At 57.9% G+C, this 106898-nt stretch overlaps 6 protein-coding genes across 9 annotated transcripts; 5 read left to right on the top strand and 1 right to left on the bottom strand.

Moving 5' to 3' along the window:
* The first annotated feature begins 18515 nt into the window (after positions 1 to 18515).
* Positions 18516 to 49669, top strand: SMARCD3 (SWI/SNF related BAF chromatin remodeling complex subunit D3). 3 transcript variants are annotated; one of them, XM_037029469.1, is made up of 14 exons: positions 18516 to 18607; positions 20319 to 20459; positions 43414 to 43625; positions 45301 to 45343; positions 46083 to 46205; positions 46325 to 46463; positions 46625 to 46794; positions 46940 to 47041; positions 47286 to 47447; positions 48291 to 48388; positions 48546 to 48681; positions 48918 to 49040; positions 49158 to 49259; positions 49487 to 49669. In XM_037029469.1, the coding sequence occupies exons 2-14, from the start codon at positions 20421 to 20423 to the stop codon at positions 49538 to 49540; spliced, it is 1503 nt and encodes a 500-aa protein (XP_036885364.1). In that variant the 5' UTR covers positions 18516 to 18607; positions 20319 to 20420; the 3' UTR covers positions 49541 to 49669. The 3 variants fall into 3 exon arrangements, with proteins under 3 accessions (XP_036885364.1, XP_036885363.1, XP_036885365.1); XM_037029468.1 differs by lacking the exons at positions 18516 to 18607; positions 20319 to 20459 and adding an exon at positions 40004 to 40608; XM_037029470.1 differs by lacking the exons at positions 18516 to 18607; positions 20319 to 20459 and adding an exon at positions 40012 to 40608 and having other exon boundaries at positions 46325 to 46447; positions 46699 to 46794.
* CHPF2 (chondroitin polymerizing factor 2) lies at positions 47898 to 55487 on the bottom strand. 2 transcript variants are annotated; one of them, XM_037029467.1, is made up of 7 exons: positions 53731 to 55487; positions 52746 to 53310; positions 51902 to 52084; positions 49445 to 51220; positions 48912 to 49061; positions 48140 to 48700; positions 47898 to 48101 (listed from the first exon to the last, which is right to left on the bottom strand). In XM_037029467.1, exons 1-4 carry the CDS (start codon positions 53991 to 53993, stop codon positions 49913 to 49915), a joined length of 2319 nt encoding a protein of 772 aa, XP_036885362.1. In that variant the 5' UTR covers positions 53994 to 55487; the 3' UTR covers positions 47898 to 48101; positions 48140 to 48700; positions 48912 to 49061; positions 49445 to 49912. The 2 variants fall into 2 exon arrangements, with proteins under 2 accessions (XP_036885362.1, XP_036885361.1); XM_037029466.1 differs by having other exon boundaries at positions 47898 to 48700.
* Positions 55488 to 59888: 4401 nt separating this feature from the next.
* On the top strand, positions 59889 to 73601 carry ABCF2 (ATP binding cassette subfamily F member 2). The gene is made up of 15 exons (XM_037029487.1): positions 59889 to 59990; positions 60666 to 60864; positions 64663 to 64875; positions 65334 to 65516; positions 65597 to 65768; positions 66789 to 66884; positions 67620 to 67722; positions 68895 to 68990; positions 69156 to 69275; positions 69362 to 69451; positions 69787 to 69897; positions 70687 to 70749; positions 70926 to 71054; positions 71868 to 72071; positions 72990 to 73601. Exons 2-15 carry the CDS (start codon positions 60708 to 60710, stop codon positions 73125 to 73127), a joined length of 1875 nt encoding a protein of 624 aa, XP_036885382.1. The 5' UTR covers positions 59889 to 59990; positions 60666 to 60707; the 3' UTR covers positions 73128 to 73601.
* Positions 73602 to 75461: 1860 nt separating this feature from the next.
* Positions 75462 to 78556, top strand: H2BK1 (H2B.K variant histone 1). Its single transcript, XM_037029488.1, has 2 exons — positions 75462 to 76249; positions 78301 to 78556. Exons 1-2 carry the CDS (start codon positions 76121 to 76123, stop codon positions 78535 to 78537), a joined length of 366 nt encoding a protein of 121 aa, XP_036885383.1. The 5' UTR covers positions 75462 to 76120; the 3' UTR covers positions 78538 to 78556.
* Positions 78557 to 80223: 1667 nt separating this feature from the next.
* On the top strand, positions 80224 to 93261 carry DRC11L (dynein regulatory complex subunit 11 like). Its single transcript, XM_037029505.1, has 19 exons — positions 80224 to 80234; positions 80838 to 81165; positions 82018 to 82137; positions 82423 to 82608; positions 84539 to 84610; positions 86003 to 86208; positions 86649 to 86733; positions 87203 to 87298; positions 87452 to 87527; positions 87971 to 88077; positions 89072 to 89155; positions 89249 to 89304; positions 89957 to 90039; positions 90236 to 90343; positions 90938 to 91137; positions 91561 to 91647; positions 91889 to 92066; positions 92415 to 92653; positions 93157 to 93261. Exons 1-19 carry the CDS (start codon positions 80224 to 80226, stop codon positions 93259 to 93261), a joined length of 2427 nt encoding a protein of 808 aa, XP_036885400.1.
* A 2328-nt stretch (positions 93262 to 95589) lies between these two features.
* On the top strand, positions 95590 to 106588 carry ASB10 (ankyrin repeat and SOCS box containing 10). The gene is made up of 6 exons (XM_037029533.1): positions 95590 to 95958; positions 96114 to 96381; positions 99392 to 99911; positions 104894 to 105007; positions 105287 to 105472; positions 105601 to 106588. Exons 1-5 carry the CDS (start codon positions 95649 to 95651, stop codon positions 105470 to 105472), a joined length of 1398 nt encoding a protein of 465 aa, XP_036885428.1. The 5' UTR covers positions 95590 to 95648; the 3' UTR covers positions 105601 to 106588.
* The last annotated feature ends 310 nt before the right edge of the window (positions 106589 to 106898 follow it).

Below are 106898 nucleotides of genomic sequence, written 5' to 3'. Positions count from 1 at the left end.
AGGGAGGTCTGGACCTCCCGCATCCAGATGCGACCCCCTCGCCCGCCCCTGGATCTAGTCCGGACACAGCGGTGGTCCCCTCTAAACCTCCGGTGTCACCCCCGCCTTCCATCACCCAGCACCGCCCCCCTGCAGGATACAGTTTCGCTGCCCGCAGCCGGCCCTGCTAAGTGGCCTGTACTGTGTCAGTGTGTCCAGGTGAGGGAATCTGACGTAAGCAGATGGTTGAAATGCCCTGAGAATGGGGCAGAGCCCAGATGGTTGAGGTTTCTTTGATGGGTGGTTCGATCAGCCTCTAGCAGGAGGACCGGGGATGGAAGATAGAGACCGTCCTAGGCCCCAGAAAGTTTGCTGGGATGTGGCTGTGGGGCCCTGCTTCCCAAATCCCGAAGCCCACCCTTGGGCCTGCGCTAGCACTGTCGCGGGTGGGGCCGGAGAGCATAGGTCCTGCACGCAGGCAGGGATACCAGGAGAAGCCACGTGGAGCTCGTTCTCTATGGGGATACTTGTAACACGGCCCACCGGGCGTGGAGGATAAAATCTTGGGCTAGGGTCTGGCTCTGTCGCTACACCAGGACAACCCCCAGGACATGATTAGCCCCAGGGGTACGTTTCCCAAAATGGATGTATTGGGTCTGGAAGAACACCTGGGGGCCCTGCCACAGCCAGTCCCAAAGGGGCTTTCTTTGCACACCCTCTGGCACTGAAGGAGGGGGGGGCGGGGAGAGGAGGCAGGACCCTCCCCACACACAGCCCTTCCACTCTCCAGGTGGAAGCCCTGGAAGGAAGGTGGGCCTCCATCCATTTTAAGGAAGAGAAACAGAGGGAGCCGATGTCTGCCGGTGTTCCTTGCCCACCATGAAGGGGACTCTGCACACAGGATGCAGAGCAGTTTCAGGCCCCCCCTCCTCATCTGGTGACCCGCAGGCATGTCACCTAGCAGTGACCTAGCAGTGACTATGAAGCTGGCAGATTTCTGTCATTGTCCAAGTAAGATTTTTCTGTCTCCATAGCTCCCTTCGGGTACACAGACACTTACGTAATCTTTATCTTGGGCCAAATCAACTGCTTAGTCAAGGCAACAAACAAATGGCAAAGTGGGGGAAATATTGTCAATTCGCATCCAAGACGTCTCTTCGCTATGTAACGAGCTCTTAAAATTCAGTAAGAAACAGACCAACATAGAAAACTAGGAAAATATGATTCACTGCAAAGGAAGTAGACATGGTTGATAAATACATGAAAACTACTCAACCCCACTCATAAGAAGATAAATATAAATTGAAACTACACTAAGATACCACTTTTTACCTGTCAGCCTGGGGGGAAAAATGGCACCACCCTACGAAGGCAAGGCCGTGTGGAAACAGGTATTCTTACTCATCACTTGAGGAGGGTACATTGATAACAACCCCTGGAAGGAAAACCCAGCAGGCCCTTTCAAAGTCAAAATGCCTCTTCTCTTTGACCCAGTAACCCAACTCTTAACAATTCTTGCCGTACTTTATTAACCCGCCTCTTCTGTTTTTCCTAATACTGACATCCGTGGCCTCAACTGAAATTTCTTGAGATGAAATGTTCTTCCAAGGTCATGTTTGTGCTTTTGTTGCTGTGCGTTTGGGGCAATAAACAATCACGGCACTTGTGCGGGACCGCTTTTGCTTCTGAGGGAGTAAAATCAGAGAACCCTTAAATCTCCTTTGCCCGAGGGTGAAATTGAACGGGGAATGTTATCAATCTTTGCTAGAAAGTGAAGCGTAACAGGAAGTTTTGGCTTTGCGCCTTCATTTATAGTTTTGATCAGAACAATAGATGTTCACTGGGTTCAGTTGTGTGGTAAACTCATTTTTTACAGGTGGGGAAGTGGATTTTAAAAGAAACCAAGTTCATTCTTGATGTCTCTGTTTATAAATGGGAATTTCCAAAGTAATGTTCTGGGGAATTTGAACGATGACTCACTTTCAGCCTAGTTGGCTTTTGGGTTTGCTGATGACCGTATCTGGAAACATGGTTATTTTATTCAGCGTCAGGGCTGGGCAAGAAGAACACGGAAGGAACAGGGAGAGAAAACAAACGGGGAGGGAATGAACTTTCCCACATGATTGGAATTTATCATGTCAATCACCCTGGAAGACAATGGAAGCTGAAAGAAGTTATGAAAAGCTCAGACAGAGCGTGACCCAGGCTCTCAGGAAACGTGGATGGGAGGATGGGTCTCAGGTACGACCAGAAAGGCACGGCCTGCTCACCTGTGACGCAGGTGGGATCTTTCTGGAAGCACGTGATCCTGCAATTCTGTGTCTTGGCATTTTGAATCCCTAACATATCCTGGTCCCAAAGGTTAAGCCCACGCACCTCCATGTATCTGTCAGGCAACAGACGGGCAGGTGAGGTACTAACTCTGAAAAGATAAATAAGGGCAGACATGGTGAAGTAATCATGGGATCAAGCGGTTGACTTCAGTTCAGGATAATCTGGGGTTTGCTGTTTAACTCATTTTTAATATTAAAAAGAATTTTATGTACAATATCAGTCTTGTGACATTTAGTTTAAGAGTGAACGAAAACTAAGGTAAATGCACAGGCAACAAAGGGGCTAATTGTTGCTGTGGGCTTACTGTTTGAGAAACATCTATGAGATGCTAGAATGATTTCTTTTTTATAAAGACATTTATTTTGTTACCCTGACTGGTATGGCTCAGTGGGCTGGGCATCGTCCCTCAGACTGAAAGGTCAGCGGTTCGATTCCCAGTCAGGGCACATGCCCGGGTCGTAGGCCAGGTCCCCAGTGGGGGGTGTGCAACAGGCCATCGAGCGGTTTCTCATGTCGATGTTTCTCTCCCTCCCTTTCTCCCTCCCTCCCCCTCTCTCTAAAAATAAGTACATTTTAAAAATGAAAGAAAACACAAATTAACCACCACGAGAAACCCCTTGCCGCCTGTCCGACGGGCACAGGACACCCACGGTCGACAAGGGAGGGGCGTCTGGGAAGTAGACATCTTTGTGCTCTTTGGCGAGGGTGTGCATTAGTGCACTTGGAGGGAGAGTGAAGAATATGAGGAGTGTTTTTGAGTTTGTGCCTTTCAACCCATTCATCTCCCCCTTTAAGAGCATGGTCAGGATGTTATTGGACACGGGGCCTGGCCGTGGGCGGGGCTGCCCAGGGCCGGCTGGTAGTACGTGGGTTCTTGACTTCGTGCAGGAAAGATATCACAGTTCGAGTCCAGGTGACTATGAGGGCACCCTTACTAAAGGGGGGGGACAGTGAGACGAGGAAGGGCCTTGCATAGGAGGAGCTACAGGAGAGCCGAGGCGGGGCTGCCTGCGCCCACTGGGGAGTCAGAGAAAAGGGGGCTTTGGGACAGGTGCAGGGGGTCAGCCTGGGACATTGCTGCTGCCCACTGCTCCCCTGGTTGCAAGTCTTGTGGGTCCCTTAGGGTTTAGGAGATGCACGCCTGTGGGGGAAGGAAGGGGAAAGAAGAGGGGAAGAAAATGGCTGGGGCAGCTTCCCAGAGGAAGAGCGTGTCCTGGACCCTTTGAGTTTCCCTCTCTCTCTCTCTCTCTCCCAGACAGGGACCTCAGGGCAGGTCTCAGGGGAGGGTTTCAGCAGAATAATCATCATTCTTCCAGGCGAGCTTTTCCAGGATCGTGGTGTCCACTGATTGGTCAGCGCCCGGCAGGGAATTTCTGGTCACTGCGGTTGGTTCTGGAGTTGCTAACCTGGCTTTGCTGCTTTTCTGAGCCTGGAGCTGACACTCCGCTGGGGCCCAGATGTCGTCTCCAAGGAGGTGACCTTCTGTCTGTGTCTATAAACCACTCGGCCGGCTTGTTCGGCTGCCTCAGTGTCCCCACTCCACTTGTCCTGGCTCACTGGCCTGTCTCGAGGACCTGGACCCCAGCCTGCTGCTGGGATGGCCAGAGCCTTTGAGAGACTGATTTCGTGTCCCCAGCCGTTCCCAGTTTTATAAAGCAGCCGCTAGGGGCTCTGTGCTCCGTGCCCTGTGCCAAGAACAGAGAGGGACAGACAGATGCCGCACTCACCCAGGGCTCAGGCTTCACTTCCCTCCCCGCCCCCGCCCTCCTGCCCCATCACACGTGACAGCCGTGTGGTCTTGCCCCTCAGGCTCTCGAGGACCTGTCCTACCAGGGGCCTGTCCCCCGCACCCTGTGCTCAGGAGACTAAATAAGATGACCCCTCTGACTCCCCCAAGCTCCAACCCCAGCTCTGACCCCAAGGGGCTCATCCTCTGCTACAGGAGGCAGGAGATGTATCTAAATCCACACAGACGCTCCCTGAACACAGGTGGGCCATCCAGTTCAAACGTGCGTGTGCACACGGCGTGGCCTCATTCCTCTAGGATTTTACCATCCAAGCAAAAGTATAAAGCAGGACGTGACCGTCACTGTGACAGAGAATCCCATGCACGTCCTGGGAAAGTCAGGCACATTTGTGTGAAGCCGGAGAGAACTTGACAAGAATCAAAACAGACAGGGGCCCGGGCCAGGTGCCACTGAGCCTGCAGACTGAAAAAGAAAAAAGTGCTGGGACATGATAAGAGCTCCCCTGGTTGGTCTCAGCCCCCATTTCCTGGGACCCAGCTCCTAAATCCTTGGGGTGTCTGAAGGGGTTGGGGCCCCCGCCCTCCAGCGAAGCTCCAGGAAGGAGGGCTGGCGGCCAGGGCCAGCGGGAGACACGGGGCAGGGCCGGGAAGGGCGCGGCATGACTCTGGGGTGGGGTTGCCGGACACAAAGGGGAAATCCAGCCCACAGGATGTGGAGTTAAGTGTGAAACCCATCAACAGTGGGGCAGCGAGTGCTTCCCCTGAGTGGGGTTGGCACCGGCGGCCCTGCAGTTCCCATCTGCAGACACCTCTCTGCACTCAGTGACAATGCCTCTGTGCAGCTGTTTCCTGGGGGGCTGGGGGTGCCTGGCCTTTTGGGCTGCCTTGATGATGGCTGCACCCACACATCTCGTGGGAGGTGCGTGGAATACTAAGACATTTAAACGCTGCAATCAGGACGTGGAAAGTAACATCTCAGGAATTGTTGAGGGAAATTTACAAGTTAAATAGCCTAAAAGGCTGCAGATGCAAATAACGTTCAATTAGCAGGGACTCGGAGAACTCAAGGGTGACTGTCCTTCCTACAAAAGAAAGTGGTCAGAAGTCAAGTCACAAGCCAGGAAGGAGGGGACCCCAGGCCCCAGATCCCCTGTGCAGTCTCCCGGGACTCCAACAGGGCCAGTTCTGTGTGTCATGGGGTGCATAGCATTCCGTCCCCCTCAAGTGCTATACGCTCCCCAGTTCTCGTGACAACCAAGATCGACCTGCCTGAGGCCAGCCGAGGCCTTCACTTCACTGCTGGGGCGCCAGAGGTGGCAGTTCCCAGGCTCTCGACACTGTTGTGTGACAGAACTGGAAGGGGACCCAGGCTTTCCAGGCCCCAGGCTGGGCGGCACCCACCAGCACGTGGTTTGTGAGGCTGTGGGCTGATCCAGGCCCCCGGGCCTCTCCTGATCCCTTGTGCTGTGCCTGCTGGTGTGAGAGCAGAGTCGAGAGCAAAGGTCCCATTGCCATCTGCGGGCCAGGGGGACCTGACTCCAGTCTTCCTGATCTCTGCCCACTGATGGCGGGGCTGGGAAATGGCCATGGCAGGCAGGAGGCAGAAAGCAGGTGACGCTTTGGACAAAGCATTAGGACCACAGACTTGAGTGGCTGAACCGTAGAGCTGATTGTCTCCAGGTCCTGGAGGCCAGAAGTCCCAGATCAAGTGTCAGCAGAGATGAAACACCCCTCAGGGTGTTAGGGCGGATCTGATGCAGGCCTGTCCCTTAGTTGCTGGTGGCAATGGAACTCCAGTTGTCACAGGGCATTCTTCCTGTGTGTCTGTCCCTGTGTCCACTTTCCCTGATTCTTACAAGGACACCTGACACAGTGGGTTAGGGCCACCCTACTGACCTCATCCTAACTTAATCAGTGCGAAGGCCCCCATTTGCAGATGAGGTCACATTCACAGGTATTGGGGGTTAGGACTCCAGTGTCATTTGGAGGGACCAATTCAACCTAAAAGGCCTTGACCCTATATAAGTGCATCTGGCAAGCTGTGTGTGTGTGTAAGTCTCTGGGCCGACCACCGAGGAGCTAACCCCAACCTCAGCACCGCCACACCTCACTCCCCGCCACCTTGATGCAAAACTGAGTGCCTGAGTCATTCTGAACTGAACCCACGTTTTGTGGGGCCCAGTCCCCTCAGGGAGCCGGCTGCCAGCCTCCAAGGGCTGCTCGGGACTTGCTGTCGGGTGGCATCCCAAGGACCCCTGCCTGGGGAATACAGTGGTGGACATGGTGGTGAGCATGCAGAGCAGAAGTTGCTTTTAGCACTTACGTCCTCCCTGGGAGCTTAAAATGCAGGTCCTGAGGTCCACTGTGGCCCACTGTCCCCCGCTCCCTCGGGGGACACGCATGGAGGCATCCCCCAGGGTGAGCAGCAGGCACCCTTCAGATGCCCCGCCCCTCTCCTCACTGAGCACAGGGAGGGGGGAGCTCCTGGAGGGGACGGGGTGGTCCCGAGACCTGAGTGCGAAGCCCAGCCCTGTCTGCAGTGGGCAGCATGGCCTCGGGCGGGTCCCATCCCCTGTCCTGCCTCTGCTTTGGGGTATGGTGGCCATAAGCCCCCTCCCTGCACTGAGATTCCAGCCCAGTGGGGAGGGCAGGGTGGGGGTGGAGGGTCCTCACAGGGCGACTCACACTAGGAGGACCCATTGCCCTTCGGTTTCCGAGAGGAACCTTTCTTTACCTGCTTATTGATTTTCACCTGGCACCTCAGGTGCCCAGAGCCTCTGGAGTGACAGGCTCAGGCTAGACAAAGAGGGCATTGTTTTCCCCGTGGGAAATCTCAGATAAAGAGCCGGGTTGGGAGCAGCCTCTGTGACAGTGTCCCACCTCACCTACGGAATACCTCACTTTCACATTCCAGCCAGCGTGCAGCGTGCACACACACACACATGCACGTGCCATGGGTTCACAACAAGCTCAATGTCTCCCTGATGGGAACTGTCTAGCTCTCCACTCTGTCCACTCCTTTCTTACAGCCCATGCCACCTCCTCCATGAAGTCTTCCCGGATACAACTCGACGAAGCCAAATTAATGCAGCATCAGTCCTCCCCGCTTTCAGCCAGAGCGCTCATTGCCTGGACTGAGTTAGGATAAAATAAAAGCCTTATTAGATATGAAACATCCCAACTGTTCACTCTCATGCATCCTTTCTCAAAAGGAAAGCTACTGTATTCAGCTGTCCCCTCAAAAGAATAAAAGGGACCCAGGGAATTGGGGCTGCCACTCAAGAGAGAGGTGGGGGGCACCTCCAGGAGGCCAGCTGGGCACCAGACACAGGGGTCAGCAGGTTCCCATCTGAGCATAGCAGGAGGACCTGGGAAACAGCCATTGGAGACCCCAAATTTCACAGAATATCTGCCACGTTTGAATTTATCAAAGGGAGATTTACACAGCTGGGGAAGAATTTGGAGATAGAATGGTAATAAACATGGAGAACTGAGCGAAAGGAGGCCCAAGAGAATCACTAAATCCAGAGCCGAGAAAACCCTGGGGCAGAAAGGAAAACTCATCATCACGTCGAGTTCACGGTCACCTAGTCTGTGAACATAAAGGCTGAAAACGAGCTAACCCCAAACGTACCTGGGAGGGTGAGAAGGCACGAAGTGAATGGGGGGTGGGGTCGGGGCGGGCAGGGGGGAAGCAAAGTCCCCGCGTCCCTCCTCAGTGGAAAACACCCAGACTGGGAAGGGGGCCTGTCCATCTGAGATGGGCCGGTAAAGAATCCGCTGGAAGAGTGCAGAGTGGGGAAGTGGGAACTGCTTTTTCCTCCGAATCTATGACTACATGCCCTTAAACGTGGTGAAACTGCAAAAAACGAGGCCCTAAAGAGAGGCCGGGCCTGTTCCCTCCTCTCAGGAGGTTTCCTAGCAAGAGAGACGGCTGGACGCCCACGTCACCCAGCCCTGGCCTGTCATTCACACCCAGGACTGGAGGCCCCACGTGGCCTTCCCTGGGGGTGGGGAGTGAGGGTCAGAGGAGTGGACACGAGCCCGGCTTGGCGTGGGGGGCCGGCTCCGGTTTGGAGCACCCGGTTTGCTGGGCCGGTGCTCCGCAGAGCCCTGGGAGCATCACAGGGTGTCGTCCCCGCGATGGCCGCCAGGTGACGCCAGAGCCCGCGCCAGACGGCAGCCTTCGGGACACCCAAGTGGAACCCAGCGGGAGAGACCCAGGCCAGGCTCCAGGTGTGGCTCGCTGGCCGCCGCCTCGGGCATCCCCGGGAGAAAATGGTTTTCAATGGAGAATTTCAAATACGTTCAAAAGCAGATCGAACCGTGTAACGAAAAGGTGAATCCAGTTTCCCCTATTCCTCCTAAATGCTGAATTCAATGTGTGGTTCCTGGTAATGTTCTCGTTCAATCAGCTTCTCCCAGACCCTCAGCTGAGACTGGCCGCTCTCATTCCAGCCTCTGAGCTCACTCCCTCGTCCTCTCGACAAATATCAGTAGGTACTGAGCGCCTACAGTGTGTCCGTGCCAGAGGCGCCAAGGCGAGTTTCAGGGACCTAGTGTCTGCCATCCAGGTGCAACGTGCTGGCGGGTGGGCCCCAGGTGGGCTCACCTCACCTGTTCAGTGCCAGCCAGAGGAACCCACGGGACCTCTCCTGACCCCCAGCCACACCTCAGGGGGAAAGGGGCCCCTTCCCCAGCTCATTCCCTGGCACCCTGGCACACAAAGGCGTGTTTGTCCTCCACACCTTTCCTTTCCCTGTTCTAGTCCCCCCCTCGCCTGGCTGGTGATCACTGCTCTGTCTTCCCCAGCTTCTTCCCAACTTCCGGCCCACACGCTGCGCCTGAGGAAGAACCCTGCGGCTCAGCCACCTGGAGAGACACTGTGCCAATCAGGAGAACTCCGACCCACTGCCCCAGACCTGTCATCTGTAGCCGATTGGGTCACCTCATACTGAAGGCCACAGGGCCCGGCCAGCAACTGTAAGGACTGAGGAGAAAGTGGGGAGGTTGGGCCCCTCAGCCCCCACCTCCTGGCCTCCCCAAGGCATTTCTCTTCCCCACCCAAAGGGAGCTACTGTACTTTGTGTAAATAGGGAAACTGAGGCTTAGGGAGGTGGATTAGTTCCCCGTGGCAGCTGTAACACAGTCAGTCCTCCAGACTTGATGGCTGAGACTAACAGAAACATATTCTCTCCCAGTTCTGGAGACCAGAGGTTCGAAACCAAGGTGTTGGCAGGGTCGTGCTCCCTCCAGAGGCACTAGGTGACAATATGCTTTTTGCCTGTTCCAGCTTCTGGGGGCAGCTGGCACTTGTTGACCTGTGGCCACTTGACTCCCATGTTCAACGACAGCATCTTCAAGTGACTCTCAGCCTTGCCCTCTCAGCACCTTCTCCTCTGTGTGTGGGTTGTCTCCCTCAGCCTCCCTCTTTTTGAAAAAAATATTTATTTTTAGATAAAGGGGAAAGAAGGGAGGAGAGGGAGAGAAATGTCAGTGTGTGGTTACCTCTTGTGCGCCCCCTACTGGGGACCTGGCCCTCAACCTAGGCATGTGCCCTGACTGGGAATTGAACCAGCGACCCTTTGGCTCTCAGGCCAGCACTCAATCCACTGAGCCACACCAGCCAGGACTGCCTCCCTCTTATAAAGACACGTGTGACTACATCTCGGGCCACCCAGATCATCCTGGATAGTGTCTACACATCAAGATTCTTAACTTAATCAGAGCTGCAAAGAAGGGTCTTCCAAATAAGATAGCACTTACAGGTTCCATTGACCAGGACCTGCTGTCTCTGGGGCCATTATCAGCCCACCACAGGGAGATAAGTCCCTTGCTCAGTGTCACGCAGCTGATTAAGTACTAAGTTGATGTGTGAATCCTGGTCTGCCAGGCTGAAAAACCCATGCTTTTATTCCCTTTTGCCCTGGGAGTCTCTGTTCTGGGGCGGCCACCAGCTCTGTTGAGGGATGCTGAGAAAGCTTCCCTGCTGGAAGGCGTTTCTCCGCACCGTCTGTCCCAGCCCAAGTCAGGAATCCTGCCGGGAGCACCCCTGCTGAGAGCCCAGGTCACCTGCAGGGACGACCTGCAGCGCGTTAGAAACCATCCTCACATCCATCACTCCTGCCTTCACACCACCCGTGTTTGTTTACTATCACCTCTCAGGGGTGCTGCGCTCAGGGAACCTCCCCATTGAACCCCATCAGGGGCACATTGGGGGAAGCCACAGTGGAGTTTCGGGAGAGGACACTGGGGAACCTGCCTCATCCTTCTCTCGCATCTTCCAAAACCAGATCAGAAAGAAGACCAGTGTGGGATCAGACGTCGAATTAACGACTCCATCTTTTTTCAACAGTTGCTGTTAATATCACAAAAGGGAAGGTGGGGGGAAAAAGACAGTGTGCGCCCCCTGGTGGTAGAACAACGCATGGCATCACAGTAGGGCAGCCAGCAAGATCCAGACTGCGGGAAAACCGAGCTCAAAAGCTCCGGTTCCTTCCCACGCAACCACACACATGCACACACACAGGCATGCGCGTGCACACGCACAGGTACGTGCACACATGTGCACACAGAGCCAAAAAACCTGTAGGATAAAAGAGTTAACCTGTGACCTTTATTTGCATTCAAACAAGCAAGATATTTTTTACATGACATTAATAAAACAGTTAGATATTTAAAAACTAAATATTTGATGAAATTTAAAAAGTATTGTTAATTTTTTAGACGTGATGATGGTGTCATGGTTACATATTTTAATAAAAATTAAATGTTTTATATGAATATATTATGTGTATTTAAATATATTGTGAATTTAAATATATTTTATAAAAATATTTTATTTTTTTAATTTTTAAACTTTTTAATTTTTATTTTTTGTATTAATTTTATGTTTTATTTTTTTAATTTATTTAATTATTTTTCAAGTACGGTTTTCTGTCTATTACTCCCATCCCATCCCACCCCTATTTTATAAAAATATTTTAAAGCTCAAAATATTTTCATATATTCTATATTTTTTATTTTTTAAATTATTAAAATATTTTGTATTTTTATAATTTGAGTATTTTAAAATATTTTATTACATTTTATTAAAATATTTNTTTTGAAAAAAATATTTATTTTTAGATAAAGGGGAAAGAAGGGAGGAGAGGGAGAGAAATGTCAGTGTGTGGTTACCTCTTGTGCGCCCCCTACTGGGGACCTGGCCCTCAACCTAGGCATGTGCCCTGACTGGGAATTGAACCAGCGACCCTTTGGCTCTCAGGCCAGCACTCAATCCACTGAGCCACACCAGCCAGGACTGCCTCCCTCTTATAAAGACACGTGTGACTACATCTCGGGCCACCCAGATCATCCTGGATAGTGTCTACACATCAAGATTCTTAACTTAATCAGAGCTGCAAAGAAGGGTCTTCCAAATAAGATAGCACTTACAGGGTCCATTGACCAGGACCTGCTGTCTCTGCGGCCATTATCAGCCCACCACAGGGAGATAAGTCCCTTGCTCAGTGTCACGCAGCTGATTAAGTACTAAGTTGATGTGTGAATCCTGGTCTGCCAGGCTGAAAAACCCATGCTTTTATTCCCTTTTGCCCTGGGAGTCTCTGTTCTGGGGCGGCCACCAGCTCTGTTGAGGGATGCTGAGAAAGCTTCCCTGCTGGAAGGCGTTTCTCCGCACCGTCTGTCCCAGCCCAAGTCAGGAATCCTGCCGGGAGCACCCCTGCTGAGAGCCCAGGTCACCTGCAGGGACGACCTGCAGCGCGTTAGAAACCATCCTCACATCCATCACTCCTGCCTTCACACCACCCGTGTTTGTTTACTATCACCTCTCAGGGGTGCTGCGCTCAGGGAACCTCCCCATTGAACCCCATCAGGGGCACATTGGGGGAAGCCACAGTGGAGTTTCGGGAGAGGACACTGGGGAACCTGCCTCATCCTTCTCTCGCATCTTCCAAAACCAGATCAGAAAGAAGACCAGTGTGGGATCAGACGTCGAATTAACGACTCCATCTTTTTTCAACAGTTGCTGTTAATATCACAAAAGGGAAGGGGGGGCGGAAAAAGACAGTGTGCGCCCCCTGGTGGTAGAACAACGCATGGCATCACAGTAGGGCAGCCAGCAAGATCCAGACTGCGGGGAAAACCGAGCTCAAAAGCTCCGGTTCCTTCCCACGCAACCACACACATGCACACACACAGGCATGCGCGTGCACACGCACAGGTACGTGCACACGTGTGCACACAGAGCCAAAAAACCTGTAGGATAAAAGAGTTAACCTGTGACCTTTATTTGCATTCAAACAAGCAAGATATTTTTTACATGACATTAATAAAACAGTTAGATATTTAAAAACTAAATATTTGATGAAATTAAAAAAGTATTGTTAATTTTTTAGACGTGATGATGGTGTCATGGTTACATATTTTAATAACAATTAAATGTTTTATATGAATATATTATGTGTATTTAAATATATTGTGAATTTAAATATATTTTATAAAAATATTTTATTTTTTAATTTTTAAACTTTTTAATTTTTATTTTTTGTTTTAGTTTTATGTTTTATTTTTTAAATTTATTTAATTATTTTTCAAGTACAGTTTTCTATTACTCCCATCCCATCCCACCCCTATTTTATAAAAATATTTTAAAGCTCAAAATATTTTCATATATTCTATATTTTTTATTTTTTTAATTATTAAAATATTTTGTATTTTTATAATTTGAGTATTTTAAAATATTTTATTACATTTTATTAAAATATTTTCTATTTTTTAAAATATATTTCTACAAAAATAAGCCTTTATGTTTTAGACATACACACTGAAATATTTATAAATGAAATACTGTATGTCAGGGATTTTCTTTAAGACAATACCAGGAAGGGGAAGTGGGTAGAAGCATAGATGAGACGAGACTGTTGTGAATTTTTGAAGCCCGTGATGGGTGCACAGAGGTGCATCAAACTAGACAAGTCAGCTTGTGCAGGTGTTTACATTTTTTCATAAGAAAAAGTTTTTAAAATTTTTAAAAGACAAAAGGCATTGAGCCCCTTTAAGGGCTGTCAATCACCTAAGTGAGGTGTTTCCTGTGCAATTCTTTTCCTGGAAGTTTCCGGCTCCCACCTGCTCCTCATTGATGAGTCATCTTCCCGCAGGACCCACTAGGGGGCGCTGAGCAAGGCTCGCTGTGGCGGAGCTGCCAGTAAACCTGAACCTGAAGCGCCCTCCTACCCACCAGGCTGCTGCATCTATACTAACTGAAAGGGTTCCTCTAGACCGAAGCGGCAGGGAGGGCGATAAAGTCCCTCATCACAACCCTTCCACCAGCGCACTCCGTCACGTTCCTTCCCAGCCTCTGGGAAGGTCCCTTTGGCACCTTCCTGGTAGGATTCTTACTATCGGAAGAGCAAAGGGCACTCCAGTACCGGGAGGACGGACGCATCACCCCTCCTCCATCGCCCCTCCTCCCGCTGCCTGCTTGGACCAGAGAGACACCAGTTGGAGTCAGCTCAGCTCCACAGGTGCCTCTGAGTTTAGAAGTGGGGACTTCCACAGATTCACCTGGAGTCTCCTTCAATCAAACGTTCCAGGCTCAGGAGGGAAGGTTGTGATTTCCATGGGATGCTGGATATTTATTTATTTATTTATTTATGGAGAAGTCCCGCAATCTGCAATCCGGAGGCTGGAGAGCCGATGGCATAAGTCCCTCCTCAAACAGGCAGCCAGGGAGCAAATTCTCCACTACCTTGCCTTTTTTTTTTTTTTTTACTCCAGGCTCCATTGGATTGGACGAGGCCCATCCCCACGGAGGAGGGCAATTGACTTTATTCAGTCTACTGATTCTAGTGCTAATCTCATCCAGAGACACCCAGAATAATGTTTAACCAAACAAGTTCACCCAGAAAATTCACCATCTCAGAGGGTGGTAGATACATAATTTCACTATCTTGTTTGTGGTGACGGTCTCACAAATACATGTATCTGTTTCCCCCTATGGTAACATTATGCAAAACTCCAGCGCAATATACAGTTGTATCAGTTACCAGTGGCTACTGTAACAAATTACCACCAATTGGACAGTTTAAAGTAATAGAAATGTATCCTTTCACAATTCTAGAGGCCAAGGGGTTGGCAGGGTGGGGCTCCCTCTGGGGGCTCTAGGGCCTCCATGCTCCTCACCCTCTCCAGCTTCTGGTGGCTCATCTGCTGAATCTTTCTCCGCGATGTCTTCACGTCGCCTTTTCCTGCGGGTGTGTGAATGTGTATAACCTCCTTCTGCCTCTCTCTTCGAAGGACTTCTGTGATGGCCTTTAGAGCCCACACAGACAATCCAGGATAATCCCCTTTCAAGATCCTTGGTTTAATCACCTCTGCAAAGATATTATTTCAAGTAAGTAGATACCTGCGGGTTCGGGAATGGGCAGGTGGGCTTTGGGAGCTCCCATCTGGGTGTTGCATTTTGTCACAGGCTTTTTCTGCAGTGATTGATGTGATTTTTCTTCATTAGCCTGTTACTATGGTAGGTTATATTGATTCATTTTTTTACATTGATTGATTTTTAAGTACTGGACCAGCGTTGCATGCCTGGAATGAACATCCCACTTATGTTTCTTACCTGTTTGTTTTTCTCATTCGAAGGGAAGTTCCAAGGGGGCAGACACCTGGTTCATTTTGTTCATTGCTATATCCCAGTGCCTAAAACAATGCCAGGTGTAGATAAGCACTCAATATGTATTTGTTCTTTTCAAAGATTTTATTGATTTATTTTTAGAGAGAGGAGAAGGGAAGGAGAAAGAGCGGGAGAGAAACATCAGTGTGTGGTTGCTTCTTGCACTCCCCCCTACTGAGGACCCGGCCCACAACCCAGGCCTGTGCCCTGACTGGGAATCCAACCGGCGACCCTTTGGTTCTCAGGCCAGCACTCAGTCCACTGAGCCACACCAGCCCAGGCTCAATACTTACTTGTTGAATGAATGAAAGAACTGTAGAGAGGTGAAGGGAATTCCCCAAACTATGTTGAAAGGAAATTTCGGGAGACAGCTGTGGGCTACCAGTCCAGACTGGAACAGGTCTGCTCAGAGTGCCCTGAAGCGTCAGGAAGAAGTCTGGGGGATGTGAGTTTGAATCCCCACTCTGCCGTGTCACAGTTATGTGGCCTCAGACATGTCACTTGCCCTCTCTGAGCTTCACGATGTGTCTTCCATCCATGTGAATAATAACGTCCACTGGCAGGCTTGTTGGGAAGACCAAACACGGATATACTGTTGTGCATGTAGTGAGGGGGAGAAAACATTTCTTTCTTTCTTTCTCTGAGCATCTAAAAAGTGTTGCGGTAAAATACAAACAACAAAATTAGCCATCTGAACCGTGTTTATGTGCACAGTTCGGGGGGGTTAATGTTAAGTGCTTTCATATGGTCGTACAACTGTCCCCATCACCCTCTCCAGAACTTCCGCATCTCACAAAATGGAACTCTGTCCCCGTTTAACGTGAACTCCCATTCGACCTCCATTCTATTCTGTCCCCTCCAGCATTCGTTCTGGCCTCCGTGACTGGTGTAGTGAGTCGTTTACACGTATTCATCGCCCCTATCTGGGTGAGAGGCCTCTCTTTCGTCCCTGCCCCACGGAGCTGAGCACGGTGCCTGCCACACAGTACACGGGCTAGAGGCAGAATGGCAACACGAATGTGGGGAATTAACAAAGGCTCATGTATGGGTTGTGGCCACAGGCACATAGCACTGTGGTCTGAGTTGACCTAGTGGGTGCTTGGAATATACTGAAAATTGCCCTGGCTGGTGTGGCTCAGTGGACTGAGTGCCGGCCTGTGAACCAAAGCGTTGCGGGTTGGATTCCCAGTCAGGGCACAGGCCTGGGTTGTGGGCCAGGTTGCCAGTAGGGGGCGCTCGAGAGGCAACCACGCATTAACGTTTCTCTCCCTCTCCTCCTCTCTCCCTTCCCCTCTCTAAAACATAAATAAATAAAATCTTTAAAAAAAGAATATACTGAAAATTGAAATGATGACATAGATGATTTTTGTAAACTTTCACTTATTTTCTTGAATGGGCAAAATAGTCTAAATCCAAAAGCTGCAGAAAGTAAGTCTCCCCCCATACTCCACCCCCCTAAACCCCTCACCCCCATCCTCCAGCCCTTCACCAGAGGCAACCTCCACGGCCAGTTTCTCTTGTATCCTTCCAGAGGACTACGTGTGTGCGAGTGTCTGTGTGTGCACACACACACACACGTGAACATGCTTCACACTCTCTTCTGCGCACCTTGCTTTGTCCACGCACCTGACCTTTGAGATCCTTCTCTGTCGGTACATGGTGAGCCTCGCTGCCCGTGGGTAGCATTCACTGAATGATGCATGTACCTTGTCATCTGTGGATCCTGCTTCCTATCCCCTGGTTACACTTGTCCCACCATATATTTAATCTGTCACCTGCTGAAGAACATTTAGGCTGTTCCAAAGTCTGGCCGTACAAACGGCGATGCAGGGGCAACCTCAGGCCCTTGAGTTCTAGCCCGGCTCACCCCACCCCTCCGCTCACAGCCCCCAGCCCTCCCCAGCCCGCCCCCCCCCCCCCGGCCTGCACTGCTGGCCCCTCCACCGCCACAGCCCAGCGGCCTGCATCTTTGTCCAACCCCTCCAGAGCCCTTTTCTGTGCCAGGCCTATGCTGGCCCCTGCGGTGTCCAGGCTGAGAGATCCCAGTCCCATCCCCCTGGAGATCCCAGTCCAGGGGGAGAGATGGATGAGGGAACAGGAATTTCAAATCAAGGTGTTAAGTGTTGCGACCAAGGTTTGCTGCCTGCTCACCTGGGAAGCGCTTTGGGCTTCATCCCTGATCACCTTGCCCAGACAGGGCTGCCTGGGTGGCCCCCTCACCTACTGTGAGGAGGAGGAGGAGAAAGGGTGTAGCACCCAGGGTCAGGGGAAGTGGGATACCTGCATGGCCGCTCTGCCTGGTCTGGGCCAGGCCGAGGCCAGCTCTCAGCCTGCGGCTTGCGGCCTGCAGCCTGCTGCCACCCCCGCCGTGTCCTGGCTGCCTGCTCTCCCTGGTGGGCCTCTCTGATGACCCCAACCCACACCCTCATGCCAGGGCCTCCTCTGCTCAGTTTCAAAACTGACCGCTTGTCCCATTGGAACGACTCATTTTGTGAAGCTCATTCCACTGAGTTACTCGCTGGCAATGGTGGGAGGGGAGGGGGCTGGGGGGCAAGGGGGTACTGTCTAAATAGACTCTTCTTGGCCCAGAGAGGGGAAGGGCCAGCACTGACCTCGGGCACCAGGGCCCGTGCCACGGGAAGCCACTCAAGGCCCTCAAATCCCACTCTTCAGACTGCTCTCCATCCGTCCCCCAGGGCACAGACCAAGGCCTTCTCCACCTCAAAACACCCACCGCCACTCCCTTCCCTGCACAGCCAAGAGTCTCCAGTGAACAGGGCGGCCTTCCCAGGAAGGGGGCGGGGACTCACCTGGCACTCACGTCCCCTCACGAGAAGGGGCACAGGAATAGGCTGGATGAAGGACCCTGAGTAAGCAATCAGCCAAAAAGCCCACATTGGGTCCTCTGAGCTGCTTGGGGTCGGAGGGTGCTCTGGGCAGGGGTACCGAAAATAGAGACACGGTGCTCAGCGGGGCGCTGAGACGAGTGGGCTTCTGGCTAGTTTAATGGGGACAGATTTTCAAAGGCCTGCAAAAGCATTGTCTGCAGTGGCCAGGAGGTGGAAGCAACCCAATGACACCCCGCGGAGAGGTGAATGGACAAACAAGCCGCGGTCTGCGTGCATGCGCGCGTTGTTTACTACCCACGAGAGGAAGGAAACTCTGACCCAGGCCACGACGATGACGGTGAACCCTCAGGGCCGCAGGCTAACTGGAATAAGCCAGTCACAAAAGGGCCCACACTGCCTGATGCCAGTGACATAAGGTACTCAGAAGAGTCAAATTCTTAAGGGACTTGAAGCTCACGGCCTGATCGGAGGCCCCTGGTCTGGCTGGACATCCAGAAAGGGCCTCTCCTGGCCGTTGGAGTCCTTGCTGACTCTAGCATGAGTAAGGCTGGCTAGGGGCCGAGGTGAAACCGTGAGTGTGCGAGCGCATAAAGGAGGGAGGGCACCAGTCAGAGCCTGACCTTGAACCTGGAGTGGAATTTAATCCGCCCCCGCCCTTCCCAAAGTGTGTGTGCGCGCGCTTGGGTGCACTCGTGTGGTCCAGAAATGGGGGCTGTCTGGGGTCCCCCAGGATGCTCTGAAGGCCTGTGTGAATCCGTGGGCGCGCAGTGCACGCCCAGAACGAAGGCGCCTCCGGGCACGGGCTGAAGCGCACAAAGGGCCCGGCACGGCGACCACACGTTTGGCTGGATGGGGCGCCACTGCCTGTTCTGATCCCTAACTCATTATTAAGCTCCTTGCTCTTTGCAGACGTTCCCTGCGCCTCCCCCGCTCCGGGGCTGCAGCGGCGCAGGCGCCGGGCCGAGCCGAGCGCCGAGCCGAGAGCGGGCTGCCGCGCTCCGGGCCGGGGTCCCGGGGGAGCAGGTGAGCGACCCGCGCCGCGCGGCCCCCGGGCCCTGGGCGGAGGCGCCGCCCGGCAGCGCGGCGCCCGCGCCCCCGCCTTCCCCGCCTGGCAGCACCCGGCTCGCCTCCGCTGGCATCACCCCACCTCCCCCCGCCGGGTTCCTCCTCCGCTCCCGCCCGCCTGGCATCCCTTCTCCGCGTCTGGCATCCCTCTTCCCCTGCCTGGCATCTCCCCTCCGCCCCCTTCCTGGCGGCGCCCTCCTTATCCCTCGCCCGGCGCCTTCCCCTTACCTGGTGTCCCCCTTCTCCCTGGCCGGAATCTCCCCATCCTGCCCTGATGTCTCCCCCACTCCTGATTCTCTCCCTCCCCCTGCACCCCCCCNGAATTTACCAGAGCAAGGTTCCAAACTCAACTCATTAAACACAGGGCTTTGGAAATTACTTTCCCACAAGGAAAACAGGCTCATTGGGCTTTTATTATTATTATGTAATGCATGCTCATTTAATAAATTCAAACAATATGTAGTACAGAGAAAAACAGTTAACTTCCCTTGAAATCTCACTACCCAAAGACAACTGACTTGGATGTTCTAGGGGAAAGTTTGCCGATCTCTTCTTGCCGGGCACCTCCCCCCTGCCCGGCACCTTTCCATTCCGCTCCCTCCTGGCATCACTGCCCTCCACCACACACCCCTGCCTGAAACCCCCCTCCTCCCCCGGCCTGGCCCCTGCCTTCCTGTCTCCTGCCTGGCACTCGCCCTCCTCCAGCTGCCTGGCACCTGCCCTCCTCACCCCTGCCTGGAAACTTTCCTCCTCCCCTCGGCCTGGCACCTGCACTGCTCCCTGCCTGGCATCTCCCCTCTCCCCCCCCCTGCCGCACTGCTCCCCCCTCCCTGGCACTTCCTCTCCTCCCCCTGCCTGGCGTCTCCCCTCTTCCCCCCTGCCTGGCGCCTGCCCTGTCTCCACTCGGCATCCCCCTGCCTGTACCCCTCTCTCCCATTCAGGTGCTCCTCACCTTCCCTCAGGGTATCTCCACCAAACCCGAACTGGCAACCTCTCCCCTCCTGGCATCTCACTCCCATCACCTCCCCTTCCTCCTCACCCTTCTCAGAGTCAGCCCCGGGCCAGCGGCCCCTACACATGACCCTGAAGCACTCTCAAGTCCCCCACTCTTCACCTCCTACCTACAGCATCCCCCTCTCCTTGTTCCCCCACCCCCTCATCTGCCCGGGGACTTCAGCACTGACCCCAGCCCTCAGCCCAGGGCCCCAGGGTGAATCCAGGGAGGTCGTGACCTCAGGGAGGGCAGTGGGCTGATGCTCTCTGCCTGCCACCCCTGCATTTTCCTCAGGATGCCCCTGGGGACAACCAGAAGTCACCCAAGTCCCATCCTGGCCAGGCGATCATGCCCTTCCCCTCCAATGCCTGGCTTTCTCTCTCGCCTATTGCCAAGTCCCCAGACCTTGAGTCCCCTGCCTGGGTTCTCTGCTCTGCCCCAGCTCCGTCCTGCAAGCGCTGGTGCCTGGCTGCATCCCCCCCACACACACTCTGCTCTCACCCCATGCTCTTCCTTGTGCCACCAGCCTGGACTGGCCCTTGCCCTCCACCTGGGTCCTGGTCAGGGGGTGGTCCCCAGGTGGCCCCTTCAGGTGTCTTCACCAGCCTCCTGTGGCCCTGGCATCTGTGCTGGGGCCCAGGGCCTGGCTGCCCTCCCACTGTCCTCTCCTTTCAGGTCCTCCTCAGAATGGCGCTTGCGGCAGCAGGCGCAGTGGGCTCTGGGCCCGGGCACCGAGGGGGCACCGGATGACCGCCCTGCTGCAGGACCCCGCCACCTATGACTCCAGGCCTTCAGCACCCACCTGCCGTGGTACAGGTAGGCGCTGCCTCCCCCCAGCCTGGGAGCAGGAGCCCCGGGGCCCCCCTGGCAGTGGCCCGCTCTCTGCCTCTGGTCTCACTCCGTGGGCCCCTCTCAGCAGTTCTGTCCCCAGCCAGACCCGGGGCAGTGTCTCTTCCCAGCCCTCTCATGCGTCTGGGGCCTCTGTCCGGGCCCCACTGACGTGCCCCTCCACCCTCACTTCCCGGCGTCCCTGGGTCCTGCCTCCCAAAGCCAGCCTGAGCCAGAGACAGACGAGCCTGGAGTCACATTTTTGGTTCAGATGAAAACATGCTGGGCCTCTGGCTTGGTCCGCTGCTCCCCACCGACCGACACGCAGACACTGCTGCCTGTCCCTGCCCAAAGGCGTGTGCCTGCACACACCTGCCTCTCCACCTGCTGCGGGGACCTGCTGACCCCGCACAACTTGGCCTCCAGAAACCTGACCCCAAGCGTGCTGTGGCGAATGTCTCAGAGGCTTCCAGGACCTGGACAGGGGGTTGTTCTTGGTGGGAGGGGTGGGCTCAGAGGCACTTTTCGGGAGACCCGTTCCCCAGGGACTGGACCCTCTGAAGCCCCTGCCTGGCAGAGTGAGAGGCCAACGGCCTGGCTAGTCCCGAGTCAGCCCCCGTGATCCAGAAGGAAGCACTGAGGCCCTGGGTGGAGGCCACCTGCCTGAGAGCCCTGTCATCTGTGTCCCCGCCCTGCCCCCCCGTCACTGTGCTGCCTCACTGGTGAGGGTCACTCGGCCACAGGCTGGGTGCTGCGAGAGCCTGTCCCTGCCCTCGGGCTGTCCCACGGGAAGGCCACAGCGGATGATTCAGGCCTCAGGGCTCTGAGGAGGGACACCTGGGAAAGCTCTTGAAGGGCCGGTGGAAGTGGCCTCCGGAGAGCAGGAGGGTGGGGTCACTGGTGCCAGGGTCAGGGAGTGGGCTGAAGGAGAATGCCTTTCTCAGCCTCCCCTGCCTCAGGTGCTGGGGGTGAGGCGGCCCTGAAGGCAGCGGCAGCCCTGCCTCTCTCCACCCCCCACCCCTGTGGCTGGGCTGTCCCAGAGCAGAATGGGGTGGGCACTGGCTACAGGCTGCCCAGGGATGGAGCAGCAGTGGGTGGCAGGGAACACCATCGTCTGCTGCTGGTCACCATGAGAACAGATGCAGTGAGGGGCAGGGAAGTCAGGGCCCCCCAAAGAGGTCCCATCCACTGCCCCACCGCCTCAGCACTATGTTAGGGTAAGTGCAGGCCTGTTCCCCAGCTGGCAGCCTTGGTTTCTAATGCAGGGTTTTTAAAAATATATAGATTTATTTATTTTTAGAGAGGGGAAGGGAGAGAGAAAGAGAGGGAGAGAAACATCAGTGTGTGGTTGCCTCTCACATGTTCCCCACTGGGGACCTGGCCCACAACCCAGGCATGTGCCCTGACTGGGAATTGAACCAGCAACCCTCTGGTTTGCAGGCCGGCACTCGATCCACTGAGCCACGTCAGCCAGGGCCTAATGCAGGATTTTAAAGAAAGGTGTGAGCTAGTGCACTGCACACGTTCAGTTCCAGGGTGTCTGGGACACAGGCCAGGTCCAGTGGGGGGTGGGGAGGCTGCAGAGGAGGCAGCCGAGGTCCCTGGGAGGTAGGCCAGAGCCAGGTCCCCATATGGTCAGGCCTCCTACATCACCGATGATTTGGGGTGCACTGAGCTAAGCCGTAAAGGGTTCCCCAGATGCAGACAGTGGGTGACCCTGGCTGTTTCAGGCCCCGGGTGTGGAAGGGCAGTCGGGGAGGGGAGGCCTGAGAAGGCTGGGAGGCCCTGGGGCAATGAGTACGCCCTGGAGTGCCCCCTGGTGTCCTCGGGTGCCCCGCCCCCCCTGCCATCAGGAGGTGAATCTCAGGTTTAGCTGGGATTCCGGGGAGTGAGGAGGCCCAACCCCCCTGTGTGATGAAGGTAGTAAAGGGTGAGGAGCCAGGGGAAGTTTCTGGCAGTTTATTTTGGAGTCACACAAACCTAAAATTGGCCTTCATTCAGCGTGTGCAGGGGCGGGCGGGCGGGCGTGGAGCTGCCTTTGAGGCTTGGCGGCTTGGGCGCGGACTTTCCTGTGGAAGCTGACAAGCTCCCAGGTAGCCAGCGTCCAGATCGGGCACGCACAGCTCGGGGGCTGCGTTTGCCCCGCCCCCGCCCCCCAGGGCTTCACGTTGCAATAGCCAGTGAGAGCTCAAAGTCAAGTGGCAGCATAATGAGTTGGGGGCGTCCCGGGAGGAGGGGTCACAGCAGGAGGGGGAATGGCCTGGGGTTAACTGGATTCCGAACCTCGGGAATTGCTGCCCCAGCGGGGTCAGCCTGCTTCTGGGGGGTGCTCAGCCGAGGGACACTCTGTGGGGCCGTGTCCCCCAGTGTCCTGTGTTGAGTCACCGTGCAGACCCTCGGGGACTGGGAAGGGACCCGATGGGAGAGTGGTGATTCTCAGCCCCGCCCCCTGCTTGATTTGCTTTGAGAGTCTCAGGAACACATTCCCTGCTGGAGTGTACAAACTTGGGGTCACTCTGCGTCCGCTGTCCCTCCAGACAGAAGACCATCTTGGCCCTGGAGTGAGGACCCGCGTGCTGGGAGGGAGGGAGGGGCCAGGAACGAGGTGTTGGAGGTGGATTGCAGAGACAGGCACAGGAAGGAAATTGGGACCCAGGGAATACAGGGAGGGGGCGGCGTGTGACAAGAAGGAGTTCGTGTACAACACACAAACACACACCAAGAGGCCCGGGGCCCCTCCCGCAGTGGCACCCAAGCAGCCCCGTGGTTCATGGAGCTCACACAACAGAGATCAAACCGTTTGCTCAGACACACTGTGATGGCTGGTCCCCGAGACCCTGGGAGCCTCTACTGTGCGAGGACATAAAGGGGACACTGGGTGACTAAGTGAAGCAATGTCCCCAACAACCCTAAGACAGTTTCCTAGGCTAGGTCTGGGACCCGGGCAAGCTGGGCCACCCTAGAAACGAGGCTGACCGTGCTCCATCCAGGGACAAAATTTAGGAAAACCAGAGGAATGCGCCTGCCCTCAGGAAATCCTCTCTGTTAATATTTACAGCCGCCTTTCCGATAAATGTCAGTGTTTCCCATAAATGTCAGCATGTCCGATAAATATTGTTTCAAACCAAGAACCATGCAGCGTCCCCTTCCTGGGGTAAGGGGACTGTCCCCACAGGAAAGTAAAGACCTCGATCGGCAGGTCTGCCTGACAGGTGAGTCTGAGTGCAGGGAGGGACCATCCCCTGCCTTGCCCCCAGGCCCGGAATTGCACCATGGGTGCAGAGAGGGGGGCTTTGTCCAAGTTATTAATGCGGAGAGAGCTGGACGGAGGAGAGGGGCCTTGAACCCGAGGCCCGGGTGTAGACCTGGGCTTGCTTAGGTGGGGCATGGCCACAGGAGGAAAAGGGCAGACTTGCCCCTAAGGGGAAGCCAGGGACGGCCCCTAGCTCACCTTCCCCCAACTCAGGAGAGGAACTTGTCCAGTAGGTGTCGGGCCCTGACCACCCCATCAGAGAGTGCCCACCCCACTTTGAGCAGGGAGGGTCATCCAAGTCCTCCCTTCAGAGGACTAGAGTAGGAGCTTTCTGCCAACACATGACCGCAAGGGGCCTGCGTCCCCTCTGCAGTGGGCATGTGGGCTGGCCACATCCCTGACAGTCCAGACCTGGGGGTGACCTTGACCCTACCCCTTCCTTCTCTCTCCATCGGAAACATCGCCTCATTTTGTAATTCGATTTCATTTCCTAGACACATCGCAGTTCCATCCTTGTCTCCCATGTCACTGCCCTGGTCCATCGCTCTTGTTTTCTGCCTGGACCATGGAGGTGGCCCACACTCAAGCCTGGCCCCCTCCCCCAGCCCCACCGCCCCAGGGCATCCAGAACGGGCTTGCCGCAGCGCAGACCTGGCCGGGTGCATCGTCCATTTTCTCCTGGTCTGCCAGCCCCTGCCTGTGTCCAGCGCCTTCACACGTGCTGTTCCCTTTGCCAGCGACACCCTTCCAGCTCCCTCCTCATAAAGCTCATTCTTCAAGGCTCGACTTAAATGCCACTCCTTCCAGGTCCACTAATTGTCCCTCCCCAATTAGTGTAATGTCCCACCTTCTTATGTCCCCCCAATTTAAATGTTTCGCTGTAGAGCTCCTTAAAGGCGTTCTATACCGCCTTTGTTCAGCACAGGAGAGAAAGCTATTTCCTAAATGCCAGCGTGAGGGAGTGAGGCAGTCGGAAGAGAAAGGAGGTGGCCTGCCACCCCTTTTACTGTTGGCCACACCCTCTCTACACCCCCACGCCCCAAGGGTGGGCCTTTCTTGCCTGCCCACCTTGGGTGAGCCCAACGCCCTGCTGCCTCCTAAAGGCGGGGGACGGGGGCAGTGAGAAGCCCTTGGAGCTTCCCCCCACCAGCCAGGATGTCCCTTGTCCCCAGAACCACATCCGTGAACTCGGGTACAGCTATCTTGTAAACGTTAGCAAATATTTCCAGCCAGCAGCGCTCCGTCAGATGGCTGCAGTCTGCGTATTCGAGAGGCCGAGCTCTTTGCCTCTAATAAAGTTTTTAGTTGGAACACACACACACACACACACAAGTGAGCCAGCATGGGGGTCCAGGCAGGAGCCCTGTGGTCCTCCGGCTCTCCGGGGCTGTGGGCTGTGACAGAGTGTCAGCAGCTGCATCAGCAGCAGGGATGCAGGGGGGTGGCTTTGCGGAGGTGCTTGGGAAGATGGGGGGGGTCCTGCAGCGGGGCCTGAGTCGGGTGGACAAGCCCAGTTCCTGCTTTGTCATAAACCCTGCTCCACCCTCCCCACCCCGCAAGAGACATCGTTTTGCTTTTGCTTTTTCTTGCCTCAGCTTCCCCTCTGAGTCTCTACTTTACCACCCCTTCCCCCGTGTCGCCCTGGCCTCTCCCTCCAGGTCAAAACTCTGTCTTAGAAACCCTTTCAAGAATGTGGCTCAGTTGCTTGGAGCATCATCCCATCGACCAAAAGGTCAGGGGTTCGATTCCCAGTCAGGGCACATGCCCAGGCTGTGGGTTCATTTCCACTCAGGGCGTGTTTGAGAGGCAGCCAGCAGATCGATGTTTCTCTTCTTCCTTTCCCCTCTCTCTAAAACCAATGAGCGGGTGTCCCGGTGAGGATTCAAAAAAGTGCCTGTTCAGTGGATGACGGCCTCACCTGTCAAGATCCCCACACACCCCCAACCTGCCCTGCCCACCCCTCGCTTCCCCAGCAGCACCTGAGACACAGAGCAGCCACCTGCAGGAGGAGCAGAACCAAACACGTGGGGTCAGAATGGTAGCGGCCAGGGCGGGGCGGAGGGCTCATGGTGAATTTGAGAACTGTTTTAAGAGTTTTCTGTGACTTCACTGATTAATCCTCACTGCAACACTTTAAGGTAAATGCCGTTATTATTGTCATTCCCCTTTTAAAAATTGTGTTGACTATGCTCTTACTCGTCATCACTTTTAAGATGAGAAACCGAAGCACCCAGAGGTTAGGCGACCTCCCAATGGTCAGGGCAAGAGCCCCCTCCGAGGTCTCTCCTTCCAGCCTTCAGGGGTGTGACCCAAACCCGGTGGGAGCAGCCAGACCCCCGTATGGTCCAGCACTGAGAGCCAAGGTCAAAGGTTAATTGTTTTGGCGCTCAACGCCCAGGCCACTCATCGACATTAATTGCTGGGCCCCTAGGGGTGTTAGTGTGTGGTCCTTAAAATAGGGAATGGCGGGGTGGTAAATTGGAGAGCTCTTTCCCTTTCAAAAAGGGGCACCCCCTCCCCACCCACGCCTGCCCCGCACCTCCGTCTGACTCTTCCAAAGTATTGGTGGGCTTCTGTTGCCAGATTTTCCGTTTCTTAAGAGATTCTGGAAACCTGGTGTTTGTTTTGTTTTTTTTTTTAATGTGAAACATGCCCATTTTTAAGGTTTCTAAGAGTGTTTGAGACACAGTGCGGTCTTAGCAGAAGCTGTCGGCCTTGCCCAATTTGTCACTTACACCTTGAACTTTTTTCACCCTGTCACCCACCCCCGTCACCTCTTCCATCCCTCCTGCTCAGCCCGTTTCTGACCCCGAGAGCTTCAGGGTCCCCAGGTGCCAGCAGGCCTCAGTTTGAGAAACGTTGCATGAAAAATTGCTGTCACTTGAGGTAGCCTCTTGTCCTGCCCCCACTCCATGGATTATAGACAAAATGTGAAGAATCTTGTCAAAACTTGAGGACCCCCTTCCAAGGGTCTGTTAGGGATCCCATTTTTTTTAGATTTTATTTATTTATCTTTAGAGGGGAAGGGAAGGAGAGAGGGAGAGAAATATCAATGGTTGCCTCTCGTGCATCCCCTGCTGGGAACTGGCCCACAACCCAGGCATGTGCCCTGACTGGGAATCAAACCGCGGCTGTTTGGTTCGCAGGCCCGCGCTCAGTCCACTGAGCTACACCAGCCAGGGCTGGAACCCATTTTGAGAGGCAGTGCTCATCAGTCCTCAAAGCTGCGTGCGTGGCTGACAGGATGGGCAGGGGGCTGCTGTGGACCCCTGTCCCCCACACTGTCAACTGGTCAGTATGTAAACCCCATTGGTGGCCCCACCTGCCACACTTGTTCCCCGCCTGGCTCTGTGTCACTCACTGACCTGTGTCCCTCATCGTTAAAATGGGAACAGCAGCGTCCTGCCCTTCCACGTCCTGGGCTGTTAAAAGGACCCGATTGTGTAATGAGTATTGAACGGTTTTGTAGGCTCTTCAGTTCCATAAAGATGTATGTGTTGATTTGGAGGTTCTTGACAAAATCTTCCCCGCACCTTGAGTCTGGCACATAAGCACGTATGAGCTGGACGCAGAGGTCCGTGGGTTAGGACTCCAACAGCCAAACACCCGGCAACGGGCTCTTCACAGGCTGGGAAGCGGGAGCTGAGCTCTGATTGGTGCTGGTGGCCGATGCCCGTGGTGTAAACACTCCCACTGTGGCTGATTTTAAACCCCCTCCTGACAGTCCAGCTCGGAACTGGATATGCCTGTGCGGGAGCAGACTTCCTGCCGGTCGGAGACGAAGCCCGGAGCGGGTAGGTCGTCTGGAGGGAGGGCTTCGTCCCGGTGCCTGTCCCTTTTCTGTGCCTTCGGCGGAGACCTGGATGAAGAGAGCAGGTCACGCTCCCTGGACGTATGAATGGTGCACAGCTGGGAAGGAGGGTAATCATGTTGGATGATGGAATCGAGACTCAGAATCTCCCAAGCCAGAGTGACGGGCTAAGGCTGACTGGAAGGATGTGAACAGGGATACGTATGTGTGTGTTCTTGAGTCCACAATTGGAGGAGAAAGAGAACGGAAGTTTTCATTGACAGCGAGCTCGTCACAGGTCCAGTGTGGGAAGGGCGGCTACCGAGGAGCGACTCACTAATAGTGGCAGTGACTTTATTTGGCCCTCTGTGACTTGAAGAGAATTTCTGCCTGTCCTCTTGTTACTGCTTTGTGGTTCACGGTCACCTGGCGAGACAGGTGAGGTGATGGCCTGCCCATTCGAATGAGGAGGTGACTGGGGCTGTCGTCCTCTCGCCCCTCGCGGTGGGGAGAGGCACCGACTCAGGTCTTCCGGGCCAGGCTTACGGAGCGCAGTGTTCTGGGAGCCGCGCTCAGGCTGCAGGGGCAGGGTGGATGGCCCGCGGACTGGCCTGCTGGCCCCGTACAGACCAGCGGAGGGACAGGGAGGAGCAGGGCTGGGCGTGGATTGGTACCTAGGACCAATCCTAGACAAGGAGCCGAACCAACAGAAATGCACTTTCTCACAGTTCTGGAGGCCAGAAGTCTGGGCTCAAGGGGTCAGCAGGTCAGTTTGTTCCAGGGGCTTCGAGCAAGGGCCGGTGAGGAAGGGCTGTCTCCTTGGCTTGTAGGTGGCCGTCTTCTCCTGCGTCTCCCCACATCGCCTTCCCTCGGTGTGTGTCAGCCTCTCTGTCCGAATGTCCCATTTTATAATGATACCCGTCATGTTGGATTAGAGTCACCCAAATGACCTCCTCTTAACTGGATGACCTCTGGAAGGACCATGTCTCCAAATAAGGTCACATTCTGTGGCTCTGTGGGTTAGGACTCCAACAAACAACTTTGGCGGGGAGAACATAGTTCGTCCCGTAACAGGGGGGTGGTGATCTCTGCCTTCAGTGTCCAGAGTCAGGCGTTACGCAGGACAGACGTCAGTTCTCGGTGGTCTGAACCTCTAGAAGGTTGGCCCCGGGGACAGCTGGATTCCCTGCCACTCCCTGCGGAATCCCTTGGGCCCCCGGCTGCTGGAATACAGTCCCCTCTCCTGGCTCTAGCTCTCCCCTCACGGGAACATGCCCAACCAGAGGGGGCTTTCTTCCCCATGCCGTGGGTACCCCGGCTTTCAGTCAAGTGGGCCAGCCCACGGCAACCCCACAGCCAGCTTCCCGGGACTCTCGCCAGGGCGGCAGCTGCTGGCTTCTCCTCCACTGCCACCAAGGCCAACTGCCACCAAGGCCAGCTGCCGCCAAGCCATGGCCCCTCTGAGCAGGAAGCTGTTCGGAAGGATTGCCTCCTGCCTCTGTAGGGACCCCATCCTCTGAAACCAGCTGCAGGCGCCACTGTGAGAGACCATCTTCACTAGTACGTGCCTGGGGCTCCGGAGTGGGACACAGCGGTCCTTCCTTCACCTCTCACCCCCAACCTGGTGCTAGACTTGCAGCCGACCTGGGGTGGGAGCCGATGGGAGCTTCTCACATCTCCAAACGCATCCAAACCTTCGGTCCCAGAGGCCCCTCGCTGGTCCTCAAACGCTTGTGTCCCGAGGCCTGAGGCTGCGTTTAGCGTGTGAATAGCAGCACTTCTGACGAAGCTGTCGCCTAGTAGGTGCTCACTTAAACGTGGGAAAGGGAAGGCCGGGGCGGGAAGGGACCGGGGCCAAGGGGAGGCCCTGCTTCTCCTTCAGATGCCTCTGCAGCAGCTCCCAAACCTTGGCTTCCCTAGGCCAGCAGCAGCCTTATGAATTCTTCTTAGATTGAAATCCAGTCGGTTGGCTGCGGTGGCTCCCACCACATGTCCCCCTCCCCCGTCTCCTGCAGCCCCTCCAGAGTTCCTGGGCTGCACACACAGGCTTCCCACGCGAGGCTCAGCCTGCCTACGAATGGCCACTCTCTGCTCTGGGAAGCTGCCGGTGGTTTGCACAGGACCCAGACTCGCCACCCGGCCCCCCGAATTAACCACAATGAGTGATCACCCGGCCCACTGCCCCCAGGTCCCCTCTCTGGTGTTTGTGACCCTGGCTACGGCAGGGCCCCGAGGGTTCCCTTGGTTCAGGGGTCCCCCCACCGGCTGGGGCTGGGTCAGCAGCAGGACCACTGGAACCCGGAGGGAAGCAGAGCAGCAGCAGGCACCTAGTGACAGCCACGAGAGCTCAGGAAGCGTTCCCTCTGTGCTGGGCGCTGTGCTGGCTTCTGCACACACGTGACCTCGCTTGGACGCGCCCACTGCCCCGAGTCAGCTGTGGGGCTCCCTGTCTTGCAAATGGGGAAAATGAGGCCCAGACAGGTCGAGTAACTTGTACAAGGTTATGGTCATCAGTGGCTGAGCCGGGCCTGGACCACGCACTGACTGAGTCTGGAGCAGCAGTTCTCAGCCCTGGGCAGTTTCACCTTCCGGGGACAAAGGACAGTGTCTGGAGACACTCAGGTGTGTCACACTAGAGGGGGTGACGGGAGGAGCTACTGGATGGAGACCAGGGGGGGCTCCTAACACTGTCCAGTCATGATGCAACCTCTGCAGAGGAAGTCCCTGTCCCAAAATGTCCACGGTGCCGAGAGGGCTTCAGACGCTTTATTCTCAAGTCCAAGCTCAGAGCTGTCACACCAAGGAGCCTGCAGAGACCCGAGCCAGGACAGTGGGTTCAGGGCCTGGGGAAAGACAGGACCCCAGAAGACGAGGAGCAATGGGCAGCGTACCAAGGTCCCGTTGTCCCAGCCCTGGGCCGAGACAGGCTGGGTTGCAGTAGCCAAGGCAAGATCCCAGACCTGGGAGCAAGGACCTGGGGTCAGGGCTGGCAAGAGATTCCCCAGAGTGGAGACTCCTTACGTAGGGGGGTGGGGACACCAGCCAGCCTTTGTTACTGAGGCTTGTGCGGACCAGGGGCGGCACACCTGGCATGTCCAGGCCCCGAGAGCACCCTTTCCCCTGGTCCCCCCACCCCCAGCTGCTCCATGGTGAATGTCCACGGGGTTGCTTGGCTGTCACCGTGTCCTTCGGGCCCGGGAGTAAAGTGCGGTCTGCTGACATACAGGGTCTTCTGTGCGGGGACACGGCTGAGTCCGACTTTGTGAAATCCTCGATCATTGACACGCTGGCAGGCCGTCGCCTCTCGATCCCCCCAAACCCTGGGGTCCTCTGGGCACAGATGGAGCCTCTTGTCTTCTGCTCACATTGTTTCTCCTACCTTCCCTGGGCCTGGTTATTGCTTCAGATTTTCGGCTGCCAAGCGGCACCAGGGAGGCAGGGCCAGGGGGCCCCGGGGCTGCCCCAAGTACCACCTGTCTGTGGCCGAGTAACACGTTCCCAAGGGAAGCACCCGATGCAGTGGTCAGGTGGGCGGACGGAGCAGCACGTGGCCCTGGTGGCCCACCTGAGTTTCCTACCCAGGAGTCACACGGACATGCGTCTGCCCCCACAAGGCCAGAAAGAGCCACCAAACTGCCCACTGCTCCACCCACAGGAGCGAGGGGTTTAGTCCAAGTTGAACTAAGTTTTTTTTTTTTTTGGCTAAGGAGTCATTCTCACACAGGACCTAAAGGCACCTCGTCAAACGCATTGTGATTCGTTTTAGACACCTCGAGGGTAAATTTCCTAGAATTTGTGTTCCCAGTGATTGAAACAATCTGCTGGAGATCTTTTGGGGTGAATTTTAAAAAAATAACTGAGGGTAATTCAGCTTAAATGCACAGGGCTCTGGGGATCTTGATTTTTCTCCTTTAAAAGGCAGGTGTTAGGGGAAGGTGGAGGGGCCTGTGTGTGTGTGGGAGAGGAAGACAGAGAAAAAGACGGACAGACAGAGGCCGTTCCCAGCTGGCAGGCATCCCACATGGAAATGCCAGGGAGGTGCAAATGCCTGGGAGCAAACCCAGGAACCTTGAGGCTGGGAGATGGATGCGCCGTTCCGGCCCCAACCCGTAATAGCACCGTGACTTCCGGCAAGACTCGTGGCTTCTTCGAGTCTCTTTTCTTCATCCCCAGAATCGGAATCCTTCCCACCCCCCACCTGGTGGGGTCTCTGGTCACTGTGCGCGAAAGTCCTTGGCCAGCAGTCAGGTCCTCCTCGAGCCTAAGATGTTATCGCGAGGCACCCTACCATAACGTGAGCACAGAATGCAACGCCAGCCAGCGTTCGGAAGCGTGCTGAAATCCCGAGTTGACCTGGCGTGGGCGCTCTTCACCCCTGAGGGATCACAGTCCGGACCACCTGCCAGCTCCTCGGGATTTACTCGTGAACAAGACAGAAAGGTCCCTGCCTTTTTGGAGCGTAGCCTCAAAGGTGGGGGTGGGGGGGGGGGTCGAGCACCGCCATAGGAAGAAAGCTGATGATATAGAATGGGGGGAGGTGTGCAGCCCTGCGGGGAGAGGAGGAGGGAAGGCTGCGGTTTTTACTAGTGTGGCCACTTTGTGCCCATTAAGAAGAGGACATTTGAACGAAGACCTTAGGGAGAGGAGTCAGCCACGCAGAAGAGCCTTCCTGGCAGGAGGAACTAAGCCCCAGGGCTGCTGAGCACCTGCCGTGAGTGAAGAACCACAAGGAGGCCAAAGAGGAGAGTGAGGAGGAGACTAGGAGGTGAGGGCACAGAGGGAGCAGGGTGTTGGCACTGGCTTCTGGGCCTGCGGGGCCTCGGTCCTTACCCAAAATAAGATGAGGGGCCTAGGGAGCGTCTCAAACAGAGGCGTGATGTGCTCTGATTCCTCTTTTAAAGGACCACTCTGGTGGCCACGTTGAGAACAGACTGTAGGGGCAGGTTGGAAGCAAGCCAGCCCCTGTTCACGGGCTGGACCGGGTTGTGGCAGAGAGAGGTGCGGACGAGCTGGATTCTAGATCCAGAGTCGGTGGGACTTGCCTTCAGATGGGGGATGGGGATGGGAGAGGAAGACAGGATCCCAGGGAAACGCCAGGGTTGTGGGCCTGAGCGACTGGAAGGAGAGCGAGGACGGTGAGCAGAGAGCAGGAGCCTCGTCGTGGGGACACGAAGGCAGAGCCACCTGGGAGAGGCCCAGGTGGAGATGTTAAGTGGACAGTTGCATATCCAAGCCTACGGGTCGGGAGAGGGACTACGTGGGAGGCAACCTTAGGAGGTCGTCAACGTACAGGTGGCCTTTAAAGCTATGACGTTGGACGAGGTCACCCAGGACCCTGGTCTGAGCCCCGAAGCGCTCACACACTGAGAGGGAAGGTGAGCTGGGAACCCAGGCAGGGGAGTGCCGCACAGCCAGGGCAAGAGAGCATTTTTGAGAGGAGAGAGTGGCCCACTGTGTGGAGTGAGCTCATCAGTGGCCCCGACAGGAGCGTTTCCGGCGTCACAGAATAGGGCATGCCCTGGGAAGAAGTGGGGTCGGGGATAAGCAAAGACAGCGAATGGAGACAATGCTTGTGAGAAGTTCTGTTGCAGCTGGGCAGTGGCCGATGGGATAAGCAGACAGAGGAGCAGAAGGACTTTGCCTGCTGCCTGTCAGGCGGCTTCCGGCAATGAGGGGAAAGCTGACCCGTTGGATGGGGTGGAAGAGAATCACTGATGGCCAGGAGGCAGGACAGGTGGCTCCCGACCAGAGCACATGTCGCTCCCCTAGAAACGAGAGACAGCTACTGGGAGTGGGGAGGTTGTGGGAGTCTCTGGAAGTTTCTTCCATTTTCTCAGTGCGGCAAGAAGCAAGGGCATCAGCCGGGAGTGAGGAGGAGAGGAGGCGATGGAGGTCAGAGTAAGGAAATGGGGAAGACCCGCTGTCAGAGTGGGATTAGGAATGGAAGCGAACAGACGGCGGGGGGGTGGGGGGGGACAGGCGGAGATGGCCGGGCTATGTGAGGCCACTGAAGTGACAGTGAGGCCAGGTCAGGGTGGGTATGTGTGTCACTCCAGCCACCAGCAGGTGCTGGACACAGGAGGAGTTGGTGAGGCTGGATTTAACTCTTCAGTACAAAAGCCATGAATATATGCAAGGGAGGTCAGCGGGGTATGTTTTACATTGTATTTCCCCATGACTTCAAAGAGAGTCTGTATATACGGGTGTCATTGCAAGGAGGGATGCAGGGCAGAGACGTGGACCAGAGGTCCTGGTAGCATCACAGGCACTGGGGTCCAGGGCACTAGAGGGAGTGGTCAGAGAGTGGGCAGCTTGGGCCTGGCATTGGGGTGGGGGCGGCCGAGGCTGGAATGACAAGGTTCAAGAGCTGGCCTTGGTACAAGGGGCTGAGGTAGGGGCAGGGTCGCTGGAGGAGAGCTGGCAAGGAGCCCAGGCCAGAGGACCTGAAAAGCAGCAGGAAGAGGACAGGGACAGTCACACCGGCGGGTGGGACAGTGAGCCGGGAGCTGGAACCCTCAGGAAGCGAAGGCTCCGTGTGTTGGGGTAAGATGCAAAGCTGAGAGGGCCTGTAAGCAGCTGCCATGGGACAAGGTGGGGTCCTACCTGCCCTCCAGGTCACTGGGGGGAGGCATCTGGGAAAAACATCCTGCGGGGAGGAACCCAGCTTCTGTCGCAGGAAAGCAAAGGGATGTTCACTGAAGTGGCCGAGTGGATTGGATGTGTTATGACAGACCGCAGGGTGGAAAGGCTCAGGCTGGCCGGGGAGGCAGGCAGAAGTGGGGTACATAGAGCCTGACGAAGCCACAGGTGCAGAGTTGAGGGGAGCCTGGGGCTGTCGATGGCGCAGGGAGGCAGGGCAGCCAAGGCACACGTGTGTGCGGAGAGGCGGCGTGTCGGGCTCCCTGGGAGGAAGTGCATTTCAGACCCTGTGAGCGGAGCCCACCCTTGACTCGGACAGAGCCACAGACATCTGGCGGGGGGGCAGGTCCCTGGGCTGCCGTCGTGGGTGTTCTATCTATATGTTCCACTGCCCACTGCCAGTGAGTTACTTTCCCCAAAAATGTCTTCTGGGAAATCCACATAAATTCTCTCTGTGTCCCGTTTTCTCCACTCTGGTGACATCCCAGACCTCAGAATGTAGTGAGTGGTTGGCAGAAATCCCTCTGACCACCTGCTCAGAGCAGTAGCTGAGGCCTCAGCAGCTTTCTAGGGTGAGGGGCCGGGGCATTCAGTCACCATGACATTGTCCTGACACTGGTCACGACGTGCATGCAGCCAAGGGTCTTCCCAGCCTGGGGAGCATGGGGACCCAGGGTCTGTGCTCAAGGCCTGGTCAGGGGGGACAGCGCTCTGTCCTTCCCCAGGCAAGCCAGCCAGGGCCCTGTGGCCTTCTCGGAGGTCGGGAGTAAGGCAGCAGCATCTGGCCTCACAGATGAGAACAAGGACCACACAGTCAGCCACGAGCAGAGCTGGGTGTCCATGGGAAGTCACCACGCTGTCTCCCGAATCTGGTCCCTGCTCTCCGCACAGTGAAGAGAGTGAGGACTGGACCAGAGTCTGCCCTGAAGGTGGGGCAAGATGTCCCAGAGCCTCCGGCATCTGGGCGATGGCAGAAGCAGGGCTGTCGTCAGCAGGGGTGGCCCCAGCCAGAGACAGAGGGTCCAGCGGGGGGGATGGGTGCGTTTCCCCAAGCCCTTGGGATGGAGGTAGGCTCCTGGACTCAGGGCAGAGGGGACAAAGGGGTCGCTTCTGCTTGGTGTCTTGACAGCCTGCAGGTCCTGAGGCCTTGGGTTTCTCTTCTTGTGCCCTTGCATTGGCCCTGAATCCAGCTGGTCCAGAGCGGGAGTTGGGGAACCAAGATGGTTCTATGGGCCAGTCCCTGCTGCCCCACCAAGCAGAGCCACGCTGCTTTCCAACCCCTGGGCCGCAGGAGGCAGCGGGGCTGTTAGAGGGCCGCTCAGGGTCCCACACCAGCACCACACGGTGACCGGTGACCCACGCCAGCCTTGCCGAAACAGGGACCAGGCCAGCGTGGCTCCTTTTTGCACAGAGCCATAAGCTGTTGGGTAGGAGCTGTTACAAGAGGCCACGTCATGGATGGTGGCCACGGCGGGGAGTGAGAGAAAACTGGTTGAGAATCTCAAACAAGCCTTCCCTTCCCTCCGGGCCACGCAGGCTCCTCTCCTCCCATAACCGGCAGCTCCAGCATCCTGGTGTCCGCAGTGCCCGCGTGTGAGGGGCAGGGAGGGGGTCTTGGAGCCCCCGCAGGCTGAGGGAAACCCACGCAGGCAAAGAGAGAAAGGACATACTCGTTTGACTGACCTTTACCCTGCACTTGCTTACCCCATGCAGACCCCAGGGCCCCAAGGCTAAGCCCTGCCCTGCCCCGAGGCTGACAGGGTGGTGGCGACAGCCCCACCTGAGGTACGTGTGTTGGGGGGGACCCTGCAGCATCACTGTGGGCGAGCGGCACCCGCTGACTTGGTGTGGTCCTGCTTCTCCATGCTGGTCTCCCTCCCCTTCCCATGTGTCTGCCTTGGTTCCATGTGTCTGTCTTATGGAATCCTTGCACTTCAGGGCAGGAGGCCCTTCTTTTATTCCCAAGGAAGCCGAGGGACCGTGACTTGCCCAAGGTCACACAACGATTTTGCGGTCCCGCTTTGTCTCCGGTTTTTGTTTTCGCTTCTGTCTATCGTGTTTGTCTCCCGTGTGCTTGCAAAGCTGACCCTGAAAGGCGAAGTCTCACCGAGAGACGGACACCCGCCTCCATACCAGGTCCTGGGCACAGAGCTGTTCTTGCCCAAGAGAGAGAGGTTCCCAGCGTGGCTGTGCGCTGGCCTGGAAGGGGGGTGGAGGTGGTGCAGCACTGTGCCCCCCCTGCCCATGCGCCGGCCTGCCCAGGCCCTGTCTGCCGGCTGGAGGAGGCCCCTTACTAGAGGTTAAAAGCTCACTCCCCTCCACTCACTTCTGGGGGCCTGGGCCTGGCCCTATGGTCTATCCAGGGTTAAGCCCCGAAGGTAGGCTGGGGCTGAGCTGCCTCAGGGCCCCCAGGCTGGCCCTCGGGTTTAGTGACCAGAGGGCAAGTGGGCGCTGAGGAGGCTGGGTTTAGGGGTGGTCCAGGACGCTGAAATCAGGGGTCTTCAGCCTGAGAGCTCCCGGTGGTCCCACTCCATTCCCATTCTCTCTCTCTCTCTCTCTCTCTCACATACACACCCCAATCCCCACCCCCACCCCCCGCCCCCCATCTGCGAGGGCAATTCCATTCTGCTCAGGAAGCTTTACTGCTGGGATAGAGGGAAAAGGAGGCAGCAGAAGGAGGTCCCTCCCGGCAGCCTGCTTTCCTTTGTTCCTCCCCTGCCTCCCTGCTCCTCCTCCCCAGCTTCCCTCCTTCCCTCCTGGCCTCCTTCTTACATTCTCCCCCGTCCTCCCCCCTCCTTCTCCTCCCCCTGAGCGGGGGTCCCGTAATGGGACCTCCACAGAAGACGGGAGGTTGGGACTCGGGGCGTGGGCCCTAGCCCAGGTGACCGTCTTCCCGCAGGGAAGGAGTTAAGTCTCCTCGCTGCATCCCTCCGCCCTCCTCGGCTCCCCCCACCGCCCCAGTCCTGCAGCTAGGCCCTGGGCTGACCTTCACCGGCAGAGAGGCCGCAGTGCGCATGCCCGGCCCGGCTCCGGCAGGACTCCCGCCACTACCCCTGCCCGACCCGAGAGGGCGAGGGGCATAGCCGCAGGCAGGGACGCGCCCCCAGCGCTTGGCGGTGGGGGGGCCCCGACGGGCTGTCCCGCCGGCCTCGGCGCATCTCTCCCTGCGCGGGGAGCGGCGCTTTGCCATTTGGTGCCGGTGGTGCTTCGGCGAGGAGGGAAGGAGAGATGGGGGGACGACAGGGGGGACTCCGGCTCCGGGCCGCCCGGACACGCTCACGTCCCAGCCGGAGTGCGGCCTGGGCTGGGTGGCCTGGGCGCAGGGGACGGGGAAGAAGCCCCTTGCCAGCTGGAATCGGGTGTTTTGCGTGTCCACCTTCCCACCCAGCAGGAGAAAGTGGCGGGACACTGCTGAGTGCCCTTTGGGGGTGCTGAGCCGTTGGGGATCCTGGCCTTTGTGACGTGGCCATTCTGGCGGGACACCACAGTGGCGCCTCTGCTTTCTGGCCTGAAGGCTGCCTTGTGTCCGCCCCTCTGGGGTCACCCTTTAAAGAGGGCATGCAAACGTGTCTGCGGGCAGCGGGGGCGCTTTGTGAATCTGGCCTTGTGAGCGCGATGTGGCAATGTGGGGTTGGTTAAGGTGTGCCCACAAGCACAGATCCTTGTTGCTCCCGTCCCCTGGTGTTTGCATTCCTGTGTGTGCCTGGTGTATGAGGCGGGCATGTATGCGTTCTAGGCAGCCGAAGGGTACCTCCCAGGGGCTGGCTGCAGGGGAAGGCCCTGGCCCTGGGTTGGCCCAGGAGGAAGTTGCCTATGGACTTGACTGATACCAGCTCCTGGGTTCCACCATTGCCCTTGGTCTAACCCCCTCCTGCACCTCAACCGCACAGACCAAGCCCCTCAGGAAGGCTGGGCAGCCCCACCCTCAGACTTCCCAGGAGCTTGAACTGGGGTGCCCATCCACCTCCTCTTTCCAAAAGGCATCTCCAAGAATTGAGAACTGCTTTACACAAAGCCTAGAGGGGTTTACCTGTGCCCAGTCCCCCACAACCTCCCCTAAGGCCTGCAGTTTCACATGCCCATGCTAGAAGCACCCTCAGAAAGTGAGGGTGCCCATGGTGACTCACACCTTCAGGTAGGTGGCCGAGGATGAGTACCCTCCACTGGCCACCAAGCTGTGGGTGGTCCCAAGTGTTAGCAGGCGTGTGGCCATGTGGGTGCTTGTGTCCAGGCGTGGGGGGGGGGCAGTGGGGCTTAAAGCCAGTCCCTGACCTCAGGGGGCCACCACCTATTTGGGAAACCAAACGGAACACATGTGAGGCCCAGGGCAGGCACATCAGACTCAGTCAGCCCAGCGCCAGTTCACAGCACAGGGAAGGCGGCAGTGACGTTGCCATCTGTGTGTGCAAGTGGGACCAGGGGAGGCTTCTGGTGGGGGGGGGCTTTGAAGGGTGAGTATGGTCTGAACAGGCTGTCAGGAGGTAGAGGGCGTTCCAGGAGAGTGTGGGCAGGGGCTCAGAAATGGGAATGATGAGGGGTTTGGGAGGTTAGGGAACAGGCCGGAGAGGTTTGCTCCACTGCAGGTTGCTCGTGGCCAGCTTCACGGCCTGTCCCAGCCACCCATCCCCAGGGTCCAGGCTCTGTGGGTCTGGGTCTGGGGTGAAACCTGGGTGGGGATTGGGTAGGAAGGGAGTCACATGTCCCCTCTGGCCTTTCAGGGACTGACAGCAGGTGGCCAAATGGCCCAGGAGCCACAGGGGCCCAAGGGGAACCAGGGTACGGTCGGTCCGGACTCCCCTCAAGGAATATGGCCATGGTCCTTTGTCCTGACCTCTGCAGGGTTGGAGGGCCTGCCCTTCCCCCAACCCCAGTGCCATGCTGGGCCTGCAGGGTCTAACTTCAAATAAGTTTTCCACCAAGTCGCCCTCCCCCACCTGGATTCTGACACTGCAGCCCCACGAGGCCCATGAACTTGACCCACTGGGTCCCAAAACCCACGGGGGCTCTTCCTCCAGAAGGAGGAGAAAGGGGTGTGGTCTTTGGGGACAAGGGCGGTGCCAGGGTCCCCCCCCCCAACGCCTGGATCTCAGGATTTGCCCCTCCCATTTCCTGTCCCTCCTTAACCCAAGGGACCGCCAGCCCCCACCACACCAGCCTTCTGGACCTCCTTCATCACCCTTCGCCTACCTCTGCTGCCTTTGGGGTCTTGAGGTTGGCCTGGCACACCCGGCAGACCCAGTCCCCGGCCCTCTACCCCCCACTCCAAAGCGAGCAGGCCCTGCTTGCCTCACTCTCTCTACCCATCCATCCACAACACCCCCGCCAGCTCCTTGCCTTCCCCCACATTTTTCTCTTCCTGTTCTCATGAGCCCGATCCACCTCCCTCTTTCCAAAATACACCCCCTATTGCCCTGACTTTCACACGTAGAGACAAACAAAGACTCACAGACCCAGAAATAGAGTCACACGGAGCTGGAAGACACAGGCCAGGTCCCGCCACGCACGCACCCCCGCGCGCGCGCTCGCAGCCCCCGTGGAAGGAGGCACACAGAGAAGGCATTTGTCTGTGCACGCACATACACACCCACACCCACCGCCGTGCCCACACAAGGGTGCAGACACACTCGCGGGCAGACAAGGGCGCACACATCTGTGGACAGAGGGGACACCGCCTCCCCGGCACACCCACCACTGCCGCCGCCCGCGGGGCGCGGGAGGAAGGCCTGGGCCGGGCTCGGGCTCCCCCCGTCCCTCCCAGCGAATGTTTCCCTACTTGGCCTGCCAGGTCCCTGGGGAAAGGGCCTCAGAAATGCAGCAGGAGCTACTTGGGGGAAAGTTGGAACTGACTGTTCCCTGCCTGGCCCTGCCGCCGGATTCCCTAACCGAGAAACTATTTGTGGCGAGAGCCTGGTGGCCGGCGAGCCCCCTGCCACCTCCGTCGCGTCCCCTCCCCGCGCCGCCTCCCGCGGCCCTCGGGCGGCCTCGGCTGCAGCGCCGCTGCCCAGCGCCCGGGAGCCGGGCTCGCCAGCGTGCCCTGCCGCTTATCTGCGCTGTGTGGACAGCGAGGGTTGGAAAGGCAGGCTTTTCTGTCCCCGCCGAGTCCACAGGCAGACCCCGGGCCGCCGGACTATTTCTGTCTTATCAGTGCAGGAATGCGGCAGCCGCGGCGGCGGGCGGCGGCGGCGGGCGGGCGGCGGCGGCGTGGGCCGTGGGCCGTCAGGGCAGCCCTGAAGGGGCCCCCTCCCCACTCCGCTCGAGTAGAAGTGTGAGAGAGCCCAGCAGGACTCAGAGGGGAGAGTTGGAGGAAAAAAAAGGCAGAAAAGGGAAAGAAAGAGGAAGAGAGAAAGAGAGTGAGAGGAGCCGCTGAGCCCACCCCGATGGCCGCGGACGAAGTTGCCGGAGGGGCGCGCAAAGCCACGAAAAGCAAACTTTTTGAGTTTCTGGTCCATGGGGTGGTGAGTGGGGGAAAGTTAGCGGGGGAGGGTGAACGAGCTGGCTCGGGCTGAATGGAGGGATGATCGGGAGAGGCCGGGAGGGGGCTCCTGCTCTCCCACCAGCTAGTGGGGGCGCCACGGGCTCGAGGCCCAGCCCCGGGACTGCGCTGGCGCTCTGGCGCCCCAACACGTCCTCAGGCGGCCGGCCGGGGATGGGTGCCCGGCGATGGGTTCTTGTCAGGGGCTGGGGGTGGGACTTGGGGACTGTCCCCCCCAAGTGGGGGGGTCCCCTCGGTACCAGGCGTGTTGTCTTCGGTTCTTTCCCTTGTGGGCCCAGGTGTTACCCCAGCCCTGCGGGTGGGGGTGGGGGACATGGCATGGGCTGGGCTGGCTGTTCCCCGGTTGGAAGATTGGTAGAGTGTCTCTCTGATTGTATCTCGGGAGCAAGAAGCAGGTGACCCCTGGAGGCACTGTGAGCAGGAAGCTCTCCCGCTGAACCACCTCTGTATCCTATGAGGAGGGCTCTGGGGCTTTGCTGATGGTCTCTGCCACCAGGCTCTGAGCGAGGCCCTCCGCGGGCACAGACCCCAGATGAAGGGGTCCCAGGATCCCATTGGCCGACTCGGCCACCAAAAGCTGATGTCCTTGATGCCTCGAAGGTGTGAAGGAAGGGCTGGAGTCAGAGACTTGAGGCCTAGACACCAAAGGGGCAGGGTAGTACTGTCCCACCAGGGGCAGGCTCACTGGGGGACCCGAGGGAGCCCAGGGCCACCTGAGGGCCTGGGAGCCTCAGGCTGAGGCCACAGGGGCCAAGTTGAGAGGGGTGTGGAGGGCAGCGGCAGCGGGGAGGCAGGATCTCCAGAACTGGGGGTGAGTGCCGGGGTGGGAGCCAGTACAGAGGAAGCAGTCAGGTTTACTGCGGCCAAATTTGGTGCTGACCCCAAGGAAGGCATGTTCTGAGTGAGGGTGGCCAGAGTCCCTAGAATCTTGGCCCTTCACAGGGGTGGCCCTGGTGGCCGCCACCGCTCTCTGGGGCCTCTTCAGCAGATGAGCAAGTGTCACTGACCTTGATAAATGGGAGAGCAGCTGATAGGGAAAATGGGTTTCCTGGGGTGGGCTGCCCTCAGCCGGAGTCTCGGGGACAGCTTCCCAGGGGCGCCTGTGCTGGTCAGCCGAGTGACCGGCCCTAACCTTGCTACCTGGGACACTCCCTTTTCAAAAGCCCATCCAGGAGGGGAAAGGCTGCACATGTGGATTTGTTTATTTGGCCAACAACTTAGAGCTTCAGTTCTTGAGCGGCCGTGAGCCCCAGTGCACCGCTCCCGGTGCCCTGTCTGGTCCGTGCTGGTGCGGAATGGCCGGCCTGGGCTCCACTCTGGGCCACCACCCTGGAGGTGTGAGTGACAGGGTCAGGTGGGAAGGGGAGGCAGGCACGTGGACAGCAGCTTTCCCTGGGGGAGAGATGGACTGAGACAGCTGGCTGACCAGGGGGTAGGGACAGACAGTGCTGGGCTGGAGGGAGAGTTGGCAGTTAGAATGGATTCACAAGCTGGGGGTGGGGTCAGGGCTCCTCCTTGTGTCTGGGGGCAGCTGCACTCCCCGGGCTAAAGTGGTAGAATTTAAATGATAACAGCCCAGGGTTGGCACCTCTTGCTCCCTAATCTCCCTTCTGCTGGGCTTGTCCCAGTCCCCACCGCACCCTCCCTCTATTCTCAGTCCTGGAATCTGGACAAGCGTGGGGTTTAAAAAGTCTGGGCGACACTTAGTGTGTTTGCATCTCATCTGCATCCCCTCCGAGCGCCTGGACAGTGTCGAGGGGATCTACCTGCCTCCTCCCCTCTCCATGGCGCCCTCTGAACCTGGAGCTATGACCTCACTGGGGTGGGGTGGGAAGTGGAGGATGTGATGGGACCACCTCTGGTGATTCAGGCCAACAGGAAGGCAGAGAAGGATGTGAGAGGAAATGTGTGGCTGCTTTCGACCTGCAGGAGCCATCCGGGCAGGCCACCTCCAGGGGCTCCCTGCTGCCCGCCCATTCAGAGAGTCCTTAGGCTCTCAGCCTCTCAGCCTCTCAGGTGGCCTCCAGCCCTCACCTTGGGATCAAATTATACCAGAGTGGGCTGAGTTAGTGAAGCACCTGGGTGTGGAAGCTTGGAGTCAGCCCAGGTGGGTAAGGGGTAAGGGGTCGGGGCTGAGGGGTCAAAAGCAGGGCCCAGAGACAAGAGTGGGTGGCGATGGGGGGAGGGATGGCACAGGCAAGGCAGGACCACCCAGGAAGCAGGGAATGAATGGAAAGAGGGGCCTGCCGGAGGCCCAGAGGGAGCTAAGACCCCATCCTAGGTGAAGCAGCAGACACCTGAGAGCCCTGGCCATTTAAAGCTGCCTTTGCCAGGAGGAGCTGCGTGACCTTGGCTAGGTCGCTTTCTCCTTGAGCCACGGTTGCCTCATCTGTCAAGTGGGGATGGAAGGATCTGCTCAGTCTGTCTTACACAGGAGCACGTGGATGTGCATATCCTTGGAAAAGGTTGAAAGGCGCCATTAATATTCATTTTCGCGGTACCTTCCGCAAATCCGAGGCTGGCAATGCCCCGTGCAGTTGCCTGGCTTCAGTTAGCTTCCTGCAGCGAGACGCAAAGCCCCCTCCGCCAAAGCGGCGCGGTTCCGGCGCCCCTGCCCCTCCCACCCTCGCTCACGCCGGCTGCATCAGGGTCACCGGCCGGGGGTTTGGGGTGGGGGAGACGCGGCTCACCGCGCCTGGAGCCGGGCCCGGGTCTGACCCACGGGCACCCGTTTCTGCTTCGCTCCCGCCCCCCACCCCCACCCCAGCGCCCCGGGATGCCGTCTGGAGCCCGGATGCCCCACCAGGGGGCGCCCATGGGCCCCCCGGGCTCCCCGTACATGGGCAGCCCCGCCGTGCGACCCGGCCTGGCCCCCGCGGGCATGGAGCCCGCCCGCAAGAGAGCAGCGCCCCCGCCCGGCCAGAGCCAGGCCCAGAGCCAGGGCCAGCCGGTACCCACCGCCCCCGCGCGGAGCCGCAGGTGAGTGGGGCCCAGCGCGGAGGGGGCGGGCCGCAGGGACGGGGTGGACAAGGAGCGAGGGTGGCAGGGGCGGGGAGGAACGATCCGCGGGGAGCCTGGCGTCCTGGGAGGGATGCCCTCTGGAGAGGTGGACGGAGGGGGCACTGCTCTGGTTCCTTTGTGTGCCCACCGTAGACAGGCTGCGGCCGTCGCGCCCTTCTCCCTGTCACCTGCTCCATTCCTCTTTCCACCCCTTGTTCCCAGGTTCTGGGGGATGCTTCAGTCTTTGGGATTGGGGAGAGAGGGACTGAGAGCAGAGAGCTTTGGGACCCTGTTTCTCCAAGTGTGGTTGTCCGGTGCACCTTCCCCACAATTCCCTGGCTCGGCTGTTTAAAAGCTCCACTCCAGATCTTGGAAAGCTGTGTGCCTGGCCGGGGTGAGGTGGGGGGTGGGGAGGTGGAGCTTGGGGATTTGCCCTGTGGGTACGGGTGGGGGGCGGGTTCTGCCCAGAGGTGCTCTCAGGTGATTCTTAGGGACGCAAAGGTTGAAGGGCTGTCATAATCTGTCCTCTGGACCAGGTGCGCCCCCAAGGCACCGGAGGCCAGTCCGTTTCCTTGTGAGAGCCAGCTGGTGGTACCCCCAAAGCGCCGGCTGTGCCTGGCAGGATGCCCCCTTGGGTTTCACTATTTAGCCCCCACACATGCTTCTCTGTGCTCACCAGGTGGAGTCCTGTAAAACGTAGACTGTGGATTTTACCTCGTTATTAAATATTTTTTACGCATCAAGGAAAATTCTCTGTTTATAGGAATCCTATGATGAATTCCTTTTGCAGTGCCCAAGTCCCTGATTTATTCGGTATAAATGGAGAGTTTTGCATCGATAATTCATTCAAAACAAAATCGGACTTTTAATGAAACGCTCTTGCCTACCCTTGGATTTTTGGACAGGGAGGGGCAGTGGTTGAGAACACCACACGGGGGCAGTGTAGAGCCATCCTTTGGGCTGGGTTCTCACTCAACTGGCCGAGAGAATTTTCTGGGGTGTTTTGGGAGTCAGATGGAGCTAGTGAGTCCAGAAGAATCCGATTCCAGCCCAAAGTCACATCCTACAGGAAAATGTCCCCCCTGCCCCACCCCCCCTGCCACTCCACAGTCTCCCTGGATCCCTTTGGGTGTGTCCCTGAGTCCAAGAGCTGGAGCACCCTTTGCCTGTGAGTGGCTCCTTCCAAGCCTAGGATGGCAGGGGTACAGCTCTCACCAGCTTCATGCCATCCCCTCCTCCAGGGGTTGAGGTCAGGGGGTCAGCTCCCCCCCTTGGACCGTGCACCCCAGCTTAGCAGCCCAGGCAAGTCCTCAGGAGCCACCCTCCCTCTGTCCTTCCTCCTTCCCCAGCTTCCCCCAAACACTTGTGCAGCTCCCTCACTGCAGCCCCTCCTGGGTCTCCATTTGTCTGGCTCTGAGGATGTGGTAGGGCAGGAGCGGACTCCCAGACCAGAGGAAGGAGCTCTGCTCCCCAAGAGAGGACAGAGCCCCAATGCCACACACGACCATGGTCATAGCCCCTTGGGCGGGCAGAGGAGCGGGCTGTGGGAACCCCAGCCGGGCGGGCGGAGACGTCGGGATAATTTAGCAGGTGGCCTCGTTACTCCCAGATCTGTCGCCATGGTAACCTGGTTTTTTCTTTAAAAAATGTACAGTGCCAAGAGGAGGAAGATGGCTGACAAAATCCTCCCTCAAAGGGTGAGTGCCTTTCACAGCAGCCCCCCCCCACGCACCCCCACCTCTTGCTGTTCCGCCTCCTCTCCCTGCACCCCTCCCACCTCATCCGTCTCCCCTCCCCCTCAAGGAGCAGAGCCTCAGCGGACACAGTCACTTTTACTTTTTATTTTAAAAACGAATTAAGAGGTGAGGTTCCCCAGGCCAGAAGGAGAGGGTGGGGCAGAGGGGAGGAACAGAATCATAAAGGGTAGGTAGCATCCTGGGCCCAGGGTGCAGTGGACTGAATCCCAGTGGTCTCAGGACCGATGGAGCTGGGTAGGGGCAGGAGCATGGTTTCGACATCAGTTGGAATGGCTGGGGAGGTGCCAGGGTAGAGGCAAGCAACCGCGTCCCCTAAGTTTCGGAGGGACCCCAAGGCCCTAGCCTCCTTGCAGATGCCCAAAGGAAGCCCCGAGGCTGTGAGACAAAAGAAAGGAGGCGAAGCCATAGAGTTTGCTGGGCTCCACAGTGGCTCCAGCTTCTCCTAGTGATGAAAAATGCCTGGGTCTCTCTGGACTGGGGAGAAGCGATTTTTATCCCCAAGCATGAGGCCGCTGCTGCTGGATGGGGCATCTTAGGAGAGGTCTCATGGTCACTCTTGAAGTCCCAGCACTGGCCGGCTCCCCTCCACTCTGTGTACCCTGGCATCACATGACATGCGCACATTCCACCTAGAAGATCCGCTGACCCCCTGGCCCCTGCCTTGCTCCTCCCCCTCCAGATCCGGGAGCTGGTCCCCGAGTCCCAGGCTTACATGGACCTCCTGGCGTTCGAGAGGAAACTGGACCAAACCATCATGCGGAAGCGGGTGGACATCCAGGAGGCTCTGAAGAGGCCAATGAAGGTGCCTCCGTTTGGGGCTGGGAAGAGGGCTCTTCGTCCTGTTCCCCGAATGGAGAAATGGGGTTGCCCTGGGGGTGGGCACCCCGTGTTCACTCTGTGGGACACTCTGTATTTCCTCAGCAAAAGCGGAAGCTGCGTCTTTATATCTCCAATACTTTTAACCCTGCGAAGCCTGATGCTGAGGATTCTGATGGCAGCATCGCCTCCTGGGAGCTGCGGGTGGAAGGGAAGCTTCTGGATGACGTACGTCCTGGCCCAGGTCTCTCCAGGTGCCCTGGGGTGGGTACAGGGCTGGGCTGAGGACCCAACGAGATGTTTGTGCTGAGGGTTAGGGAGTCAGCCCTAGCTAGGGGGGGGGGCCCTCGAGAGACAGCTGGGATGCAGAGGCCTGCTTCTAACCTTGCCACCCTACCCAACCAGCCCCACCCCCTCCCAATTCATTCCGCCCCCGTGGTCCCTGTTCTGCCCCCACGGTCCCTGTTCCTCTCTCACAGCCCAGCAAGCAGAAGCGAAAGTTCTCTTCCTTCTTCAAGAGTTTGGTCATCGAGCTGGACAAAGACCTTTATGGCCCTGACAACCACCTTGTCGAGGTAAGACCCAGACCCTGCTTGCCCCGGGCCCAGGTCCCAAGGTCTCATCAGCTGCACAGACTGGCATCGGGGACTGCCCGAGAGCCCCAGGCCCTAGCAGCCCAGACCAGCCTGGGTCGTGACCCAGCTCTCTCCCCGTGGACAGTGGCACCGGACGCCCACCACCCAGGAGACGGACGGGTTCCAGGTGAAGAGGCCGGGGGACCTGAGTGTGCGCTGCACGCTGCTCCTCATGCTGGACTATCAGGTCCGTGCCAGCCCCCACCCCAGACAGCACGAGGCGCTCGGCACCCCCATGCCCTTTCTCTTAGACCCGGTGGGCTGAGGCCACCCAGGTACACGTCCTGGGAGACCCCGTCCTCCTCTCTGCCCCCCTTCTCCAGAAGCACGTTTCCCAGGAGCCCAATCACTGCGTCTCTCCCACCCCCACCCCAGTCCCAAGCTGCCTGAGCTCTTTCTACTCCCTAATTTCCACGGGCGCCTTTCCCCAGCCTCCCCAGTTCAAACTGGACCCCCGCCTGGCCCGGCTGCTGGGGCTGCACACACAGAGCCGCTCAGCCATCGTCCAGGCCCTGTGGCAGTACGTGAAGGCCAACAGGCTGCAGGACTCCCACGACAAGGAGTACATCAACGGAGACAAGTATTTCCAGCAGGTACCCCGAACGCCGGGACATGGGGTGCAGGCCGCGTCGGCAGCAGGGGACGTGCCTTCACTAAGGAAGCTCCGCCCCTGCCTTCTAGATTCCCAGGCATTAGAAACCGTGGTCATGGTCTCAGAGCCAGAGACCAGGGTCCTGGTCCAGGCTGTCCCACGGCGCAGGGCTGTGCAGCGTTTCAGCCGCCCCAGGCCAGGAAGGTCGGGAACTCTCCAAAGCTTGTGGGAATGTAAGATTCTTGCCACTTGGAGTTGGACCCCTGGGTTCTAGTCCTGGTCCTGACTCCGAGCGAGTTACCAGGCCATTGTGAGCCTTGTTCTTTATCTGTCCTGTCTAAGCCATTGGGCAGTTAGGAAAACCCAACTGCTGTGAAAGAGACTCGATGAAAATTCTACTGAAGTAGAGATTATTAGTACGTTTGAAATAAACACAGCAGATAAACCTGAGGATTGGAAAGAACAGGTGATGTTTATTGAGCCCAGAGCACGTGCCGAGTCCCAAGCACTTGGCGTTTCGATGCACTGAATTCCCGCTGCTGTCCTGGCAGTGGGCACTATCCTTATCCCCGTGAGAGAGAGGAAGGCACTGAGGTCTGGGTTGGCAAGTAACTTGCTCAGGCCGCACAGTACGTGGTAGGAGCAGGATCTGCACCTCGGCAGGCCCACCGGGCCCGTTCCCACGTGCCGCACCTCACCCCTCACCACACTGCCCGCAGGCCGTCAACATCGAGCAAGGAGACGTGTTCCCAGCTTCCCACGGCCTTTCCAGAATGGAAGGGCTGTAGAGCTGTAGCTATGCTCCTTTCAAGCATCAAAGAGCGACCTCTCTTCCCCACTTCAGATTTTTGATTGTCCCCGGCTGAAGTTCTCCGAGATCCCCCAGCGCCTCACAGCTCTGCTGTTGCCCCCTGACCCCATCGTCATCAACCATGTCATCAGGTGAGGCCCCTGGCTTGCTCCTCAGATCAGGGGATTGTTAGTGCTTCCGTCCTTGTCCCTCCCTCCCCTGCGCCCCCTCCCGCCCCACCACCTCTGCCCCCAGGGCCCCTGGCCTCTGTGGGGGCAGGCGAACACCAAGGGCTGGACTTCCTGGCAGCGTGGACCCGTCGGACCAGAAGAAGACGGCGTGCTACGACATTGACGTGGAGGTGGAGGAGCCACTGAAGGGGCAGATGAGCAGCTTCCTCCTGTCCACGGCCAACCAGCAGGAGATCAGCGCTCTGGACAGTAAGGTGGGGCCAGGGCCCAGAGCTGCAGGGGGCGGGGGGTTCACCCAGAAGCGACAGAGCACAGACAGGACAGACAGGGGCACGGGCCGATGGAGAGACGAGGGACGTGTGCACCCCCTTCCCTGTGGCCGTTCTCTAAAGGAACGGCGGCAGCCCCTCCCCCACTGGCCTCCCACCTCCTTCCCAGCATCTCCCGCGTCCCCCTGGCCAGGTGAAAGCGCCTGTCTCTCTACCTGTAGATCCATGAGACGATTGAGTCCATAAACCAGCTCAAGATCCAGAGGGACTTCATGCTAAGCTTCTCCAGAGACCCCAAAGGCTACATCCAAGACCTGCTCTGCTCCCAGAGCCGGGACCTCAAGGTGAAGGGGGCCTGGGGAGCACTGAATGGAAGACAAGCACACGGGGAAGACAGCAGAGGTCGCCCGCGGGGGCACCAGGGGTCCAGGCCCAGGGCTGACCCCTCTGCTCCCTCCCAGGTGATGACAGATGTCGCGGGCAACCCCGAGGAGGAGCGCCGGGCCGAGTTCTACCACCAGCCCTGGTCCCAGGAAGCCGTCAGCCGCTACTTCTACTGCAAGGTGTGCAGGGGCCCGGGCCCCCCAGGCCCCCCTCCTCACTCGGAGAAACCTCCCTGCTCAGTCTTGCCGGGCGCCCATGCCACTCCACCGTGCCCCTCACCTCGTGGGAGCCCTCCCTGCTTCCTGATGCTCTTCCGGGGCGGGCGGGCGGGTGGGCGGCTGGTGGGGGTCGTCCCGTCACTCACCAGCAGCACCATGACCCTGCTCCTGCTCTGGTTTCTCGAAAGATCCAGCAGCGCAGGCAGGAGCTGGAGCAGTCGCTGGTGGTGCGCAACACCTAGGAGCGCCGCGAGGGGGCGCCGCGGGCCAGGGCCGCCCTGTCCCCCGGGGCTCTGCCATTAGCCCTCTGCTGCCCCCCTGCCCTTCCTCCGGGGAGGCGGGGAACTGGATTAAAGGTCGTTCATCTGACAGCAGCTGTGTGGTCATTGGCGAGAGGAGGAAAGGGGGGGGCGGTGGGTCCACAACCTCCCCGGCCCCTCCCTCAGATTCTCCTCCTGACTCCGTTCCCCTCGACCTGAAAACACTTGGGCAGAAAACACTTTTAATCTCATTTTCTTATTAAAAAAAAAATACAGCCACAAGCTCTCCCTCTGTCCGTCCGTCTCGCCCTGCCCTCCTGGGGCTGAGGCTGAAGGGGGCGCCGCGCCCAGGCGCTAGGTGCTGTTGCCCTGCTCCTGCTCGAACAGGGCCAGGGCGAGCTGCGCGCGGCCCGCCAGCCCCTCCAGGTTGCTCAGGCGGCAGCGGTGGTAGAGCTCCTCGCTGAGCCGTGGGCTGCAGCTCCGCAGGGAGAACTTCTGCACCAGCCCTGGCTCCACGGCCCGGAAGAGGTGGAGCCCTGAGAACCGGAGGAACACATCCATCACCTCCAGCCCCTCCAGGGCTTCCTCCTCTTCCTGGCCCGCCAGTTCAGCAGCCAGCCGCGCGCGGGCCGCCAGGTAGTCGGCGTTGTAGAAGCAGCCCTCCGCGGAGGCCTGGCGGTCAAACCGGCCTCCTCCGGGAGCCCCCCGGGCGGGGTCAGCCCCAGGCGGGGATGGGGGGTCGGGGCCAGCCCCCGGGGGTCCTGGGGGAGCCCTCTGCGGGGCCAGGGCGGGGTGGAACTCCTGGAAGTGAACGGGGAAGAAGGCCTGCCAGCCGGAGATGGCATTCATGCGGCAGCGGTTGAGCACTTCTGTCCCAGGCCGGGTCCACACGGTGGTGAGGAAGAAAAGCGTATCCACCGGGTGCTTCTTCGACACCACGTCCATGAGCCGCACCTGGGAAGGCGCGTCCGCCCGCACTGCAAGCCAGGCCAGCCTGGCCCCAGGGTACCGCCGCTCCAGCTCAGCCGCTGCAGTCTTCACCCCAAGAAACGGGTCCAGGGCCCCTCGGCCGCCTTCCCGCGGCCCATAGACCAGCAACAGGGTGAGCAACGCGTGCTCGCGCGGCTCCAGGACGCTGGCTGCAAAGGCCTCCAGGAACGCAGGGGCTGCAGCAGCCTCGGCCACCAGAAGGGGCAGCACCAGCTGCACGCGGGTGGCCTCGGTGACGTAGGGCATCGGCAGGATTTCCACCCGGCTCAGCGGCCGCAGCAGGCTGACCCTGCGGGCCAGCACACGCCGGTGCCCGCGCTGCGTCACGGCCTCCAGCAGCAGGTCCAGGGTGTACTCCATGCCCCGTGCGGGGTCGAAGCGCCGGTAGCCGTTGAGCAGCCTCTGCTTCTGGAAGCGCAGCCGAGGCTGATAGCGCCGATTCAGCTGCTCCAGGGCCGTCTCCACGGCGTCGCCCACATCCGCCCGGCTGGCCCCTTGCAGTGGGCACTTGGGCTCCCCGTCCGCGCAGGAGAAGATGTGCTGCTCTGTAAAGTAGTCCCAGCCGAGCACCTCAAACCGAGAGCGCGGGGTGAACGGGGCCGGCAGCCCCACGGGCCAGCTCAGCCCTGCCTCCCCCTCGGGGGTCAGTGCGGTCAGGTTCCGGATCTGAGCCTGGTTGGGAGGGACACACAGTTAGTCCCCGGGTAGGCAGTCAGGACCCGGCCTGTCCTGGGCTCCCAGCTGTGTCCTGACACTTAGTGGGGTGCTCCTTGGCTAATCACGCCCTTCCCTGTACCGTACTGGTAAATGCAGGAGAGATAGGAATCGCACACCGGCGTACACGCGCAGTGAGGAGGTGGTGGGGCAGGGTCGGGAAAGCTTAGGCAGACGGACCGCAGAGTATCCTTGGATGGAAGAAGCTCCACAGCCCCCGCCCCCGCCCCCGCCCCATACCCAGGGTGCCCTCACCCTCCTGAGAGCAGGACCTTTGTGTTCACCTGTACTTCCCCTTGGACCCCCCCCCCCCATCGACCAGGATATTCTTCTACCCTTGGGTTTTTTGGGGACAGTACTAGAAGTTTGGGGACTTATGGGCTGTTGCAAATTCCCTAGAGCGGCGCTGTCGGAGTGGAGCTAGAAACTATTATTCTAGGCACTGTACAGAGTCCCGAGCTTCAGAGTTCACCTGCAATCCCTTCTAACTGCAGCCCAGTCTTCCCAGGAGCTGATAGGGCGCCCGACCTGGGCCCAGGAGCCCCTTCTCTCCGGAGTCAGCCTCTTTCCGCCCCGCCAGCCTCCCCTCCCAGCCGCCCGCTGGCTGCGCCTGCGCCCTCCAGCTGCGGCCCCGCTCACCTGCAGTTGCTCTATCTCACTGTACACGCGCTCCAGCTCCAGCGCGCTGAAGCGCTTGTGCAGCCGGTACATGAGGGTCCCCTCGGAGACGGGGTGCACCGCGAAGGCACTCAGGAAAGCCGAGCTTCCCTCCTTCTCGGGGTCTCTGTTTTTGGCCAGTTCAAACGAGCGGTACTGCTGCCCCTAGAGGGACCAATTAGCCCAATCAGAGCCACGCACAGAGAGAGGGCCGCCCATCCAGGCCACACCAACCCAACCAGTGTTCCCCCCACCACTGCCGCCAAAGGACAGAGGGTGTGGGAGCCCCATCCAGTGTCCCCTGAACCTTGGCCTTACCCTCACCACCACATTTTGGAAAAAAGAATGTTCAGTAGGCAACTAAGGGTGCTCTCTTCCCCAGAAAACCCCACCGTTTCTCCAAAAACCCCAAGCTACGAGCCACCAAGTGCTCCTAAGAAACTGTCTCCTCTTTTTCCAGCCCCTCTCGGGGCAGCTCTGCAGGAGAGTGGCCATCTCTAGAACATTCCCAGGTCGTTCAAAACAGTGCGTGTGGCAGGGAAGGGGGCAGAGGCTGGGGGCAGATGTGGGGAGGACTGATTAATAGAAGACACCTTTCTGCCACGCTCACAGGGTCACTGACAACATGCAACTCTTGACAGCCCCCTGGGGTCGAAGACCGCCTTAAGTGAGCAGCAGCAGCAGCCCCAAGGGCACTCAGCTTCCGTGAAGGACCAAGTGGCCGCCCCAGGTGCTGGGAAGGAGCCGGCAGCGCCTAGCCTGCGGACCAATCCCTCAGGCACTACTGAGTGGTCAGGGACTGGGACTGATTTGAAAGGGCTGTCACCTGGTGCTGCGAGACACAGCCGATACCCAGCGAGTCGATGAGGCAGCGGCCAAGCCACTCGTCAGGACGGGCGCTGAGAATGTCCCCCCGGCAGCCGTCCAGGTGCGGCCGCAGTCGGAGCAGGAGGCTCCGCGACAACAGGTAGCCAAAGCCGCCGTGGCAGTAACGGGCCTGCTCGCCGGCGCCGATGAACTCCTCCTCCCGGCCCAGGTACAGGTCTTGGTTGATGCTGAGGTGGCCGGCCAGGGCTGCCAGGCGGGGGGCCTGCACGTACGTGTCATCCTGCATGATGAAGAACCAGTCGTAGTCGGCCCCGAAGTGCGTGTGAAGGTGGCGCAGGGTCTCAGACATGAGCCAGGCCGGCCGCTCGTCCCCATGAGAGACCACCTGCATCCCTGCAGGGGCCCGGGCCGCTCGCTGCCCAGTGAAGTAGAGTAACCGAGGGAAGTGGTGGGCCACCGTGCGGTTCACGGCCACGGCCAAAGTGGACAGCGTGGCCCGGGAAGTCAGGACAGCCACCAGCAACCGCTCCCGAGAGCCCAGCTCTGTCTGGATGTATCGGGTCCTGTGGAGAGACCAACCCGTCAGGGGTCAACTCCCTCATTTCTAGGAACCCAGCTTGTCCGGTATCCCCCAGGACCAAGTGAGTTGGAGGGGAGCAAAGAGAAGCAAGAGACCTCCTCATGGATATCAATTAGCCCCTGGGGGGCGTGTGCTCTGAAATAGCAGACACGAGAATCGATTTGGTGAGGTGTCTGCCCACCAGGGATTACATGACATCAATGCAATCCCCACCCTATTTAAGACATACAACACTAATGTAATACCAATGGGTGAGACTTTCTCAGACTGAGGAGGAAAAAAATAGGCACAAACCGTGATGGTACAAATTCCTGCAAGGAGCCTAACACGGAATCTCAGTGAAGGCAGCGGCCAGGACTTGGAGCGGCCCTACACTGGGGCTGGGGGGGCACGCAGCTCTCACCTGAGCACCTTCTTGTAAGGCTTGTTGGGGTCCCTGTAGTAGGGGACAATGCGGGGTTTGAAGTCTTCATCACTCTGGTCCAGCCGAGTTCTGGAGTCAGGGTTCTGCGGCCCTCCGGGATCCCCCACAGCCTCTACACAGGGGTCTTCTCCCTCGCCTTGGATCCAGGAAACCCGCAAGAGGCTCAGGCTACACCCCAGGGACAGCCCCAGGATGAGGGGCAGCGCTGGGCGCAGCAGGGCCAACAGGGAGCTCAGGCGCATGGTGGCAGGCCCTGCCGTGTGCGTGCCCCAGAGGGCCCGGCCTCGAGGACCGATCGGTAGACTGATGGGTGCCAGGCCAGGAGCGGGCCTACAGTTTTAACCAGGAAACCTGGGGCCAGTGAGGTCGGCCACAGAGCAAGGCGCGTTCACTTCCAGGCCCAGCATCCCCAGGAAGCTGGACTGGCCGGTCTTCCCAATCCTGCCTGCCTGGTCTCCTGTCGTCAGAGTGCCAGATCTAACCCTCAGTCCAAATGGTAAAATCAGAATCAATTTCACCCATTAACGGCGTGCGGTCTGTCTTCCAGTGGAAAGAGGAGGAAACAAAATTCAATCCTGCGAAGCCTGACCTGCAAAGGAGGACTACACACTTCTGTAGACTAAGTCAAGCGCCAGCAACAAGTGATGAAGAGAGGGGAAAAGCACGTGCCTCGTGGGAACCCGGGCCCCTGCTAGAGGGGCCTCCTCAGCAGGCCTTTCCCAAAGAGCGCCAGGCTGGGGGCACATTTCTTACTCAACTTCCGAAGGGGTGCTGGTTCAGGGCCTCTTTCTACTCTACTCCCCAGTGTTGAGGAAACACAGGGCTGGAGGGACCCCTCCTCCCAGTCAGGAGTGGTCAGGAGCCCCTGGCAGGGCTCGCAGCTCTGGCCACCAAAGGATGTGGGCAGATAGGGGCACCGGCCCTGAGAGCGGCTCAGAAGCGCAGGGTGGCTGATGGAGCCTTCCAGAAGGACATGCCTCTCCCAATCCCAGATACTGAGAGCCCGGGGCTGCCCACCTCCCTCTTACAGGGGACAGGAGGCAAATGACAGTAACTCCGGCTTCGGAAGAGCCATTCAGTGCCTGGCTCTACCAGGGCCCCAGGTACCCCAACCAAACCAAACCGAGACGACGAGAAGCAGCAGAAGGCAGCGCAGGGATTCCGGAAAGGCACACGGAGCCTCAGCTGGCTGTGGCCGTGGCCGTGGCAGGCCCGGCGCCCTTGCTCTATTTCTCAAAGGTCACAGACCACTTCCAGTCCTGGAAGGAAGGCTCAAAGCGAGTTTTAGCCGGTAGTTTCAAAACAAAAATAAAACCGGCTGCGTCACGGAGCAGCCGAGGGGTTGGGGACTCAGCTCCGCTTGTTCGGGCGGTAGGACTGGGAGGGGAAGGCCGAGACCCCGAGCCCAGGCCCTTCCGCGGGGGCAGCAGCCCTGCCTGCGCCTGCGGGCTACAGGCCACAAGGGACACCCCGAAGCGCGCGTGGGGGAGGCCTCTGCAGCTGGGCCAGGGGCGGACGGACAAAGGATGTGATCGCCGCGACCAGAGCCGCCCCGGGAGCAGGGGGCGAGGGCGTGGGGCTGGGACCTGCTCCTGTCGTAGGGAGCGGTGCCCCTGTCGTCCTCGCAGGGGGGAGGGCGAGGAAAGAGGAACAGACCCCAGTGCCCAGCCGAGGCGCCGGTTCCGCCGCTGCAGCCGCTGCCACCTCACAGCCCCGCCCCCTCCTTCCTCTTCCGCTCGCTGTCAGTCCCCGTCTCTATGGTGACCGCATCCGGCCGCTCGCTCCGCGGCCCGCGCTCTATGGTCGCCCCGCCCCTTCGCGGCCGCAATTGCCAGCCTCGGGGTGATGCGCTGCGCCGGTCGGTCCCCGCGCGCGCCCCCCCCCCCGCCCCCACGAGAGCGAATGCGCCTTCCCCAGACGCCAGTCCCAGTGGACCCTAAGGTGCCCCAAATCTTCCACCTGAATTCCCATCTGCCCTGGGGGCGGGGGGATAAAAAAAAAAACCTTTCGCCTCCATGATCACGCTTCGGCCTTCTGGAGTTCTTGGGGGAACCCCGTCTTCTCAGTTATTTCACAACTGTTTGTTGTTTGCCTACTAAGTTCCAGGCCAGCGTGACAGGTCCTGACCAAGTCAACCCGACTGGACCAGGTGGGCGTGGTCCCTGCCCTCTGGGAGCTGTGAGTTTCAACGGCCACTGACTAGCACAATACGAACTTGGGTGGAAACCCCAGACTGTCCTAAGTGCCAGTGCAGAAATGTGGAATCCAGGGGGAAGAATTAGGCTGGGAAGTTGGGAATGCAGACGTCCAAAGCTTCAGTAGGTTACCCAAACAAAATGTGAGTTTTCCAGGTTAAGAGCAGAGCACAGGAGGCTCGGAAAGAGGAATGATTGGCTTAGAGAAGAACTGGGAAGTCCAGGGCGGCTAAGGCCTGGTGGGAGAGGAAAACAGCCCAGGGGAGGCTGGGGTCGGGCGGGGCCTTCTCACAACTACGGCGCGTTTCCAACCCGGATGGCCCACCCCTTGGGGGTGATTTGGAAATGTACCCGGCAATTTTGTTGCCGAAAGGTGGAGGGGAGGGGCCAACATGGTAAATTAGTATCATACGGGAAAGAGTTGTCTGTTCCATGGGGCTTTGAGATGTCCTACTGAACATTCAGGTAAGTGGAAAACAAGCAAAACCGGCATCCGGTGGTAACCATCCATCCTTGAGCCTGTGTTTTATATATAAAGTTGGGAGTTATTTTGCCAGGTGGTAATACGTGCTGAGTTTTCCAGGAATGTAACCGTCATGTAAATGGAAGGAAGGCTGTACTTCGTTTTGTTCAGGAGTTTACTGAGAGTGCCCATCTGGGGTGGCGATGTCATTCATGGTGCTCTGTCTGCACTTGTACGGTCATCGTTAAGATGACCCCATGGCGAGATACGCCGTTTCCTCGCATCCCGAAACAACAGCATTTTATTAGAGAGGATTTTCTTTTCTTTCTTCTGTTATGGTTAAGACACTGTGGGGTTTTTTGTTTTGGGTTTTTTTTTTTTTGAAATTTAAGTGTTCGGTTGGGTTTTATCATCTATAAGCTTTATCTCAGAACAGTAAAGGGGGTGTCCTAAAAATATTTGCTATTAAAAGGGAACCCCAGAGCCGGTAAAGAAGCATCATTCTGGGAAATGTGAAAGCTAGCACTCCCCAGCACTGTTATCCTTTCTGTATTTTGGTCTTGTCCTCAGTTAGACCACAGTTTGACCTCCCCCCAGCCACTGGCACGGAAAAGGTGGCAAAGAAATGTCTGGGAAACAGAGTAGGGACCCTCACCTCTAGGCTCCTGCTGAAGGTGGTAGTTTCCGGGTCAGCATTGTCCAACAGAAATATATAATGCAAGCCACAAATGTGAGCCATATTTGTCATTTTTAATTTTCTGGTATATATTTTATTATTGCACCAATATACCCAAAATATTGTTTCAACATGTAATCAATGTAAAAAATTGAGGGATTTTACATTCTTTCCCCCACCCCCACATACAGTCTTTGAAACTCTGTATTTGACACTTTCAGCTTATCTCAATTTGGACCAGTCACATTTAAAGTGCCCGATAGCCACATGTGACTAGAGGCTACCACAAGGTACAGCACAGTTCCGGACCCCTGTCACTTGCCGAGTTTCCGGGTACCTCTGGAAAGGAGACATCTCCTTCCTTGGGTCTCAGTGTCTTCCTATTTAAATGAAGTGTCCAGACCAGATGTTCTCACTTCCAGCACCAGCCTTCTATGATTTTCACCTTTAGCCAGTCCTGCTCTATCCTATCCACATCTCTGTCCTTCCCATTTCCCCATTCATCTCCCCTTATCCCCAGATCTGTTCCCTGCAAGGTAGCTGAACCCTGGGTGGGAACAGCAGAACGTCTAAGTGGCCAACAAGCTTTCCAAGCCACTCTTGCTGTGCTGAGGGAAGACTGCCCAGCAACTGTTGATTCATGGGAAATTCTGGACATGATTGGTTGCTGTGCAGATGACTTCTTAACTGGATACCGTCTTTCTCTTGCTATCCTGAGCCATTTTACAGAGCTGGTGTTCTAGAACCAGAACATTCCAGCCTCAAATCCTGCCAACAGTGTGGTTTTATTAGCAGCTCTATGCCTTTGCTTCCACTCTGTAATAACACCTACCTCAGGGTTTGTTGGGGGGAGGAAGGATTAAATGGAATTGCATTAATGAAAGAGCATAATAAATGTTAGTTCTTCATAACCTGTAACAACGCATTTTAATGGGACTGGGAGAGGGAGGAGGCATATTGTAGACAGTGGTCCCAGGACGTTAGGGGCTCGGAACGGTGATTTTTATGTGATCCACATCATATACAACTTCTTTGCTTCATAAAGAAAGGCTTTGCAGGCAACTGTCATCTGTAGTCTTAAAACAATCTTCTGCCCAAAGTAGATGCCAACTGTTTGTTAAATGCACTGAATTAAATAAGTATCTAATGCATACTTAGGCTAGGATTCTGCTAGTAGCAGAAAAGGCAAGAAGGAGGCCTAGCAGAACTCTGGCTAAGTCATAATTAGCCAATTAGCAAGAACCAAACTCTAACAACCATATGAGGTAAGTACTATCATCATTATTTTATCCAAAGTCACACACTGAAGTGGTAGCACTAGGGTTTGAATGCAGACAGTTTGCTCCCAGAATTCATGCTCTTGGTTATATGTCAAGTGGGGGCTCCACCTACAAACCTCAGCAGCACATTTTAAGCCACATAAATGTCATGGTTTTCTTTTTAAATGTTCCTTCTTTAAAAAAAAAACTTCATTTATTTTTAGAGAGAAGGGAGAGAGGGAGAGAAACATCTGACATGTGAGAAATACATCCATCCCTTGCCTCTTGCACACCCCCAACTGGGGGCCTGGCCCACAACCAAGGCATGTGCCCTGACTGGGAATCGAACCAATGACCTTTCACTTCACAGGCCAGCACTCAACCCACTGAGCCACACCAGCCAGGGCTAAATGTGCCTTCTTCAGTGTGAGCACCCTCGGGTTAGGGAAGTTAGGGAATGACTGGCAACCACTGTAACTCCAGCATGGAGCTCTGAGCCTGACATACAATGGGCACTTAATTGGTGGAGGGTATTCTAGAAAAAGAAAAGGTATGTTCAAAGGCATGAAAGTGTGAAATAAATGGGTCACCTGAAATGCAAGAAGTTAGGTTCTATTTGAGCATCTAGTTTGAGGAAGAAAACTGGTTCTATGGGTGGGGGCTGAGTTCTTTTTTTAAGCTTCAGAGGGAGTATCAGCTCCCTTGCTTCCCTTCAGCTGTGTTACCGATGGTGAGTCACTGGCGGTCAGGAGCCAGGAGTTAACAAGGATTACAAAAAGCCTGCCTGGCATTTGAGGCTACAAATTTGGGATTTACAACGTAGGCGATGAGGAGTCTGAGAAATTTTAACAGTAAAGCTCAAAGGAAAAGTAACGGGCAAGGTCACACGGCTAACTGATGATGGTTCAGAAAAGGGGTCTTGGTGTTTGTGTGTGTGTGTTTCTACTTCAGGGCTCTTCCCATCAAACTTTACATGGTTCCGATGGAAACCTAACATTTCTGGAGCGGGTAGGCCAAGTGGCCAAGGTTTGGGAACAGTGATCGCCACCTTCTATATAAAAGTTTGGTCAACTCAGTTTCAAGAGACGAGGACGCCTTTTTTGCACGCAGGAATTCTTTCTGTTCTTCGCAACCGCTTCTCCCTCCCTGGTTCTCCCTCCACCTCCCTCCTCTTCTCTGCGCATTCTTTCGAACCATTCTCGCCGGATACCATCTGGGAAGTGTAATCGCTCGCCCCGCCGCCCAAGCCGGTAGGGACGCCCCATACACTCGGTATCTCCGCAGAACAGATTTTCGAGATAGTTCGAGTCTGCAAGACCAAGCCCGTCTATCCGAGGAGCAAGCTGGGATTTGCAGTTTCCGGCGGCCAGCGCACTCCTGCTGACACAGGGCTCTGGGACTCTAATCCTCCTGCCGGCCCCGCGCGCCATGATGATGTCATGGCCCTGGAGGCCCCTGGGATACGTAGTAGTTCTCCGGGAGTGTTCTCAGCCTCCGCGGATGCGACTCCAGGACTACACTTCCCAGGAGTCTGAGCGGCGGCGCGCCGAGAGCCGCGCGGCCCGTTGATTGGCTGGTGAGCCGGCCGCACGCGGAGGAGCCCCAGGAGCAGCTCTGTTGCGACAGAGGCCGAGCGGCGAGGCCCAGTGAGTTGGGGGAAGGGGCGCTGGGGGAGGGTGCCGGCCAGTGAGGGGGAGGGAGGATGGGAAGAGGGAGGAGGGACGGGGTCGGGATGGATGGAGGAGGCTGCGAGGGAGAAGCAAAGGCCAAGGGGGAGAAGCTGACATGCGGGGATGGGGGTCCGTTCCGGGGGGGTGGCGTGTCAAGAGACTCCGAGGGGTCCCCCCCGCGGGTGCCGTGGAGGGGACGAGTGCGTCCCGGGAAGAAGCCGGGTCCGACGGCTATGTGGTGTGGAGGGGGACGGCGGAGAGAAAGCCAGAGGCGGACGGGAGCGAGCAGCCGGGCCAAGAGAGCTGGCCGGCTGGAGCGCGGGGCGCCAAGTTGCGGGGAAACCGGAGACGGGACCTCCGCCCTCTGCGGAGGAGCGGGACCCGGCCCCTGTCTGGCGGCCCGGAAAGGAGGAGCGTTTTCAGAGCGAGGCAGGCCGTGGGGATTGGTGGACAAAGCCCGAGGGAAGAGATGTTAAGATTAGAGGAGCGGCGAGGATCAGCCTTGGCTTGAGAGACTGACAAAGTTGGGAGCGACCAGGCAGGGGCGGAGCCGGGTCGCGGAGGCTCCAAAGGAAAATTCCTGCGAGGGATGGAGCAGGGCCCGCGCACTGTCACTAAGATTAGACTTTGGGGGTGTTTGCCTTCCTTCAGGCTCCCTGAAAGAACAGTAACCTGCGCCTGTGGTTCACCACCATGCCCTCCGACCTGGCCAAGAAGAAGGCCGCGAAAAAGAAGGAGGCCGCCAAAGCACGACAGCGGCCCAAAAAGGGACACGAAGAAAACGGAGATGCTGTCGCAGAGCCACAGGTGGCAGAGAAAAACGAGGACGTCAATGGCCAGGAGACCACAGGTGAATTGAGGGACAGGTGGGTTCCTGGGATGGTCGCTGCACCTTGACAGATGCTGCCGCAGCCGGGGTCTGGATCCCGAGGCTGCGCCCGGCCTCGGGGTGTGGTGCGCGCGGCTTTTCACGAACCCAAACACTGGAGACAGGCCTGCGGCATCCTGTTACTGTTCAAGGAGACAACGCAGGGTTCTCAGGTCCCCAGGGGCAGCACATAGGAGAGCCGCGCTGCCTTGTGGCTCTGCCCAGTAGACACCAAGGAGGTCAGCTCCCTGCCCCTTTCTCAGTTTCCGTTTGTACACTTGGTGGTCAGTGTGCCAGGCTCTTTGCCACATTATGTCCTTGTCCTCCCAGGGGTGGTTACCATACCGGTAAGAAACTTATCCTTTGGCCCTGGCTGGTGTGGCTTGGTTAGTTGGAGCGGCATTGATTCCCAATGAGGGCACACACCTCGGTGCTGGATTGATCCTTAATCCAAAAGATCCCTGGTCCAGACGCACACGATCCCCTGTTTGGGCCACACAGGAGGCATCCAATTGGTGCTTCTCTCCTTTCCTCTGTCTCTGCAAACAATGAAAAAATTTCCTTGGTTTGGGGCGGGGGAGAAACACATCAATTGTTTTATGGGTTTTTCCTGGGGAGCAGATGGATTTCTGATATTTATATTTTGGCAACTATTTGGTGAGTGTTTCTCAATTGTAGACACTGTGCTCCATACTAAGGCACCATCCACTCAGTGTGCCCTCTCGTAAGTCACAGTCCAGAAGTGAAACATGGAGGTGAGGGAGAAAGAATATTCCAGGCCTTTGGCGGTCTGATCCCATCCTTCTTCCCTGCACCCTGACTTCATGCCCTACACACGCCGCCTGCTCCATCCAGACTCTCACCACTTGAATAATCACCACGCTTCTGCCCTTTTCTAGTACCTCCGTGTTTGTGCTGGTTACATTTGACACTTTCTGCAATCACACCTGACCTCAATGTTTCCATTTACCATACTGCTACGCTGTCTTACACTGTTACATTGTTAAGTTGTGTCTTCTGTGCTTTTCATCTAAATTGTTTGATCTTTGAGTGCAGGGGTCATGTCTTGGGTAATACTAAATAGTATTACTAAGTAATACTTGCAGGTAGAGATACTAAGTAAAGGTTTCAAGAGCAGAGGAGACTTATTAACAAATGCAAACTAGGACAGATAGGAATCAGAAAAGGGGGAGTTAAAAATGATTGAGAGGAGAGAGCTGGGCAGTGAGAATTGTCTCCAACATAGGAATTATGGGAGAAAGCTGGTGCATTAAAGTCAGGCCATGGGGAAGTTTTATTCCCGGCCAGCGCAGTCGGGGGACAGGAAGGTAAGAATAATGGGGTGAAGGAGCAGGCTGAGTTGTGATCTCTAAACTAGAGAGTAGGGGTCCCCTGGAGGCCCTCAGCGACCATGGCGACCAGTATCCTCAGTTCTGTGGGTACTTTCTGCATGAATTGAAAAGGTAGGAACCTGAACCCACTTTGAGACTATTGTCCACTGTTCCCATTACAGAGTTCTTGTTCCCCCTTCCCCCTCTGGGCGAATGGAATTCCCCAGGGAGCCCCGCTGTCACATCCCCATCTCAGTAACACAGGGCCTTTGGTTCTCACCCTGCTTCCTTGGGCAGCTGCTGTTCGGAAATGTGAAGTGTGTTCTCTTTCCAAGCTGCTCCAAACATTTCTTATCACCAGGGCCCAGGATCATTTCTGCTTTCGTAATTAATAGGTCAGCGGCTCCCTCTCCCCAAACTGAGTCCTCTCTCCTCCCTTCTTTTTCGAGGCCTTCTTCTTGGTTGGGGATTCCTTGAGGCTGCAGGTGACCATTTTCCAACCTTTACCGATGGCCATTGCCACATGGCCTTCCTTAGTCAGTAAGGTAGGAAAAGTAAAATAAGTACGAAAGAAGCCTCCCCTCTGACCAGTACACATTCCCTTTAGAGTGTAAGACTCTTTAGGACAGGCACTGGGGTTAGCTGGTCCCCTTGTTTGAGGAATGAGCGGAGGGGACGGTGTCCACTCTGGGCGAAGTTTGTTCCAGAATCCCCCTTGCATTTCTTCAGTGTTACTTACTTGTCTTTTGAGCCTGTCCTCTGGGACGTCATAGGGTAGACAGTGGGGTCTGTCTAAGTCACCTACTTTTGAAGCTCAGAAGATGACTCAGGTCATAGATACTCTAAACTGGAAGAGATGAAAAGAAACGTGGTAGGTAGCTTTCCCTTCATTTTGACCTCCCCTTGCCTGCGCAGATGGAGGTCTAGACCAGGGGTCAGCAAACCTGTTCTGTGGAGGTCCAGCCAGTGGGTACTTGTGGCCTCGTGGGCCATACACGCGGCCTCCGTAGCAGCTCGTCAACTCTGCAACTGTGGGGAGAGCGGCCACAGGCGGTGTGTAGATAATGAGTGTGGCTGCGTTCATATAAAACTTTTATTTACAGAAATAGGCAGCTGGCAAGCCTTTTTTTTTTTTAAAGCTATCTCCCCTCCCAAGTAAGCCAAGAATGTTTCTTACATTTTTTTAGATGGGTACATTTCAAATGGTAATGTAGACATTACAGAATAGTCTTAATTTCGCCACGTGGCCTGTAAACTCGAAAATATTTACCATTTGGCCCTTTAAGAAAAAGTTTAGCAACGACTGGTGTAGACCACAGACTTCTCCTACTCCATTTTCTCCGCTGCTGGAACAGGGATTGGCATGAAGCTGGGTGGTGGAGAGCCTGATAACTCAGCCCCATGGCAGAGACTTTCAGAATTCCTCCCTGCAGTCAAAACTAAAGACTGGGTCTTCATTCAAAAAGTAATCATCCAGCACTTCTGTATCTAACGCCCTGTCCTGGGAGCTGAGGTGGGGACGGAGGACAGGCGCACGGCTCCCCTCGTTGCCCAGGCTGTACTGTAGAATCACTAAGGGAGCCCAGGTAAGGGGAGCGCAGACTAGAGACTTAGAATATTCCCATAGCGGGGCCTCGTGTGTCATCTCTGACTCCTCCCTGAGAAGGTGAATAGATTACCTTTTCTCTTCTGGACGAAGTTCACCAAGACTCCCTCCACTCCATGCCTGCCGCACATTCCACACCACTTTGCAGGTGCTTTCCTTTATGGAAAGGTAATGCGGGGAGATAGGTAAGGTCACGGGCTCTGGGGTCAGACATTGGTTCAAATTCCTACTCTGTCACTTGCTAGCCTTCCTGGTCCTGGCTGTGTTACCTCCCCTCTTCATTGATAAAATGGGGGTTACAGGTGTGAGTGTGGTAAGTGCTCGGAGGGCTAAGGTAGGTGGGGAAGGACGCTGTAGAGCACAGTCCCAGGTGCAGGTAAGCTCAACAACCACTAGCCAGGCAGGTTAGCCGTGAACAGTAAGAGTTTTCGGCCTAAAGATGGAGCCGTGCCTGACAAAGCACGGAGGTTAGGACAGCTAGCCCCTTGTCTCAACACCTTGCCTCTCTGAAACCCCCCCGAATGGGGAACTCCCGGCTTTCCTGGCCCGGGCTCTGCCCGCCTCCATCCCGCGGTGCATTTTCTCACTCTGGTCTCTTCTGGGCAGCAGGGCTTCCTGGGAGCATCGTGTGGAAGCTTCCCAGGTCGCGGAGTGAGAATCGTGCCTCTGTAGTGCCCGCTAATCATGTAACGGGTGCACAGAGGACGGTCGGGGCTCGTGGTCACTCCCCCCGGAAGCCTGGGCCCTCAGGTTCAAAGGCAGATGCTCCCGAGAAGCCTTTTTGATGGAGGGTGGGGCCTCTCACCGCCCTCTTCCCAAACTGCCTTGCTTCTCTGTCCCCAGAAGTGGATTTGCTGACCAAGGAGCTGGAGGACTTTGAGATGAAGAAAGCTGCTGCTCGAGCTGTCACCGGCGTCCTGGCCTCCCACCCCAACAGTACTGACGTCCACATTATCAACCTGTCCCTCACCTTTCACGGCCAAGAGCTGCTCAGTGACACCAAACTGGAATTGAACTCAGGCCGCCGTTATGGCCTCATTGGCTTAAATGGAATCGGTGAGGCCCTTGGAAGGCGAGGTGGGAGGTACCTCTCCTTGGCTCCTCTGTCACTCAGCAAGTACCGTGTAGCACCAGCTACGGACAGAGCAAGGCGTTTACGGTGGGGGCGGGAGAGCAGGTGTGTCCAGGGAAGGGAGCTGGCGGGGCAGAGCAGTGTGGTGAGCACCCCGTGAGTGGCTACAGACAGAGGTGCTGGCGAAGTGGGTGGCAGGGCTGGGGTGGCAGGCGAGGCCTCCATGGATGAGCAGACTCCACAGAGCAGGGGTGGGACAGGAACTGGAGGAACTGTGTCCTGAGGGTGGGGAGGGGGTAATGGCAGGATTTGAATGAATGCAAGGAAGGAAGGTGCTCGAGAAAACAGTGAGGCTGTGTCTCGGCCGGAGGGAGGACCTGGTGTGGGGGAACGATGGGCACGGCCGTGCTGAGCGACCTTCCCGCTCTCCATCTGCCCTCAGGAAAGTCCATGCTGCTCTCTGCCATCGGGAAGCGGGAAGTGCCCATCCCCGAGCACATCGACATCTACCACCTGACGCGGGAGATGCCCCCTAGTGACAAGACGCCCTTGGAGTGTGTGATGGAAGTGGACACGGAGCGGGCCATGCTGGAGAGGGAGGCCGAGCGGCTGGCTCACGAGGACGGTGGGGCTCCGGCCTGGGCGTGGGGCGGGGGGCCCCTCCCAGGAAGGGCCCAGGGACTCACGGCCGCGCTCTGCCCGCAGCCGAGTGTGAGAAGCTCATGGAGCTCTACGAACGTCTGGAGGAGCTGGACGCCGACAAGGCCGAGATGAGGGCCTCGCGGATCTTGCACGGACTGGGCTTCACACCTGCCATGCAGCGCAAGAAACTAAAAGACTTCAGTGGGGGCTGGAGGATGAGGGTCGCCCTCGCCAGGTGAGTCCCTTCCCCCTTCCCCCTCTGCAGCTCCCCCTCTCTGCCGGGGTTGAAAGGTCACTCCAGTAGAAGTGTTTTCAACAGGGGTCAGTGGTCGGTGAGTGCCAAACAGGACACCAACAGCGATGATGCGGAGGGGTGGTGTGTGTGGGCTCCTGGCCAAAGGGTGGTCGCTGGGTGTCCGGCACAGTGTTCAGTTGGCCCGAGGCCCGCTAGGTAAATGGCGGGATAGGTCTGTTTCTTTCCTCCGGACTCCTTCTCACCCTTCCTGTACTTCAGCACTTCTCGTTGTTGCTCTTCGAGGGTTGGGTGGTAGACAGCTGTTAAGGTGTCTGTTCTTCTCACCCTCGGGTGGCCTGGGCCCGGAGTGAGTTTCTGCAACCAGCAATCCCCCCACCCCCGGCCCCCCCTCCCCAGAAAGTCTCAGGTTAACAGGTGGCTCCTTAGCCCGCAGCTCTGCCAGGTGCGCTGGTGAGCCTTGACAATGCCGCTTCAGCGGCGCTGCAGTGTGTGCCCTCGGACCCCGGCGCAGGGAGTCCACATGCTGGCAAGGACTGGCTGCCTCGGGTTTGCCCGGAGAGCTTTCTAGACTGCAGTGGGGATGCTGGGTAGCACCACAGAGGTGGTGACCAGAGCTGTCCCCTTGCCTCTCCATGTAAGGACATTCTCTGGCCTTCTTGCTGGAGTTGGCAGTCCTGCCAGATAGGTCCTCCCCAAATACTTTCTGCTATAGCGATTTATTTCCTCTGCATCCTTTTGTCTTCCCGACGGCCACCAACCTCCGTGTACCAGGCTTGCGGACTCCTAAGGGAGTGTGCAGCCTCGTCTCCAAAGCACATCGTCTCTCTGCTGTTCAGCTTCCTGCCCTTCACTCCCTGCTCTTCCACTCCGGCTTCTGTCCTGGGTCTGCCTCTCCTCCGAGGCGCAGAGCCTGAACTGAGCACCAGCGGCAGGCGACGCAGCCCCCGTCTGTGTGGCGCCCGTTAGGCTGAGGTGGCTCTGTCCTTGCCTGTCCTTCAGGGCCCTCTTCATCCGGCCTTTCATGCTGCTCCTGGACGAGCCCACCAACCACCTGGACCTGGACGCTTGCGTGTGGCTGGAAGAGGAACTAAAGACGTAAGGGGCAGGGCTGGGGCTGTGGGCAGGGTGGGCAGGGTCTGGAGCGAATGGCTGCCCAGAAACCAGACTGCACTAGAGCAGTGAGCGAATGGGTGGAGGCGAGGCCACCGTGACGCCAGAGGGCCAACATGGCGAGCACCTGAGGGCTGGCCGTGGTGTTTCGTTGTTTTTCCTGAGTCTGAAGTGGGGGGGTTGTCATTCATGTTCGGCAAAGGCGATTTCTTTCGTTGTATGTACGTGCACCATACAAAGGGGAGCTCTCCTCTGAGATCACGATGCAGTGACCGAGGAAGGAAAGCCGACACGGCAGTGGTCCCTGTGGCTAAAGAGCCTAGTGACCCCGTGGCAGTGGCTGGGACCCTTCAAGAAGCGGAGCGTGGCGGCTGGGTCTGTGCCTGTCCCGGCGCTTCCCGCCCGCGGTTAGACGCAGTGTGGGGCTCGTGCACGCCCACGCCTGTCCTTCCATTGCTGTTACTGCCGTCTCCACTCTGTTCTGCTGAACATTAGCAGATGGAGGGAACTGAGGCTGCCTCACGGCACTTTGGAAGGCAGCAGCGTCCCGACAGGTAGACGGGGCACCGGCAGCTTAGGTGCTCGCTGAGAGCCGGGAGCTGCCAGTGAGTGACAGGTGCTCAGGTGTGAGGATGGGAGAGGGCGGAGGCCGCCTGGGCCTGACTCCCAGCCAGCCTGTTGCGAACTGCCACCTCCCTGACTGGGTCTTTGGCTTTGCAGTTTTAAGCGCATCCTGGTCCTCGTCTCCCATTCCCAGGACTTTCTGAACGGCGTCTGCACCAACATCATTCACATGCACAACAGAAAACTGAAGTATTACACGGTGAGTGGGCCCCAGCCTCCCCGCAGCAGCCGCTGTGCTCCCCGGCTTCCCGAGGTTCTCCTTTAAAAACAAAAGAAAACAGAGTTAGCAGCCCTTTTTCACCCAGTGCCATAAAAAGATGTGGACAAGGAATCTTTCAGGCTGTTTTATTTTACTCCCACAGTGAATTGCTTTGGGGCCAGAAGCCGTGGACTGGCAGCGTGTGCGTGTGTGCATGTGTGCGTGTGTGCCTGATGGCAGAGAGGTTTCCCGGTTCCCAGCTGCCCTCTGCCTTCCTGAGTGGCTGCTCAGCTGCCCTGCGGCCGCACGTTTGCCCCTCCTTCCACAAAGAGTGGCGTCAGGATCCAAACAGCCTGCTCTGTGCCTTTCACAGTCTCTGTTACAAAAAAAAGTCACGTGAAAAATAGAAGTCCTCTTCGTTCATATTATACTTGCCACAGGAGTACTGATAGTTTCTTATACTGCCTTCCAGAAATTTCTTGTGTACTTGCAAGCATTTGTAGAAAACTTTTTGTTTATATCATCATAGTTCTAATCTTAATAATCATGTCTTCTCCAGGTTGCTATTAAAACGTACTGTATCTTAGCCTGCTTTTCATGCGAGTACGTGTAAATCAAGCTCATTCACTCTAGTGGCTTCATAGTATTTCATTGCATGTCTGTCCTGTACCTTATCTGCCAGAGGCTATTTGGTGGAGACTTAGGTCGAGTCCAGTATTTTGCAGATAGAAACCATGGCCGTCCCACTGTGCTGGGTTTGCTGGGCCCTGAATCTGGTTGGTCCAGTGTCTTCCCTCCCGGCGTAGTTCTTGTCAGCTGCAGGGGCCCCACCCTCTAGGGGTGGGAGTATGAGGAGGTGCCCTGCGCAGCTGTGGGCCTCTTGCTGTCTGCACGACAGAGGTCTCCAGGGCGGCCCCCGTGCTGTGGGTGTCTCTGTGGCCACTGGGAGGGTTTGGTCTGGAGCCCCGCTCTGGCCGAGCTGGGGAGAGGCCCGCAGTTGGGAGGGCCTCAGGTTCCAGGTCGGGATATGCTTCTTTGGCGCACCTCCTCCTTCCGCACTGCACAGTCTTATAGCCGGGGCCCAGCCACGTGCCAGCCCACACCCCCAAACCTGAGCGGGAACCCAGGACCGAGGCTCATGCTGCCTGCCTCGCTGGCGAGTCTCCCTGCAGGGTAATTATGATCAGTACGTGAAGACACGGCTGGAGCTGGAGGAGAACCAGATGAAGAGGTTTCACTGGGAGCAGGATCAGATCGCGCACATGAAGGTGAGGCAGCTGTGGAGCTGAGTTCGAGTTCTCCATGCAGGGAGGCGAGGGTTTTGGGGAGTTTGGGGGTGCTGGAGCAGGCCAGGAGGGAGTGGTGTAAGTTTGTACCCACATTTAGGACGAGTTGCTTGGGGCCGCGCACGCGCCCCGCCTGCTCTCTTTCAGAACTACATTGCTAGGTTCGGTCACGGCAGCGCCAAACTGGCCCGCCAGGCCCAGAGCAAGGAGAAGACGCTACAGAAGATGATGGCGTCAGGGCTGACGGAGAGGGTCGTGAGTGACAAGGTGGGTCCGATGGGGCGCGGGGAGGTGGGCTGGAGGGAAGGGGCTGGGCGAGGACCCACCTGGTAAATGCCCTGTCCTCTTCCCAGACACTGTCGTTTTATTTCCCGCCGTGCGGCAAGATCCCCCCGCCTGTCATCATGGTGCAGAACGTGAGCTTCAAGTACACGAAAGACGGGGTGAGTCTGGTCTCCGCGCGGTCGCGAGGCTGGGGCGCATCTGATGGGAAAGTCCCCGTTGTCTGCTGAGCACACCTCTTAACCCTGGGGTGTGGGGGTTTTCGGGTGTGGCAGCTGGGGCCCCTCACTCAGGGACTCGGGGGCCCCTCTGGGGTACTTGGCGGGAAGAGTGCTCAGCTGGGCCGTGGTGGCGGCGGTGGGCTGGGGTCTGTGACGAACAACTCCGGCCACTCTGCCGCCTCCTGGGGGTGGAGGGCGGCTGGGGCTCCTCGGGCCGGTCCGCCGGCCTGTGTGGGTGCCCTAGCCTGGCGTTGCCTCTCTGCCACCCACCGCAGCCCTGCATCTACAACAATCTAGAGTTTGGCATCGACCTCGACACACGAGTGGCCCTGGTGGGGCCCAACGGGGCTGGGAAGTCGACTCTTCTGAAGCTACTGACTGGAGAGGTGCGGGCGGACGGGGGAGGGGCTTCTGGGGGAGGGGCTCCCAGGAGAGGGCGGGGAGGCTGTGTGTGTGACACAGAGACAGCACGGGCCTGTGTCTCGGTAGTTTTTGTGTCTTCAGTGGCAGCATTCATAACGTCGGAACACCTGTGCACCGAGAGGTGTTTTTATTGTAGAAAATGTGTGTCGCGTCCGTGTCCGAGTCCTCTGTCATACAGTGTGGGGCATTCTGTGGTCGGCGTTCAGCCACCACCGCCACACGCCAGAGTAGCAGCCTGTGAGGTGGTGGTGCAGGGCCTGCGTGGGGGGTCGCGTGAGCCCCGCTCGCTGTGAACGTGTNGCGGACGGGGGAGGGGCTTCTGGGGGAGGGGCTCCCAGGAGAGGGCGGGGAGGCTGTGTGTGTGACACAGAGACAGCACGGGCCTGTGTCTCGGTAGTTTTTGTGTCTTCAGTGGCAGCATTCATAACGTCGGAACACCTGTGCACCGAGAGGTGTTTTTATTGTAGAAAATGTGTGTCGCGTCCGTGTCCGAGTCCTCTGTCATACAGTGTGGGGCGTTCTGTGGTCGGCGTTCAGCCACCACCGCCACACGTCTGCTCGTGTGTCCTCCTGAATGTGTGTTAGGGGCCAGAGTAGCAGCCTGTGAGGTGGTGGTGCAGGGCCTGCGTGGGGGGTCGCGTGAGCCCCGCTCGCTGTGAACGTGTGTTTGTTTCCCTGCTCTGCTGGGAACGCCTCCGCCCGGTTTCCTTTTCTGCGGGCTCGTCTCTCCATTTATGACTCTTCCTTTCTAGCTGCTGCCCACAGACGGGATGATCCGAAAACACTCTCACGTCAAGATCGGGCGCTACCATCAGGTGCAGGCCTGGGGCTGAGGGGGGGGGGCTCCCTGGGGTGTGGGGAGGGGGCTGCCTGCGGACAACTGAACTTCTCCTCGACCAGGTGCCTGAGCAGGGGGGGTGGGCTCCTCGGGAAGTGGCCCCCGGGCTCTTGGATGCCGGTCACACCTGGGTGGGTGCCTTCCTTCCTGCAGCATTTGCAAGAACAGCTGGACCTCGACCTCTCGCCTTTGGAGTACATGATGAAGTGCTACCCGGAGATCAAGGAGAAGGAAGAGATGAGGAAGATCATCGGGCGATACGGCCTCACTGGGAAACAGCAGGCCAGTGGGGGGGGGGGGCGAGGGCAAGGACCCCAGAGAGACGCTGTCCCGCCACCCAGGCTTGAAAGCTGCCCCCGAGTCTCCTCCTTTGAGTCCAGCCCCTGAGGAGGAGAGCCGTTCCCCCTCCTTCGCCCTGGGTTGCCATGAGTACAGCGGGAGTTTCACCCTTTCCGACCTCAAGGCACACATACGCTAACTACCGCAGGTCTGCGGCACCCCCCAAAGTAGGTTGTTTTGTTGGTCTGATACACACAAAAATAGCTCTAATTTTGATTTATTCACACCAGACGGCTGTTGCTGTGTTGGCTGTTGTCACTTTTTAATTTGACTGATACCTGAGTGTCATCGGGTATCACATGTTTTAACATTCTGGTGGCGCTCGGGTCGCATGTCGCTGAGGTGGAGCATTTAGGTCCCTGTGTGACGGAGGGGCAGGGACAGTGTTCCAGTCCCTGACGTGCCCCTGCCCCCGGCCAGCAGCCCGAGCCATAGCGCTTGAGGGCGAGGAAACCAACCCTAGGGACAATTCCTGGACTCAGGTCCGGCCCCAGGGCCCTCTGGACGCTCTCATTCGGTGAGACTGAAGCACAGAGCGCGGGGCAGCCTCGCTGAAGCTCCGGGAGCTCCGGCTTCCGGAGGTGTCCCTCCAGGCCTTGGGGACTGGAGGCTGGGCCACCACCTCGCTGCCTGAACTTGGGTCTTCCTGACCCCAGTCTTCGTGAAGGGGCAGTCACATTCATGCAGGGGGAGAGGTGAGCCGTGCCCTTGAGAGGGGGCACCACCAACTCATACCAGCGTCACCGCTCCGCGCAGGTGAGCCCGATCCGGAACCTGTCTGATGGGCAGAAGTGCCGAGTGTGTCTGGCCTGGCTGGCCTGGCAGAACCCCCACATGCTCTTCCTGGACGAGCCCACCAACCACCTGGACATCGAGACCATCGACGCCCTGGCCGATGCCATCAATGAGTTTGAGGGCGGCATGATGCTGGTCAGCCACGACTTCAGGCTCATTCAGCAGGTGAGGCTCCGGCTCAGGAGAGAGGCTTGGCACAGGGTATTTAGGAGAAGGTTGGATGGAGGACCGTCGTGACGTGTAGGGGCGCCTGACACACGTGTATTGGGTTGGAAAAGGGCTCAGGGCATGGGTGGCGAGGCTTGGACCAGATCTTAGGGCCCTTTGGGAAACTTAGGAGCCCTTAGTGGGGACACTTCATTCCTTCAGGAGCTGTTTGGGGACCTTAGCCTACTTGATATTGTCAGCCAGAATCGGGGGGGAGCTGGGGGAACAGGGCACTTGTACTGCTATCCCCAGACTCTTCAGCCAGGACGTAGTGGTGGTGTACTAAGGAGGGTTTCTTTTTAAAGGTTTTATTTATTTTTAGAGAGAAGGGAGGGAGGGAGGGAGAGAAACATTGATCAGTTGCCTCTCACACATCCCCAACTTGGGACCTGGCCTGCAACCCAGGCGTGTGCCCTGACCGGGAATCGAACCAGTGACCTGCAGTTCGAGGGCCTGCCCTCAGTCTGCAGAGCCGCACCACCCAGGGCCCTCGGGAGGATAGGATTAAACAGAGGGCCACCCCAGGTCTTCCGTGAAAAAGCTGCTGGTCGTGTCGCTGGAGCATTGGGGAAATAGGGGTGGAGCTGAGAGTGAAGCCTCTGAACAGATCTGGGCCCCACGAGGGAACCAAGAATGAGGAGGACACCGAGGTCCCATCTGGGGAGGTGCCTAACCTGCTGGTCACAGGGCCCTTGCGTTAGGACATCCCAGAGAGCATGGAGGTGGTGACACCAACTGGGGGCTGGCCGTGAGGCTGGTGAATGGGTTTGCGGGGTGTGGCCTTTTCTTCCGGAAACTCCCTGAGGACAGACTTCTGGGCAGGCGGCGGTGGGCGCGTGCTGGCCAGGAGGGTTGAGCCTGGGACTTGCTTTCTAGGTAGCGCAAGAAATCTGGGTCTGTGAGAAGCAGACGATCACCAAGTGGCCTGGAGACATCTTGGCCTACAAGGAGCACCTCAAGTCCAAGCTGGTGGGCGAGGAGCCCCAGCTCACCAGGAGGACCCACAACGTGTGAGCCCGGCCCGGCCCGGCCGGGCCGCGGGGCCGCACACCCGCACTGCTGCAATACCGCTCCCCGGCCCCTCCCCTGCCCCCACCTGCCTTAGCTGCACTCTGTGATCCTATCTACAGCTGGACAGTACCTGTCCGTCTCCTGTCCTGCCGGTTATTTTTGTCCATGTCTGGACTCAGCTGGCCGTCCCTGCCAGCCGCTTGCTGGTTCCTGCCCCCAGTGCTGCAGCCAGAAGCACCTGAGGGGTAGCCCAAGGGCCCGCGTCCTGGCTGGCTTGTGAAGGAGCTCAGGATCCCGGTTTCTGGGTTTTGGTGATGTTGGAGGAGTGCCCCAGCCCACCGCCCCCACTCCTCTCTGCTTCTGGTTTGGAGTCTGGATCAGGGCCTCGGTCCTGGTCGGTTTTTAAATAATTATTTAACAGTGTAACTTCTAGACCTGCGTGACATCTACAAAGCGTCCAATAAAGAAAGAAGAAGCCATGGTCTCTGGCTGCTTTCTTGGGTCCCTGGGCCCTTTGCCCTCCTCCTCCCCACGCTGCCAAGGGTCACCTCCCCTCAGCAAGGGCTGGATGGGTGTCGAGGCCGATGTGGTCTGCCGACTAGTCCGCAGGGCCCACGAGATCTCTCGGTCCCTGGGGCCGTTTAGAAATTGTGCCTTTTCTTAGTCTTGCAGTTGACAAACTTGAACACAGTCAGGATCACCTGGAGCACGCATTAGAGCACGGGTCAGGGGGTCTTTCCCCAGGGTTTCTGTTTCAGCAGTCCGGGGGTAAGGCCCAGAAGGAACGTTCTAGCAAGCTCCCAGGTAAGGCTGATGCCACTGGCTGGCAGCCCAGCCCTGGAGAACCCGTCTCCAGGGGAACTCGGTTTTCTGCCGTCAGAGGCGTCCCTGCCACGTGTGACCTGCACCGCAGCACTTGGGGCGCCGGGCTCTAGACCTATCGATTCCGTGTGGGGGCTGGGGGAGGGGCAAGTATGGTCAGGGAACACTTTTTCTCACGGGAGTCCGGGCACCGCTGCCCCTGGCCGAGTGCGGGGAGTCCCGCTGCTCTGCCTGTCCCCAGCCTTCATTCCCGTCAGCACCTCCTGGCTTCCAGCCCAGGGCTCTGTCTGCCAGGCTGTTTGAACTTGACCAGCTCCCACCTTCCTCACCGACAGGATTCCTCACTCCTGTTGGAGACCTTGGCAGCCATGGTGTTTCAGGGCTCATGATGGTCCATTGGAGATTTAAAAAAGCCCCAGGTGGTGTCGAAACCCCCAAGGAGCTTGCAGTCTAATGAGAAAGCCCACGGGACTGGAGAGTGAGGTGGCATAAATCGGATACTACCTTGTGACTTAGGTCTTAGGGTGCAGAGAATTCAAAGGCAGGGAAGTTTTCCAGGAGGCGGGACTCGGTCCTCTAACAGGAAAGATGAGAAGGACCTTCTCAAATGGCCGTGAAGTCTGAGAGCTGCTTGGGGTGGGGCGTGGGGGGCGGCGTGGGGACAGTTGCGCAGAGAGACAGTAAGTGAGTGTCAGGTGAGAGAAGCTGAGCCCGAGGCCAGAGAAGGGGCATGGACTCTCCACTCCACCTGCTGCTGGCCTGGCTTTGCTGCTTGGTTGCCCTAAGTGGGGTTCAGAGCACAGTGGCCTGTCTGTCCCGGCTCAGGGGGGATGGCGTCAAGAGCGACCTGGGGAGGCTGGGCTATGTTACCAACTCTTGAAGGTCACTGGGTCTCTGAGTGGTGGTGCACCTCAGGTACAAAGGGACGGGGTGGTGGGGGTGGTGCTTCGGAGCCAGAGAAAAGTTAAAGTCGGCTCAACTGTCCACAAGAAAAGCCAATCTCAAAAATCCTGAGAGGGCTTGCAAAGCCCACAGAACAGGTGTTTCTGCAAATGCCTAAAAGGAACAGTGCCTTGTTCTGGCCTAGGGGTGGGCCTCCTGGTCCTCTCAAACCTCAGCTCGGGGGGACGTAGCCGGATGTCGGGAAGGAAGTGGAGGGGAGCGTCCAGCGTGGGGTGCTCACTCAGGCCAGCGTTCACCACGGACAGGTGATGCTTGTCTTCACTGACCTCCCACCTCTTCCTGATTCGGACGACCTTTCCCCCCAGCCTCTGCTCTCCATGTGGCTTCAGGTTCCTTTAATCACAGCCTTCAAGAGCCCGGAACACCAGCTCAGCTGCAGGTGTGAAGTGAGGCGACCCACTCCACTTAGCAGCCGCCTCGCCCGGTCCTTGTCCTTCTTTTGCATGGGCAGCTAACTTCCACGGGGACCCCACCTCAGCGGCTTTGCCGGAGGAGCCAGGGTTTCTCTCCTCACGCCGGGCCTCCCCGCCCTGGTTTCCCGCCCCATCCTCCACCCCCGCAGCCTCACTGTGCCCTGCACCGCTGGTCCCACGCTGCCGCCCACGCTGTGCACCGTCCCTGTTCTTCCCGATCACAGTTGCCCCTTCGCCCCAGCTGAACAGTAGCCATCCTGCAAGACCAGCTGCTCGTCCCCATTTGTTCCTTGACGCCTCCTCTGGCCACTGTAGGCCCCACTGAGTTTTGAGCTGTCCCCGGCACACACGGTGGCCCTCTGGCTTTTCCCTGTGAACCAGTCCTGTCTATTGCCCTGTATTCCAGGGTCTATGGGCAGAGTGGGCCTGCATCCCTTCTTACTCTCCCCAGCACTGAGCCACGTGAGCCCAGTGGGTGCTGGGTAGCTGTGTGGCCATCTGGTGGTGTGTGAGCCCCAAGGTTGTGATACACTGGTGTGGGGGGATTGGGGGTGCTTGGCTGGAGGAGAGGGTGAGGGTTTCCTGTTCAGACACAGGAAGTCGCTTGGGGGCAAGGAGAGAGCAATCATCTTCAGGGTTAACCCAGAGCATGTTCTCGGTAGGGTGTGGCCAAGCCCCGCCCCTCCACCCCAGGTGCTGGTCCCCAGCCCCACCTGGCCACCGCCGCCCACTTCATAAAAGCGGCCCCCAGGAGCGGGAGGCAGCTGTGCAAGGAGAAGGAGGAGGAGGAGGAGGAGGATGAGCAGGGAGCATGGGCAGCAGCCGTCTGGGGCCCGAAAGGGCCATCGCTCCAGAGACAAGAAGTCCCGGAAGCGCAGCCGGCGCAAGGAAACCTACTCGATATACATCTACAAGGTGCTGAAGCAGGTGAGAGCCAGGTGGGGGCGCGTGCATGGACCGTGCTGGGCTGAGCGTCGGAACTCAGTGTAATCCTGGCGCTGAGACAGTGGCCTCACGCACACCATGCCCCTCTAAGGGGGTTGGACCTGATCCCGAAGGGCCCTACCCTCTCAGCACCTGCCATGCACCTGTGATGTGCAGGGGGGGCATTTAAAGTGTGCTCTCCACCAAGGTCCGGAAGCTTCCAGGGGGTTTGGACAGGCGGGATGCTCAGGTGGAATGTTAGGTGGTGCATAACCAACAGACTATGGGGAGACCAGGGGAAAGAGCTGGGCTGAAAGCGATCGTTCAGGCGCCGAACACGTTGTGGTGCAAGCAGGAAGTTCCAGTGAGTGCCGGCTAGCTCGAGGTGCACTTCGGGTGAACTTGCTCTCCCGGAAGGCCATGCAGACAAGTGGTTCTCAGTCTCTGAGGGGCTGGGGGTCAGTCTACCTTACACAGAGGAACCGAGGCCCACGAAGGATCACTGGGTTGACTGGTCACAGGACCCGAAAGCAGCTGAGGTCACCCCCTCCCACCCCCAGCTCTGGCCAAGCCCTTGAATACTTTCTGCTGGTCGCCCCCTAAACCCAAGGTGTCCTCTCCGTTCAGGCAGTCCACCCATGCACCCCTGAGGAGCACCAACTCCTGGGACTCACTGACAAACTTTGGGGGCACCAGTGGGCCTCCAGTAACCAGTATGCCTGGAGGACCCCAGGCTGAGTCAGGGCCAGGGGGAGGCAGGGTGGCTCTGTTCCCTGCCCAGGTCTGTCCAGTCTGCCTGAGATTCTCACCCCCGCATTAGAGAAGACCCCAGAGGTACATGCCTCCTGTCCCCAGTATGAATGCCATGAGCAGGTACAGTGACGGGACAACCCAGGTCTCTAGGAAGGGTGGGGTGGGGAGGCCAGGGGGGCAGCACCAGAGGACGGACTCCAGTGTCCTGAAGAAAGTGGAGGGGGCCTGTGCGGGGGGAGTGGGTATTAGGGAGCCCTGCAGCTTAACCTAACTTTGGCGCTCAAAACTGTGCGGGGAGGTTAGGGCCAAGGCCGGCCTTGCCGAGGAGAGCTGCTGAGCCCTGCAGACCCTGACTGGTGGTCACCCTTTGGTCGGGGTGGGGGGCCACTGCTTCACCCCGCCGGCAGCCCCGAGGAGAACAGGATATGATGTCCACACCTGGGCTCCAGGCTAAACCAGCCCCTTAGAGGCTCAGACTGCCCATGGTCAGGGGTGACCAGAGGCGTCCAGTTCCAGCTGCACTGTGGGTATGATGGGTGTCATTGGGGAACCACCTGTCCCCCACTTTACAAGAAACACTCACTGTCCACCCACTCACATCTTAGGTTGGTGTCAGATCCCCGCCCTTTGTTTTACGAGAGATCACCTAGTTCAAAAGCTTGTGTGACAGACGAGGAAACTGAGGCCAAGGAAAGGGCTTTTACTCGAGGTGACGGGGAGGAGTGGCGGTCCAGCCGAAGAACCTGGGTCTCCTAACTCTCCTCATCCGATGCCAAGATCAGGCCACATGGGGGTGCTCTCTGGTAACTCGGAAGCAGCCCACCGAGTCGAGGGCACACATCCTTTCCCCTGGCAGTCCCACGCCTGGGAGTAACCTTCCTCTTGCTTGTACTAGTGTCCAGGAACACACATTTACTTTAACGCAATCTGGTGGCAAGAAAAGAGCAGCCCTGAATGTCCATCAGGAGAGGAATGATGGTACAGGCTCTGATTCCTCCACACTCTGAAACACTATGTAAATGCATTCAATGGAAAAAGCAAAACGCTGCATAACCAATTCCATTCCTCAAAGATAGACCCTGACACATGCTTGCACAGGGGTTTGATAGCGTCACCTCTTGCTGTTAAGTGTTTTCTTTTTTAACCTGGAGACAGCGGCGTAAAAACGAATCCCTATTTTCATGTCTCTTGGCCTCTGGGAAGAGGTGGGGAGGTGGCCTTACAGTCCTGCGTCCCCAATCTGAGGCTGGGGCGTCAGGCTGAGCCTCCTCGCCAAAGCTGCCCTGCCGTTATTCCCCCAGGTGCACCCTGACCTCGGCATCTCTTCCAAGGCCATGAGCATCATGAACTCGTTTGTGAACGATGTGTTTGAGCGGCTGGCTGGCGAGGCCGCCCGGCTGGCCCAGTACTCAGGCCGAACCACACTGACGTCCCGGGAAGTCCAGACGGCCGTGCGCCTGCTGCTGCCCGGGGAGCTGGCCAAGCATGCCGTGTCCGAGGGCACCAAGGCCGTGACCAAGTACACCAGTGCCAAGTGACCCCGGGGGCCTAAGCTAAATAAAGGGTGAACTGCTCCTGTGCACTGTGGTGATTTGGAAGGTGTGGTGTGATTTGGGACAAGGGCATTGCCACTTTTAAGCACCTTTCTTCTCCCGGGCTGGCCCAGAGATGCCAAAAGGTGGGACACCGAATTGGTGGTGAGCTGGCATTAGACTTGGCCAGCTGCTTTCATCACGCCCTCTCTGGGCCTGAAATTCCCCCTGTGTCACTCCTTCAGACCATGTTTTGTGATGCCATTTCTGGCCAAGGATCATTTTAGACCCTTGCTGGGCACAGGGGGCCTCACAGATGTATTCCTCACTGTGCAAAACGGACGCCCCGAGCCAGCTTCCGAATGGCCTGCTGGGATCCATTCTCCCCTCACATCTTCCTCCCCTCCATTTCAGAGTGGATTGGTGGGGAGGTTTTTGAGACTCCTGCCTTTCCCCCCCACCAATTGTATTTCAAAAAATCTCAAACCCACAGAAAAATGGGGAGACAGCACAATGGCCACATGTAGGTCTCTCCCCCACGCCGCTTTGCATCTGACCCCACGTATCTTTCCTCTCACACGGCCTTCGCTCCAGCTTGTGGGCATCTGACCCATCAATGCTCTCCCCAGCTCTGGGGGATGGGAGGGAGGGGCAGGCGCCAGCGACCAAGTCCCAAGTCCCCTGTGTTCCCCTTGCCACTGTGTAGTCTCAGCCGGTCACCTTCAACTCCACGAGCAGCTGAGGCTCTCTGTGACAGTGGCTGCCCCCGCGGTGCGCCCTTCCTACTCATTTCCTCACCTAAAGAGCCTACATGGTGGTGCGAGATGAGAACCAATTGTCCGCACTTGGGTCCCCCAGCTGGAGGTGGGGGCGGGCCCAGATCTGGCCCCCTGAGCCTCCGCTCTTCCCGACTCCCACGGGTTTCCGACCTGCTCAAGGTGCCGTCCAGACACCAGCAGTGCTGGTGGGGCTGGGAGCCTATCAGGAAGGCAGAATCTCAGGCCCGCCTCAGACTGTGGAATCGGAGCCCACCACTTTGACGAGATCCTCGGGTAACTCACGTGCACACTAAGGCCTGAGAACTCCTCTGTGGCTCCTCCTTGCTATTACCTCCCCTGCCCCCTTTCCTTTTGGCCCGGTGCCTTAAGGAGGTATAGAATTATTAAGGCCCTACATAGCCCTGAGCCAAACAGGTCACCGCCAGCTGACCAGAGTCAGGAAGGAACATTTTGTATTTTCCGAAGAATGGTCCCCTGGGCCTCCAGGGCAGTCACGTAGCAGAGTGAACGGGGCTGAGTCTGCATTAAGGAATATAGGGTTCCTCCAGCTGAGAACTGTGGTTATGACAACACCCTTAAAAGGAGAGACATTCACCAGAGCCTTGCTGTTAAGGGGGACTTCCGACAGGCACCATTCTTTTATTTGATCCTCACAAGAAAAGCTGACTCCACACTCTGCCCCAACCTTCCCAGGCTTGCTAGGAGGGAGGGCCGGCTCCTTCCTAGCGCTGCTTCCAGAATGCTCCCTGACATGGGCCCCCAGTCGCTGCCCTCACAGCTTTAGAACACTGGGACAATGGGACAGAACCCTAAAAACTGGGCTGTTTTGGGGGGGTTGGAGTCAGCGTGGAACCACAGAGTTTCTGTGGATTCCGCCACCAGCTCGCCCAGGACAGCGTGAGGAGTGGGCACCATGTCTGAGGGGTGAGTGGGGGCTGGAGTGGAGCCCCCCCCCCCCCGCTCCCAGGGCTCGGAGAGCCAAGGGAGAGCTGCCTCCTACTCAAGATCCTCTCAGGCGGGGGCCACGGGGCGAGGGTCGCGCTGGGCCGGCCTGGCCTGCAGCATTTCTCCCAGCATCCCTGGCTGCCCCAGCCTGTGCTCAGCTTTTACTCTTCAGACTTCCCCTGGACAATGAAATCCAGAACCCGGGCTCTGCCCCGGGGGGAAGGGACCTTGCTCTGCACTCATCCCGCACCCCACCTGCCGGCCCCCACCCTAGACCACTGCAGCATCCCTGGGCGGCACCCTCACCCTGCAGGGACCGGCTACCTGCTGACTGGGAGGGGCCTCTTCCGTACAGGGAGCCCCTAAGGGCGGTGGCCATTCTTCACTCTCCTGGGAACCACAATCTCACACCCTAAGCCCATCCCCTGGGAAGGAGTCCTGAGCTCCACCTTAACATCACACCTTCTGGAAGCTGAGTTCACATCCCTCAAAAGGCCCAGCAGCACTGCCCCCGCCCCCTATTCCCATATTCCCACGCCTCTGATGCGCACAGTGCCCCAGCGCATGCTGCCTCCTCTCCAGAGCTTACCAACACCTCTGGGATTCCTCCCACGTGACCCTGCAAGAGCTGCTGGACCAGGAACAGCCGCTGCTCCAACCGGAGCCCAACCAGGAGCGGCAGTCTTTCCAGTACCGGCTCTCGCTGCTTTACCTGTACTACCTGGCGCTGCTGCGCCAGTTCGACACCCTCTACGACCAGATGGTGCAGCCGCAAAAGCGGCGGCTGCTGCGGCGCCTGCTGGACAGCGTGGCGGGCCGCGTGCTGGAGCTCAAGGAGGAGCTGGTGCGCGTGGACCTGTGCGAGTACCACTACCCAGACCGTGTGCTGCAGGACCGCCAGCTCACCCCAGTGCGTGCGAGGCGGGAGGGTGTGGGTGGGGCTGGTCTTGGCCTCCATGGAGCCTCTGCCAGGGAGGGAGGGCAGGGGAGGGGTGGGGTTTGGTCTCAGGAGAGGGTCTTCAGGAACGGGGAGGGGGCGTGAGGGTGCATGCATTGCAAGTAGTTGTGGGGGTGGGGAGACGGGGGTGTTGGCTAGAGAGTCAGGCTGAATGTCTCGCGTGGCTGGGAAGACCCATGAGCTGTGCGGGACTGGAGAAAAATCCTCCACAGGCTGGCTCCTCAAAGTGTGGTCTGGGGACCAAAGCATCAGCACCAGCTAGGAGCTTGTTAGAAACGCAGAATCTCTGACCGCACCCCAAACCTACTCATCTGCACCGCATTTTTAAAAAAGACCCTCAGGTGCTCTGAATGCACCAGCAGGTTCCAGAGCACGGAGCGCCTGCCCTGGCCTCCCGTGGGCCCCAAGGGCATGGTTCTCTGCTCCATATCTGAGGCAGCCTCAGAGTTCCCCTGGCCACCTGCATCAGACTCAGCTGTGGGCTTGAACAAACAAACAAACAAACAAACAAACAAACAGATTTCCCAGGCCCGGCCTTTCTGATGTGGTGGCCCGGGAGTCTGCATTTTAGGAGCTTCCCTGTTGATTCAGGTGCACAGCCAGCTTTGGGGAAGCTGCCCGTTAGCCATCATCGTCCTCTAGGATTCAACTCTGGCCCCGCAGTCAAAGTGGGAGAGAGAGGGATGACAAACTCCCCACTGCGGGGCTCTAGGCTGGAGGGAACCAGTGCTGGGGTCTGCGTGGGTACTGGAAATAGTAATGGACCAGCCAAGGGGTTCCCTCCATCCCCCTATCGCCCCACAGGCAGAGCTGGAGGTTCCGATTCCCAAATACTTCCAGCAGGAACAGTCCGGCGTGCTGCACGAGCGAGGCCTGTTACTGGAAGAGATCCTGTGCAGGTCGGAGCCGGTGACCTTTCAGGAGGCAAGTCATGGGGCCGTCCTCCTGGATCCCTCCCATAAAGAGGGACGCCCCAACAGAGATGCCAGCCTGCCCTGCACCCACCTGACAGTGCTCTTCAGGTGACCCCTGGCCTCCTTCAAGGTTGCTCTTGTGTCCTTGTGACCTTCCACCACCAAGACAGAGGGGCGGGACTAGGGCACCTAGGTGCCCCGGGAGGAGCATGCATGCCCCCAGCCTGCCCTTTAGGGTCTGGTTTCCCAGCTGCCCACCTGGTGCAAGCCCTTCCTCATTCTCTGCTCTGGCCAGAGCATTCCAGAAATGTCCCGGACCGAAGCCATAATTCTGCTGCAAACAGCTGAGCGGGCCAGGCAAGGCCGGCTCCGAGCCAACTTTCTTCGAGAGCTTCACAGAGAGGAGGAGCGGGATCGGAAGATGAAAGAGGGCGGATGGCCCAAGTTAAATCAGGACCAAGCAGCTATCACCATTCAGAAGGTAACTCACCAGAGTCCAGGAAAAAGGGCAAGGCAGTCACCTCCTCCAGGAAGCCCATCCGGCTTAGCAACTGATGACAGAGGTGTGGGTGCTTGGATTCTGTGGCCACAAAACTAGATCCTAAACGAGGGACTTTTGGAACTCAACAATCACATATCTTATTTGTTTATTATCTATTCTATTATACCTCTTTGTCCCCCAAAGGAATGGAAGTGGGATAGCATGAAAGGCCTAGAAACAGAAGGATCATTACAGTTAGGGGAGAATGATCAGAGTCAGATAGCAGCACAGGGTAGACGATCATTTTAGCGTCTCTTCAGAAACAAGTCTCTAAAACATACCCTGAGCCTCCTGGCAGCTGAGGTGAAGGGAGACATGACGGAGAGAACTGATGTGACCCAGGTGTCCTCAAGGTCTGTGCCCTCTGCAGTCACCCTCTACTTTGACATGGGACTAACGTGATCATACCCGATCCTACTCGCTGCAGGACACCCAGCCCCCATCCCCGGGTGTCCCTGTGCCGTCTCATTATTCCGGCGGCCATTCCATGCCTCCCAGCCCCTGCTGTGCCCTCAGTGTGTGGGCCAGCCTCTCTGTCATCGTGCACCAGGCCGGGTGGTAGTGGTACCAGCCGAACCGCACTGGAGGGGCCCTGGGGAAATTTCAGTGCAGAAAAGGGGCCGCAGACCAGAGTTCTAGCTCCCCCACCTCCCAGCAGCCCTCGCCACTCTCGCATCTCAGCATTCCCGTCGCGCTTGGTGTAAACGCTCCATTCCCGGTCCAGAGTTCAGAACCCCGCTCTGTCACAGGACCCACTCGCCACCTTTTCTTTGCAGAAGCAGGCTCAGAGTGACGGCGTGGGGCTGGGTTTGTCTCTCCTCCTCCCTCAGGTCCCAATGCCCAAAACCCTCTGTCTGTCAGCCCCAGAGAGAAAGCTCAGAACCGCTTTCTACCAAAACCCCAAAGCAAGCTGACCAACTAACGCACATCACCCCTGACAACAGATATCCTTTCCAGATGGGATAGATTTTGATTATTGATCGGTAGGCGGAAAGTCCCAATTGGAGCCCCTGCATCTGGGGGCCCGGCCCGGTGTCCAGCTGCCCCACGGAGGAGGGGAAGGCCCTCGCCTGCAGAGCTCGATAGAGTGAGCCTTTGGAGAATGGGGTCGGCCCCCAAAACACAGCCCCACTTTCCCCTGGGAGCCAAAGCAAGTCATTTTGTCCCTGTCGCCAGACATCAAGGGTATGAAAAACCTGCCTCCCAGCCTCTGAGTTCTCCAGTACGTACACTAACCAAAGGCTGTTATTGTGGGCCTGGCCTCTGCTAGTCCCAGGAGCCAGGACGGGAGCCTGCCCTGCTCCTCTGCCCAGTGCCCCTCCCTCCACCTGCTGGCACGGGGCTGTCCACAGGGTCTGAGAGAGGCTGGCAGTCTGGGAGAGGAGCCCTGGGGAAACCCGGCCCTGGCCTCAGCTCTGCAGTGACAGGCTCTGGGCCTGGGAGAGACCAGGTCCCATCTCCAGCCTCAGTGTCCATGCGTCAGAAATGTAGGAATTAATGAAGGGAGCTCCATAGTCCCCACATACACATAATCCTGATGTGTATGTGCCTGGGTGGAATCAAGTATTTGTTTCAGATGCCATGGGTACGCTGAGACAGGACAGTAGCAGATGCTTTTTGGAGGAGGTGGTACTTTGTGTCTGAAAAGATACGGCCTTGAAGACAGATGCTTTCAGGGCATCCCTGTCTCACCGTGATCTGGGCCGTTCAGGTGCCTCCCCAGCTCGTCCCCCGCATCCCGCCCAAACCTCCCCTAGCAGACCTTCTGGAGGTTTTGGGGGGGCTGCTGCTCCACCCTGAGGCTGAGCCCTAGTGCTGTGTCCCCGAAGAAATGCAGTGTGGGGAGCATCTGGGCCCATGTGTCCCCCAGGTGTGGAAAGGTTACCTGCAGAGGAAACGCACTCAGCAGGATCGGGAAAAGGAGATGGAATTCATCGGCATGGTGAGTCCTTCCCTGGCCACGGTGGGGGTGGCGCTGGGGGGACACGGGGCTGGCCAGTGCAGGCGGCGCCTCCCCCGGTCTCCATCTCTCTGAGCCTCGGCCACAGAGTGCGGCCTTGTACAGCCCTCACTCCCCACAGTGCCCACCACTGAGGACTGTGCTGGGCATGATGGAAGGGCCAGGCCAGTGCCGCGGGCCCCACAGAATCCTTCAGGGTTTGACTGAGAGAAAGGGAAGGACGGGAGAGCCACGGCCCTTCCCACCCTCCCTCCCCTAGAGCCTTCAGAAGGATCTCAGATGTGGGCGGGATGAGGGATAGTAGCAGGAAGTACCGCAGACCCCATGTCCATGTCCGTGTGCCTGGCTGCAGGAGGGGCTGCCCGGCGAGGCCCAGCAGGATAGCCACAGGGCCCAGCTGGGATGGGGCACACCTCCCACACTGGAGCCTTTTGAGGGCCATGGGCTCCCCGCTTGCTCTGGGGGCCTCAGACTTGCTTCTCCTCTGCACACAGGGAGAAAGGCTAAGTGTGAACGACAGGATGTGAGCGTGCATGTGCACATGGGCGTGTGTGGGAGGTGAGAGGGGCAGGCCCTGGACTGCCAGCCGGGCAGTGAGCAGGCCCTCCTCCCTGAACGTGTCCGGCCTCTGTTCTCCGATGCTTCCTCCATCCAGCTGGTCTCCACGGACTGACCCCTGGGATGGGGCTTTGCAGTTGGCAGAACCCGTGGAGGCGGGGCTGAGAAAGGGGCCTGGGGGAGCCAGAGGGACTGGAGACAGGGCTGGGGTGGCTGCCGTAGGAGGCTTGTGGTTTTAGAGGAGAGAGGGGCAGGGTCCTCCGCAAGGGAATGGAGGTCAGGGACTTGTTGGGGGGCTGATGAGCTGAACCCCCAGGAGGCCTGGGGTCAGGCTTTGGTGGGGAGGGGGCGGGGGGGCAGGGCACGGCGGTGGGTGAGGAATGAGCGGGCCGCCCGGGCCCATCAGCAGTGTGAGCTCAGCGTTTTCAGTAATTGTCTCTGCGCACAGTGATATTTAAAATACATTTGGGAGCCAATGAGGCGGGAAAGTGGCTGTGAGCGAGGCTGCCAAGGCGGGCGCGGGGCGGGGGTGCGGGTGGGGGCTGGGGCCCGAGGCTCACAGGGGAGGGTGTGCTGGGAGAGCGGGCAGGGGGGCCCGCCCGGATGCATCTAGCAAACTCATTATCAGAGTAATTTACACAGACGAGTTTCGGCTCCAAACACAATTTCTCCTGATGCAGGCATGCCCGATGTTCCGTGTGGGTGTGCATGCGAGGCACATGTGTAGGGGAGGCGTGGGGGCAGGTGTGCGGGCCTGAGGCCGGGTCCTCCCCACTCCTGCGCCTGAGTCCCTCGGTCCCACCCCCACGTCCCCAGCTCCCATCGCCCAGCCAGGGGGAGGACTCGGGCGTCCTGTTGGAGGCCAGCATCCGGGAGGGCGCCCGGAGGCTACTCCAGAAGGGGAAGGAGGAGGAGTTCCAGTTGGCCACGGTGAAGACCCAGAACTATCTCAAGGAGACGGAGGGGCCCTACCTGAAGGAGAAAATTCAGGAGCAAATCCGACAGTGGTTTATCGAGTGCCAGTCAGTGTCCCCAGCCTCAGCTGATTCTCCCTCAGCCCCCTGGCCCTCTTCACCCACGTCCCCACCCCTGTCTTGTCCTCTGGTCTAGCCTGGGCCCTTTTCTCCACTCACCCCCATGCTACCAACACACCGCTGACACATGGGCTTTTAAACTTGCCCCCCCTCAAAAGGGCCATCTCCACACACTACTTTCTGTTTCCCCAGATGGAAGAGAAAATGCCAAAATAAAATGGAGAAGGCATCCAGGAATGTCCCCTGAGAATCTGTCCTTTCTATTCTGTAGCTCTCGGTTCCTTCCCTCTCTCCCTCAGTCTCCCTGGCCCTTTAGCCTGCCCCTCCTCCTCTCTGTCTGTCCGTCCATCCACCCACCCAGCCCTCCACCTGCCCATCCATTCGTCCGCCCACCTGTCCGTCTCCCTGACTATCTTGTGTCCCCTTAGTGCCCTTACTGGCCGATTCCCGGATTTTCCAGAGGATTCTTCAGGTGGGTCCCACCTGATCTTCTCGGACAAGACCCCTGAAGAGGTACCGTGGAGCCTGGGGGCAGGAGGCCTTCAGTGGCTGGGGGACCTGAGGTTGCAGAGGGTACTGAGTGTCAGTTGAGGGTGGCACTGGGGTGTGGAGCGAGGTCCACCGCAGTGCAGGCAGAGGGGCCCGGAGCAAATGTATGCAGTTAGAAAGGCCTGATGGGGCCGAGCGGGCCCCTGCCGCCGGAGCAGGCATCCTGGGCCAGGGAGAGGAAACGTCTGTGGGGACTGCTGTTCTCCACAGCCCCGTGGGCCAGAGAGAGCCGCCGCTCTGGTCAGAGCACTGGGTCCCCTGGTGCCCCTCCTCCGGTGCCTCAGGAAGTCTCTGGACTCTCAGCCACCTGGACCCCAGAAGTTCCCGTAGGCCTTGGGGGTCCTGATTCCACCCCAGCCACGGGCCCTGGGTTCTCTGGCTCCTGTAACGTACCCTTGGCCTTCTCCAAAATATCTTTCATCCTTGGTCACAGGTGAAAATGGAACTGGAGATGCAGGTCCAGGAGAGCAAACGAAAGGACCAGGACCAAAAAAAGGAGAAAGAGAAGAAAGAAAAGGCTGGGAAAGGGGTGAGGCCGCTGCTGGACGTGTGGGCCCAGAGGGCAGGGCGCGCAAAGCCTGAGGGGATACCTGGTGGGAAGGCTGGGCTGCGTGAGAGCTGGGGTCAGAGTCTGTGAAGGGCGAAGGCGAGGGGGCCAAGGCCAAGGGTGTTTCTGTTCTAGGAAGCAGACACGATGTTGAAGGTGCTGCCATCCAGATCTATCCCCCTGATCAGTGCTGGCCATGAGGAGTATACCAGTAAGGGGGCAGGGGGAAGCCCGGGAAGCTGTGCCGCATTGCGGGGCCTTGGAGTGACCCTTGGTCCTGGGGAAAGTGGACATGGGCCATGTGGGTCATGAGGTGGCCCCGTGTGTGTGTGTGTAGGCCAAGGGGAGAATGCCAAAGGGGGCGCAGGCGGGGGGCGGTATGGGTTTGGGTCTGGATCCTGCAATCATGGGCCTTAGGATCAGGCCTCTCTCTGGTCTGGGGAGAAGTAGTGCTCGGTAATGGGGTGGGGCCAAGGCCACGTTCCTGGCCCCTGTGTGCGTGTGTGTGAGAGACAGACAGACTCCCAAACGGAGACAGAGAGACAGCAGGGAGAGGTGGACCGGCCTTGGTCCGCATGTGCGTGTGTGCCGGTGTGTATGGGCATGCCAGTACACCTGGGACTCTAACCCGCACCCCCATCGCCCCATGCTCAGATGTGTGGAAGAACCGGCCGGATAATACATACCCCAGTCAGAGTTTTGACCCCGAGGCCCTCCGGGCGCAGAAGAGGAAGGAGATGGAGCAGGAGATTCGGATACAGGTGGGCGCGCTGGCTCGGGGCCTCCCTGCGGGCTTCCTCTCCCGCCTCGGCCTCCAGCTGCTTCGCAGGCTCTGAGCCCTGGCAGAGGGTTGTCCTCCTCCCCATGCCAGGAACCCTCTGTCCACTCTCGCCCCACGCCCAGAGCCTGCTCATCCTGTAGAGCATCTTCCAGACACTGCCTTCTCTGTATGGTCCATCTTGGCCCATCTCGGTCCCCACTGTCCTCTGCCTCCCCAGGTCCCTCTTCCTCCCACTGAGCCTGGAGGTAAGGAAATGGGGTGGGGGTGGGGACTGAGCCAGGGGTCACATCCACCATCATCCTCACCAACACTTAAAAAGCTCCTTTGATGTGCCCTTGGGCTATGAGATCGCATGACCTTCCCAACGACCTCCGAGGTAAGCACCATGATTTTCCCAATGGTACTTGTAAAAAAAGTGAGGCTGAGAGGTCACTAGACCCTTCGAGGTCATGCAGCCGGTCAAGGGTGGGTCTGGGGCCTCAGCAGAAAGCTGATCGACTCCACCCGGGGAGGCAGGAGCAGAATATTAGGGATTAGCCTGGCTGGTGTAGCTCAGTGGATTGAGCGCGGGCCTGCGAACCAGAGGATCGCGGTTCGATTCCCAGCCAGGGCACATGCCTGGGTTGCAGGCTGGTTCCCTGCAGGCCAACTCCCAGCAGGGGACACATGAAAGGCAACCATACATTGATATTTCTCTCCCTCTCTCCTTCCTCTCTGAAGATAAATAAATAAAATCTTTTAAAAAAAGAGAATATTAGGGATTAGGATTAGGATTGAGTGTGGACAGATGCAGGGACCAGGGACAAATGCCAAGGCCAAGGGTTCTGAAAGAACCAACTTGGGAAGATGGGCGGCCACCTGCTGCCTTCTCTGGGCTCACTGGCTCCGCTCCAAGGCTGCTGTCCTCCTCCCCAGCCTGCCCCCGCCTGCCCCCACCCCCGGCAGCCCCTCCATTCACTCTGCTGTCTCCACAGGTGGATGAGCTGATGCGCCAAGAGCTGAAGACCCTGCGCCTGGCTGTGGACCGGGAGGAGGACAGACCCTTCAAGGCTCCAAAGGCAAGATGAGGGCCCTGACTGGGACGCAAGAGGGCCCACGGCGGGGGAGGCAAGAGATACAGGACAATTTCCTACGTGCTTGTTTCCAACCAGAAAAAAAATGAGAAGAAAGCTGGGAGGAAGAAGGAAAAAGACCTGACCCCGGACAGGTAGCAGACCCTCCTGTGGGTGGTGGAGCCAGTGCTGGCCCAGGGCAGATCTGCCAGCCGGTCCTGGTTCTGTTGCTGTGTGACCTGGGGAGAGTTACCTAACCTCTCTGACTCCCCGTCCTGATTAACCAAGCACCTTCCCTGATAAGCTCACAAGAGAGCTGTGACAATCACACAGAAGCATAAGAAAGTGCTTTGAAATGATGGTGTGGAATAAGATATAAGTGGAGTGTCGTTTTAAACGCTCATTGAAATCAGCAACTTTGACAGCCACCCCTCCCAGGCGTGTGTACCTGAAATGCGGTTTCTAGGAAGAGGGTGATGAGTCACCCGAATGACTGGGTTTCGGGTGGGCAGCCAGGAGCAGACTGATGGGAGAGCGTCACGGAGGGTGCCAGTCCTCCCCACACCTCCTCCAGAACCCACGGAGTGCCCGCTGTGGGTGGGTGGGCAGGCGGTCTTCCGGGCCCGTGGGCTGGGGCCACAACTTCCGACGCTGGCTGTTTAGTGGCATTGTTGATATTAATCACAGGATGTGGGGCAGGAGGGGGCCCCCCCAGCCCCTTTCCTCGTGCCTGTGACAACACCCCACTCATCTCTCTCTCCATGTCCCTCGGTCCTTGGGGGCCCCTGCTGTGCCGTCCTCTGCCAGGTCCGTGTCCTCTCTGTTTGAAGAACTGGTTGTCTATGGCTTTCTGAAGAAGAGCGAGACAGTGTCACTTAAGGACTTTGTTGGTGAGACAAAGTCCCTCCAACAAAGTCCCTCCCCCGCACCTGCCCCCAGGGTGAGGGATAGTGCCCAAGGCCCCCTGCCTTTGGCCTTCCTGGCAGCCGACTCTTGCCCTCCGAAGTGAACCTTCTCCCCAGGTGGCTCTGTCTCTTGGCCCTGCCCAAGGGGGTGTCACTCACCGGGGGACTACCTGTCCCCCAGGTGACTGCCTCTATCTGGGATCCACTCTGAGTTTGGCCAACAAGCTTCCCATGCCTTCCCTGTTTGACATTCGACAGAACGTGGCCTTGTACGGGGTCCTCCGGCTTGGTGAGAGGCCCTGGGGAGGGACGTAGCATGGCCAAGGAGGGCCTGTCCAGGCTGCACCTCCAGTGCCCCGTGCCAGGGACCCGTGCTGGACTCCTCCCGCCCCCCCCCACCCCAGCTGGAGGTCACACCCAGCTGGGGCCACCCCTGAGGTTGTGTGGGCTCTTGACCTGCTGAGGAGCCCATGCTTCCAGGCACTTCCTCAATCCCAGGTGACATCCCAGAGTCTGTCCCATTCCCAGAAGACTGGAGTCTTTCTGAAGTGCTTGGTCCCACGCCCTTTCATCACCCCCCTTCTTAACACAAGGGTGGACACAGAGGGCATGGGAAACAGAGAGGGCACTGGAAGGGACAGAGGGTTCCCTTCCGCACCCACATGTAGGTATCGTGAGGCTAAACCACCGGAAGTCCCCTAGGCATTGCTCTCGACCCGCTGGCCGGGGACTGACTGCTCGGGCCGTGGGGGGCGGCAGTGCAGCCAACACCTGAGCCTCATCCCGCCCAGCCCTGCACCTTTGGCCTCACCTTACTCCACGTGCCACCCCTGGGCCCGCAGATGGCCCATCGCCTGCCCCCGGCCCCTGTTTCCTCTCTCAGGCTCCCCAGATATACACGCCATGGCTCCCCTCATCCGCTCCATCCTCCTGGTGGGCCCCTCTGGCATGGGGAAGAAGATGCTGGTCAATGCCGTGTGCACGGAAACCGGTGCCAACCTGTTCGACCTGTCCCCTGCCAATCTGAAGGACAAATACCCCGGCAAGACCGGGGTGCAGATGATAGTGCACATCGTCTTTAAGGTTTGGCACTTTTAGCTCTCGGACGGTCACAACAGAGCAGGGTGGGCTTCACGCTCAGGAGGTCACCCAGCTGCCCAGCTGGTGTGGCTGCAGGAGCTGGCGAGGTCCTCACCAAGCCCTGCTAGGAGCGTGTGGACACCTGAGGCCCCGGTAATGGGGAAGGTGTGGGGGGATGGAGGGAGATGTGAGGCTCACCACACTCCCCAGGGAGGGGGGGACTCTGCCCACACTGAGGTGTGATGTGTGTGCAAAGGGCTGGGGGGGCGGAGCGAGGGGAGAGTTGGCTGGATGTGGGAAATGAAGGCTGGAGCGCCCAGCTCTCCGTGGCCCCAGTCCAGCCCCGGCCCCGGGTGAGACCAGATGCGGAGGTGAGCCTTGCCGAGGGATATCTCACATCCAGTTTCCATTCTCTGTCCTATTCAGGTGGCTCGGCTCCTACAGCCCTCGGTGATCTGGATTGGGAATGCCGAGAAGAATTTCTATAAGAAGGTCCCAAAGGAAGAGGAGGAGGTGAGTGACTGTGGGCAGGCAGCCTGAGCCTGTGGCAGGCCACTCCAAGCGTCACCCCCTGTGTGGCCTTGGATCAGTCCCCTGCTGTCCTCCTGCCTCCTCATCCTTAAAAAGCCAGACTGACCACTGCTCCCGTCTGCCTCTCAGGGTCCATGTGAGCGTGCACAGGTGCCCTGAGCCCCTTGAGCCCGTATGAGAAGTCACCGTGTCCCAACTGCCCTGCCCCGTCTCCCCAGAGCAGATGGACCCAAAGCGAATAAGGAAGGACCTCACCAAGGCCCTGCAGCTGCTGGGCCCCGGAGACCGAGTCATGCTGATAGGGACCACGGACCAGCCGCAACTCGCCGAAATGAAGGGGCTGTGCCGGACCTACGAGCGGATTCTCTTCATGCCTCGGCCCGACTATGCTTCTCGCTATGGTGAGGCCCCGGGGGATACGGGGACGGGCCAGAGAAGGGACCCAGGGACCCCCCCTGCCAAAGCCTCCCCACCCTCCTTCCCATCCCCCGTGCTGCTCTGGGCAGCACCTCCGCAGCCAGGCGCTCTGGAAGGGCTGGTCACTACGCTACCCAAGCCACGCAGCCTGGGGGGGGTCCCAGCCTGGTTCTGCGGACTTGGGCAGGACCCTTGGGTCCCCATGCCTTGTTCCCTCGTGTTGAGTGGGGAGGATGACCCCTAACTTCCTGGGCGGAGAGGCTCGCTCTGCAGAAGCACACAGCTCCTTCCGGACGTAGGCGGAGGTGCCCACTGCCGCCCCCTGCCCGCAGTGCTCTGGAAGCACCTGCTAGAAGCCCAGGGAGCCAAGGTGACCCAGAGCCTGGACCTCAGCGCCCTGGCCTTAGTGTCCGATGGCTACACGCCCGGCCATATTCTCCAAGCCATCCGCTGGGTGCTCACCGAGCGGCGGATTATGCAACTGTCCAAGCGGCCCCTGGTGGCCTCCGAGTTCCTGGCTCACCTGGCACACCTGGAGCCAGTGCATAGGGAGGAGGAGGAGTCCCTGAAGGTGAGACTGGGGGGCACCTGGAAGCCGGGGGAGGGTGGTGGGCCAGCCCCATGTAGGGAGCTGGCTCTCTGAGTCGCCCCTCTCTCTGCTCCCCCGTGGAGTTCGGCGTGGGAGGGGACAGAAGTCACAGGGCATGTGGGCGGGACCAGCTCCCCTGGTTTCCTAGTGGGAGCCTGAACACACCACCTTCGGATTAGGAGCCCTTGGTTGGTTCTGGCACCAGCTGCCATTCACTTCCCCACCTCTGAGTCAGCGGCTACCCCCAGGGCGAGGGGGAGTAGGACTCGCCCCTGACGGGGGCTGACACTGTGCCCTGGAACATCCCGGGGGAGCCATAGAAGCCATGGCTCTGGCAGGATGCCAGGCCTGGGAGCAGAGGCGAGAAGGCCACGTGCCCAGAGATCCGTAGAAATGGAAGGGGTGAGGTCAGGAGGCAGGACTGAGGGCCAGACCCCATGCACTCCTTCTCCTCCCCCTCCTCCCTCCCTCTCCCCCCGACCCAGGACTGGTACTTCAGGACCCCGCTGGGCATGAGCAGGATGAAACTCGAGAAGGAGCAGGATGCCAAGGGGGCCAAGCTGGCGAAGGAGAAGAAAAAACAGAAGTGACAGCTGAGGCTGGGTGCCCACCCAAGGGGAGGGGTGGGCCGGGGCTGAGCCTCAGGACAGAAGGACGGGGCAGGGGCATAAAGACCCAGACGGCTCGGAGACCAGCTCTCTCTGTCCATCTCTGTGCTTCTGCCCCTGCCCGGTGCCACCTGCCTCCACCTGGCACCCCACCTGACCAGGCCCTCTGACCCTGGATCTCTGTCCTCTGACCCCGCCCTGTCAGTTTCCTGTCCTGGCTCCCCACTCCTTCTTCTCCTCCAGGTATGAGGGGAGGAAACGGGAAGGAAGGAGAGAGGGAGAACAGAGGTCTCGGGAAGGAGAGAAGAGGGGAAAAGCAGGGGTCTGGGAGTCTAGCCCCGTGCACCTGACGCCCGGCGTGGGCTGCCGGGTCCTGCCCTGCCTCGGGACGCCAGTGTCCTCACCTGTGAGGTGAGGCGAGCTCGGGCCAGCCAACCTCCGAGCTCCCTTCTCCCCGAGGGTTGGATTATTGCTACCAGGTGTCTGGGAAGCCGGGGAGGCGGCGGGTGGAGAGGAGAAAGTCTGCGGGGAGACGGAGGCATGTGAGGCTGTCGGCAGATCCAGTGCCTTTCCTGAGCGGTCTCTACCTCTTTCCTCTGGACACCCCCTCCCATCTGCCCAAGCTCTGCACTCTGCCTTTGACCCAGAGCCTGGCCCCAGGGGGCGGAGTGGGGCACTGCGTCTGCCTGCTGGTGGAAGTCCATCTGTGGGTCCCCCTTGTTGGTGGGGAGAAGAACTGGGGGGATGGAGTCCGGAAACTCTGGGAGCCCCAGGGTTCTTCCTGAAGAAGCGATGTGAAGAGTGTGTGAATAAAGGTCAAGATGTATTTCACAGACCAGAAAGGCAACGAGAGCCAGGCAAGGCAAGACCACTGGGACCACCAGGACCACCGCCGGGGCAGTGGTGGCCCAGCTGAGCCCAGGGGCAGGTCTGAGTTTCCTTTCTCTCTTTTTTCATTTTATCTCCCAAATGAAGGTAATCTCATTACCCTAATGTGCCTGAATGGGCCCAGCCACTTCTTCCTTCTTACTTTTCTACCGAGACTCCTACCCATGGCAGACAGAGAGGCCATGGAGATCCAGGGGTCACCCAGGGGGATGGGGGGTCAGGACCCAGGATGGGCGGGGGGTCAGCACCCAGGATGGGCGGGGGTGTTCTTTTGTGGCCTGGGGTAGTACTAGTCCCCTGGGTAGAGTGTGTCTTCCTAAGAACCCCTGGAGGGATAACTCACAGAGGGGGGGCCTTCTCTGTCATTTGTCACCGCTGTGAACCCCTCCCTTGGGTTTGGGAGGGTGAAGGTATGGGGCTCATTGGTGACATTTGGGAGGACAGGAAGAATCATGTGCACCCACCTGCCCTCCGCCTGGGATCAGAGCCCCGGCAGCTGGAGCCTCTTGGCGGAGCTGATGATAGATGGGGCGGAGTGAGGAGCCCGCCGGGGCTCTGCTGGCCTCTGCCCCGCAACAGGTTGTCACACCAGGAGCCAATCACTACCTGCCCCTAGGCTTCGTCTTCCTTTACCTGTGAAATTGCCGCCGATGCCACCTTCTGGGTGGTCCCTTCAGTCCTGCTGTGAACGACTCTGGGCGAAGCTCAGGGTTGGAGGGTCCCATCCTTGCTGGCTCTCCAGGCTCCTCCCCAGTCCCCGCTGCCAGCCTAAGCCTCATTCCCCAGGCATGACAGTGAGGACAGTGGGGCTATTTATGGCTTGGCTCCCCTACCCCTTCCCCAGCGGGCCTCCCCCGGCTCGGGCCCAGCACCCGCCTGCCCAGCGCCCTGAGTCCTGCTTCTCTGGCTGTCTCTTCCACAAACTGGCCATGCCTGGGAGAAGGGGCTCCCCTCCCCACTGGGGACACCCTCTGGGGTGTTTTCCCACAGCCCCCGCCGGCCCTTCCTGGAAGCCCCCTCGGGCATCGCCACTGCTGTGCCGGGACATGGCCCTGCAGAATGCCCTGTACACCGGAGACCTGGCCAGGTTGCTGGAGCTGTTTCCCCCGCACAGCACGGCCGACCTGCTGTTGGAGAGCCGGGCAGCGGAGCCTCGTTGGATCAGCCACCAGAGGGGTGAGGAATGGGGTGGGGGCGCTGGGCTGACCACATCGGGCGCAGAGGTACCAAGAGCTTGAGGAAAAGAAGCAGCCGCTGGCAGTCTCCCCCTCGGCCCAAAGCTTGCCTAAACCTTGGCCCAGGAGTGAAGTCACGCGGAGCCCAGAATAGCTCCTGCCAAACCGAGTGGCCCGGCCAGCTCAGCTACGGCTCAGCCCAGCTGGGAGACACGGAGACCCTCTTCCTCCCTCTGTCTGCGTTTCCCTTCTTTTTGTCTCCTTGCCTTCGGCCCCCAGCTCCCCTCCCCCGATACCCCTTCCCTCATGAGCTGGTCCCCAGAAGAGTGCAGGGGCCAGGAGGAGCCCCTGGGTGACAGACGTGCCCTCTGTGCCAGGCTGGTGGAGAAGCCCAGCAGTGAGTCTGCAGAGGACCCGAAGTGTGGCCCGGGACCCATCGTCACCCGCACGGCCTCAGGACCTGCCCTGGCCTTCTGGCAGGCCCTGCTGGCCGGGGATGTGGGCTCTGTGTCCCACATCCTTGCCGATTCCAGCACTGGCCTGACACCAGACTCCATCTTTGACACAAGCGACCCAGAGCGATGGAGGGATTTCCGCTTCAACATTCGCGCTCTGAGTACGGGCCAGGGGCTCTGGGGGGGTCTGCGTGGGAAAGGGGAGGCCGGGAATGGAGCTCTGGGCTCCCTCTTCCCGGTCTTCGCCCCCTCCCCATGGCCTGGCAGTTCTTTGCTTCCCTCCAGGATCTGAGGCCCGTGTCTCCTCTCCCCCTAGGGCTCTGGTCTCTGTCGTATGAAGAGGAACTGACCACCCCACTGCACGTGGCAGCCAGCCGGGGCCACGTGGAAGTCCTGCAGCTTCTGCTGAGGCGGCGGGCGAGGCCTGACCGTGCTCCTGGGGGCCGCACCGCCCTGCACGAGGCCTGTGCCGCCGGTCACTCTGCCTGTGTCCATGTGCTGCTGGTGGCAGGAGGCGACCCCAACATCCCTGACCAGGATGGCAAGCTCCCTCTGCACCTCTGCCGGGGGGCTGGCACCCTCGAGTGAGTGACTCGTCACCCCAACCCCCATTGCACTTTTGGGGGACCCAAAGCAATGACCTCAGGGAAAATGGGGGAGCAAGCTTGCTAGGGGCTGGCAGGCTGGGTGGGCTGGATGGAGGAGTCAGCTCAGCTGGGGGGTCAGCAGGCAGTGGCTCCCCGAACCATCCACCCAAGGGTCTTGGGAAGTTTGGAGGGGGCTGGACTTGGGACAGTTCCTGCTTCCCCAGAGGTGGTGGAGGGCTGCGGCCGGGGCCGGCTGCACGGCCTGCGCTGGAGTGCTTGTCTGGGTTCATTCTGGGGGGTCCATTCTGGACTGCACAGTTTCCACGTGTCCCAGGTTTATCCTGTGGTCCAGGGCTGAGGTAGGTACAGCAACTGAGGCCCTGCCCTGCCCTCGGGGACCAACTGCCCAGGGATCCAGATGGGCTGTGAGAACAGCAACTCCCACTGAGAGCCTGCTTTGGTCCCCGTGGGCAGGGTCTGGTTCTCAACTTGGCGGGTCTGGCATTTCCAGATTGGCAGGCACCCTCCTGAAGGGGCTCAGGGACTGAGTTCCACTAACCAAACTCACAAGAAACTAATGGATATACCCACACAGGACAGCAGATTAGTCACTGTAGGGAATCCTTATGCTCTAAGTGTAGGGAATTGGGGAGGAGGAGTCCCCGCAATTTTTTGATCAGCACGGAACCCCACAAAGGAAGCCATGGCCAATCTATGACTCACCACACTCCCAGTGGAGACCCTCTCTCTCCTGGCTCACAGCTGCCAAAGTTCACATCCGGCCCCTGAATGGAGCCAGACTTTGGATCCTTGGGCCCTTCTTTCATGGACCTGCTTCCACCTGTTAACCTCATCAGCCTTCGGAGGAGTCCACTGACTTACCATGGTGGAGATGCGTTCTGCACCAGCGTGGCCCAGGAGAAACACAATGAGAACCACGTGGTCCTTTAACATGTTCTGCTAGCCTTGCCACAAAGGCTAATTAATTTTGAACACTGTTTCATTTTTTAAACAGTGGTAAAATACACATTGCATCAAAGTTACCATCTTAGCTATCTAAGTATACAAGCGCGTTCACATTGTGTAATATCACCACCATCCATCCAACTCCTGGACTTTATTTATTATTTTTTGGATTTTTGGAGAGAGGAAGTGGGGGAGAGAGAGAGAGACATTGATTTGTTGTTCCACTTATTTATGCATTCGTCGGTTGCTCCTTCCATGTGCCCTGACCAGAGGTCAAACCCACAAACTTGGTGTCTCAAGGCCATGCTCTAAGCAACTGCTGCTGCCCAACCGGGTCAAGTCCTGAACTTTTTTAATTTTACTAAACTGAAATTCCATACCCAGTGAACAATACCTCCCATTCCCCCTTCCCCTCAGCCCTTGGCAACCACCTCTGTACTTTCTGTCTCTACGACTTTGGCCCCTCTTACTCCCTCATCTAAGTGGAATCATGTAGTGTTTGTCCTTTTAAAAATATACATTTTATTTATTTTTAGAGAGAGAGAGGAAGGGAAGGAGAAAGAGGGAGAGAAACATCAATGTGTAGTTGCCTTTCATGTGTGCCCTACTGGGGACCTGGCCTGCAGCCCAGGCATGTGCCCTGACTGGGAATCGAACCGGCGACCCTTTGCTTCACGGGCCCGTGTTCAATCCATTGAGCTACACCAGCTACACCAGCCCAGGCAGGATCTCCTTCCTTTTTAAAGGCCGAATAAGATTCCACTGTGTGTCGGTGCCACACGTCAGTTATCCATCGACCTGTTGATGGACGCTTCATTTGCGTCCACGTTTTGGCCGTTGTGAATGACGCTGCCGTGAACGTGGGCACGCGGGTATCTGTGAGACAGGTGACATGAATTTTACTCATGTATTTTATGTAACACAACATATCCAAAATGTTGTCATTTCAATATATAATCAATACCCCAACACTAGGGAGAGAGTTTACACTCTTATCTTGCACCACCATCAGATTGCTGTGATTTCGCCTGTACAGCGAGTCTCTGTCAGGACAAGCCACAGGGCAAGCGCTCAATAGCCACATGAGGCAGGTGGCTACTGTACTGGGCAACGCAGTTGTACACGCCCCACGGTTTCGGTTCTGGCCATGTCCCAGCCTGGCCTCCCTGAGGCCACACCCAGTGATAATCCTTCCTTCCTTCCTTCCCTTCTTGAGTAAACAAATGTATATCTAAAAATCTGAAGTCATTATGGAGAATTCCAAACACCTAGAAACGTGGGCAGGATAACAGAATGATCCATCACGACCCATACCACCCATTCTCCCCCGCCCCGCACCAAATGCTGCTGTTAAGAGCTCTTATGATAACAGCTTCTCAGACAACAGCATCATTTAGGTCTAGATTTCAGCAGTTATTTCCATTCCGCAGAGGAGAAAGGGGGGGTGGGGCTTATATTTGCCAAAGCGGCTAAGGCCCTTAGCCTTGAATGTTGGTGCACATGACCTTCCGTGGGGGCCTTGGAGGGGCAAATCTGGCTGGTCAGTTTTGGTTTTGTTGTTCTTTGTGCCCACGGCCAGCACCCCCCTTCACTTCCTGCTCCTGTTCCTCCAAGTGCCCTGCTTCCCTGGACCCAAAGGCCAGCCCCTCCCCTTACGAGCTGTGCAAACGTGAGCGAGACCCGCACACCCGCAGAGCCTGCGGTTCCTGCAGGCAGCGGGCTGTGGGTGTGAAACAAGTAAGTAGAAGTGAGGCCCTCAGAAGGTGCCTGTTTTAAGTGCGTAATATCACCTGGTGACTTTTCCTGCCCTCGAGGGCTTAGCGCGCTATCCCTGCAGGGAGGGTGTGGACTTGAAAAGGGGGCATTATTGATCCTGCAGAATGTTGCCAGATGACTAGGGACAGGATGGTGGAAGGTGAGGGCATACAGAACCAGGAGCCACCCAAGGCTCCCCTCTGTTTGCTTTGCTCAGACTGGCGGGAATGCAGGGGTGAAGGTCTGCACCCCACTTTCCTCCCCACCGTTCTCTCGCCCTCACTAGGTGTGCAGAGCTGCTCCTGAGGTTTGGGGCAAAAGTGGATGGTCGATCTGAGGAGGAAGAGGAGACCCCTTTGCATGTAGCTGCCCGGCTCGGCCACGTAGAGCTGGCAGACCTGCTTCTGCGACGGGGGGCGTGCCCAGACGCCCGTGACGCGGAGGGCTGGACCCCACTCCTGGTTGCCTGTGATATCCACTGCCTGTCCCCCACTGACGCTGAGGCCACCACAGCCCGCTGCCTCCAGCTGTGCCACCTGCTTCTCTCAGCCGGCGCCGACGCCGATGCTGCGGACCAGGACAAGCGGCGGCCCCTGCACCTGGCCTGTCGCCACGGCCACGCAGCCGTCGTGGAACTGCTTCTGTCCTACGGCGTCAGTGTCAACGCCATGGACTACGGGGGACACACGGCCCTGCACTGTGCTCTGCAGGGCCCACCCTCAGCCCCGGCCCGGAGCCCAGAGCGTGTCGTGAGGGCTCTGCTCAATCATGGTGCTGTTCGAGTCTGGCCTGGGGCTCTTCCCAAGGTACGAGGCTGGGGGCCGAGGGCGGGCCATGAAGGCGAGGGGACAGGAGGTCCTGCCCTGGGCTCCCACACGCTCTGGATGCACCCGGAACACTTGGGCGTTTGATAGGTCAGTTCAGTCTGTCTTTCACTCCACAAGTCAGCGCAGCCCAGCAGGGGGCAAAGGTGAGCACACAGACCGGAGGAGGGGTGTGCGTGTGCGCACATGCATATATGTGTGAACATGGGCGCACACACACACTGTGTGCATATGTGGTGAAGGTGGACTGAGGGGGGTGGGGCCATGATATAAAGGATTGGAGTCTTGAAGGGGAGAGGCCCCCCAAGGCAGACTGGTGAGCCTGGGTCACGAGGTGCCGGGCCTCCCGACCCCCTGCAGACAAGCTCGGTCCGGGTTTCTGAGCGCTTAGCAGGTCCCGCTCACCCAGCCCAGCTGCGGCTGTCCTGGCGCCTGAGAAAAAGCCTTGCACTGTCAGTTTCCCATCTGTGTCTTATTTTATGTTAATTTCCCCAAAGTGGGTTCAACTGGAAGACCTGTGTTACTGGTGCCCTGCAGGGGGCCCTGTCCCATGCTGCGGCGTGTCTGGAGGGGGCTCTGTGATGTCATGAAGAGCACTGGGTAGGGGACCTTGTTCTCTCAGGAACGGGGTCAGGACTAACAGGGCTGTGGGCGGGTCCCCCCGCTTGTCCCACCCAGCCCCATTCCGGATGCTCCCCTGCTGCCCCCCGCTCTCCCCTCCACTCACAAACCTAGAAGCATCTGTCTAGATTCCTAAGCAAGACCAAATAATTAAACAGCCTGAGAGTTTGGCAGATTGGTCTCCCCTTTGGGAGAATACAAGAAAATCAACAATTAACACTAATTAATCTCCTATTAACACCAGATAATTAGGAGACAGGCAATTCCCTGTAATCTGATGGTGACAGCTAATGATTTCCCATAGTTGGGGACAGGGGACAGGGTGCGGGGAGGAGGCCGGCAGAACAGCAAGGGGATTTCCCAGGACCCCGGCCAGACCAGGGGGCCGGCCCAGCGAAGGGCCCCATTGGTCCCTTCATCTGGGCGCCATGATCGGAAAGCACAGAATCTGTTGCCGCAATCGGGCAGCTGTTTCAGGCTCGGCTGGGGTGCCCATTCTCTGGGGAGGAGCTCCTCCCAGCAGGGAGGCCTCCATGGCCCATCTGGAACCCCTGCCAGCTTCAGGTAGCTCCCCAGGCCACCGTACACGACTGGACCCTCAGAAGGCCCGGCTCTGATGCTTACTCACGTGACTATAGGCAAATCACTGGAATTTTGGGAACCCCAGTTCCCGGTGACCTAACAGGGACGAAGAGCTATTGGAACACAGTAGGTGACGGTAGAAACCAGCACACACCTGACCACATGTCAGACACCGTTTGGAAGGTGTGCGACCTGTCACGTGGCTTCCCTCAGTCCTCCCACCGACCTCTGAGGTCGGTTGTGACTCAGCTTGTGGCCTCTGGAGCCAGGCACACTGCCTGTGTGACCCTCGGCCAGTTTAATCTCTCCGGGCCCTAGTTTCCTCATCCTTAAAACAGGGTCAGAACAGTATGACTGCTTCTTTTGTTAGCGTGCAAACGAAATGAGTTCACACGTATGAGGCCCATTGGACGGGGCCTAGCCTGGACTTAGCGCTCAACACCCGTTGGCCAGTGCTGTTCTGAAGTTCAGTAGCACCCGGAAAGCTGTCAGTCATTATTCCAGTGCAGGGTGTCATTGGACGAGGGAGAGAAAGATGCAGGGAGGAATGCAGGAGGGCTTCCTGGAGGGGGTGGGACTTGGGACAGGCCACATTTGAAGAGCTGGAGGTACAGGCATTCCAGGCAGAGTATGGACCCGGGAAGGACAGAGAGACCGCCCCGAGGGCAGATGGGAGAAGCAGGTGGAGCAGAAAAGTCAGATGTGGTGAAGGTGGACTGAGGGGGGTGGGGCCATGATATAAAGGATTGGAGTCTTGAAGGGGAGAGGCCCCCCAAGGCAGACTGGTGAGCCTGGGTCACGAGGTGCCGGGCCTCCCGACCCCCTGCAGACAAGCTCGGTCCAGCCTGCATTTTCCTGGCTCTAAGGAGTGAGGCAAAGAGGCCTGGCCTGGGCAGATGGGCTGGAGCAGCTCGGGTGGGCACTGCCCAGAGGCGGGGCCAGAACAGAGGGCCTCGGGTATGGGGGTGTGTTCTCCAGGGGCTCCATTTCTAGGAAAAGGCCTTCCACCTGCCCCCGTTAGCCAGCTGTGCCCAGGCCATGCAGCACTCCCACCTGGCCAAGCAGAAGGGTCTCCTCTCCTCATACAAGGTGTTCAAGCCCCTAATGTCCTAGGGCAGTGCATGGGTGGGGAGGGGGTTATGTACAGGGATGCTGCCTGGGAGATGGCACTTAGATGACCCCCGATTTTACAAAGAATCTGTAGCCCCTGCCTGGAGCTTGACGTATAGCAAGAGATGGAGAAGATGAAGCAGCAATCTGCTTATGGGTGTTATGTGCAGGCTCCAGTGGGTAAGATGGCACCTGTGTGTGTCCGACCCACAGATGGCTGGCTGCCTTTCTGACCACCTGGACCGTCCCCCAGCAAGGGCATCTCCCCTGGCATGGCCCACTCCTCACTACAACAGGCCATGTCCTCAGAAGGGCCTTTCTTGACCACCCACCCAGGCGTGTGCCCTCGGACCACTCCCAGCCTCCGAGCCTCTGTGATATTCTTGGCACCAGCGTGTCTGTAAACTGTGTTTTCCTTTTGAAATAGAAACTCCCTGATGACAAGGACCTGTCTGTCCTCCTCAGTGCTAAGTCCCCAGGGCTTGGCCCACAGTAGCCCTCAGTAAATATTTGCTGCATGAAGACATTAGAGAATGGCCCTGGTTGGGTAGCTCAGTTGGTTAGAGCATTGTCCCAATATGCCAAGGTTGTGGGTTCGATCCACCAGGTCATGGCACACACAGGAATCAACCAATGAAGGCATGGATAAGTGGAACACAAAAACCATGTTCTTCTTTTCCTTTCTCTCTATAAAATCAATAAATAAAAAAATTTAAAAAAGGAAGTGAGAGGTCCCGGCTGGTGTAGCTCAGTGGACTGAGCACGGGCCTGTGAAGCAAAGGGTCGCTTCCCAGTCAGGGCACATGCCTGGGTTGCAGGCCAGGTCCCCAGAAGGGGACACATGAGAGGCANAATGAAGGCATGGATAAGTGGAACACAAAAACCATGTTCTTCTTTTCCTTTCTCTCTATAAAATCAATAAATAAAAAAATTTAAAAAAGGAAGTGAGAGGTCCCGGCTGGTGTAGCTCAGTGGACTGAGCACGGGCCTGTGAAGCAACGGGTCACTTCCCAGTCAGGGCACATGCCTGGGTTGCAGGCCAGGTCCCCAGAAGGGGACACATGAGAGGCAATTACACATTGATGTTTCTCTCCCACTCTTTCTCCTTCTCTTCCCCTCTCTCTAAAAAAATATAAATTAAATTAATAAATTTTAAAAAAGGAAGTGAGAGAATGATTCTGGCTCCAACTTGGTCCCACCCCCTCGCTACATCAGCCCCCGGCCGGCCTGTCCTTTCTCCCTCAATGCCCTCTGGGCTCCTGAGTTCTCACCTTCTTGGCCCCAGTCCCCCTCTCTGCAAATCCCTCCCTGATCACCCAGCCCTGCTCCCCTGCCCTCCACCCCCACCCTTGTAGCCCTCTCTACCCCTCACTCGGCATTGGGCAGATTCATTAGTCTTTTTTTTAAAGACTTTATTTATTTTTAGAGAGAGAGGAAGCGAGGGAGAAAGAGAGGGAGAGAAACACTGATGTGAGAGAGAAATACTGACTGGCTACCTCTCACATGTGCCCCAACTGGGCACCAGGCCAGCAATCCAGGCACGTGCCCTGATCAGGAATCTAACCAGCAACCTTGTGGGACTACACCGAACCCAGCGAGCCACACCAGTCAGGGCTCATTAGTCTTTTTATCCTCTCAGGAGCTCCAGCCTCAGGTCAGGGACCCCTTTCCCATGCAGAAACATCCAGCATAGAGCCTGGTAGAGGCTGGATGATGTAGTAGGAAAAGGTCAAGAGCCACACCCCTGGGCTTGAGTTGCTGGAACTGTAATTCAGGCAAGTTACTTAATTTCTATGTGTCTCAGTTTCCCTGGTCTGTAAAATGGGGTTAGTAGTAGTTCATACCTGGTAGGGGCAAGGATTAAGAGACCTAATACATGTAGAGCGCTAAGAAAAGTATCCGGCATAGATTGTGCACAAGAGTAACGTTAGCTGATGGGCTGGTTTCCTGTCACAGCCATAACAAAGGATCACAACCTGGGTGGCTTAAAACAATAGAAATGTATTCCTGCACAGTTCTGCAGGCTGGAAATTTGAAATCCAGCTGAAGGCAGCGTTGGTGTCTCCCCGAGGCTTGCGGGGAGAGTCTCTTTCATGCCTGTCCCCAAGCTTCCGGTGGCTGTCCCCAATCTTTGGCGTTCTTTGGCTTGTAGGTTTGTCACTCCAGTCTGCCTCTGTCGTCACAAGGCGTTCTTCCTGCATTCTGTCTGTGTTTCTGTTTTCTCTTCTTTTTAAAAAGGTTTTATTTATTTATTTTTACACAGAGGGGAAGGGTGGGAGAGAGGGGGAGAAACATGAATGTGTGGTTGCCTCCCACGCGCCCCCTACTGGACACCTGGCTTGCAACCCAGGCATATGGCCTAGACTGGGAATCAAACCAGCAACCCTTTGGTTTGTAGGCTGGTGCTCAATCCGCTGGGCCACACCAGCCAGGGCTTTCTCTTCTTACAAAGACAGCAGTCATGTTGGATTAGGGCCCACCCTAATGACCTCATTTTAAATTGATGACTTTGGCAAAGACCCTAGGTCTAAATAGGTCACATTTATAGGTCCTGGGGACTAGGACGTCAACATGTCTTTTGGGGGGCATCTGGTGTGGATTGATTGGGCCCTGTGGTGTGGGGTAACCCTGGGAATGCTGACCTCCTCCAGGTGCTAGAACGCTGGTGCAGGTCCCCGCGGACCATTGAGGTCCTGATGAACACCTACAGCGTCGTGCGGCTTCCGGAGGGGGTCATGGGCCTGGTGCCTCCCGAAACTCTGCAGGTTAGACTCTGGGACCCTGACCACACAGTCATGCAGCCTGCCCGAGAGACTCCCACCTCTTGGAGGGACGTCCCGCTGGTCCCCCTGTTCTGCCCCACAGAAATTATCCAGAGATCCTCTCACGTCCCCGAAGCAGAAAACTCAGAGTGAACACCCCAAATCCTCTCTACTCCCGAGAGGCTCCTGAAGACACCCACTGGCCACCAGCCTCCCACTGGGGGAGGAGCAGGTGCCACTTGTCCAAGGCCACCTTCCCTGAGGCCCCTGTTCTGTCCCCAGAAGCACCACCGTTTCTACTCCTCCCTCTTTGCCTTGGTGAAGCAGCCCAGATCGCTGCAGCACCTGAGCCGCTGTGCGCTCAGAGCCCACCTGGAGGCCCGCCTGCCCCACGCCCTGCCCCGCCTCCCCTTGCCGGCCCGCCTGCTCCGCTACCTGCAGCTGGACTTCGAGGATGTGCTCTACTAGGTGAGTCCTGGGTTCTGTGGGCAGTCCCAGTGAGATTGTTTGTTTGTTTGTTTGTTTGTTTTCACGGTGGGGGAGGGTAGGAGGCAAGAGAGGAGTTAGAGGCAGGTGAGAACCAGCCAGTCTTCCAGAGCACCAGACCTCTCCAAACACACACCCTCTCTCCATCCAGATGAACACTGCATTCTGAGAGAGCCTGCGAGCAGATGCCTCAGCCCCTAGGGGTGCTGGCCCACCTCTCTCAGTGCCTCAGATCCAGGACTGAACTGAACCAACACAAGCCAAGGCAGCCCTCTCAGCAGGAGGTCCATCTCTGCAGGGAGAGTGGATGCTGCCGTTCCCACCAGGGAGAGGCAAACGGACCATGTTTGTTGGAGAGAGAGATAGGACTCACGGCAAGTAATACTCTCCTCTTGGGGGGTCTCCTGAAGTCCCCTCTGACTGACCCAAATCCTGCACGCACATTAAAGTCTCCAGACCTGTGTATTTGGTACTGTCTCCAACAGCCTGCCTCTGAGTTGACCAACCCACAAGGCACTCAGGATGGGCAGACTGGATGTGCCAGCTGCATCACCTTCCCCCTCTGACATCCGCTGAGGGATCCCAGGCAGATCCCTGCCCCTCTGGCCCATGAATGAGGCAGAGTGGCTGCCGGGTGAAGTTGTCAGACAAGGCCCAAAGGACGGCTGGCCAGTGGGTGGCTTGCGTAGGGCAGATCATCAGCAGACGAGGCCGTGCAGAGACAGTGGGGCAGGGCAGTAAAGGCAGCCTGCCTTTACTGGAAGCCGGGAGAGGAACTGAAGCGCGGAAAGGCCAATGAGAAGGTGGGTGCACAGGCGGTGAGCAAGCATGGAGCGGTAACCATGGTTCAGGAAAGAGTGGAAGACCCACGTTTAGAAAAAACAAAACCCTCCAAAAGCTCTCCTTCCTGCGTGTCCTGTAGGTCAGGGAGCACGGGATGCTCACCTGGTTCCTGGCTCTCTTTATCTGCTCCTAAATTTAGCTCTGTGGCGGCAGAAGCAGAGCTGAAAGTTACACCCTTGGGTTCTAGTCCTGCTCTGCCATTAACTTGGGGGGAACATAAGTCTTTTCCCCTCTCTGGGCTCGTTTCCGCATCTGTGAAACAGGCAGGAGGCAGTCCCCCAGGGTCTTTGCAGTACCAGGATTTTAAGTACCCGCAGGGGTCCGCAGCAGCCGGGAGCCCGCCTGCACCCACAGAAGGGAGGCGGAGTTGACTGGGGAGCCGCAGAACAGCCAATCAATTGCACTGTGATCCGTGACGACAGGGGTTGCTAGACAGATTTCCCAGGGCCTTCGGAGAGCGCACGCGCCGAAGTTCACGACTTTCCCGCCAACAGCTGGGAGTATTGCGGCGAAGGGTGGGCCCGAAGGGCGCGAGGCGGCGGGGGCGGGGCTCGGAAGGCGCGAA

The sequence above is a fragment of the Sturnira hondurensis genome, unplaced genomic scaffold (genome assembly GCF_014824575.4).
Source record: "Sturnira hondurensis isolate 20B ecotype Veracruz unplaced genomic scaffold, ASM1482457v3 Scaffold0020309, whole genome shotgun sequence".
Taxonomy (NCBI): domain Eukaryota; kingdom Metazoa; phylum Chordata; class Mammalia; order Chiroptera; family Phyllostomidae; genus Sturnira; species Sturnira hondurensis.
Note: the sequence above shows the minus strand (reverse complement) of the source record. Positions and strands in the feature narration are given on the sequence as shown.

Coding starts and splice junctions, on each gene's coding strand:
- ASB10 (XM_037029533.1), top strand. CDS start 95,649: ATGAGCTGGTCCCCAGAAGAGTGCAGGGGCCAGGAGGAGCCCCTGGGT. Junction 99,912..104,893: donor GGCCTGGGGCTCTTCCCAAG/GTACGAGGCTGG, acceptor GACCTCCTCCAG/GTGCTAGAACGCTGGTGCAG. Junction 105,008..105,286: donor TGCCTCCCGAAACTCTGCAG/GTTAGACTCTGG, acceptor TTCTGTCCCCAG/AAGCACCACCGTTTCTACTC.
- H2BK1 (XM_037029488.1), top strand. CDS start 76,121: ATGAGCAGGGAGCATGGGCAGCAGCCGTCTGGGGCCCGAAAGGGCCAT. Junction 76,250..78,300: donor TCTACAAGGTGCTGAAGCAG/GTGAGAGCCAGG, acceptor TTATTCCCCCAG/GTGCACCCTGACCTCGGCAT.
- ABCF2 (XM_037029487.1), top strand. CDS start 60,708: ATGCCCTCCGACCTGGCCAAGAAGAAGGCCGCGAAAAAGAAGGAGGCC. Junction 69,276..69,361: donor AGAGGGTCGTGAGTGACAAG/GTGGGTCCGATG, acceptor TCCTCTTCCCAG/ACACTGTCGTTTTATTTCCC. Junction 69,452..69,786: donor TCAAGTACACGAAAGACGGG/GTGAGTCTGGTC, acceptor CACCCACCGCAG/CCCTGCATCTACAACAATCT.
- CHPF2 (XM_037029466.1), bottom strand. CDS start 53,993: ATGCGCCTGAGCTCCCTGTTGGCCCTGCTGCGCCCAGCGCTGCCCCTC. Junction 53,311..53,730: donor CCTTACAAGAAGGTGCTCAG/GTGAGAGCTGCG, acceptor GTCTCTCCACAG/GACCCGATACATCCAGACAG. Junction 52,085..52,745: donor GCTGTGTCTCGCAGCACCAG/GTGACAGCCCTT, acceptor TGGTCCCTCTAG/GGGCAGCAGTACCGCTCGTT.
- DRC11L (XM_037029505.1), top strand. Junction 86,734..87,202: donor CGGACAAGACCCCTGAAGAG/GTACCGTGGAGC, acceptor CCTTGGTCACAG/GTGAAAATGGAACTGGAGAT. Junction 91,648..91,888: donor TCCCAAAGGAAGAGGAGGAG/GTGAGTGACTGT, acceptor TCCCCAGAGCAG/ATGGACCCAAAGCGAATAAG.
- SMARCD3 (XM_037029468.1), top strand. CDS start 40,531: ATGGCCGCGGACGAAGTTGCCGGAGGGGCGCGCAAAGCCACGAAAAGC. Junction 45,344..46,082: donor ACAAAATCCTCCCTCAAAGG/GTGAGTGCCTTT, acceptor CTCCCCCTCCAG/ATCCGGGAGCTGGTCCCCGA. Junction 47,448..48,290: donor GAGACAAGTATTTCCAGCAG/GTACCCCGAACG, acceptor TCCCCACTTCAG/ATTTTTGATTGTCCCCGGCT.